Genomic DNA, 144179 nt, shown 5'->3' on the forward strand with positions numbered 1-144179 from the left:
AGATCCTAGGTTTTGCAAGGATCTGAGTTTCAGATTTAAACAGAAGAGAAATTGTTAACAGATGTGCATGTCAGGGCCCTGAGTGCACTGACAGCCTTAAACTGCCACCATTGCCCCCCCCAAAGCCTCCCCCAGACCCCTACCCCAGGGGCTGCTGTGAGCTCAGCCCCTGCCCAGCGCTGCTGCAGCTGTGCTGAGCTTCAGATCCAGCTGTGGTGTGGCCATGCTGGGCCTGCCCATGGGCCCTGCTGATCACAGCCTGAATTTCTGACTTGCCTTGGACTTGTCTCATCTCTAATGAGCTTGCCTGGCCCTCTGAACTCTGGGCTGCTGTCACAGCAAGCCATGCTTGGAGGCTGTGGAATGGGCCCCCCCAGCACACCAGCTGTGCTGTTGACTCCCCATCCCTCCCTGCTCCCTGAAAGCTAAGAAGAAATTCTCTAAATTCCCCTTCTAAACTCAGCTAGGTGCTTTTGATTTGTATATAAATTACAAGTTAGTGTTTCCAGAGTGGAACAGCTTTGAATGTTTTACACTGTGTACAGGCACAAGAAATGGGCCCAAACTAAAATTAAATATCCAACAATAAAAGAAAATAGAGTAGGAATAAAATCTCGTCCTAGAAACTTCTGCAAGTACTTCCTTTGTATTTTGCAGATTTCCTTTATATTTTGCATCTTTTCAGTAGGCAATCCATGGTACCACTGACCCCACCTGCAGGATTACTTGACATCTAAAGAGCATTTAAGTTGGATCTCAGACAGCCTGACAATTGTGATGAGTTTCCAACTTTCAAGCAGTTCCAGAAAAATATGCTTCAAGTATCTGAATATTCCTACCACTTTTTTTTTTTCTTCATTTTCTTTCCCATTTGTATGGTACCTTCATCTGGGAAAGAACATGACCTGTGCACCAGATGTGCTATGAAAAAACTTCTGCCTGCCCTTCAGCCACATCATGTGTGCCTCATAGGGACTAACCCACCTCCATCCCAAATGAGGAACATATGGAGCACCATGAATGGCAGAAACAAGACTTTGCTTTGAACTACATTCCCCCTATCAAAGGGCCCTCTGTCTTGCTGCCTTCTCCACTCCTCTGGGTAATCATAAGGAAAGAACTGAACATTTGGAAAAGCCTCCTGGGGACAAATTCATTTCTAGTGTAACTGCTGAAGTTAATGGTATTGCACCATGAATTAAAATGGCACCATAATATTAAAAACCAGAGACAGCATACTACTCTGTAATTACTAAGAGAGCAAAAATAATAAAAATTATTCATTCTTATAGACCCCAAATGGCACAGCTGGCTTAGTCAGTTAAAAAGGTGAAACTGTAAGGCTGCTAGAATGTAGTGATTTTTAATTTGTATATAGATATGTATAAATGACAGTCAGATAACACCACCTCTGCACTAACTGTAAGAACAATATGCTAGAAATATAATTTAATGTCACTGTGAGTTTTAAAAGACTGGTAACAGAAATAGCTCTTAGGAAATGTAAAGGCCTTCTTTCACACTGGCATAAATTAGGAATCAACTCCATCTAATCAAGTGTTACACTGCTGTAAACTTAATGCAAAGGAATTGGGCCCCACAACACTAAAATGATAATTCTGTAACACAATCAAGCACTGGGAATTGCATATTCTCCCTTTTTAAAAAAAGGACAATGTTATTTTTTAGGCAGTTAACATTTAAAAGTCATTGTTACGGGAAGGAAACATTTTTTGTATTAAGTTTAGTGGAGTTGGTAGAAACAGAGCAGTCTGTTCCTTTATGGACTTGGCTTTACAATACCATATGGAGGTGTGTGAAAGACACTTTGAAGATCAGCAAGACTGTACAATATAATGGCAAAAGCAAGGCATAGATTTGACAGAATCCTTGCATGGGCTTCAGAGGCATTTGTCAGTAACAGCTGCTATATCTACATCTTTCTTGTTACTAAAGTGAGTTTCATTTAGGCAATAATTCTTTCCAGCCAGAGGAATAACACCATATGATGAGAACTGATCTTTGGAGCACAGGAGCTGCTAAAGAAAGGGCACAACTCCCAGTATTTCTGCAGGCTGGCTAAAGAGTCTCTCTGCTTACCTATCTCTCAGTCCAGGGAATGATCTAGCCAACACTTTGCAGTCATTAGTTCCTCAGATTTCCCCCAGTGGTCTCACAGCCTCCTGTGCCCACAGAAACACAGCGTGCTTTAGTGTGCAATCAATAACAAGGCTGCCACGCACGCCCTTTGTACCTGCCCTTAGCCAGACACAGAGCCTTGCTCTCTCCAGCAGTGCCAGACATCACCATTTCCTAGAATAAATTACCTGGGGAAATCGGGTTTTGCTGTACAAACAAACCAGGCTTTCAGTTACACTGTAACTGAGACACTGGAAAAGGAATGGGGGGGAGAAGGAAATTGGCTGGCAGGAAACCACCGAGCAGAGGCAGTAAGCTAAGAAAAAAGAGCAGAATTTTGCAGAGAAATAAGTTTTCACTACTTTGTTATCTGATATGTTATTTTGTTATTAATAACAAAAATTCCAGCAGGATCCATAACAATCTATAGAGGTTTCTCTGCTTAATCATTTATAGACAAATAGTCCCTTGAACAAACTGGCCCCAGTTACAAGGGATGCTAGTTCCTTAGTTTATTTCTCATGATAGATATTAACAGTGAAGTAAAAGGATCCCTCCTGTTTAAAGATACAGAAAGCATAAAAAATGTAGCTCTCCTTTTCTCCTTCTAACGAGATATGTGCTGACTTTTCATTAAAAATGCCACAGATGTCCAACTCTACTAAGATAAAGTAACAAACCTAATCACAAAGAAATGTAAACTTGCCAAAGATGTAAGATTTTAAACAAATAAAACCTGAATAATGTTTCCTTTTGCTTCTTGGCACAGACTTGTTGATTTGTCCAGTGGACTTACTTCTTTTCCCAAGAAGTGTCTGTAAAAAAAAAAAGGCTATCATGTTTTAAAGTAATTTTCAAATGAAAGTTTATATACTCATATACTTCATATATGAGTATATGAAGCTGGGGATTTTTGTAAAATTAAATACAAAGTCTTGTGGCAGAACACTAAGAGTTATCAAGACTAAATAATTACAAAGGAACCATCATTTTTACCAGATAAAAAATTTAAAAGATAAGACTTCATCTAACAGTATGTTTTTTAACATAATGAAATCCTCAAGAAAAAAAAAAAAAAGCAAACCCTTTGAGGGTTTATCTCACTACAGTAGACGTCAGAGATGCTGATTAGGAGATTGTGTTCACACAGAAACAACACATTAATTACCAGGAGAGCCTTGAAGTGAGCAGAAAGATTGCAGGAGTGGATTATCAAGTCCTCAGTCTTGACAACACTTGGGACTGAGACCTTTTTAAGTACTTGGGCATCTACTATCTAGGAATGTGCTGTGTGAGGCATTTAGTGGGTGTTGAAAATCCTTCTGGGCAACAATACTAATTTTTGAGTGCCTTTTTCCCTTCCATTCACTTTGGGCTTTTTACATGAAGTTTGAACTTCAGTATAATATCTGTGAGGAATCTTAGGAAACTGCCACCCCAGTCATGATCTCCTTCTATTGTTACAACCCATAGCAGGCATAAAGACATGTAATGAAAAAAGATTCAAAGCACAAACATCATGTATAAATATATATGATCTATATATAATTATGTGTCACTCTGATTTAGCCATTCCCTGCAAGTATTGATGAGAACACATTAGCAAAACTGTAATTTGTGAAGTACCCCACTCACAGCATTTACAAAGGGCCCAAACCTTCAATAGAACTTTTATATATGCTTGGATTAGGTATATGCTTAAATGTATGGATGACTGGAGTCTTTAATTAAAAGTTTAACATTAAATTAAGTTTGGTCTTTTAATGAAAAATGTCACCCATGAAACCGCAGCCTGGAAAAAAAAAAGGAGTATTTCCCTTTTATTAAGGATCCTCTCATTAATTTAATGCATGAAATCTTCTGTAGACACACCTGAAACTGCAATATCCAGTGGTTGAAATGAAACATGCCTGCAGAAGAAATAAAATCCTACTTACTTCTGCCCATTTTAAAAGGGCAGTCAGTAGAACAGGGATTATATGGGGAAAACGTAAGCTAAAATATATTAGTTTTCAGCTTCAACGAAAATTTGTTTGGCTTAGAACTAGCTACCCAGGCTAAGATATTTGCATTAGTCTGTTTGGATTGAGGTCATAATTTCTATTCTGCAAGTGACAATACACTCCTATTATGAGTCACACAGGAGAGCAGACTGTAATTATTGCTGTTTATATCAAACAAAGGGCACTTACTCTGGTCTAATAGATTTTGAGAACTGGATGCTGCTCTCACTGTTGCTGAGGGATTTTGATTCAAGTGACATACTTGATTATCTGTCTTTATGGTTTGCCAGTGTCTGTGAGCAACAGTCTCTAGGAGAGCTTATTAAAAAAAAAAACACACAACATTATTTGCTAAAAGGGTCCTACCAAAAATTAATTTCTTGCACACAGCACGAAAGACAATTTTAAAATAATTGGCTTAAGAGCTGTGGAAAACAGTCAGCAATGTAAAGACATCAAAGTTGTGGGAACAAGGCCAGGGGCACCAGCACCATTTCTGCCCCAGGAAGGTCTGGATGCCACCAGCTGCTGAGTGAGAAACAACACTGCATCCCCACGCTGTCAGCTCCTTGGGCAGAGAGCTGTTCAGAGCTGCTGGGGCACTTCATAAATTATTAGTAACACCCCAGAGTCACAGAACAGGACAGGGGGTACAGTCCCCTGCCTCTAGCTATTTACCTGCACAGGACCTCGTTTAGGAGAAGTTCGGATGCTCACCCATAACTTTATGTATATTAAAGGTGACAAGACTAACCACTACCTACAGCACCAGGTGGGGCCCTTGACATGGTGCTGCAGCAGACAACAAACCAGAATGATTTTAATTTACACAGAATTATTGAGCTGCCAAAAAGGCTTCGTGTTTTCTGGTTTTGTGGGGGTTTTTTGTTTCTTTTCTTTCTTGTTTCTTTCTTTTTTTTTTTTTCCCCTCACTGCTACTTTCGTCAACCATCAATAACACATTTACAAGCTTTTTAATGCCTGAAATACACTTACACCGCATTTTTCACAGCCACAGGGCTGTAGGTGCCCGGTTCAATTGACCTCTCCGGTCGCACCTTCCTATGAAAACACAAATATTTCAGGCACCGCCTCCTTAAAACGTGCACAGGAGGAAAAATGTTTTTAATTGTCACCGCTTTTAATACCACTCCTGCCAACGCATCAAATCACCGTTCGGGGCAACAAACCCCCCCACCCCTGCCGGTTCCCTGCCGGTTCCCGCCGGGCCGGCTCCGCCTCCGCCTCCGCCCGCCGTCCCCTCAGCGAGCCCCGGGGCGGGGGGCAGTGGCCTGAGTCGGGACCGCCCCGGGAGGAAGCGGCGGGGCCCGGCCCGGAAGAGGCGGGGAGAGGCGGTGGCTGGAGGCGACTGACGGTGCTGGGTGAGGGGCTGGAGGAGGTGGGGGGCGGCTGTAAGGGAGGAGGGTGGCGTCGGGTCTCGACTTCCCACCCTCCTCCTCCGCTGAGTTCTTCCCGGGGCGGGCTCCGACCGGAGCTGTGTGTGTCGGGGGTAAGGGACCCGCTGTAAGGGGACGGGCCCCGGCCCGACCCGCCGTGCGGGGATGAGGGCTCCGGCTGAGGGGAATCAGTCCCCTCCCTTGCTTAAGGCAGTTTTTGGCCTTTGGTGGAGGAAGGTGCGGGGTGTCCCCTGTTGCCACCCCCCGCGGGATGGATGCCGGTATGAATATTCCTGGTAACGCGGGGAGCAGCTCCCACTGCTCTGGAAGAGGCTGCGGTGATGTGCGATGGGTCTCCAGGGCAGCCTTATTCCCTCCTCCCGCCCTGGCTGAGGTAGCCCTTGAGGACCTAAATCCCACAGAGAGAATTCGTAGTTAAAATTAGCCGGGGTAGCTCACTGCAAAAAAGGAGAATGAAGCCACTGAGCACCCTGCTGGAATAAATCCTACAGCAGCTTCATAAGGTGGAAGGGGAAGGCTGTGGATGAGCTGGAGATTGCCAGACACTGAACTTTCTGAAGCTGATGTTAGGGTGTTCAGTCCACAGAAAGAGTACAGAGCTATGTTCTTTATAAACATCCCACTAACTCACCCGAGTTCCAAGGGGCTCATGGATAGACCTGGGGAGAAGATTTGGGCTTAATGTTGCCTCCTTCCTTCCTTCCCTCCAGTTTACAAGGTGGACATTGGTCCTGCCTGCTAATTTTCAGGAGATAGCTGAAGAGTAGAATCTGAACATCCAGATGGAGAGACCTTTAATATTTTAAATTACCCAAGGCTTGTTAAAACAGTAGGTGTAGAGCCTTTCTTAGCATCTGCTAATAGGGCCAGACTTACTGATGGACAGTGCTACATAGCACCATCTGAAGGGCAAATGCATATATATCCAAGTAAATAGGAAACTAAGGCCTTAAACACAAATCCCATCAGAAGGGCATATTACAAAGTAATTTAACATCCTCTTGAGTGCTGTGCTTGCCCTGAATCAAGTTATTAACACATAAATTATGGATAAGTCTGATGAGTTTGCTTCCCTGGCTATGCATATCTGTAGGCTTTACATTATATTCTACCTTAGCAAACTTTTCAAGGTGATTGTAGTAATGTTTTTCCTGTCAAAAATGGATTAGGAGTAGATTGTGAGTGCCTGCTGAAGAAATACTTCCTCTATAACTAACCCCTTTGGTAGCTATTACAGGAGGAGCCTTCATACATTGATCAAACCACTGTTACTGTGTTAATATTTAAAGTTTTCAGAATGACTTCAGTGGTTGATACACCCTTGAATTATGAAAAGATGTTTGCTCATCGATTCACATCAGAGGATGAAGAATACCAAGAATATCTGAAGCGCCCTGCAGATCCCCCTCCTATAATTGAAGAATGGAGAAACAGATCTGGTGGCAACCAGAGAAACAGAGATCGGTACTGATGTCTTTTTGTTTGGTTGTTTTTTTTTTAAATTTTGGTTGTTTCACTAATATATAGTTAAATGATAATTTATTTCAGCATAAAGATAGTAGCAGTGTCATCTTGTTACTTAGGTAACTATGTTTAAGACAAACAGTCTTCACTGAAAAGTAATGAGGTTTTACATTTTCTCTGTATTGATGGTCAAAGTTTTTGCACTGTGTATGAAAGTATTAAGTATTTGTTTTTTAGTAAGGAATAAGCTGGAACCACCAAACCCTTTTCCCTGGGATTTGTTACTGCTTAGCCAGGAAGGGCTTTTCCAGAGGGGAAAAACTGTTAAGTAGCTAAATTGTACTTAAACCTGCTTTCTCACACCTCTCAACCATGAAGCTACTAGATTGAACCTGGCTTTGATAGCTTTTTGTATCTTTGTGATTGTTGAGCTTTGATGTATCTTGTGATTGTTTTTCAGATGTATGGTCTGTTTCAGTCTGTATTCAAAGTTCCAGCAGCTGTGAATACTTTGTGTTAGGAAACAGACTGTCCATTACTTAGCAAATCGTGTGTTGGGTAGTAATAGGGAATTAATGAATTCTCTCAAATGACTGCAGATATATCTTCATCAGTTTGTCATAAAATCAGGTAGCTGATTGAGTCTATAAACATGACAGTTTTAATGTGATTTGTGAAATTTAGAAATTGATTATCACTTATCTTTTTAAAACCTGACAATTTCTGTGAATCTTTGATATTTCTTTTCATTACAGGTTTCAAGATGGTAGATATTTTAGAGGGGACAGATACAACTGGCAAGGTGATTACAGGTCTAATCAGAGGCAAGAAAGAAGTTGGGGTAATAACTACCAGCAGCACAGACAAGGACAATCATACTCCTCCCACTATGGACAATATGGCTACAACTCCTACAGCCCAGGGCCTCGTTACCATCCCTACTGATCCTTGTGCTTTGAAAGTGTAGTCATGATGTGTAACAAATTCTGTTTTTTTATTTTTCCACAGTTTTTAGTTAACTGAATAATCAGTAGTACAGTCTGTTGCTGTTTATCTGTAGTGTAAATTGAAAAAGGGAATACCTTTTATGAATAATAGAAACATATTATACAGTTTGTTTAGAATCTGTAGATCTTAGATTAAATTTCTTTTATTTTTTTGGTCTGAATACATAAAAGTACACTTGTTTTCTTCCATCACTGAGATTTCTCTGTTACTTTTTAGAAAACACAACAGGCCAGGGGAAAAGAGCTGTAGTTTGTGTGCAGCATGTAGCAGTGGCATATTGCCTTAAGATAGTTATTTTTGAAAGTGACATACTGTGTCTTTCTTTGGAGAGAATTTCTTACTTTGGCTTTTGATAGTGAGAAAAAGCTCAGTTTGGTTTGAAATTCAGATGCCTGAAAGCTAAGAAGAGAGATGCTGTTACAGAAATAGTTTATGGGGTCAGCATAGTGTCTGTTGACTCAACCACTTCAGTTTATCTGCAGTATTCCTCTTAAACCATGGTCTAAAAGTTGGAATAAAAATTAAGTAGTTTAAGTATGTATCTTCCTTTGTAGCAGTTCAGAGATACACAAGAGTTTTACCTGAGAAATGATATCAGACAGATGAAATTGTGTAATCTTAACACTTGGTGTATGCACAAAGAATTCTGGAATTTCAGCAAAGCAGTAATAGTATGATAAGAATTGTAATTAGTTTGTATTAAATAATTTGTCTGTGCTATAGAAGAAATTAACCATAATCAGTACTGTTCTGTACACTTTTTCCATGAGAAAATACCATAACTTCGCAGAGTGTTATTCAGTTCTTAGAATGTAAGTTCTGTGGGTTTTGAAGTATTCAGCACAATAAAAGTATAGTTCACATAAGGATGTTTTTGGGTTTTTCTGAAACCTATGTTTGAAACATTCAGAATAGCAACACTGTCACCAGGGTGAGCTGCACCAGCAGCAGTACTAACAGAGAAGTGTTAATACTGGACAGCTGTTGGTTAATTCAGAAGAATGGCCTACTCAGCTATAATCAAGAGGATGAGACACATTGCGATTAATTAGAAGTCTAGAGTGTTAATCCACTGGCTTACATTCTACTATAACAGGGTCAAAGCTTTTTATTTCACCATTTACATGATGAGCTAATTTGTATCAGGAGTGCAGTGCTTTTCTTTGTACTTGACATTTTCTTCAGCTGTTGCACAGAAACACAGAACCAGCCATGCTGAATGTTGCAAGTCATGACATGAGATAAGCAGTGCAAAGTAGCATCCTGATTTAAACCCAAATATAAGTCAAAAGCAGTCTCCCAGCTTTGAAGATGCTTTTAAGAGCTAAAGAACATGTTTAGAGCTTATCTTAGAAACACACTGTGATGCAAAAGTCATAGCACATGTATCTCCATCTACCTAATAAATTTTTTTCTGCTTTCCATATACTATTAACTCATACAGTTTTTAATGAACTAGTCCCTGAAGTATTTGCCTTTAATTCAGATGTTTAACCTTAGAAATCTTTTAGTGAGAAGTTTGGTTTTCCTAAAGGAGTTCTGGATGAAATGCACCCTTTTTTAACCCTCATTTATGTGAAGGAGATGTTAACACTGAGGGATCTAAGATCATGCAATGTTCTGTACACTATCGAGAGCCTGCAAGTTGGAATTCCCTTTCAGTGCAGAATCACAAGCAAAGTGCCAGATATCCCAAACTCCCACCTCAAGGATGGAGTGCATCTCTGTCTTCAAAGAGCATGATGCTGCCAGCTATGCCAGGGAAGTCAGGCTGTGCCAGGATGTTCTTCCATACCATCTGGAGTAGCATCTCAGGTTGAAATAAAACCTGGCAAAAGGAATGGATTTAGTCTCATCTCTTGACTTTCCTGAAACCAAATAATTTTATTCTTAGTGTCATTCAGCTAGTGAATAAAGAATCTACTTCAACAAATTAGTACTTATCATAAAGTCCGATTTATTGTTTCTGTCAAGCTAAATAAAACCAGTAAGTGTTGCTTGCAGTTATGGTTCGTGCACTATGGTGTGTTGGAGATGGCAAAACTGAGGCTGGGTAACATTTGTAAGAACAGAAATTATTTGCTTTTCTATGCTGGAGATTGCAGGATAAACATTTCAGTGTCTAGAATCTGACTTTAATAGATTTCTTCTGTCTGACATTTTCTCAGACATTATTATAATGAATAAAACAAAAAAAAGTTAAGTGCTATGTATTAAAAAATGCCATATTATCAGGAGTTTAAACACCCTAAAAGTTCTAAGTATGGCTGTTGCAGCAGTTCTAAACCCTGAACACATATAGCAATTTTGTATAGACTGGTAATTGATACTGAAGAATTATCATGCTAAATTACAGGTGCTGTGGCAAACAACTCAAAACACTCACAAGATTTTATATAGTTTTTTACTTAGCAGTTTGAAAATTGCTAAAGGCTTTCAAATAGCAGCTTGGCCAGTATATACTTGAAGGCAAGAAAAAGTGCATAGAAAAAAAACCTCTTAATGTGATTTATGAGATACAATTTTACAAGTGTTCACTGCTGTTCAACCTCAATTTTATCCTAGCTCTGCAGCTGGGAACAGAAATGTGCAGACGTGCATTGAAAGGTTAGTTGGAAGCTGAACTACTTTCAAGAGACTCTCCAGTGCAGACCTGGAGACAAGCGACCTTTTTTTATATACATAAAATCACCATATATCTTCTAGAATGAAAAATACACTTAATCTCCTACTGTTTAGATATATTTGAATAAATTTAATATCATACTCTTAATTTGGTAATAAATATTCTGATTAACCAAGAAATGTGTTCACATTTGCTTCTGATACCAAAACGTTGGAAAAAAAATTACTTCTGTGTCAATTTTAAGCTAAGGTTTTGCCTGCAAGCACTCCTATTCCTTAGGGGAAAAAAACCCACAAACCTCTGAATTATGCAAGCCTGGGTGAATTTTGTTAGCTGATCCATGCTGAGAAAGTCACACCTTCTCGAACTGACAAACAAGAGGAGGTAGGAACATGGAGCAAGAAGGAAGGGAAAACAGTACTGCTCCTTCCAGCAGCTTCTGGCTGCCTTAGGAACAGTTTGATGAAACTGCACCTCCTTTGCCTTCCGTTTTCCAATCAGGAAAGATCACTACAATCTGTCCTCTTGCCCCTGTACATTAGAAGCAAGCTGTATAACCCTGTTTACATTATGCACAGTCCTGATACTCTAATGACCAGGAGCTAAGTGAGATTATAGAGCAGATCAGGTTTCCCTGGAAGTACCTAGGAAACATGCAGCCTGATTCAAAACACATGGATGTAAATCCCGGAGATCAAACCAGAGTCCAGTGGCTCCAGCACTGCCAGGAGAGCAGATAGCAGCTGAACTATGGTGGTGTACAATGATCTTGCTTCTCAAGGGGATTATTTTCTCATTAGGCCCTGCAGGCTGGAATTTATTTTTGTGTTTACCATGGCCTATATTTTAGTTCAGCAAGGCACGGACTGCACTTAGGGGTTGTCAGTCCTCATTTGCTTATGCAAAACAGTGTTGCCAAAGTGTTATTTCTCTACAGCTCACCCCCTGAATTTTCAAATACTCTGCCCTGTTAGAATTCAAATTTATTACAAGAGATGGTAAGAGTTGGTAAGAACTATGTTTTCCTCTAAGGCTAAGAAACACACAACAGCCTAAATCATATAATTTCCTATCATTACCTTTTTTGTTGTTTGTGACTAGCAGGAATACAAATTAAAATTGTCTTTTTTCTGAACACAGAGATGATTCTCTGTCAAATAATTCTTCAGCAGCTGCCTCTTATCCATGAAAAAAAATCTTCAAAGAATTCAAGCAGGATTGTCAAAGTGAAACATGTTTCATGTTAAACGAATGATTAAGACTCTAAGCTTTTTCAAAGTTCTTGTTCAGTGAGAGGAAAGACAATGTGGCATTCTAAATGTTAAAACACAAGCATACCATAAGATGTTTCACATAGCTTTTGGCCACCATGTTCCACGTTTACCGTGATCCCAGCTGATCAGAAGGCAGATGCTCATCATCCAAAGTCACGTCTGAAATTTGTTTCTGAAGAAATGCTTGAAATGGTAAATTCTCTACTGAAAATAAGTTCAAAAAAACAAAGTAACAGTAATAACTGTCAAATGTAACAAGCCCCAAATGATTCTTTTAACAAAATGATAATTATTTTTTCTATAGCAAAGGCCTGCTTTTTAAGTTTTACCCTTCTGTAGTCATCACATACATCATCTTGATTTATGAATGCCACAGAGACCTAAACCAAAACATGGTTGAGAATATTGCTGCAGTGGTTTTACTGGTATGCACACTTAAATGTAGCATACAAAACCTCTGGAGTTTAGATGAGGTTAGTGCAAGAACTCTGGACACATACTCCTCAGCATCAAGCTGGGGGTGCACACACCCTCCTCTAAAACCCCAGCGACAGCTAAACAGCTATAAGAATGTAAAGGAGCTTTACCTTAAACTGCCAACATGGGCAAATCCTATTTCTCCAGCCCTGCAGCTCAGGATATACTTCCATCAGCAGAATTATATTTTTTGTTGTTCTAAAATAAGATGGGAGTGGGAGGGTACGTTGTACAACCCAGGCAATGACAGGAAGGAGCACAGCTAAAGGAAAAATTGTTTCATGGCTGTAGCCTCATGTGTCCTCAACCCTGTAGGGGAAAATAAGTTTTAAGATCTGAATACTTGTTGTCAAGTGAAAGCCTGGGGAAAAGAGGAAAAGAAATAAAGACAATAATAATAAAAAATAATAATTCCTCCCTTGTCCACAGACTCCAGGGATCTCCTGAACATAAAACAAGCCAGCAGAACATGGAGCTGGGAATCTAGGAGCTAAGCAGCTCGCTCATTACATTGGCAGAGTTTAAGTCCTTAAGTCAGATGGAGAGATTCAAGGGACTGATAAACAAATAGCTATTGGTCACATATCCTGCAGTCCGGGTAAATCCAATTGAAGGATGTCTTTAGACCTCACTAGCAGGATTTTAGTTTTTAAGAGACAAAATGGATTTAGTGCTAGGTAATAAAAGATCAACCTAATCTTACTTCCATTTCATTAGACATGTTCTCACTACTGGCCTAAAAATGTTTTTTAAACCTTGTACTGTTTTTACTCTCTCCTTCCTATCACTATACAGGCATCAGGATATTTATTTCAGATCTGTTTTAGTATTCTTCATCTTCTTCAACTCTCCTGAAGACAAGATCTTTTAAAGCTACTTTAAAATTCTAAAAAGACAACTTTGCTGCAGTGCCACTCATTCTACCTGAACTAAAAAGAAAGTTACAAGGAACGGATGTTTTCAAAGACAAAACCAGACACTCATGTCAATATCCAGCTCAGCTACAAACCACTTCTAATGCTTCTGTGTCTCAGCATTAGAACAGTGCTTCAGTAACACAGTGGCTAAGTCTGCCCTGGTTCCTGTGCCCTGTATTTTGGCTACGAATCCTCCTAGGCAGGGGCTACTGCATGTAAAGCACAATCTCAGCTGGGGTCTTAATTTCTTTGCTGATTTTAACATTTTTTTTAAAAACAAAACTCCAAACCATTACAGATACTATGAAGGCAGCGACCTGATTTAAACACTGCCTTTATGTTACTCTTCAGTTATATAGCACAGTTATTTAGAAGTGTCTAGCTGGGATTCTGTGACTTCAGGCTCTCAAAGCTAAACCTGCACTACATAGTGATTCTAATCCTAGGGATGTATTAGAAAAGCCCTTAAAATATAAATAGCATAAAGGCAGCCTCATCACAGCAAAGACATATAGGTTGACCATTTTGATAGTTAACACTGAATTACAGAAAGGTGAATTAAAAATGAGGGGGCAATCTATACAAACTAGATTCTACCTCAATAAAACTTGTGATGGTTGCCATATTGAAAATACTATTAATTTATATTGAATTGAACCTTAAAAAAATAATGAATACACCATAGAATCATGGCAAGAGCGAGCAATAATTTTAGTGCAAAGTACTAGAATTACATCCAAATTTCAAAAACATTAAAATTGCTCTTTGCACCTACAGCAAAAGGAGAGGGAAGAAAATACAGGGGCAAGGGGAGGAGTAGACAAGGCGGCTATGATGAAAGAGAGGAGGTAGTGGTGCAAGAAAAGGAAAAAGAGGGATCGAGCAGCCATTGCAACAAATGTGTGCCTGAAGGTGAAACACAAACCTGGTTAAAATGCATTTCTGATTGACGAGAACTAGAAGACAAAAGATGGCATCACAGTCCCTTGGCAAGAAAATTCCTCCAGATGGCATCTATTTCTCATTAATGCTCTGGAGGAGGATCCTAGACATCCCAATAGGTCCCGTTGTGACTTCGGATTCCAAGCTGTCCACAAACTCAGTGGCTCTTTGGCTCCAGTCCCCTTTTGCTGCACATGCAGATGGCATTCAGCAGAGCCACAGGATATCAGCTGATGAAAGACTTCTGGCTTATTTTCTCTCCCATAACATCACACCTCCTAAGTTTTAAGAGGCAGAAGCCCATCTGTAACCATGCTACCCAATACATGGCTCAGAAAATCCTCTCAGGCTCTTTGTTTTCTGCTGCTAGAACAGAAACTTTAAGGATTGCTAGAAAACACAAAGAATTGTAGCATGAAAAAAGAAAGGAAAGCTTAACAGGTGGATTTCAGCTCACTTTTGTTTATTCCCACATCTCAAAGTGAACATCAAATGACCAAAACACCAGTCCTGAGTAAAACCATATCAAAATTCTGCATCATGGTTTCATATGGCAAAATCAGATCAGGGGTTTAAACAAGTCTCCAAATGGAAAAATCTTTGTTCCCTGTCCATCACCAGGCTCTTTAACTTGCTGTGGTGCCACCATACCATCATCCCATCCCTTCCTACACAGAGTCTCTTGTTGGGTTTGAGGTTTTTTTGTCTGGTCTAATTTTAGATGAATTGAGTGACAGATTTTCCATGCTTCCCTCTGGAAGCTATTATCTGGAGCTCTTTGCCAATTCTCTCTATTTTAACAATGCCTTAAAAATGGGACCTCTTCCACCCCTTCAGCTGTTTATCATCAGCAATGGATTTACTTCTTTGGGACAGCTTCATTGTGGAATAGCATGTAGCAGGGACCTTATAGTATTTTTTCTGCAACACTTGGGATAAAACGGGCTCAGTTAGAGATCCTAGGAAACTTACAGTGCTGAAAACTGAGTTCTCTGCTGAGCTTCCCTACTATTGCTTGCAAGAGAGACAAGCAGAGTTTAATATGGCATTCTCATAGTTAACTACACAAGAGTGTCTTAGTTGCAACACCTGAGAGGAGGTTATTTCACAAACCAATATGACTAGGTGATAAAAATTCACTGACAGCTCACTAAGATTTGTCTGGGTTGAGACAGACAGGGGCAGAGACCACTGTGGACCTGAAAACAAGCAAAGGGTTCAAAGAGTAGAATTTATTTGAATTCCTATGAATTAAACTGCTAAATAAACCATATGCTTTACTGTGAGCATAGCAGATATAAATACATAAGAGCAGTCAGTCCACTGCAGCATGCTGAGAGCCTAAACAAACGTTACAATGCATGAAGGATTTTGTGCCTGTAACATCTGCATTGCAAGGGGGGTGGGGAAGTGCCACGCTGGGTCTGCTCTGGATCTGAGGCTGATGATGTCCCTCTGATGTCCCCGTGACACTGCTGGCCTGCAGGCAGCACTGGGGAATGCACAGTTTGGTAACAGGGCTGATTATCTGCTGCCAGATGATAAACTGCAGATTCCCATGCAGTCAGAGCAAGGACTTCTATTTTAACTGGCAGAACACCACAGCAGAGCCACTGCTCTGTTGTTACGGTTTTGGTTAATTCAATAAATTGTTTACTTTTACTCCAATCCAAGGCAAATTAACACATCACTTCAGGTGAAGATAAGCAATACATCCTGAATGCTGATACAGACCAGAATGTGATTATACTAAAATCAGCTTATAAATCCTCTTCATCGGCCCGTTGTCAGGAAACTTCACTATACAGGAGGAAGTAAAGGAATAAACCAAATTCAACTACAGTATGCTTAAGAAACAATTCAAATGGGTATTTTGATCCACCTTTGTAACCTTCTAAGAGCTTTCAAATTTTTATGGCTTTAAATTATAATGATTTTGATACAAAAATTTTTTTCCTCTGCCGAAGGTGTTACCAGGAAATTGAAAAGCTGAAGGAAAAAGAAACTGCATTTTTCACATTTGTTACGAGCCTGTTCCAACTGTGCAGAGGGACATTTGCATTTATCATGCTTAGCCTGCTCTCTCTGGATGCTCTCCTCCAGTTTGGACTGGAAGCACTGTGTGTTAAAGGATCATTAACCAAAGTCATGCACATCCCCTCTCCCTCTCAAATGAGCATGGTAAGCACTGCAACAGGCAGAGAGAGATGCTATATAATCAGGGTCCAGCATAGACCTTGTGGCTCATGCAAGACAAAGTCGACAGATTAAACCACCCAAAAGAAGTATTTTTCCCTAAAACATACCCATCTCAAAGACAGGGCAAGGCTACAGCCTGGTACCTGCTGAAAGGCTCCTTGGAGCTGCTCTGTCTCAAACACAGAATCTGCACACACAGAGCCCTGGCCCTGTGAGCCCCTGCCACCTTAAATCTTAGCACAACCAATTTTATTACCTGGCTTTTAGAGAGATAGTGTTCTTATCCCTTGTGTTTACACAAAGTTTCAGCCACATAACAGGAGCTTTACACTGTGAACACATTATGAAAGATGACAGAAGACAAACACCACCTTACACTGGCTCACACAAATCATGATGTTGGGACTGAGTGTTTCATGGAACAAAGGGCTGGGGCATAGAGCTGTTTCATTAATGGTTTCACATTAGCACTTTCCAAAAAATTTTGAAATGAGTCGTAACACTACCTGCAAAGATTTATAAAGCAATCACATCCCATGGTGAGAGTTACACCAAGGTATATGAAAAAACTGCTTTCCTCAGGAATATGGAGACATATTCCTGTCTTCAGGCACTAAACGTAGTATCTCTGACTACTAAATGCAGTCAGATGCAATGTACTTCCAAAATTACAGAAAACTTATTTTTTAAACTGAATTAATTCCTGTTTAGTTCCTCCCACATTAACCTGTATCTTATATGGCACTCCTGGTCCCTAGGCACAGAGGGGGTGATCTATACCCCAGCGATTTGGAAATCATTTCAGGCTTGTCTTTTTGCCACAGAAGAGAGGAATGAAGTGCTGGGGTAGTGAAGAAAACTGAACAAGATTTTCATCTACTTCCAGGAGTCTCCTGATCTGCTTTTAAATCTTTTTCCATTACTATTTAATGGTATTATAATTACTGTAAGTCTCTAGTGATCGGAATAATCACAAAACAAATACAACCTTGATTATGCTCTTATTATTATTTGAATTACAGTGGCAACAAGAGACTTTAAGCATGCATCTCCAAGAATATTTATCTAATCTAGAATGAGAATTTGTAGGTTATTACAAATAAAAAAGACCCAGGAAAAAGGTACAAACAGTAAGATTGCTGTATATTGTTTTATGTTCTTAGTTTCCTGACATCTGTGACATTCCTCTTTGGAAAAGATTCATGACACTGGACACAAAGATGATCAGCCCTTCTAGTCTTTAGTATTGGTACAAGCCTTATTCTTCTCAAAAATCCTTAAATACAGCTTTCTCCCCTGCTACCAATCTAACACTCCCAACAACCTTGATACTCCTGTGCTGCCAAACCTGCCTCCAGTCACTTTTTTTTGCAACTAAGAAGTCCCAGATTTATTAATCCTCTAAAACTGAACAGGCAGGTAGCAGGAGACCAAAGGCTCCTTTGAGTAGAAAACACAATTTTGGAAGAAACAAAGACAAGCATCTCTTCTGCTGTTTGCAGACAGTAAAGCAAAATAAAACAGGTGTTTGGTTTACCCTCTCACATACTACACAATTGAATAAGTTAATCAGAAGACCTGATTTTACCATTCCAAAGTGATTTCATTTAAGTCATCCCCTTTTAGTATTTGTGTTGGTATTTACTCAGTGGAGGAAATTAATACAGCAGAGGGGCTGGGCCTAAAATTCAGAGGTGAAAGGTGGTGATGATTGGTATGAAATTCTCCAGGTAAAATTTTCTCTTCTTATTAGAGACTTAACACTTCCTTTTCTGACACAGAAATAGAAGTGTCTCGTATTCTGCAACAATTTTTAACACAGTCCACAGTTTCCCCTGCAGAGCAAACTCTCATTGTACCCACTAACCTGAATGAGCTTTTCTGGTAGCAGTTCCTCCCACTGCAACAGCCTGGAGGTTGGTCTTGAAGGGCTGCCAAGGTAGTGTAATGGAAACCTGTGGGAGACTTCACAATACCTTGGAGAAAGCTCTGCAGAGAAGACCCTGGGAGTTGCATTTGGCCGACTCTTGTGTCAAGAAAATGTGCCAGCCTCTCACAGCAGTTACATTGTGCTAGTCCTGACTTGCTGTGAAGGATAATAGTTCAGTTCCAAAAATTAAAAAATACCAGCAAACTCTAGCTGCCTTTGTGGAATTAAATTAAGCAAGATGGTAATGCAGAATAGATGAACTAGTTATGAGCAGCTCACCAACTTCTCCATTTAAATTTGTATTTTAACCCATACAACTCTAAATAACAGCATCAGTAGATGCTCTTTCTGTATTACACATCAACAGCCCTTACGTGACTCTATTTCAGATGACTCTTTCAAAAAATTTCTGATTGGGATTTAAGGGCTCAGGATTCACACAAAGAGGGCCACAGGTAATATCCTTTTCCCATCTAGATTAACAGTTTGCAAGTAAAAAAAAATAATTGATGAGGTTATATTGATTATTATTTGACTTACAGCCTCTGAAAACATTACAGTTTTTTTCCCCACTCTGACAAATGCTGAACAGCAGAGAAGATGCTATGAAATACCTAGAATCTTTCACACCCTCTATTCTGTGCACATTCCTCTTCAGCAGAGCTTAGGCAGACATGCAGCAAATACTTGCAATAATCCAAACAAAATTGCTCATAGCACAATAAACTACCTTCGATCAATGTAAATTATCCCCTTTCCCCTATCTGCTTTCTCCACGTTTTGTCATTATAAGCTGAGCATATTTTAAAATTTTTTAGCAAAAAACTCCTGGGTTTGCTTCAGTAGCTGAACCTGAACTCAGCAAGGAAGTAGCTGAGCAGAATCAGACATTCTCATTAAGCAGAATTAGCCAAGTGCAAATTGCCTGGCTGATTCCCTCTATGTATTAGCATTTATATTCAGCTCGCGATGAGCTTAATCAGGTTTTTGAAACAAAAAGAAAAAAATGCACCCAAAACCCATAAACCTATCAGGTTTGTCTGAAACGGATTGCACTTCCATTGTAATAAGGCAGTTAAAAAACTGAAGAAAATTGTCTGTTCAGAAGTCTATCTTAGCAGCTAGCAGCAATCTTTCCTCATAGCAGGAACATGACCTCACATACGTGCCAGCTGATTGCTGAAGGTAAATCTGGAAGGGACAGGTTTGCCCTCTGATTGCAAACATTATATCATAAGGTCTTTTTTTCTCCCTTCCACGGTGAATGCATCTCAATGAGCTGTCAGGCCCAAGAAACAGAAAAAGAAATGCAGCAGCATCTAAAGAGATAAGCTTCAGCAACAATGCTGATGCAAAACTAAAGAGCAGAAACAACCCCAGAGAGGCTGGTCCTGCTGGAGGTCCCATACCTGAAACAGCAGCAGCAAAACTGAACATGAAAAGCAGGAAGAGGCCATAAGAACCCAGGGCTCAGAGATGTCAGGAATGTGGCTGCTTGAGCTGAGCATGTGTTTATGTGTGGTAATACTGATATTACATTTAACTCTGCAGACCTCCTAGACATCAGAAGAGAAGGAAAAACTGTGTAAATTTTAGGACAAGCTACTGAAAGTAGGACTGGTAAAAAAAAGGTTCCAAGGAAAAAGGTTTTTTTACAAAATTCAATGTTACCTCCACTTTTGGACAGAGGGGCACCAAGTATGTCCTAACATGTACTGAGAGCCTTGATGTTTTTTATGAATTACAGCTCAATGCATCCTGGTTTGCAAAACATTACAGCAATGAAAACTGGCAAAACAACCCATCATGCTGCAGCTCTTCCCATGTGCACTGCATCCCTTTTAGGCAACAGACAAAAGTCAACTTAATGACAATCAACTCAGAATCACACTTTGTAACCCCAGTTACTCTCTTAAGACAGAAAACTGCTTTACCTGAGCGGCACATATGAGGCTTTGACCCTCTGCTGTTCATTCCAGCATTATTTTCTCCTCAGGTCCACGGTTAACTGTTCTCTTTACAGCACGTTTCCATAGTGACCCACTGCTAAACTGATACTGAATGTTCTCCACTTGCCTTACTTCACACTTGAAAACTCAAAACATTCTTTAAATAATATTCCAAAAACTGAGCCTCAATCTGTAGTAAGGTGGTATGGAAGACTACTTAATCACTTTAACTTCCCCAGCTCTTGAAAACAATGCAAAAACAAATAAACGCAGCATTAACAGATGAAAACACAATTCTTCATGGTTCACTAGCAATTACTTGTAAGCTAATGTGCTAAAGACCAGGAAGAAATTAATTCCCAGCTCCTTAGAGAAGTATCAGAACCCTCCTTGGATGCAAGTATTTAATTTCTCCAGGAGTTTTTTGACTATTTATTGTGTCTTGGTTACATTAACAGCATTTTGCCACGAGTGCAGCAGCCTTCCTAGAATATAATAACCAAGATATCCTTTACACCAGCATAAAGCACTGTGTTCCCAGAAAGAGACAGGCAATCACATTTTTATAAAAGCTAATGTGGCATTGAATCATCCTCCTGAAGATAAAAACTAAAAACATTTAGAGGGGAATATCGTAGGCTGAAATAAAAAATTTAGAAAATTTAGAAAAGGGACTCAGCTGGCTCAGGATTTACATGTGCACGTGAACAGTATGAGAGGAAACACAGGGCAAGACATGTGAAGTAATGAGCAGAAAGATCAGGTGTATCTATCTTCCTGCAGGCTGAAAGAAGGGAGATATTAAACTGTGCTTTCTGATAAATTGCCACTGCCAGTTATTGACACAGTTGTCAATTATACAGGACTATTTAGACTGATGATACCTGAAGAAATGGGATTTAGACACACTTGGGACTTAGAGGAGAGATAGGAATGTGCTGCAGATGATAAATAAAGTGGATTGAAAGTAAATGAGGGAAGAGGGCAGTTTTGGAGTATATAATTAAGCATCCATAATTAGTATATTAGAGTACTGCAATGAAATCATACACCTATTTTCAAAGGTGGTAAACAAATCTAAGTAAATGTAACAGAATAGATGAAAGACCAAGAATGTCATAGGACTGCTTCAGGCAGAATTTATTCAGATAACTTCTATTTTTCTAATTCCTAAATTACTTAGTTACATAAAAAACACACTGACTGCCCTGATCCATCAGCAGTACAACACCATTAGACAAGTTTTACTGACACTGGTCAGACAATGCATTAGGAAAAGAGGACAGTGCTTGAATCAACAATAGGATTTCAAGTAGCGGAGCAGCTAAGCCAGTCATCTATTTCAGTCTTAATTGAGACAGGGCACTACTACCAAAACTTAATTTCCACCCCTCTGCATTAATTGCTACTATGGCTTCCATCTGCTGTGGCTTTTTTTAGTTACTGAGACTTCAATTAAGTCACATCTTGAGCAAGAGAAGCTCGGGCTTCAACATGAGCCACCAATATTTCTGCTTCCTAAGAAGCAATACTAAGGAACAGCCAACTGCACCAAATTTGGAAAAATTACTGTATGATGGCTGAACTGGGCTAATTAAAGTGATCCTTAAATGCTCATTAGAGTCCAGACAAAAGAAAAGCTTGGCTAAGTACAGAATCCTTATTGCGTGATAAGCTTCCCCCCTACCTTATCAATGCAGCAGAAAACAGGAATGGGAATTCAAGAGGGAGGGGGGCACAGTGGTTGTTTTCCCAAAACCTAATAAACATCCTAGTTGAACAGTACTTGTCTCCTGATTGACAAGTGATGAATAATGACAATATGCTCACATTACATAAAAATGACAGTCTAATGTGCAAAAAGCCCCTTTTTGTCTTCAAGTTACTTTCACTGATCAGGAAGAAAAGCTGCAGAATGCCAGCTGAAAAGTGTTCAGGAAAGGTAAAACCTCTCAAGCAGAAGCTATCAAAGACTAAAGCAGAACATGTTGACAAGACAGAAGAAACTGAAAGATTAAATTGGCTATTGTTGTAGATAATCACCTGCCTACCCAGCTCCTCCCTCAGTCCTGGTCTGAAGCCATGGGAGTGTTTCTGCAAGACATGGTACCCCTCTACTGGGCAAGAAAGATGAAACAGCAAGGAATGACGAACCAAAGCTGAACAGTGGAACAAAACCATCCTGTACAGACTGAAAAGCATAGGTAAGGAAAGGCAACTGAGGCAAGGTATGGCTGACTGAAAGCCTGAGAAAATAAGGAGCCAGGATGCAAAATGTGAAGTAAGCAGCATTCACAGTTTAGATTTCATGCTCCACTGTCCAAACAGGAAAGTAACATTTTTCATAACATCTTTAAAACGAGTCACCTTGAAGGAGCTGTCATCCTGACAAGCACCAGTTCTCTAATTCTAAAAAAAATTATTGCAATATTTAGGATAACAGGAAGAGGAAAGAATTCCGTAAAGCAAAAGGATTTTTGTCCATGAAAAAAATGAGCCAAGAGGTCTGCACTGCATGAAACTGGTAAAGAAATTTAGCTCTAATTTATGCATTCATAATATTGTTTTCCAGGAGGACAAACCTTAAGCAAACCTTCAGAGCTGTTTTTCTTTTTTACTTGAGGCATTACATATATACATACATATATATGTTTTTAAAATATGACAATCATAGTGAAGATAGCACACTTGCAGACATCAACAGTGATGGAGATGGAAAAGCAAACTCTTGCCAGAAATGTGCCCACATCACAGACATTTTTGGGAAATACTAGCTAAATTTCACTGACCTCTGAAGGGTGATAGAAACTAAGCCTTCTTTTCATTAGCCCTGGGACTACAGTATATTTGCCATTTTGTTTCACACTTGTTGTTCTGTTCTCCATATGACTCTGCTTGGTTCTTTATGATACTACTCATTGTCACACCAAGGAAACGATTGCAGAAAAAGCCCTGTTTGAAAACATTCTAATAAGTGACTTCTAGGAAACACAGAACAAAACTTGGTAGTAGTTTTTGCCCCTTTTATTAAAAACAGTCATTACACTTGACATACATTTGGCAAAGATACACAATTTTATCTCTGCTTTTCAGGAAACTAATTAGAGACTATTACAAAAGTGGCACTTTGTACACAATCATTAAGTTCTCTGTCAGTTTTTCATATTGCAAACCTCTTGTTTGGACTGTCTAGCTGATTCTGCTTTTAGCTTGCCTGTGTGATCAGCAGTATACTGGCTTCACATATGCTTATTTCAGATGCTTGTATGTGTACGTAGTCCAAAACAGCCCCCAGTACCTGTTGCTATGTATTGAAGAGAACATTCCTAAACCATTTGTTTAGGGACTAGGAGGGAGGACAAATCTTATCCAGACTGGAGAGTAAACTCTCCAGAGGGGAAAAAGGTCTGTAGCGACAGAAGCAGACACAGAGGTTCACTAGAAACATAATGAAACCTACACAAAAACTCCAATTATGCAGCAGCTATATTAACAAGCAGGGTAAAGAAATATTTGCCACTATTGCTTACCCACATCCTCAACAGGACCAGGTTTACATAAAAAAATACATCATTCCATTTACCAAGATGCATTGTCCCATCTCCCACTCTTCTTTTAGGTCAACTGGAAGCTTCTTTTTTCAGTTTTTCCAAAATCTCATCTGGTGTCATGGGTGCCAAAATCTTCACCACTTTTTCACGTGATTTACCACCCTGGTTTAGATACAAACACACACAAAAATCTTACAGAGAATCACCACCAAATACAAAATACACCAAAAAATCTCACTGTAACGTCCTTTTTAGTCATGTGAAAGGCAGAAAACAATGTCTTATCTACTCTCCTTTTAAAATGGGATACAGCACCCAGAGAGCATGCCCTCTTTTTATAGGCTAGAATGAAAAGTGAGGAGTGATGTTCACAAGTCCCTTGTACTATCTAGAAGCAAGACTAGAACTGATTTGCATCTTTGTTTTAAATAGTGTGTGTGTGCATGTGTATATATATAGTTAAGTTGTGTAACTGTGTGCTTCAAATCTTTCTTCAGAGTTTTCTCCCACAGAGTATTAGTTACTCTTAATCTGAGTTCTCAGGAGGGTAACATCAACTACATGAAAAAATTTCCATTTGCAATCTAAGAGACATTTAGATTCACACAGCAGATTTTGAAATATTACTGACCTGGTTTTGCATTACTGAAAAAAAATGGGCTGGTGGCATACCTGCAACCTCATACCATCCTGCCTGAAGACACAACATTGCTAGTACCCAGTAAGCCATGGGAAACAAGTTGCTGTTAATCTGCAAAAAGTTTGAAAAGCCCACAAGGGACATCCTGAAGTGGGAAAAATTCCTTACTAAACAAAAATGTAGCATGAAGTTTAAAAGTAGTAGTAGATTTTTTAAGCTGTCTAACCCTCTGATGATGAAAATCAAGGCCCTTGAACAGAAAGATGGAAACTTCAGTTTTATACTGGATCATTTCCTATCAATTTCTGGATTTGTATTGATTTTGTTAATATTAGCACTTATCATAACACAAATAGCACACAGAAGAGACACAAATACCAAAAATCACTTGCTCTTTACACCTAGCAGCTCAGGATGCCAAAAAAATCGAAGCCACCCATAAAACACAGACTATATCATAATGCTTTACTGAGAAAAAAAGAGCTTGTGAAAAACAAACACTAGCATGTACTTATTTGGACATCATGGGTTGGAACAACTCAGTCAAGAAGGTCAGACAACATTGGCCCCTTTTATGTTCATTTCTGCTCAGGATTTACAGCTTACAACACTCCTTTAAGGTAGGAAAAATATTGTATCTGTAAAATTTGATTTTAAAAATTAAGCAGTTTTCCCCTTATTCAGGAAAAACAAAACTCAAATCTTTGCACCTCTACCTTTTGGCAACACAGTTCATGCTCAATTCATTGATCACATTGCCATTTACCACTATAATTTAAGACTTCTACAACTACTACATAAACTAACAGACAAAAATAAAACAGCGTAAAATAAAATAAATGAGCACAGTTGGAAAGACTGCCTTTAAGTACAATTAATAAAACAAATTATTCAGTAAAATTAATAAAACAAATAGTTTCCACTTGCCAAAGACACATAAATTCAAATACAAAGAAACTCGAGGCCCAGCTATAGTGCAAGTACTTATATTTGCTCTTGCATATAATGTGACAGTTAATTGTCAGAAATTTTTCATACAAATACAGATATTACTTCAAAAAAATGAATGAAAAATCATAAAAAATGCACATTCTCTGCAAAGCACAAATGTTGTTAACTGCATTTGACATTAAAACAAGAAAATCTCTGAGAACACAGAGAACATGAACCACACAAATCTGAAAAATATATAGTGAACTATTCTGACTCAAGATCAGCTGTGGTTCTTCCTATGCTTGGTTTGCTCTGAATTCTATAAACTAAACACCTCTGAAGAGTCTCCTGGACTGAACTGGGAAAGCAGCTCCCTGAGCTCAAAATCTTGACTTCAAACTGCAGTTGGGAAAGGCTGAAAGGAAACAAGCAAACAAAAGAAGTACCTTCTCTAAAACAACTTCACTCTTCTTCACTTCTAGAACCTTAGAGAGGTAGCGACACAGCTCTGCATTTGCCTCCCCTTCTGATGGAGGTGCAGCAATAGCTACACCTACTGCCTCAGCTGTCACATCTATAACAAATATTTTAAGGATTTTATGCTCAAATTATTAAAAATATATGGTTATTTTATTGTGAAAGTTAATGTTTCTGCTTTCAAAAGCATTGTAATTTAAAACCAAGTAAATGTCTGGGTTAGCAAGTAACAATATTTTTACACTTAACAATTTTTAAGCTAAAACAGGCAGTTCAAAGACAATCTTTGGATCCCAAGAACAGCGAAGCCTTCAGACTTGTATCAGTGCACAGCCATGAATTACATTTCTCATAACCAGGGCACTTTTCCAAGCCCCTCTCTAGGCTGTCCTAGAGATGATGGAGGTGTAGTCCAGCTTGGCATCATGTAGCAGAATACAAATCAGGTTATCCCACCAAAAAAACCACCCACCACCCCTAAATCTGCCCAGAGAGTGACACAACCACCAACAACTTCCCTGTGCTACCAGTTGAACTTGGATACTCTCCCACAGCCCAGGAAAGTCCCGTACACCTTTGAGTAAAAAACAGCTCGGATTGGTACAACAATCAAGCCCAGACTCGCAAAGGGAGAGCACCTTTTTTTATGTCAAACTTCCGTAGTTCAAACAAAAGCGCTCAGCCTCCTGGGGTACGGAGAGCACCCACCAAAGCCCCCAGCCCACCCGAGCTGCCCATATGCTCTGTTTGCTGTTCCTCCTGACGTTCGTTCAGCAGGATTCACCTCGGGCTCGCTGCACCACCTGGCGTCACCCCCAGGAGGGGAACGGGAACGAGCAGCTCCGGGACTCTTTTGAGAACAACGTGGAGTTACCGGCTTTAACTTTTCAGATTATTTTGAATTTATTTCTTTATATATTACAACTCAGGGGGTAAAGACAAGCTGTACAACTCAGCAGAAAAACGACGAGCTGTCCCGCCTCGTTCCCGTTACCGCCCGTAGCTCGCAGAGGGGGAAGAGCCGCCCTTCCCGCGCCGTTCTTCACCCGAGGGCACCGGACCCTTCCCAGCCCCGCATCCTGCCGCCCCTCCACAAGGAGCGTAAACTCTTCCGGGACTCTCTCCCGGGCCGGGGGGTCCCTCCCGCCGCACCCACCTGTGACTGCGCTGCACCGGGCGCCGGGCTTGGCGCGCACCGACACCCTCACGCAGCCATCACTCGCTGCTACCACCGGTCCCGAAACGGCGCCCGAGTCCGCCGGTCCCTTCCCGGCTCCTTTTCCCTGAAAGAGAGGAAGAGCCGCGGTCACCCCGAGGACTCTTTACCCGCCCGCCCTGGGCCCCTCTCCCTCACCTTTCGGGGCATTGCCCCGCCGCCTCCCCGCACCGCTGCCCACAGCAGCCGACGGCAGCCGGCGAGGGCCAACATAGCTCCGCTCAGCCCTTCCGGCAACACCGCTCAGCCCCGCCCCTCTACAGCTGCGCCTGCGCCGCGGGAGCTCCCGGTACCGCCCACTCCGCCTTGGGCCGGGCCGGACAGAACCGGCACCACGCCCCGCGTGCCTCGGCTGGAAAACCCCGCCCAAAGGCCGCACGGAGCTGAAGCACACAGCGCGTTTCAAACGCTGTGTTTTGAGCCTTAAGAGCTGCACGGCCTCCCCAGAGAAACCAGCGCCGAGAAAAGAGGAGGTGTTGGTATTCTCCTGAACTCCAGGGAGTATTTTACTCTGTTCTTTGCGTACAGGAGCTTGTACATGAAGTTCTACCACTACACTGCACAGACTGCAAGACACTGAATACTATATACATACACCAATTGCATCCAATTATTGTATGCCATCTGTAAAACAAGATGCATACAAATAATCCTTATTATTAGAATTTCCAATGATAAACATTATTACAAGTCTTCTGGTCTCCTTTTCACATTATACATTCTCTTATAGGCACAGATGTATATACAGCGGCTATTTCCATAACCAGCTCAATGTTCCAAAACTGCCCTTCTGAATTAAGAGAGTCTGGAAAAATTTGTTTATTGCTGAATTTGACTTGGTATTTCTTCAGTGCAGCTGCAAATCCTGTCTGCATTCTCCACGGCTCATCCAAACCGTCAAGATGACAGCAGCATGAATCCAGCCTTGCTGATGTACTTAAAAAAAAATACAGTAGCAATTCGTGTCCATAGGGTTACTCCAAGGTCATTCTGGAAATAAGTGTAAGCTGGGAGTACAGTAGCAGCTTTCCTGTCTTTTTAGGACAGGTAAGGGACAATGTACAAGTTCATAATGAGTAAGGATCTTCCAGTTTGAAAAATGAATTTTACTACATGAGAAATGAACGGGTGAAAATTCAAAGCAATTATATAACAAGGTACTATTTAAAATAACCTTTTCAATATACAGAGTACTTTTTCCACTTGACGTTTTGTTAAGAGGAAAAGCTAAGTTACAGTCTGCCAATAAAGATGCAGAGAAAATAGCTTGTCTGGTACCACTCAAACAAGTTCCTTTTTTTTTTCCATTCATTACTGTAATTTCACAGAATTTTTTTTAAACTACCACCAATAGTGAGCTGAAGTCCACTGATACACGGACAGATTTGAGATGATCATGTGAAATTATGTATAAAATATTATTTCTGGTATCTGTCCATCTTCTATTGATGTACCATTGTTGTTACCTGGTGAACTATAAAAGACAAAGCATGTTTTGCTAGCAGTAGGAGATTCATGGATGACTTTTTTCAAACCTTTTGTTCCATAGTGGGAATCAGGACCCTGAAAAACATCAGAAGAGATTAGCAACTGAATGAAGTAGGCAGCAAGACCCATAAAGTATTGAAGTGCAAACACTTAGCAACTTAGGTTATTTTTAATAGTACAAATGTCCTGTACACACATAGTTTAAGTTACAAAATCACAGACATGAAACAAGTGCTCTATGTCTAAATAACAGAAAAAAAGTTTCCCTAACAGCAGACCTAAACCACTTTATTTTATCCAATTAGTAAGGAATTTCTAGTATTTCTCCTTGTCATGCATGCTGTCTATATTCTCACTTAGTTCCCTGCCTCAGCTTCTTTTAATATGTAACATTTTTTCCAACCCTCTCAACTCCTGTATAGGCAATTGTATTTAACAGAATATTTTAATAATTTTTTAGAAAATACTAAATAAATAAATTTGTCCATAACATTAAGGGGAGGCTTTCATCCAACAAATAATTCTTTCCTTTATTTCACCACTAATATATAAAAAGTGATTAAAAAAAACCCAAACAAACAACTTTGTTTTCTTGTCCCTAGCTAGTGGTTACAATAGTCTTGATAAAAGAAACCAGACTTAAACTTTGATAGAAAGCTGCCAAACTAAATATTCTGGGTGGTGTTTTTGCCCACACAGAACCAATGACTTCCATTCGGACTCATTCTAAACCTTACATCAAGCCAGAAATAGGCAGGCACAAAGGATCAAGATATGAATTCTCAGCTGTGGCACAGAAGAGCAGTCTTAAAAGTTACTTTGGAGTTCAACTATGGTGTTCTATGGCCCTAAACTTAACATCAAGACCTAGAATATGCTTTCCCATCAGAGGGCATGTAAAAGAACAACTCTTGCATTAAAATAACATTTTCTTTGGTACTGTTAGGCATTCTTACTTTCAACGTTGCACAAGCTGTGTAGCAAACAGTTGGCAAAATCTCTATAGGTTCTTTGAACATAACTCTGAATGTACTGGCCGTTCCATCACAACTAAATCCAGTGTCATTTTGTCCTAGTGTTTGATTCTTCTCATAATCAATTATCTGCATGGAAACACAAAACCAGCATCTTCATGTTTACAAGCTTGACAAAGATTCTTACTCTATGCATACTAAAGATTTATAAAAAACCCCACTTGCCTACTCCACCCAGTTTAATTGCAAGAATAGTGCAAGCTCAGAACTGGAAAGTAGATGTCATTTCCTGATACCATTAGTGCTGACCCAGCTGCATGCTGAATGATGGATTGTGAGTTTGCAGCTGTGCAATCTGTGGGCTCCATTCAGCCTGGGTTGTAGCTTTGACTTGGGAGATGATTAACTCTTAGACCCTCAGCTTCTGACCTTTGTATACCACACATGATCCTGTACTTAGATTTGCTGATCTTTGTCCATCTAGACTGCCCACATGAGGCAGGCACATTTGCTGGCTGTGGCTAATTTAGAAAAGTTTTTTTACAGATAATGTAAGCAGTCAGTGATACGTTCTTAAAGGAAAACAGGAACTTGTGCTGCTATGTTTTACACAATTTATTTCTATTCTAGATTCAGCATAGACATTTCACTCGGGCTACATATTATTTCTATTGCCTTTAATTTTAATGGCAAAAAGGAATAACTAACTAAGATGTAGTAATAGCAGATACTTAACTTCTCATTTAGGTAAGAGTAATCTTGATTCATGTTGCTGAACACCACTTGCAGAAGTTGAATATCAGAGCTTTTGAGTAACATGAACACTCATGATTACTGCACTATCAAGTATCCAATGAACTTTAATATTTTATTATTAAATTGCCATATAATTTTTAATATTGCACATGAGATGAAGCCCTATTCTAAGCAAAGTGAGCTCTATTTTTTTCCCCCAAACCACAAGCAATAGAAACATTACTTACAATGCTTGTGTCATAAGGCCCTTTCACATCAGATATATTTCCAATGCACATTATTACTATTTTAAGACAAGCATTAAACTCTCTGAAACCCTGATAGAACTGATGTGGGTCCAAGAAGAAAAGGAGAGACATAAGACTTAAAATACCTGTCTGAAAAGATTGTGACAAGAAAGTTTCAGATTCATCAGAAACTGGGGATACTTCCAGAATAAAGAGAACACATATGAAATTGATGGCCCTCACCTAAACCACAGATGTATTAGCCTTTCACTATGAATCAGGAGCATGTTTTTTTCAAGGTAAACTCTTGATCATTCCCACTTAATATACTTTTGTTTGCTTTGCAAGAACTCAATTCTTTTCAGATTAAATAAATCCAACCATGCTGAGGGAGCACTACAACTGCTCTCACCTGATAACAGGAATTTAGTCAAGATGATCAACCAAGAGTTAATGCAAAGTAAAAAAATCATAAAGTATGCACAGTGTGGCTGGTAGGTCCTCAGTATCAACACCTTTGTTCAAATAGAGATGTACAGAGATGTTTATAGAGATGTATAGCTTGAGACAATCAAACTGATAGCACTTCAAATCAAGGAATTTGCAAGTAAGATTTTAAGCTGAGAAAAGTGGGAAAGCCAATAAACTGCTTCAAAACCTCATTCCAGATACATTCTTTTTGGAAATGGTAAGAGGAAAGAAAAAATTTTTTTTTTCTTAAGAGACAAAAACTTCCAATCCTTAAGTACAGGATAGTCAGAGAATGGCAATCAAAGAGAAAGCAGAAGACAAACTGTCATTTAAATAGGATGCCCAGTAATGAACCAAAACAGATCCAGCACATGATAGAAGTCTATGAAATTAGAGAGGGGCAATAGAGTTCCTGTCCCTAAATAAAGTCATTTATTCTTTCACAAAATTTCCCACACTCCTAATAAACCAATGTGATGTGATATTAACAGCTTATAAAATAAACAGCAGAGTAAAACTGCCAGTCACAGAATGCTACTACTACCTTGTAAGAAAGCTTAGAATCAAATCAAACGTAATCTCAATAAGAGAATTCAAATGGATTGGAATTCCATACTTAAAAAACAAAAAACAAATTAACAAATATGCAGCTGGATCAGTGTTATCAGAAGACAATCTTGACTACAACATGCTAAGAAAGATCAAAAAGGCCACAAGAGCAGAAAATACAATTTCAGTGGTGTCTTCAATGACTTGCTTAGACTGATCGAGTGTCGTACCAGGACACAAAGCAGGGTGACATTTTTAGATGCTATCACTGACCATTTCATAAGTTTGCTCACCAATTGCTCAGTAGGAAGAAACACAATCCTTGATTTGGTACTGAATGTTAAGTAGGATCAGATTCAAAATTTCATAATAGAAACACTGTGTAACAGTGTCTATAATAGATTTTTGAGTTAACACTCCCACATCAACTACAAAAGCAAATCCACCACAGCTGTGCTAGATTTCAGAAAGAGAAAAATGAGAAAGCTCATTCAATGTAAGCTAAGAGGAGCAATTAAGAAAATCAAATGCTTATAAACAGCAAGCAGATGACTGAAGGATATCACATGGCTAAGTGCAGTGTCAGTGCATATCTCTTATTAAGGAAAGGCTTGAGAAAAGGGGAAAAAAGCTGAGATGGCTGATCAGCAAAAGGCTGTTACTGCAAAAGAACAAACAAAAAAAGGCATCCTACAAAAAAATAAAGTTGTTTTCAGAATAAAGTAGAGAGGTTCAAAATGATAGATTGAAGTATAAAAAATACAACGAAGCAGGCCAAAAGAAGGTTTAGGAACAGATACCTGAAGACATCAAAAACTGTCAAATCATTCAACATAACAGTAGCAAAAATCCCTATAGACTCTCTTGTGGGCTAAACAGAATCAAGATATAAAATGAGCAGCAGCTGAATAAGGTCTTCATGTAGTATTCTGGAGAACTGCAATACAAATAAATAATTTACTAGCAGAGGAAACTGTGGAGATTCCCATGCTGTGACAATGTTTTCAGCAATTGAAGTAACTTTATAGAAGTTACTGTAACAGTAGCATAGAACCTTCCATGAATTAGTAACAAGTAAGATGTCAATCTTTCCGAAAACTTCGGGGCAAAGACAAGCCTCTAAGCCCCTTAGTGTGTATCACAAGAGGTAAGAATGTAACAAAAAAACAATCAGTAAGACAAACTTTCCAATATGTCCTGGCAGTGGCAAGAGATGTTGCTGAGCACTCAAGCTTGGGCTCTGCTGTCTATATCCCAGCATCCTCAACAGTTCTACCAGAGGTGCTACAGTGCACATCCTCTTGTGTTCCTTCTCGACTCTTCTAAGGGATCTGCTGTTGATGAACCAACATGTTTAAATACCACCAAATTCAATACATGGTATCTGCTTCTCATGGTAGTATATGCAGTATCATCTGCATTGAAGAAATACTCATATCTGTTGTGATCTGCAGTATCAGCAAGAGGTTTTTAGTTCGAATATTCTCAGCTTTGGTTAGTAACAGACAATTCTGCAGTTACCTTATCCACTGCCCTCATAAGCATTGCTCACACCTCCCCTAGATTTCTTCACAACAAACTGAAGAGTCTCAACCTTTTCAGCCTCCCTTCATAAAGTAGCAGGTCTAACTCATTAATAATTTTAATTACCATTTTCTCTATAATTTTACTATGTGAGATTGGGAACTACACAAAATACTCAAGATGTGGGCATACCTGGCTTTCATGCAGCAATAGTGTCAGCTTTTATCCTGATGACACAGGAGGCTTTTTTAGCAGTCACTAAGTGTTATGTCACTGATTTTGGAGCTGTTGATGACAAACCCAAGATCTCTTTCCTGAATTACTAGGAACTTCATTAAAGGACAGACTTTGTGCATAACTGAATAGATTACAGAGCTATGAAATTCCTCTGCAGAAAGCTTACAAGAATGAAAGGTTAAACAAGACAAGTATCCTGAAGAAAGATTCACCAGTACCTACAAAACAGAGACAAAAGTCTCAGAAAATGCCTATACTGCCTGATGAATACAGCAAAAAGGGAGAAGAGTTTCATAATTTTCTTACTTTTCCCTAGTCATCATCTTATGACCACTGCTGGGGACAAAGTACAGGCCAGATCCCAGCCTACCAGATCACTCCTACCCAATTCAAATATACACCAAACCTTCTGCAAGTACTACAAGTATAATTTCTGCACAAAACTCTTTTAAACAATATACTGTACCTGTATATTAACTTGATAGTCTGTGGGTCCATGAATAGATCCATATAATCCAAATCCTACTATGGAAATTCTTCTATTAACTGTGAACCTAGTAAGACAAAGAAAGGAATGTCAAAAACTGTGACGGATGTGTTACCTCATTCCCAGTGGAGCAGGAAAAAGACACTCAACAGAGAGTAGGGACTAAACTGAAAATGACATTATGTGAATATTTTTTTGGCAATATTTTCTATTTGGATTTCAATAGTAAGGAAAATGCCTTGTAAGGTATCAGTTTTGTAGGTGAGAATTTCCTTAATCCCCCAAGATACTCAGTATCACTTAACAAAAACCAACCTGATTCTTTTTAACATCTCTGAAGTAAAAACAGAACAAGAGTTGGTATTTTAAAAAGGAATTTGCAGCTAACAAGCAATCACTCTGGAATGCACCTCATCCTCCTGAACTTTGTTCTTTGGTACTTTGTATTTTATACACACAACAGCCTAAGTTATTTTTTTAAAAAGGAAAAGATCAGACATGCCCAAACAGAACTAGCATGGTTGTTACTGTGTCTTACGCCAGAAAGTCAAAGTTGAGTAACACCTTCCCTTTCTTGCCACACTGTCTTTCCTCCAGACAGTTTCAGAAGCCATACCTAATCCGATCACTTGTGCCACTGTAGCCCCAGCGACTCTCCACTTGCTGGAACCTGTTAATGCTGCATTCTTTCCCTCTAAGGCAACACCTTGGTCGGTCAATATAATCCACTTTAGGCTTAGGATTGACAGTAAAGTGCAGAAAGAGATTTACTACTTCCCGATCTGACAAGATTCCAGACTGAGCAGGGCCTGTGAAAAGAAACAATTTCTAAGGTGACTCAAAGAATTACTCCAACTGTTGTACTTAAACATCACACACTGACAAACTGAAGATGATAATAGCATTTTCCAGTGGCCAGAGAACATTCTGCAGAATGTTTTGCTTTTGTTGTTTCATTGTTATTTTTATCATTATTTATTCTAATAACAGAATATTGTTATGCATCTAAACACTCAGAGGTGAGTAGAGCAGAGCAATCACCTAGCGGTAAGAGAATGAACCCCAAAACTCACCTGCTGCAAACTCTTCAATAGTCATCAGTGGAAAACGGATTAAGGAAAGAGCTCTTCCAAGGACTTTTTGTTTGTTTCCATATGTCACAGGCAGTTGTTGTCTTTGACATTCTGCTTCTGCCCAGCGAACAACAGCTCCAAAGAGTCTGCTCTCTCGAATACTAAGGGTATCTCTTTCTAGAACTGCACATAATGTGTCTAAAGAAAAAAAGTCAACAGATTTAGACCAGTTTTCATCAAACTAGTAACACTGGTACACATAATTTAAGCTTAAAGTGTTAAGCAAGTAGACACTAAGAATCTTCCTAATAAGACACCAAAGATAAGACATCTTTATCACATATAAAGAAAGAAATATCCCAATGGTGTATACACAACAAATAAAAAATAGGTTTCCTGCTTTTTGGAAAGACAACACATGAACTTTCTTCTCAATTCCTAAGAGTGAGGCTATATAAAATTTAACAACCAATATCCTAAAGAATTTCCATGACTAGGGAAAGATCAAAATGGGAACTGACCACACAGTGAATACACACTTCTAAAAAAACCCCCTAGTTAATCATGATTACATCATCCTTTTCTCATCCAAGTAGCCACCTGACAATCTGAATCAACCACAGAGACAAGCAGCAGTGATGCACACAAAACCAGTTTAAAGATACATGAAAGCCATCTTGAACAACAACATATTTGCTACCCACAAAGCTTTAAGGTGGAACAGAGGACGTGAAGCAAGGTACTCCTGTGAGTTTTAAAAAATCAAGTCTTTGTGTACTGCTTACTCACTCTGGAATTTTATGAATAACAGGTATGCAAAAGTTAGTTTATCACTTTCTGTAATTCTGTGATAATCACTTTTTGTGATTCTATCATGGAATGTAAGCCTGAAAAAATAAAAAATTTTCATATTCTGAATCTGCTGTCTTCTTTGGGAATTTTTATATGCCCTGAATTTAAGCAGGGCACGTTTGTGGTCACAAAAAATTTCGTACTGGAAAACCAAAACAGATTGGGACTTATCAATAGTAGAGATAAACACTCATAGTCTGATACAAATCCTACTGAACACAAGTGACTTTACAATTCCTTTAAGCAGATGGAATACTTTCCTTCAGCCTGAGTTTTTCATACTGGATTGGAGTAAATCATAAAAACACATATAGTAACATATAGATACATACAGTAACAACGAAATTATGTGAGCAAATTTACAACTGTTAGCTTTTCATAGAAGATGAAACACAGAAGCCATCAGCTTAGATATTTATTAAAAAAAAAAAATCCATAAATTGTACCTGATCTGGGCAATTCCGAATACTGAAGTACCTACCATTCAGCAACAAGACAATATGATTCCTGTTATTGTGAAATGCAAGTGTGGATCCCTCAGAGATGAGGCACAACACACAGCAAGTTTAAGTTTTGGCTTTAGTGAAAGCATGGTGGGAGTCCCAGGACACCAACACTAATCAAATGGGGATGCAACACAGTAGAACCCTGCTTGGGAATGAAGGTCAAAGGAAAGCACTGCAGGATGGATGCTAAAAATTGCACTGATTAATGTGTCATTTGTAGGCAAAGTCCTGTTCTGCTCATTATCAAACTCACTGAGATAACACAGGTGCTGTTGTCCCAGCTCCAAGACAGGCAGCTGGCTGTGGCACTGGTGCCATGCACAGGTGGGTGCAGAGGGGGGGGGAAGTGAACTACCCCAGGTTTCCATGACAAGGAGATAAGAAGTCCTTGGGACTCCACACACATGGATGGGGAAGACAAACTATCCTGGGTTACCACAACAAAGCCTTCTTGTGCTCTACAGTTCCCTTCAGAACTTTAATGCTCAGTCCACACAAAGTAACTTACCTATATCAATATCTGTAAAGCCTTCTGCACTTATTGCATCCATAGTACTTTTGTCTATTGTGTCAAGACAAAGACTAGCAAGCTGAGGTTCATCAAACAAACGAGCCTAAAAAGGTGAAGAAATACATCTTAAGCATTAAGATGACACATCACTAGTCTTAAAAAGCTAATCTTTTTACTCTAGTATAGATCTAAATTAAAATAGGATGATTTGCTTAAGTACTCTGTGTTTATACCTTTATGGGGAATTAGATTCTCAAAGGAGTATATAAGTGAGGAGAATTCACTACATCCAAGTTTTTCTTTGTGCCTATTTTTGTAGTTTTGGCAATATAACTAGAAAAAGTGCACATCAAATACACTATAATGAACTGAAGCAGTCTCAAAAAGCAGTTAGGGGATTCATGAAAATACACTGCAGAATAAACTGGTTCCATTTGAAATGCCCTAGTTCCTTGCATATTTAAATAAAATTAAATCCTTTCCTCCACATGAAAAAGAAGCTGAGTCTGTACAGATGCTAACAAGGGAACAAGAAATTTTCATACACAAATTAGACTGTGACAGCAAACCCACTGTGAAGTAATTGGTCATTTCTCTCCCAATACTGATCTCCCTAGGAAATCAAAACTGAGCTTAAATTTACCTACTTGAGTAAGCAGCATAAAGGCATTATCTGCTCGGAGGTGCTTCGTGAGAAAATCCACACAATGTGCTTCCAGGGCTGGGACTGCATACTTCTTAGCAGTGTATAAAGTAGTCATGACTGTTTCTGGACCAATCTGAACTTCATCAGAATAAAGAAACCTAGAAATCAATACACAAATACAGATAATAACATATCTCGACGGGGACAGTCAAGCACAACCTAACAAGTGCCTTTGCACTTAGAAAACATGCCTAAGATTTGCACTCTGAACATCCAACAGTTGACCATGTTAGTATTTTCACATTTTAATAAACTTGTTAAAGGGTTGAAAAAAAGAATATTATGGTAATCTAATGGCATACATTTGCTTTAAATATGTATTACTCTGTAGGACTGATCTGGCTGTACTAGTTATACATAGCTACAGAACTGTAAACAACAGCTGGGCTGCAGAATTACTCAACATCTGAATGCATGCTCTCCTGATTCACTAGGAAGAGCTGCATTTCTAAGTATCAATACACAGCCCCCCACAGCTATATTACCAACTTAAGTTACTGACAGTGCAGTCTAGCTTGCCCAGTGTGAGGAGAAAAGTGTCAAGGATTTATGCTGTGGTAACATCTTATATCCAAGTCACTATTCTGTATTGTTCAGTGGAAAGGAAAGGGAATAATATTCTAGCAGATGACCTTGACTCCTCTGTTCCTGCCATAGCAAAATACTCCAGCTTATCTCCATTGTTTGAGGCTGGATGATTGGTTCAGATTTTGGAACAAGTTGCGAACCAAAGGACAGAAGTCTCCACCAAAACCATGAAAAAGAGAAACATTTCCTGAGCAGCTGTTATTTGAGACCATTCAAGATAAGATTTATTTTAAGGTTCTGTATGGAAAAGGTGAGTTTTTAAAAATAACCTTTCTTGAAAGTGACATTGAAGATAATCTTAGCAACATTTAATCAGATTTTCAGATAATAATCAAGAACAGTCTATTATTTACAAAAATAATTTGTCCCAAACACATAGGTCATTAACCACAATAAACCATGGCATATTAGCAAATGTGGTATTTCCACAAGGAATGTTTTGCAGTCTTTCTCTTCATATAATCAAAAAATAATTGCATAGCATGCAGGTTTTTCATTGATGTGAGATCTAGGAGCTACAGGATGAATTTTCATCCCATGAAGAGCAGGCTTGAGACTCATTGCTCCAATTCGTCCCCTTGCTGTATGACTGGATTTACATGAAGAGACTGGAGGTGTCTCACTGAGAAACTAATGGGACTTAGGTGATAAAAATTGACAACTAAAATGTGCACAACATCTCAAACAAGAACAAAATCACAAGTGTTTTATCAGGACTGTGTTCAACAAAGAATGTCCAAATACATTCAGAAAGTCACATTGTCAGTTTTTTGTGTTTAATATTTGAAAGTTTGACAATGTCAGTATCTTTTCCTGGATTTTCAAAGCTAGACAGTAGTCCTTCACAAATATTAAAAAGTGTGCACTTGAAAGTTAAGTTAGCTGTAAAAAATATGAAAAGAAGTAATAAAGTACACTGTTCTAGGATGTTGTATAATCCTACTTCCCTTAAGTATAGGGATGCATGATCCTAATGCATTCATATGCTCATGAAGGAGAAACTCTAGGTGTGTCTTCTCTCTAAAAATCACTCTGCTCATGTGCCAAGAGCTCTGTCTCTCTCAACTCTTCCATTCATGCCACACCTAACTAGCAGACCTTTATAGTTATACACTGTTCCTCCTCCACTCAATTCACTGGGGCTCAGGATTACTTACACTTCCCAACTGCTGCCTTCTCTCTTTCCCTTCATGACTTTCAGAAATTACCTGCTCTTTAGATACTCATTTTGTTGTCATCCAGGATGGGTGTGTGAGTGTGTGTGTCTATTTGCACAGTGGAAGAACACTTTTAGTGACCAGAGTGAGTAATGTTCCAGATGACCCCTTGGTCATTCACTTTACGTAAGCCACTCAATACATTTTATGCCATTTTTCTTTACTCTCAGGTTAACATTTCTTTCTTCCCTGGTCTTAGCATCTTCCCATCAGCTGAAATATTTTCACCATTATAAAAGCACACAGAGATTACCCCTCTATTTACTGCTTGCCAAAGTCCTCTACAAAGACATTTAGAAGAGAGACTGCTAAATCTGTGCCATGTTGTCACTTTCCTTTATACTATGATGAAAGGACAAGGTAAATTACTATAAAACATGAATGAAACTTTAAAAATGTCTTATTAAAACCAACATGTAACATGAAACCCCAAAGCAGAATCCAACTCTGACAACATCAATTTTCTCGATCACTGCGATACAATTTATACAGTTAGAAACATTTAAAAAATCTGCTTAATTGGGAAGCAGATTCAAACTTCATGACTTTGACATCGGTTCAGCTCTTAAGCATTTATCTGTCAAATTACTGAAGTACTCAGCTACTTTCTCCTGTGTCTTGCCTCTTCTGACCAACACCAGGAAAAAAACAGATAGTTTTATTGTAGATATACTTTAAAAACAGTGTACATGAGAATGGAAGCTCTCCTTAGGTATGTTTTTAACAAGGTGTTGCAATTTATATTTATTCCAATACAAGATATAAAAAAATATACAAGAACATCCTAAAAAGCTGCTATGTACTTCATGCCAAGGAAGAAATCAAACCTGAGATGTTTAAACAGTTCACCAGTCTGGTACAAGTATAATCAGCTTGCTTACGTAAGTCCCCTGGCTATTATGCACCAGCAGCTCTACCCACACAAGATGACTTTTGTTTGCTCCTAACAACATCTTCTCATTCACTTCCAGAGTTTCAAAATACCATCCTTCTTTTATCTTTACTTAGAACTCTCCTGCTTCTGTGTTTAAATTTTTGTCCAGGCAACCTTCTCTCACTTTTCTCAGCCCAGTGTTGTTCTGGACAAACATATACACATGCTCAGTTATTTCCTTTTTGCCTTTGAAACTATTTTGTTGGAAGATACTTTGCACTCTTTCCCATGCTACTACACAAACTCTTCACCTTGACACTCCCTTTTGCTAAGAATACACTAAATACTATTCATTTGCTAACAACAAGAGAGTGACACTACTGCTGCTGCTTGGTGGTTTGTCGTCTTTTTTTTTTCAAATAATTTGCTGCAACTCCTGTGTCTATGATTACTAAAAGGATTAGGTGTTTCTTATTATCTGTTAGGCCTTAAAAGCAAAGATAAAGTTGCTAAGACTTTGGAGCTTTTCCCATTACAGAAAACTTTGAGACACCACATATTTAATGGAGGCAATCACATTACTTGTATTCCAAGTGTTCATTAGACAAATCTGTTTTGTGTATTTTATTGAGGTTTTGCCCATCAGAGGGATTTCTATGAGAAAAAACCTTAAGGTAAGCAATTTAGTCACATCACCAAACCACAGCCTGATGCACTATGGAACTATAAGCAACTGTTTCTACAAAACCCCCAAATTTATTTGTCACTACACTCAGCAAAAAGAAATGCTAGATGAACTCATCAGTTTTTAGGCATGAGAAGTAGCAGGTCCTCCTCTGCCCAAATCAGAGATCACTAATCCATTCTACATACTTTTTGCCATCACTGCCCTCATGGTCACACTTGGGTGGTCTGTGTGTAAAAGTCAGCTGCCTTCTGCTGCATGATCACTCTCCACCCAGAAGTACCTGAAGTAAGTGGGATTACATGGGGTATTACTCTGGTAAAAAGACACAAGAATTTATTACCACTACTGAAAAAAATAAAGCCAATAGTAATTAAAAAAAAATGTCAAAGTATCAAATGACATTAAAAGCTTGGTACAACAGCCTTTGTCCCTTCTCAGACGTTATCAGAAAATGGATGGACAGTTGCAACATTCAGAAGAACCAGTAATTCCCATCACCTTACTTCAAAAAACAACCAACCAAAAAAATCCGAACCAAACCGTCAAGCTGGACCCTCATAATTCTCAGAGTACTTTTCTGAATGGACCTGCCCTAAAACTAGGCCACTTCTCTTGGGAAAAGGATGCAGGGAAAGAGCAGGAAGGACCCAAACCTCGTTGATGGGCAGTCTGACCTTAGGTGCCAACCCAGCCGCCTTCTCTGCATCCCCCTCCCCGGACAGGACAGGGAGGCTCGGGGGGAAGGAAGGGCTCCCTGGGGACAGGAGCCAGGAGGGGCCGCGGAGCGAGGAAACGACACCAGAAGCCGAGCGAGGCCCCCCGGACCGACGAGACCCGACCCCCCTCCCCGCTCTCCTACGGGTCCCCGGCCCAAGGGGCCCCCGCACCCTGCCCGAGGCCGCCCGCCCCCGCCCCGCCGCCGTCTGACCTGAGGAGCGCCAGGAAGGCTGCGGGCTCCACGTCGGGCAGCTCGATCTCTGCCGAGGTGGTGGCCATGCCGCCGTTGAACATCGCGTCGAAGACGGCGCTGCCGGCCGCCAGGACGAAGCGGTGGGCGGGGATGCGCTGCTGGCCGGGCCCGGGGGGAGCCCCTCCGCCCCCGCCGCGGGGGCCGCCCTTGCCGACCACGAAGTGCACGTCGCTGAGGAGCTCGTTGGAGAAGAGGAAGGCGAAGCGCTCCCGCAGAGACCCTTTGGTGGCCTGCCAGTTGTACAGCGGCTCCCGCTGCAGCACCGCGCCGGCCTCCGCGGCGGTGGCGACAGCTCCGGTGGCGACAGCGGCGGTAGCGGAGGCGGCAGCAGCAGCAGCGGGGGGGGCGGCTGCCGACTCCACGGGCGCACCCGGGCCGCCGCCGGCAGCCGCCATCGCCGCCCTGAGGGGCCGGGCCGAGCCGGGCCGGGCAGCTCCGTTCGCCGGCGGCACGCTAAACCCCGCCGCGCGCCCCGACGTCAGACGCTCCCCGCCCCCGCGCTGCGCATGAGCCTGGCGCAGACTCGCGGGCGGAGGGTGTGGCTGCTGCTGCCCCAACGAACCCTGCGCGCGGGTGGTGCTGCCGTCCCTCAGGGGGTGGGGTCGGGTGGGGTCGGTTCGGTTCGGCGGGCGGAGTGGGGTGGGGCGGGGTAGGGATGGGCTGGGCTGGGCTGGGCTGGGCTGGGCTGGGCGGGGCTGGGGTGGGGTAGGGAGGGGTGGGTTTGGTTCGGCCCGGCGGGGGGGGTTTTATAACGACGCCTGGTACCGCGTGTGAGGTAGGAATCCGCTTCCAGAGCCGGAAAGCAGAGCAGTGCGACAGTCAGGGAATGTTCCGTGTGCTCTGTCAGTAACTCCCGCACCTGCTCTGTGCAGAGGGGTGAGATGTGGATTTATTTTATAACAGCCGATTCCCTACAGGCAAAACAAGGGCTGATCGCTATTTCGACTATTTCTGAATTAACGCTGAAAAATTGATGACCGTGGACATGTGCACCTCAGAATTCTTGCGGGAAATAAAAGCGTTTGCAGTGTGTTCGACATTTCACGTTTTAAACTTCCGAGGAGAAAACCCAAAGCAAAATCGGGAATGTGGCGGCGAGGCAGCACGGGGTTTGTGCCTAAAGCAGTGCCCGTCACCTTTAACATCCTTGGGCCAGGGAATGCAGGAGGGTGAACTCGTTTGGCGAGTATATAACAAAATGGGATAGTTTTTATTGTACTGTCTTGGTGGCTTTTAGGAAAAAAAGGTGAAGGAAATAAAGGAGCGTGTGCGTTCTCACAGCCCTCCCAAACCTCCCAAACCAGACACCGCCAGATGCAAAATAAGGGGGATCATTTTGCCATCTACCGGAGTTTCTCTGCAAATGCAGCAGCAATTAGGGAGCTGAAAGCTACTTATCATCGCTCCTGACTTGTCAGCATTTATGGAAGCATGTGGCTAAAAGAGGAACAGAATATGTCACCACTCTGCGTTTAGGTTTATAATTAGGACAAAACTGAGACCAAGCAAACGTGGTGCGATTCGCAGAACAAGTCTCACCGAACCTTAAGCAAGATGGAAGCAATTTCAGGAAGGTAAACTATAGTGGGAAAGGGCACAAGAAGATATAGTATACTGACAGAAAGCAGCAAGTAGTTCTACATGGAGACTGTATTTAAAAATAAAATCATACTGCTGACTTAGAAGGACAAAGGTATCACCTTTGTGCTTTTTTTGTCCTAAGGTGCGCAAAGAAGGAAGGGAAAGAGGGAGAAGAAAGGAAGGGAAAGAAGGGAAAGAGGGAGGAGAAAGGAAGGGAAAGAAGAAGCCCAGATTCCCTCTAAAAGCTTAGGGATGGAGATGGAAGAAACCAAGAGTGAAATGCTCACGCCATGGACACCAATACATAGTTTTCTGAGGGTATTTCTTTCAGTCATGGATTTAGGTATTAATGAGAGTTTCCTTCATTGCTCTCTGCTTTTGCCTTTCTGTGCTCACTTGTTTGTCAGCTGAGAGCCAACAGGTATGACTGCTCTGCTCATAGAGAACTCTGCTTGTAAAAAGGGAACATAATTGTCATTGGCACACAAGAGGAAGTTAACAAAGATGGGAGGGGATTAAGGAAAAAAAGAGGGAAATTTGTGACAACTAAAAGGAGAGCATTTGGAACAGACAGAGAATGCAGGATAGCTTCAGGGGTGAGAAATCAATCGTAAGAAGGCACAGCTATGCAAGATAGAAAAAATGAGAAAGAGCTATGAGAGAAGATGGGCTGAAGAAGAAAGTTGTGAAATGAAAACAAGATAAAGAAATATATAAAAGTAAGTTGAAATAAATCAAAAGTCTAAAAACCAAACCAAAGCAAAAAACTAAAAAAACCAAACAACCAGAAAACAAAAAACAAAACAGGAAAAAAAAAAAACGGGAAAAGAAATAGGAAAGGAGACACAGTGAAGGAGAAATGTTACTTGGATGCCCATCAGATCCAATCAGCTAAAAAATAAATGCACTAATTTAAACAGCTTTGGAAGTGGCAGCCAAGAAAATACTATATGACAGATTTCCTTCTAAAAACAAGCTTTTCTGCATGAGCCCCAGATATTCACCTTGTAATCTTTGTGCCAGCTTCCTTCTTAAAAATAAAAATCAGCTGGCTTTTCTTTAGCATTACAGTAGGTGGATCCCAGCCCTTTTTAAATGTGATGTCATGGGATTGTATTCACCAGATCAGAAATAATACACAATGCTTTTCTTAAAAGGGGCTACACATGAATGTCATTAAATGCAGTCCTGATGTTTGCTTTCTTCATATGCTCAGTGTTTGTCTAGAAAGCACAGAAGAAATTAATATAGTGAAAAATATTTATAAAACATAAGAAGTGTAAATTGGCCTAAGAAGAACTTTTTGTTTGCTCTTATGTAACAGAATGGCTACAAATCAAGGGCTGCAAACAAAAGTTCAACAGTATTATATTATATAGCTGTGAGGGTTGTCCTGATCACTAGCCAGCAAAACACAAGGTCAGGGAACATCTACACTTTTGAGCAACCCACGTCCAAGTTCTGCAAAATGGCTTCAGCAAGCTTGTGCTGACCTGGTGCCTTTTTGCTATGGAATTTCATGAAGGAAATTGTCCCCAGGTTTTGAGTTTCCTTTCACCTGTCTTCATGGAGAGAGAGAACAAAGTTGGTTTACATATACTGAAGAAGAACCAGAGAAAGTACTGATCAAACTGCAGGGATTTCTGAGATACTTGTGATGCCAGGGATGTCACAGAGACACAGGAATGTCTGCCCCGTGGCCCAGTGACTCAGGGCCAGTTCTGAAAGCCATCAAAAGGTTTTGGGTTACCAAGCATATTGTTTTCAATCCCTAGCTCCTGAAGTTATTTAAATTCCCCTCCCTTTCCTTTTCTCCACATGAACTCAGCTTGGTGCATGGTCTAAAGAGCTGTTTGTTGTTATGATCAGAGTTTTTGAGCTGGCACATATTTTTACAGTGATTAGCACTTGTTCTCATAAGGGCCCAGTATCCTTTCTCTGCTTCAGGAGGGAAGAAAAGAACTCAGAGTAAATTACAGATTTGTTTCTGGTTAAACTTCCTGGTTGGGGCCACTTGAAGAGATCTTTTCCTTTCCATTCTGCATTAGATTTTCCAAATCCACTACATCTGATCCATGCCATTGCTGGGAATGACAGAAATGCATATTTACCATTCCTGTGACTTAATTACTAGTAACATTATTCAAATGTATAAATTTATAGTAATGCTTTCAAATAGCAATAAGGTTCTCTTCTTGTGCTTTTTAATGTGATTATTGTTGTTTTCTTCTCTCTGGTTTGCATTAATCTGTACTGTTGGGTTGTGGGGTCTGCAGCTCACACAATTTTGCAGGTTTTGGATCCACACGTGCACAGAAAACAAATTCAGAGTCTTAGATCTGAGGAACACTAAAGGGACTACCTTTTTTTCTTACATCTTCTAAATTGCCTGTATAAGGAATAAAAGCAATCTGTATCTCTGCTGTAAATTCAACTGTAATCTAAAACTGGCCATCATAACTATGCAGCTTTCTCAGAATTTTAAAAATTCATAATTCTTTGCCCTACCTTTTCTGCAAATAATTCTTGTACTAAAAGCACTTCATTGCACATTTTCAGCTGTGCTGGCTATTGGTCCTGCAATATCAGGTTGTTATGTCTTATGTCTTCTCAATTACATTGATATAATTCTCTGATTTCTAGTGATAATACTTGCAGTTAATTCCTATTACTATTTTATATTCATTGCTTTCAGTAAAGTGTGACCATAAGCTTTCTTGCTAATCAAGATTTTTCTGTGAATATTTTCAGAATTCTGACTTAGAGATGTGTACAACTGACACAAACATTACATTGAATTTTTAATTACTCTAGTTGTGGTGGTAGCACTTTTATCTGAAGCCATTTATAAACCCAGTTAATTTAGCCTTAGAAGATTCTACTCATTACATACCAATTTTACATGTAATTTCAAATACTGACCCAGCTGGCAGAGTTCCAGACAGAGCATACATTTCCTCCATTTCTGCCAGGGTGGCTAGCTAGCAGTTCCATTTCCACTTGATTAACAAGATTCTTGCAGAGAAGCTGCACTCATGCCATTTGACTTAAGTCAAATACTACAACAGACATTCTCCCTTTTATTGTAATTTCTATTAATTTTACTGACATGTTTCTTTTCTTCTCAAGATTATTCACAGGTGAATAGACAGGCTGCAGCACAAAAAGTAGCTCCATTTTCCAGATACCAATATTCAATTTTATAAGTAGAATGGTCACTAGTCACTAACTCCTCCTTGCATCCTTCTTCTGTGCTGTGTTTGCTGCTGGAGAACTTCCACAAATCCTCAGCAGGTCATTAGCACAAGGCCTCCTGACTCCCCCACACACTGTATTAACCACATTTTACTGCCTCTGGTGCACCATGCAACCTGTCACAGTACAGCATCATTTATGAGGTGTTATGCCCTCAACTGACATGAAACTCAGAAATATAATAGGTTGGATTTAAAGCTGTTGGAGGATTGCAGTTATATGTGGTTTAAGCTGCTCCCACAGCAAATCGACACATCAACAAAAGTCCCAAGCATGAAGCTTTTAATTAATCTTTCAATTCACCTCTTAATCCATCACTATCTGCACTATTGGTTACTGACTTTTGTTGCCTTAATTACTCACTTGCAAGTACACTCTCAAGAATGTATCAGCTTCGTTCAATAAAAGTTGAATGACACAAGTTGTTTTCTACCAGGATGGAATTTTGTAGCTGGCAGCATAAGGTGCTGAAGGCTTGCTGCTTGGCAGAGCCACACACAAACACATGAGCAATGCTTCCATGAGCTACAAATAGCATCTCTTAATCCTTGCATTGATCTTCATGTGCTTGCTTAAGGTTCACCTACCTATATTTGTACAGAATAATGCAATTTCCTTGATTTAAAATAAAATCAGCACTGTCTCAGTATAATGCCAAGCTGTACAGTTAGGATTTAACACACAATTATTAAAGGTAAGAACTGTTCCCAGACCAAAAGTAAACACAAAGACCTAATGGATACTTAGCCTCCTACTTTGAAGTGGATCATTAATAAATAAGCAATTTTATGCCCTCCACAGTATTCTTTTGCTGGCACACTTACAAATGTCTTCCTTGTCATGACATCAAAACTGATCAGCCATTTAGTAAAGAGTCTTAATAGAAACATCTTCTGTATTATAAATACTGACTATTGATCCAGTAATGGTCTAATTGAGAAGCTGACAAATGAGCCCAAGGAAACCCCCAGTGAAGTGAGCGTTGCCAGCCAAGGGGCCACACAGGTGGATCTGGGTTGTTGCTGCAGCCAGGATTCCCCGTGAGGAATTTTTGTAGCATAGGGCTGATAACTGAGATTTGAGAAAGTGTTGGGCTATCTACTTAAAAATTACTATGTAGGTGGAAATCATGTAGTTTGTGACATAGAAATGTTGCAGTGTGGTGAAGAATCATCAGTTTTCACAGTGTGCTGCTGAAAGGCCCATCATTCAGATGAAAAGTAAGATCAGAACTATAGAATCTCGTGTTGTCAATAAATACAATCCTCTGACAATTTCTGTATGGGAGTCTTTTCATGTTTTCATTATTCCACTTTGCTTTCCTAAGCTTCACTGAAGTTTATGCAGGGTATACAGGCTTTTCAGTCTTATCCTGACACTGTGAAATAGTGGTGTGATATTCTACAAGTGATGGCATCCACGTGCCTCACGATGATGTTAACATTTATAAAGACTGAGAAAAAGAAAGAAAAAATGCTTTTGCAACATCAAGAAGTGAATATAATTAAGTGTGTGACAGGAAGCTGAGAGGTTACAGTTTTTCTGCTGACAGGGACTTATCAACACTGCTTTCATCTAACACTTTGATTAGCAATTATGGTGTCAAAGACACCCTATTCTTACCTTCATTTTCATTTTGCTGTTCTGGTACATGTTCCCCTTCTTTCCTCACAAGAACACTCAAAGCTTTCAAGAAATGCATGTGCTAGTTCTTGAGGGCTCCTCCATTTGAGCTGAGGGTGCTATTTGATGAATGAAAGAGCTTGCTGTTTGACTCAATTTCTGCCTCAGAGTCAAATTTTGAACTATTTATTGAGGAAGTCAGTCAATGGTTTTGGGCTGTGCAAACTGATTTCCCTTTTTTCTCTAGAGCTGATACCAACTGTATAAATGAAGTCAACAAGAATGGGTTTTTTAATAACAGCTGAAAAGGAAGCCAGGATATTTTGGTACAGATAATGAAAGCTTGAATTAGAAGGATGTGTAGCTACTAGAAATGAAAATTTCTGACACAAAAACTCTGAAGTACCAGAATCCACATGTTCAACACTATCATGGGGGCTTTTCTGCTACTAGATGATTATACATTTTTTTTAATCAAAAATTGATAAATCTGGACACAACATATTCAAGCAATGCACCCCATCTAGGTGGGTTGCTATGTGCCCACCACACGATGTACCCTGACAGTTTCTATTTGGAAGCTAAAATAGGGATTGGATAACAAGCCCGGTCCAAATCAGTGGTGTAATATGCTGGCAGAGCAGTCGGGAAGAAGTTTCTCATTTAGCACTTGATTTTACAAACACAGAATTAAGAAGTGAAGCTGGAGACATGAATCTTGAGACTGCACTGTGGCAGCTGCATACGAAGAAGCAGCCTATAGATTTGAAAGCCTGAGAAGTACACTGGCTGTGCATTGAAAGGTAGGCATTTGGAGGTGGTAAATTTAGCCCTGACTCATCCAATGGCAATTTTGACACTTGGGTAGACAAAATTAATTTTAGGAGTTGCATCATGTTTTTACAAGATAGTTCAGTGTGGTTTAACCCATACATATACCTACGGTCAGATTCTAGACCCTTCTCACTTGAAATAAATATGAAGGAATTTGTTTGTATATAACATATAGGACATAGATATGTTCTGGGTCATCAAGTTCCTTTCAATTAATCTATTGCTTAAACTTTTCAAAAAACATCATGAAACTAGACTGTGTTTTTTAAATTCACTACTTTTGCTGTAAAAGACTTTGAAAACCCTGTACTGCTCATAGCTAAAAATCTGTTTCCAAAAACTAGTTATAGCTTCCTCACAGCTTTGTTCTTCAAATTAAAGAGTTCTTTCCTCTCCCTGGTGTTAACTCCTCAAGTATTTATGGAGAGCACTCATATTCCAAGCTCTTCAGCCCCTTCCTGATGGACAGGTGCCACGTTTCCTCAGCCACCTTTGCAGTCTCCCTTTGGACGATTTCAGCAGGAGGAGGTGGGAATTGTGCCCATTACTGCAGACCAGTGCCTTCACAATGGCACTGACACTTCTCCACCTCTACCAGAAAGCACTTGCCTGGCACGCCACAAATGCATTTGCTCTTTTTCCCCAAGAACACAGGCTGATTATCCTCTCCTGCCAATGCCTTGGAATTAAGTGCTCAGCAGCTTCTAGGAACAGTGCTTTTAATTTCTGTTTGCCTTGCACACAAGACTCCCTCCACTTTTGCACACTGACAGTTTAGTCAAAATGCTAAAGGATAAATTCAGACATATATCTCATTTTTTTTCTTTTTTTTTTTTTTTTTCTTTTTGACATTCAGATGGAAAAGGTAAGTTTGTAACTTTAACATTTTATAATTGCTACTGTCCTTGTTCTTTATGACCCAGCTAAATCCTGATGCAAAAAAGAGATTCATAGGAGGTTTTGTTTGTTTTTTTGTTTTTTGGTTTTTTTCTTGCGGGTTTCTTAGAGAGATCCTCCCCCTGCCAGTCCACAGGAACCTCTTTTGCACCTACCACCTTCCACCAAAACGGATCCCTTCCGACAGACACCGCACCCACGGCTGCAGCCACCTGCCCGTCCTGGCAGTGCCATTCCTTAACAATCAACCCCCGAAGCCGCTGTCACCGCGCTCAGCTCAACTCTTACAGCATCCACCGGGCATTCCGCCGCTTGTCGCTGCCTGGAGGTGACCGGTGCAGCCCCTTCCCTGCCTCCGCGGTCCGACGAAGGCAGCAGCCCCTCCCGACCCCACCCCTGGCATCACCTTTTGGGCAATCCCTACCCCCGGTGCCGGGGGGAGCCCCGGGCCAGGCGGAAAAGCCTGAGGTTCTGAGGCGGGAAGGGGCGGGTGCCGGCGGGGCGGGCCGGTCCGGGGCCTCTCCGCCGGGCGTGAGGGGCTGAGGCGAGGCGGTGCCTGGGGCAGGGCGCGGCGCTGGCCTCGGGGGGCTGAGGGCGGCTGCCGCCTCCCCGCCGCGGGGATGAGCGCCTCGGCGGCCACCGGAGTCTTCGTCCTCTCCCTCACCGCCATCCCCGTCACGTACCTCTTCAACTGTCTGGCGGCCACCGGCAGGTGAGAGGGGTGAGGCCGGGCGGCTCCCGCCCCACGGGGAGGGGAGCGGGCGGCGGGGCTGAGGGCGGCTGGGGGATCCCGGCGGGTGTTTCCAGCGGTCCCTCAGGGAGAGCTGCGGCCGCGGGGCGGGAGGCGGAGCGGGGCAGCGGAGGGCACGGGTCGGGCCTGGCCGCGGGCAGCAGACGGAGCCCCGTTCCCGGGTCCTGCAGCGGGAGCCGTGCCGGTTTGCCGCCGGGGAGCCGTGAGACTCGGGAGTCAGACAAGTGTCAGTCTCGCATCACCTGAAGCGTCCCCCGAGCTCGGGTCTGTGTCACTCCCTCATGCGGCTCTTAGCCCGAAGGAACGGACCGGCCCGGAAGGTACCGCCGGGACGGCGGCTGGGCGGCCTCCCCTGAGAAAGCTTCGTGAATAAAATCGAATTGTATCTAAAAAGGAAGGGAAGCTCCCTGGCCGCACGCTTCGGGCACCCCGTAAAGAGTGCGGGTTTCAACTGGAAATGTCGATGAGCCAAAAAGTGGGATCGCAGGATAAACCACACGTCTGGAAAAGAGAGGTCTTACCTCATGCAAAACCCTATTTCCTTAAAGGTCCGTGGGATCTCACAGCCTGGGGTGTTTTGCAACTTTACCGCACAAATATTTGCTTCGTGTTTTTAACGCTTTGCTACATCTGTTCCTTCCTCATTTCCCTTCTTCTGGCCAAGAACTTAATTTTTTGTTTCTCACTGCTAGAGAAACACCAAATAACACACGCTGACTTTCTTGACTTATGGCCAATATTTATTTCAAATGGATAGATCGCAGTGAAAAGTCACTGCAATATTAACAGCTGTAATGATAAGAAGAAATTAATCACTGGGAAAAGAAGATTCAAACAATAAAATAAGTCAGCAAGCTAGAAATGATCATCCTGACACGGAAAGTATGTGTGTATATGTTCCAAAATATTTGATCTTGCAAATTTTTCGCAATAATTTTAACTCAAGTTTCATCAAGGATGAAATTGTCACAATTTTTTTTTTCTTCATACATAGTGTACTGTATATAAAATTATATGTCAAATAATTTCAGCTAAGCTTCTGGACTTCAATTGATTTTCTCATCCTTCCCGCCGCCCCATTGACAAGCACAGAAGTGAAGACTGAGGAGAGGCTCTCTTAAAAGAGACAAATACAATTTACACACTTGGAGATCTATACCAACTGATTTTCTTAACATTTGCTTGGGAGAGGAGATGAATTTGCTTTGTGACAAAGACATCTGTGCTTGCTTTCCTCCACCACCACTTTGCATGCACTAGAGAGGTCTTCTCTGCCAAGCCCACCCACCTTGGTTACTGAGCCCTCCCCCAAGCCAATCCTACTGGAGAAACCACTGGCAGCTCTTCCAAAACTGGAAATTAAACCTAGAGCCATCATAGGCACTCCCCACTGCTGGTCCTGTTCCATGGGACTGATGTGTTTTATTTGTGAATATGTAATTTCTTGAGTACCTAATTTATTGCTGAACTTAGGCTAAATGTCCTAACGATCCTTTTTGGCCCCAAAATCTCTGTGTTTATGACTTTCACCTCTTGTTGGCCTTTAAGTTTTCCATCATTTTTGTTTATTTTTGCAAAAAAAGTATGAAAATTAATTTTAGTCAGGCATATCTAGACTCCTGGATATGTTGTTTATCTATCTATTTTTGTATTTTCTTTTTTTAGATGTTCACATGCGAAAAGACAGGCCCATAAATTCTGCAAAGATTTAAAATTAATACTATGACAGATTATGCAATGGACTTTAAAAACTGCCTTTTCAAGCATTGGAGACTACTTATCAGTATGTGCATTTCAGGACAGCTTGGAAAAAAATTTAAAAAAGCAGAATTCTGTCTGTCTTTGTTTTAAATTCTTTTTATTTTTAATACTGTTACAGTTCCTGGGCAATTGTTACAGTTGGATTGATGGTTCTGGTTTTTATTGGCCTGTTGGCTCGTATTCTTGTCAAAAGAAAACCACCAAAAGACCCACTGTTTTATGGTAAGTCTTGGTAACAATGAAGCTAAGTTTAGAAACTGTTAATTTATATAACTGATAATATATGCCAGCTGGTGAGGCACTAAGGAGCCAAGAAAGAAAGAGGAGAAATAATGCTTCTCTTGAATCTTTTTGTTCTTTTCAAATAGGAGACTCATCTTAGGGACAAACCAAACCTGCTGCTTGAAAAGAGTAACACTGGACTTGGGCTGCTCTGTTAAGATTCTCCTTTTAGCAGGACTTAAATACTGCAGAACACCTTTCACACGTACCTCATCCTGAGTGGACTCAGTTTGGATTTTTTAAATCCGTTGCTTTGATGGCCTCCATAGCTTGGTTCTTCCTATAACTGAGTTAATTCTCCCACTTTTATTAGGATTCTGTCTTAACTCACCTTGGTGGTATATAAGAAAGTTCAAACCACCAGTTCCCTCTCTGCCTCTTGTTAGTTGTGCTCTCTCCTTTCTAAGACATGACTACAGTCAAGGTTGTCCACTTTGTATGACCAAGATGTTTGAAAGTCTACATAGGACTTTCTTAGGACTGTGAAAAGCTGTAGGCACAACTTCCACAGAGAGTCAGTGTCTGCAGGAAGGACTAAGAACTTTGTTGACTAACCACTAACTAAAAAGTATTAAGCTATGTGGGAAAGCCACATTATGTATTAATTACCTGTGACCTCTAAATAGATGCATCTTGTTCAGTAGATCTCTGCCTGACTGAAATTACAGGATTGTGAAGTCACTGTGTGTGATTCTAAGTTTTATTAATTTTTACTCCTTTATCTTATTACAGTTTATGCTGTATTTGCCTTTACAAGTGTAGTGAATCTAATAATTGGACTGGAACAGGATGGAATTATTGATGGATTCATGACTCATTACTTGAGAGAGGTAAACAATCATTTGGCTTCCAAAAGTAAAATATTTTCTATATATAGCTTGTAGTATTTTTCCCAGAAAAAACAGCCATCAATACATTCAAAAGGGTCATCTTGGGTTTGGTCATTGACTTGTTTCGTTATTATTATGGACAAAACCTTCACTGACTCAAAATCACTGGTTCAGTTGCATAGCTTTCAAGCTCCAACATAATTTCATTTAGCTGAAGTAATGCTATTCTGTATTAACCTCTGTGGGAGCTGAATGGACTTCCCATGTTTGCAGGAAGCCATGGATACTCAGCACTCATGAATGGATGAGTTCTGAAGTACATAAATGGGTTACCAAGAAGGAAACAAAATTGCTGCTTTATTTTTTGCCTCATCACTTTACTGAAAGGGATTAAAGTAGAGTTAAAAAATGCTGATGCAAGGTACTTAGTCAGCACAATTTGTTGGCTGCAGAATATCAACATCCACCAAAAATAGCTCAGTAAGAGCCTTGTATGAAAGTCACTGAAAAGATTCCATGAACTTTAGTGTGAAATGAGTTGGACCTTACAAGGTTATGCTTTGTCAGCAATATGTTAGATGCTGCTGTAGATCTCTAGGTTGCTAAAAATATCTTTGTTCCATGTTGAATGTATCCTTATTTTGTGGCTTTTATCACTGAAAAGATGGAAAAGCAGTATTGCCATAAGATAGCAGAAAAAAAAGAGTCATACACAGGAAGTTTCCCTTCCATCTTGCACCCTATTTGTCAGCTGTACAACTGAGTTAATTACACCTGATCCTACCCAAATCAGGTTAGTGCTGGGAAGATGTATTGCCAGACAAAAACTGCATCCCTGGTCAGAAAGAACATCAGTTATTTTTCTGAAATTGTTTCCTGATGTTATTTGTTGTTTTTCTTCCTCTAATCCCTCTTTTTTTAAATACATGTTCCCTAGGGTGAACCATACCTGAACACTGCATATGGCCATGTGATCTGCTATTGGGATGGCTCTGCTCATTATTTGATGTATTTGTTGATGGTGGCAGCTATTGCATGGGAGTAAGTAATTCTGCACCCTCTTTACTTTGCTTGCATTCTCATGTAGCCTACAAAGGGCTTTCTTTTCTTTGCAGTATGTAGGTTTTTCTTTCAAAACTGTTTCATGTCTTAGGCCAAAGCAAGTGTATTAAAAATTTGTTACTTTCAGGAAATGAAACTTCAGCAAGTTACCCTTTCTTTCAGCTGAATAAGACCTAGAAATCCAGAGCTGAAGTCTGTCTTCTTTACTCTGCAGCAGAGAACATAGCCCCTCAGTGTTTGTGTTAGTTAGAAGGAAAGCTTAAAGGGGATGCACATTAAAACCATGTGTGTAAAACCTTATTTTTTCAAACAAGTTATTTATGAGGAATAATGTATTGCTTAGCATGATTATGTTCTCTCATCTATTTTAGGTAGTATCATGCACTTAAAGAGAAAATGGTTATTTCTAGGGATTCTTAAGATTTTTGCTGTTGAATAAAGAGTTTGAGAAATAATTTAATTCCAAAGGCTAATGTACCCATTGGTACTGCCAAATGAAGCACTGCCAAATGAAATTAATTACTTGATAGTCTTGTATAACCTGTGATGTGCAAAACCATTTAGTTGTCATTCAGGTGGGTTACACATAGTGGCAAACAACTAAATATGCACAAATCCTGTACTGTTCATGTGCCAGACTTCACACATGAACGTAGGATTTCCCCAGAACCCCCTCTCAAAGGCAAGACTCCACTGTTAATCTGTGGTGCAGATTTAAAATCCTTTACTTACAACCATTATACAATAAAACCATTGCAATCAGTAAAATATTTTAGTGCGATTTTTAGGGATGGTGCAAAAATTATATTTTGTTTTCTTTTTCAAACAGACAAAGCTATAGAACCATTGGCCTCTACTGGCTAGGTTCCATTATCATGAGCATCGTTGTCTTTATGCCTGGAAACATTGTGGGTAAGGACATAATTTACAAGACTGACTTTCTACCGTCAAGCATTCTGTGAATTTAGCACTAGGCTATCTGTATTTTACTGCAGTATTGGTTCCCTTCTGTAATAATTTGAAAGAGGGGTTGTAGGAGTATCAGTAAAGAAATACAAGATATTTCAATTTAAATATGAGGAGTGGAAGACGGAGAACAGGAAAAACATCCTTTCAATTTAAACTCTTCTCAAGGGAAAAAACAGTATTGTATTTTTATGCCCTTTTATGTCACATTGCTTTCATGCAAGCTAGGCTTAATTTAAACAACAAGACAATAACTGACCTCTTAATATAAAAAACACAGATTTGATTTTGCATACATTTATGATTTAATAGTCAGACTTTCAAAAAGCTTACAGGAGGCATCAAAATAACTTTGAAAGCTGGAAGTTGTTCTACCTTCAGAATAAATTTAACATTCCTAGATTGCTAATATAAACTAATGCATGTGCTGTGCCTCTAGCTGTGCTGCTAGAGGCCAAGAATGTAATAAATAAAATTTACATGATTATTAGACAGGTGTTCTTTTAAGAATGCCACTCCCCTCATTTCAATTAAAGATTTCCTCTTTGGCAAAGCTTAACTTGGTGCAAAGCGGTTAAGTGTTCAACTGAGAAAAATGTTCACAGGTTGGAATCTTGTAGACAACTTTAGCAAAGCTCACTACCAGCCCTCTTTTTATGACAGGAGGAATATTCATGGTGTGGCCTGGGGCCAGTCAGTTCCCTCCTTTGGAGGTGGACACACACCACAGAGAAAACAGTCAGCAGATTTAATGTGACAGTATCTCTTCTCTTTCCCCTAGGGAAGGCCATGAAATTTGTTCTCAAGAGCATACCTTCTGCCTTTTTTTCTGACACAGAGTAGCCAGTGTGAAAGACAGTTTTCCTGATGTCCCTGGGCTGAGGATAGCTCTCTGAATTTGTTTTCTCCTCAGATATTAATGCAGGCCCATCAGGGAAATCAGGACTTTGGGAAATGAATGTTGTATCAGCTCTGAAAAACCCAAACAAAAATATTCCTCTATTTTTTAAAGGATGATCATCTCTATTTGAGGCAAGTTCCACTAAGAGATGTCAAAGTTGTCCCATACTCTAGGACTGTCTGATACAGGGTGATGGAGATGGTTTCCTGTCCCTTCAAAACCCCTCTAACTTTCAAGTCACCTTCCTGTCTGATAGGATCTCTGTCACCTATGACTCTACCACCACTGAGCCCAGGATTTTAAGCAAGATTTGTGTTGCTTTAACAGTGATTTCTAATATTTTCTTCACATTACTGTAGCTGCTTCAGGTTTGATATTACATAGGATATTTTTTTAACTCTTCTTCAACACAACTTAGAAATTTTCATGCCTCTTATTATTTATTAACAGGCAAATATGGAACAAAAGTGTTTCCTGCTTTTTTCTTAAGTATACCATATATTTGCCTCCCCATATGGGCTGGGTTCCGGATTTATAACCAACCTTCAGTGACACATGATGCTCCAGTTAAGGTAATATTATTGTACTTAAGTATTGGCTACTGGTAGGAAAACTGAAATATGCTGCTGTTTCCTTGAGTTTTTTAGGTCCCTTGGTGAGTGCAGAATGTACTGTAACTGTTCACTGCTGTCACAATTGCTGCTGGGCTGTGTGAATGCTGCAAAAATATCTATACTGCAGGACCATTTCACTATGGTGGGATAAACAAAAAGCAAAAGAATCTCATGTACAGAATAAAGAACTCATTTCTAGATGTAATTGTGTTACTACTTTCTAGCTGTTCAGTTTCTAACTGTATCAGTTTCTAAGCTATTGAAAACACAGACTTATACCAGCTTTATGAAGCACCACAAAACCCTTATAGAAGCTCTGCAGGAAAATATTTTTCTGCATATGATTTAAAGATTTCATGCAATTTAATAATTTTTGTACATGCATTCTGCAATATTAGATTTTCCAGGTAAGACATTGTGCACTGATTTATATGAAAATGATTTACATACTTTTTAGTTTAAAAAAAAAAATCTGTAAAAATAGTTTACTTAAAACTCCTCAGCCCTTTGCCATTGAATTTAATAGTTGGACTGTCATAAGATTAACTGAGCAATTAAAAATGCAGTAAATTTGATTTTGTTAAATAAAAAAAAATCCCTGCAGTACAAAGCACAGAACTGATCTTTAACTCTTCGTAGCTACAAGCAAACCAGTTTATGCCACAGCACACCATATCTGTTGTAAGTAATAGAACTAATTAATATTTCTGTATCACAAGAGCTTCTGTCAGTCAGGGTCATTCTGTAACTGAGAACAGACAGAGGTGAGGAGGTTTGTTCCTGTGCCATAGCTAACAGGCAGTCTGTGTGGAAGGGGCATAGCCCTATGGCACAGAGCAGCAGCAGGGATGCACTGGCTGATTGTACCAGAAGTGTGTGAAAGGTTTGATGTTTTTCTTTGGTTTATATTCCAGAGAGGCATAGTTTTAAAATTTTATTTCAAAAAGAGAGTGCATAAAAAGCTTGTGGTCATCTGAAAATTTAATATGGCACTTCTTAGTGAATCCTCTCCTGTAAACCTAAATTTCTTGCTCAGAAGGTCCTAGAATAAGCCTTGATTTCTTTCACTGGGGCCTCCTACCTTTCCCAAGTTGTTTCAAAGTTGTAGTTTGTCTTCATGGCTAATTTATGCTCTGTATCTGAGTATAAATACCTGGGGTCAATAACTACATACCTTAAATTGCCTTTAAACCTTAACACAACTCCTCATGACGTTCTTATTTTTATACAACTCTGTCATAAGTTAAGAACTGTTTCCAGGAAATAATTCCATGCAGTGCTACTAATTAGTTAGCTAATCATTTTAAGTTCTGAAAATATATTGTTCTCTTCAATACATCATTTGCAATTAGCTGTAAAAACTGAACTTGTTTTAGCTATCATTATTCAGAGCTGGCATTAAAAGATTTAGGAAGAAAACGTAAGGATGCTTTTAAACATGGTAGTGCAAGTATACAGAAAAATACATGAAAGTAAGGTTTATTTTGTTGGCCATGGTGTTCATATTATTATAAACCAATTAATTAAAAAAACCCAAAACAGTGGGGATAGAGAATAGACAGTGAAGTTGTGGGTGTTTTCTAACAGACGTGTGTGCATGGGAGAGGGATGGAGTTGTGCTCTCATTTAGAAGGGCAAGCTTAAAACTGATCGTGGAAGGAGCCTCAGAAGTTACAGAAAAGAGCTTTTTCCTGCAGTGAGAAATACAAAGTGTGCCTACACACTTCCTTGCTACACAAAAGGAACAGCAGGCTTGGCAAGATCTGTGCAGAGTTCAATGTTATTTGCAATAAGGGGGAAACCTGCAGCAGCTCCTCTCTGCCTGGTCAGTTGACTTCACACTCATTCATTTTAGGATGTATTGTGATGTTGCTGCACTAACAGAAGAGTGAGACAAAATGCCTGCATAGCTGAGGTCTTATGAAAGGGATGGCCTATGCATTTAAAATAGCCTTATTTTTGTTAAACTAGAATTTGGATCTTGCAGTTCTTACTCAGGAATTGTGCTGGCAAGATTGGTTCTCCTGTTTCAATAGCTTTATTGTGAGTATCTTGATCATGAGTGCTTTTAACTGTGCCTCTACATCCTAATTATTGTTTCGTGCTTTGGAGACATTTCCACAAGTGTATAACAGGAAGGAAATCAGGTTTTTCTTTTGCTGTCTGCATGCCAACACACAGCTAATAAAAAGGAAGAGGAAATGAGTAACACATAAACGGAGAAGCTTTCCCTCTGAACCACAGCAGATAAGCCAACATGCTCATAGTTTGTGTGTGACTACCCAGGGCTGAAAGTCTACCTCAAATTACTTCCATGGATCTTACAAGTTCTACCATGTAGACAAAGAGGTGACTTAACTTGGTTCCTCCAAGCCATCTTCCACTTTAGATACTTACATGGCCTTTGCTACTGTGGGGTATGGACCCCTGGCATCTGCTTCCATGGTGTGGTGGGGGGTTCCTGGGCCAAGGCTGAGGACAGGGGGCACAGATCAGATGCAGAGAAATGCTGCATGGCCACCAGAGGAATTCAGAGCATACAGTGATGACAGTGAAAGGAGGATTTTTCACATGCTCCACATGCAGACGCACACACATTTCATTCTGTATTCCTGCATCACATATTAAGGTACATTATTTGCTCACTGAACTCGGAGAACTCAGCTCACCACAGAAAAGCTTTTATTTTATTTTTTTTTTGCCAGTGATATTCCATTAATTTCAATAGCATCATGGGCTGCTGAAAACCAGCAGTCACTGTCAATAGCAAGATGGACCCTCATTTTGCTGTCCCTTTAGACAGTCCTTTTACAAAGTATATTAGATTCAACTTCAAATGTCTGAGACAAACCTATGTTTCCAAAGTTTTTCTACACAGGGACATTCAGGAAAGTGAATTCATTCAAATTAACAACACACAACCTTGAAGTTAAACTGCTTTAAAGACTTGAGATTTCAGAGTTAGTGTTCATTTAAGTTGATTTGAAAGTAAACTAATTTTTATTTAAATGACTTTAATCTGATCCACCCATTTCTAGTGTTTAATCAGATTAATTTTTCTCACTGCATCCCAAAGTCACCTTTTTAGATACTGAAATCTCCCTGTCTCTGAAATCAGTGGATAAACAGGGTAATATAATTGAGAACTAACTGCTTCTACTGTTTCACCACCTCATCCTTCTTGTAGTGACTGATGTAGAGTTAACTGCATGTCATACAGAACTGGGATGTACTTGCTAAACATGTTCTGTGTTGCAGGTGGTTCAGGAAGTCCAGAAGAAAGGACTCTTAAGACGACCATTAGATTTAATGTTAGCTGCTTACCTCATTCTGGCAACAGGTTTTTGCATATTTAGGGGCATGGTAAGTTGAAGATATTTCAGTATTTTAATATTCTGTCCTCTTATATTGAAACTTTTAAATTTGAAATAATTGTGTCCGAGTATGTATTGTTTTGGTTAAGAGAAATCCTGTGAGTTTCAGGATAGGCCTTAGCTATGTAAAGGCAGATTTGATTATTTATGATAATCAACAGCAGTTTGCTTTCCATTTTGCTCTGTGTGTAGTATGTTTTTCAAAAGAAAGTAAGTGTACAATCACAAGAGTAAATAGCATCCCAACTGCAGATCAACATGACCTAAAACTGTTTTCATTGGTTTGCTTTTACATTTATGTCAAAGAACATTAAGATAAACCAACTAAATCATATTAATTTTTCTAAACAGAGATGAACAGTTAAAGTTATATAGAACATTAAGTTCATTTACACTTGATGAGATAAAAAACATTTCTGCCTGAAAAATCCAAGACTTATCCAGGCTACCTGAAAAAATACATTTTCCTACTTACCAAGAGCCAATTTTTAAAAAAAAGTTTGCTTTTTAAGCATAGTTGATTAAATTAAAATTTGAGAGAATGAATCAGTACTGAAAATGTCTGAAGGAGATAAATCCAGTAGCAGGTTAATCTAGTCCTTTATCATCTCTAAAGCATCTTCTGTCTTCAGCAGAACCTGCTTGCTCAATTTATAGATCTGATCCTGTCTAGAATAATTCAAGAAAGAACTAATTATAAGCATCCAAACAATATTTTAGTTACCTAGCCCAGGTTGTCCTTTTGTAGTTCTGCTGCTCACATTACTCTGCCATCTTCTGCTGTTTCTCTGAAAACTTGCCTCAGAAACATTTTTTATTCTTCTAACTTGCTGCAGGCTATTTCTTACAGCTACTTCAGAGCAGCACTGGTGCAGGTTAATCAGCTTTTTTCTCTGTAATTTCTCTGTGGGGAATGTTAATTTATGCTCTATCATGTAACTTGCTTCTGCAATCCCACTTCTTTATTTCTCAGAGTAATTTTGGTGTTGACTTTCAGACTGTCATAATTTCCTTATATATTTCCTTTACCAAAGAGGAACCACTTATTGGCCCTACTTATACATACACAGATCAGCTGCACATCTCTGTGTAAGCTGCAGCAACCATGATTTTGTGAAAAAGCCAATAAACCATAACCCCTTGTAGTCCAGTCAGACCTGATTCTTGGATGCTCATGTTGAAAGAGTGCTGGGAGGAATTTGCAAATCTTTGTGTTTCCCCCTCAATGTTGCACCATAAATCACATGAAATTAAGATGTGCAAAACTTACTGCTCAGTCCTGTACTTCAGGCAGTAACAATGCTTTGCCTAAAACACTGTTAGTAACAGCTGATGACACAGGTTACCGACTCATTTTAGAATAGTTTTATTTTGTAGTAGTTGATTCTTGAGTCTCTGGAAAGGCACTACTTTTGAAACTGGGTCTCTCCATGTTTTTAGGAACTTTGTTCTTTTCAGAGAAATTTAAAATCCAATAATCTCTCCCTTGTCACTCTCTTTTTTAAAAATTACTGTTTCAAGTAAAACCTGTGTCCCTGCATTGCTCTCCACTGCTACCTTGCAACTCTTCTCTTGGACTACATCTACAATTTGCTAGTCTAAAATTTGGTGCTAAACCTGAAGTTATCCTCTCTGAGCAGTTTTCCATTGGAAAGTTCATTTGCTGGGATCAAAGCTTTTTTTATCAGAGCAAATCAATAGCAATTATAGTTCTACTGCAGCCTAGACAAGTGGCAACTCTCTTCAGTCACAATCTTTGAAGCAGGATGTCAGCATTTCCTCACACCCCCCCCTGAGCAGGAGCTGAGAGGAGGCTGCATTTCAGCTTTTTAACTGCTGATCAAACAGATCACCTTTGCAATAGATTTTGAGCAAGAGTCCAAGGTAGCAGTGCTGCAGACTGCCAGTGGATCTTTAGGGCTGGTAACAGGTAGCAGTGAGCTCATTTTAGAATAAATTCTTTGTTCATGGGAAGTTTTATAAATTCTCCTCAGATTGCTCTGGATTGCCCTGCTGAACTCTGCCGGCTGTATATTCAACTCCATGAGCCTTATATAAAAGATCCTGCTGCCTATCCCAAGCTTCAGGTAAAGCACTGACTGACTGTGGGGCACAGAGTGTTTTAAGAAGGGATTTGCTAACTGGCACAAAGCTGAAGGCGTGTGTTTCACAGGTGAAGAGATCAATAAGGGTTCTTCTCCATGGCAAGTTAAATGGTATTGCATTTTTTCTACTCCAGGCATTACAGGGTACCAACTCTTTGTTGTGATATACCTAACTTGGATGTAGATCAGTTACACAGTTATGCATCCTAATCGCTAAGCTTCTTTCAATACATCCCATGAAACCTATCTGCATGCTTTTTATGATCATTCCCCTTCCTTAGAACAGCAAAGTAGACTTCCATTCTGGAGCAATGAAGTAAAAAGGAGAGCAGCAGGACTGGATTCCTTAAGCTCATGTTACACTTCTGTCATAAGTGACACACTCCTTGAAATGTGACATTTTTTTTACAAACCCTCTTTACACAAGCATTGCAGAGGAGGGAATGCTGTGCCTCAGATCCATAGTGTTTCCCAGGTTGCCATTCTTTGCAGCCCTGGCTGCTGCCCGGGGCAGGGCCTGGAGCACTAAGAGGATTCGGTAAACAAAACCCAAATCTCTCTGCTGAACCTGTTCTGTCCGGGAAAGGGGTGGGTTGGGCGTTTCTTTCCTCCCAGGTGAAAGTGCAAGGGAGCTTGTGAAAGAGACATTAAGTTAAGCCGTGCTTATTGGCATGGGCTCAAGACAGCAAGGGGTAGGAAAACATTTCCTGGGAATGAAGTGGACCAGAAATGAGACAGCAGCTGCCAATACTATGAGAGGCCTTCGGGTAGCTGGATCCAGTCAATAGCATCTTTCCTCAAAGAAGCTACAGCTGCAAAAAGGCCTCAGAATCATTGCTGCCAGGAATGTAGTTTTAAATAGTCTCAGCTCCTCAGTCAGGAGCTGGCTGATTTTTAAATGCATCTCCCTCACACTAATATTTGTGTTTAAAATGCAGATGCTGGCATACATGTTCTACTCTGTGCCATACTCTGTGGTTGCTCTGTATGGCCTACTGGTACCTGGTTGTTCCTGGATGCCTGATTTAACCCTTATACATGCTGGAGGACTAGCCCAGGTATTTCTTTGTAATGTTCACTCTTGAATTACAAGTTAATATTGAAGAGATCTATGGAATAAATACAGTGCCTAGGGTTTGATCATCCCATGCAGGCTTCATGCCATTCTAACTCAGATCACCACTTATATCTGTAAAAAACTAATTCAAGAGACTCAAGAATCAAACCTATTATGTGTCTAATGACTGCACTCTTGTTTTAGCAGATTTCTCTCCTTCTGCAGAATCTTTTCATTGGGCTCATTTAATCCTTAATTAAGCACTATGCACTCCTTAGCATAGACCAGGAAGGAAGCCTGTATTAAAGCTGTAATATTTGATAAGAACATCCCAAAACAACCAAACAGTAAAATACATAGTTTCTGTAATACCTTTCAGACAACTAGGCAATCTGAAAAAGATAAACTAAAAAAAAAGAGTATCTACTCATCACAGAAAAGGAACAGTATCAGTTGATGGTGTTGATACACCACTGGGAACTTTCTGGGCCACAAACCACAGTAACACTAAGACATATTCATGTTGCCAAAGACAAACCAATGATGACACTTCTACAACTCATTCTCTTCTGTTTCTCCAAAATTAACAACTCTAGGTAATTACTAGATGGTACTGATGGTTATGAGAAGACAACAAAAAAAATTCAAAAAGAACTGGTAAATGACTGCTCATGACACACAGACAACCAGTTAGCAGTTGAGACAGTGAAAGCTGATCTGTACTGTATGTAGGAAACAAAACATGCTCTGAACATCCACACAATGCAGAAAAGCCATGATCAATCCATCAATAATTATGAGAAAATAGACATGGCAATAATTGGAATTCAGACACCATGATTAGACAGGTTCTCCAGGCCAGAGGCAACAATCATGGATAAAAACCACAATCCAGTTTAAGTGTCCCTAAGGATGAGGGTAGTAATAGTTTATTTTCTGTTTGTGAGCAGCCATCACAGATATTATGACTGCTTTTTCTTAAATATCAGTTTATAGAGAATCTTGAATCACCAAATTCTATCAAACCAGAATATGGCAAATATATTCATGAGGAGGTTTAAATGATCCAAAGGCATCATAGTTATACAACTAAGTTTGGCCCAAATCTAAGCTAAAAAAAGCTAGCTAGAATAGGCAAGCCTGTGCCAGGAACCCCTCTCTACTGACAGATCTTTCAGGTTTTATTAGTTCTACAGACAGCAAGGAAAGAAACTGCTCCTTCAAACATTATTTAGCCCAAGGAAAAGTAAACCATAAGTCAGAGTGCCCTACAGTCTTGCAAATTTACCAAGAAGGTCAGCCACAAAAATTGAAGGTGATTTTTGTTTGGTTGGTTTTATTGGTTTGGGGTTTTTTTTTGTTTTGTTTCCTATAACAAGCATTATTTTTTTTTTAAATGGCACTTTGTACCTTTCAGCTATATGATTAGTACAGGCAACAGTGTGGTTCATATTCAATATATCTGAAGTACTGCCCATGATTAGGCTACAGGCAAAAATTACTGTTAAAAAACTCCAAACCTGAACTATTTAATACAGACAAGAAGCTTAATTAGTACCAGGCACATGCAAATTGCAGTTATCAAGTTGAGCATTGCCATATCCAGCACCAGGCAGCTTCCTGGGGAACAGCCTGGCCAGCAGAGTGGCTGAGGCTTGGAGGTTAACAAAGGCTATATATATATATATATTAAATAGATAAGGCCAACTGATAAGTTTACCTGCAGCATCTCATTTGGTTGATTTCTCAGCCAAGGTTTAGGAGTTTAATTATCAAAATTCTCCACTTAGAGAGGGTTCAGTAACAGAAAACACCAAGGAATAGCTTATAATGTGAGGAGCTGATCACAGCAAGGTAACACAACAGACTCAAGGTTCCTCACACTCACTGTAGTGCCAGCAGAAACAGCTCTTATATTACTACTCAAAATTATTAATGTGGTCCCAGTCTGCCTGGTACTTGAAAGAAAAGCAGGACTAGGCTGCTGGGGAAGAGAGAGACCTGCTTTTAAGACACAGCCCCTGCTCCAAGCAGGGGAGAAGAAGGGGGAAAAAAAAATGCAGAACCAGATACAGTCATGGTAAGAAGACACATGAGATTAAAGACATAACACAATTTCCACAGAGACAAATCAAATTAAAAAAAAAAATTACTTTAACAAACCTAAATATCCTTCCTAGGGAAAGGAAGGGGAAAAATAAGAAACATTACATAGAAAAGCCAAGTCTAACAGTAACTTCATTATATGGTGCATAATTAGGTTGTAAAAGTCTTCATGGGCTACAAACAACAACATATTTCTGCTTTTTCTTTTCATAATGCTCAAAGCTCACTAATGTGCCACAACTCTAGTAAGACACAAGACCAAAAATAAGGCTGATATCTTCAAAGGCATCTAGGAGAGGCTGTGGAAATCTGGGCTATCTCAGAAGCAGCCCCTTACACCTCTTTCTGAGGATGCTTACTATGAATTTATAATGAACTTACCATAGACTCACTACAATGCACAGCTGGCCAGTCTTGGAGACAGTCAGACCTTGTAATCCTCCACAGACAAGTCCAGAGCTCAGCACTGTTCATCCTAGCAGAGGCTCTAAGACTCCAGGAGTGTCTAGGGAAGCACTAGATGCTCCAGACTTCCTACCCAAAGCCTGATGGTGGCTGCTTGGGAAGCTGCTGCCTCATATAACAGGAGGATTCACTGCTGAGCACTGATGGTCTGGCTGCCTGGGCTAAGATGGGTTCCCAGGCAAGGGAAGGTACCAGGGATCTGAACAGAACCACCCAGGTGCCAAAAGCAGTTCTTGGCTGATACAGGTGAGAGCAAGCAAGAGGCTGAATTATGGGGCTGATATAAAAAGGCTGCTGATAGCATGCCCCTGAACATCTGTTAACTGTGTAATAGCTATTTACAGAAACAAGCTAAGTGGCACTCTGCTGAAGTATATTTGCATTTGATTTCTTTGATTACTCCACTTCCTGAGTCAGGTTTGCTAGATCAGCTCTCCTGGTAAATGGAGGTGGTTAGAATCATCTGAGAACCAATTTCCTTTTCTGTTTTGATTTGTGGTCTCAGCCTAACCTTTTGCTAGGGGGGTGTGTATTCAGACACCTGCACTGTATTTCATTTTCTTCCTCAATAACCATCAACAGAACTATGTTCTTTGTGAGTCTAACAAAATAACTCCTGCTGAAGTCAGGAGAGAATGTGATTTGGCTATAGTGCACTTCTCTGCATTACTAAAATCCTGTTTTCCCCTTCTCTTGCTTTGCTTAGGATCAAATTTATGTTTATCTTCTCAGATCTCCCCTGATGCTAATTAACTTAAAAAAAAAATAAAATTGATACACAATAGTTAATGTGAATGAGCTGTGGCCTGAAATAGCAGGTAACAGATGGAGACAAAAGGCAGCGACTGTCCCGACACTTCTATCTTTAAATGTTTGTTTACCCTAAAAATATGCTTCAGCCCACAAAACTCCTCTTTGTGTTTAACCTTCTATAAACTTAACCTATACTTCAGAGCCACAAACAGCACCAAAGCCAAATATTGCAGATGTTTTCTGAACTCATCAGGAGTTCTGGGCTCAGAATCTGGAAGACTGGGTTTAAGATTAAAAAAAAAAAAAAATCAAATAAACCCCTAACAAAGCTTCCAAGATTTTATTTTCAAACATTATTTGGAGTCAATGGATGTCTGTCTGCTTCCCCCTGATGCCAAACACAACCACCCCAGCTAGGGGGGTGTGAGTCCCATCCCCACCACTGGGCTGAGACTGGGGAGTACAGATCTCTACAGGGATGCACCCTGCCGTGCCCCTGTGCCTGGGGAAGGATTGTGGACCCTGCTGAATGAATAATCACCTCTTAAGATAAGGTTGAAATCTTCTACCTGACTTAAAGATCAGTGCCACTACATGCATAATACACCTGAAATATATCATGGTCCTGACAGTTCCTCTTATGCCTCTTACACTGAGATATTAATGACATTAATTTAGGCTGTATTTTTGTACCACTGTGCAAAATATGATGGGTACTTCTGGAATAAAAGGGCTGGCTTGGAAAATGTCACTGGAGATGCATACTTGCATGCAGATTATGCTGTCTTTCCACAATATGCGTCAACTTTACTTTTTTTTTTTTTTTTTTTTTTTTAATTATATACATTACATACACACCACAGGCTCAGTTTTCCCATATTGGTGCTTCTCTTCATGCCCGAACTCCTTACATCTACAGAGTCCCTGAAGAAGCAAAAGAGTTTTTTCTGGTATTGAACATAATGTATGGAATTCTTCCCCAGCTGTTGGCTTACAGGTGTGTCAATAAGCCAGAGTTTTTTATGAAAGCAAAACAAGAAGAAAAACCAGAATAGCACAACTGTTTTCAGCTCCACTTTTTGGCAATGTATATAACTGGCTTGGGATGTAATGGAACTGCTCAAATAGAACCCAGATGAAGTGTGTAAGAAGTGTAAAATTGCACAGTTGTGTAAAGTTGTGTTTTGTTTATCCCACACAAAAAGGGAAAAAATAAAGATGACTGCTTTCAGTACCACTTCTCAACATTGTGACTTTGCACTGCAGTGGAGTTGCTAATTCACAGAGCTATTTTTAAATAAGCTGCTTTGACAGTTTTAGAAATACTGCATGAAGTTAAATAATAATAATGATGTCAGTGTTTAGCCTTCACACCCTGAAGAATATCAGTGCTACCAATCCCTACACAAAGCTACTGTAGAATGTGAAGGGCAACATTTTGAAGTGTCAAAAATTAACATACATAACTCTGTCACATGCACATGTTTTATTTGTTAAAAAGTATGCCCTGTGGGTCAGCCTTGTTAAAAATCCCAAGAAATCTTTTTAAGAAGCAATCAACTCTTACGGTAAAACTCCATATATGATAAGCAAATCATATAGCTTAGTTAAATCTTTTAGGGATTCACTTCTGCAAGGACTGCTCATCTCCTGGAAGTTAAGCACTTGCTCACTAGCACTTCTGAGCTGGCCACAGAGAGCTCGTTACCTGGAGCAATCTTGCCTTACACTGTACCGTGAGTTTTCAGAGAGGAGGGTTTTGTTAGAGGCTTTTTGGAGGTTTTTTTTTGGGCTGCTTTCTTCTCTGCAGCTACTTTTGCTAATTCTGTTGGGTCATAAGCAAGTAGCAGCCAATACAGCAATCTTGGTTTGTGTGGTTTATGTTTCTATTTGCAATTACGAATATTTCTGTGACTTCTCTGTGTATTTATGCTAAAAGCAGTACCTTTAGTGCCTTTCTCACAGATGAAATCAGCTGATACATTTTAACTGGAAACACTTTATTTTGGGATGTTGATTTTGGATGTTTCGATTTAGAAAATTTTGTCTTTTTAAACCTAATCAGTAACAGGAAAGCATCAGCTCATGCACATGTGTGGTGTGCCCTGAAATGGGGGACTTAGAGAGCAGCAAGAAATTAGTGCTTTAACACTCTCCCACTGAACACTGAGGTGCAGTTCCCAGCAGTGCTTGGAAGAGACAACCCATGGTTTTATACCTCCAGCCCCAAGGGGAAGGTCCAAAATAACCACAGCACATCTCAGTCAATGCTTCTTGGCAAAGAGGAACTTAGCCATCATTTCCTCCAGCACCCAGCCTCCCTGGCACGGGCTCCTTCCATGTACACAGGAATTTGGGATAACTCCACCCCAGTACATCCTCCAAGGAACACAAACCCAGAGCTGTTGGGCTGCAGGAGGACCTCCTGTCTCACACTCAGGTATTTGAGCCTCTGATGTTACTCCTCATGTTTTTAAAGAAACGTTGAATACATTCAAGGTGAATTTAATAACCTCCTGTTATCCAGAAAAGGCAAAGTACAGAAAAAATAAAGATCTCACCTGCACTTGTATCTATTATGGTCAACTCATGTTAACAGAATGTTTTGCTTTAATACTTGACTTACATTAATACCTCACATTATTACACGTATGAAGCCAAATATGACGCTAACTTAGTTGCTTACAACCTCAAACCTTACTCCCAATACACATTCCAATAAATTTATTCTGTAAAAACAATACATTTTTTTGTTTTCTTTTTGTTTTCTTTTTTGTTTTTTTGTTGTGGTTTTTTTTTCATTTTTTACAGTAAACTCGTCAACTACAAACCTTGAATACGCAAAAGATGTTCCAAAGACAAGCATAACAAGGATTGATAAAACCAGACTAAATATGTTTTCACAATAAAAGCTGGCATAAAAATAAATAAAAAATCTCTATTATCACAATAGCAACAATAATGTACACAGAATAATGGATCTGGAATGCTTACTTACTAGTCTAGTTCTATTTCCAAACGGAAAAAAAAAGCCAGAATGACAGCATCCTTTTTTAAGCCTTTCTTCCATTATTTAAAATTGATGTTTTCTTTTGGTTTCCCATAGGGTTCTATATCACAGTAAGCTTAAAAATGGAAAGCATCCAAACGAATGATTTCAAATTGTGTTGGCATTGGAAAAAATCCTTGTATTAATCTAAAGAAACACAAAAAGACTTTCACTAACTCCACATATAGGAACTAAGTCAGATAGTGTACATTACATCATGATTTTGAGAAGTATTAAGAGTATAACTAGCTAAGTACTTCTAATAAGGAAAGGTATTTTATTACATTATTGAACTTGGCGGTGATCTCAACTGAAGAATTTTTCTTTTATGTTGTAAACTGATCAAAAATCAACAAAGTATGGGTATAGGGAAATTTGAAATTATGTTTGGAGGTGGAAGAAACTGTTGTAGTCTCATATGGAGGGGACTCATTTCTAAGATTTACTTGTTTTTTTTTTTTTTAAATGTTCATTTAGAATAATATAATCTGGAGTTACACCTTTTCTATCTAGAAAAGGAATCTAAAACATGTTCAAGTATGTGATATCTTCATAAACCTCAGCCACTGGCAAAGGGCAACTTCATGCAACCAAATAATAAGAAAATCAAAAAGTAACCCTTAGAAAAAAGGGTAAAATGTCATTTCTGCAAACACAACAGATAGGAATGTGAATAATGTGCATACAAACTGGGATGCTGTTAATGATGCTAATGGACAGATGTGGTGACTCATATCAAATCCAAGAATATTAGACAACCAAACATGTAACCTTCTCATGTTTTCCCTTAATATTCAGCAGTCATTATGTTGGTTAAGTCTGAAAGAGAGAAAGAAAAAACAAATAAAATCACATTTAATGTAAGAAAAGGCACCCTGCAAAAAACTTGATGTAATTAATGCCGTATTCTCACACTTTAAAGTCCCAGGCACAAGTAACCACCTGGTCTGTTTGAAAATAATTTTTTTTTAGAGAAAACTGCTTATGTTACATCAACTAAACAATCCAGTAAAAAACATTAAAGAAAAACATTAAAGAATACAGTTTAAAAGTAAACATTTATGTTTTTACTCCAAGAAGCAGCCTGAGTCATGGATGTGGTTTCTTTTTTGTTTTTCCCAATCACTTAATTGCAAATCTTGTAGTGTACTTCACACACAACCAAACTTTGTGTTCTTCCACTGCACTAAACCACCGCTGAGCTTCATGCTGAGCACTTCTGTATTCCTGAACACTTTGAGACAGAATCAGCCTGTTGTTCAGACAAAGGAACACTTTGCAAGGCTGAAGATAAACAGTCAGCTAAGGTATCTGAATGGTGCTTCTGAAAAGGAAACAGTTTGGCTTGATGTTCACTGTGAGGTCATGACAGAGAAGGAAGAAGCTCTCACTTCATGGCTGAGTCAAGGACAGCTCTTGCTTCCCCTGACATTAGTGGGAACAGGATCAGTGTTCCCATGTGATCATGGCAAATGTCTCCAAGTCCTCATTTCTTCAGGTTAAAGAGAGACTGAAAACTCACCTACAGGCAGAGGGACACTCTGGTCCAACAGCACAAGGACATGCAATGCTCCATGGCTGCCTCACCCTGAGCAAGATGTCCCTCTCCATCGTTAAGAATTCAGAATGTGAATGCTTGTCCAGCCACACTCTGATGGATGGACAGAAGCACAACACACAAGGACTACAGAGGAATTAGTGCTGTATTTGATGTGATCAGGTAAGAAAAAATATCAACTCCAAGGAATACATGGAGGAGTACAGTTTAAATCCACTGGGGATGAATTTTCATTTTACACTGGATCTGAAGAAGGATATGAGAAGAAGATATTTTAACATCTGTGCATGAGCAGTTTGCTGCCTGAGCTCTCTCCCCTTTGGCTCATCATACCTGCTCTGCATGATGCCATGGCTACAGCAGTCTATGCTTCTCCATCCAAGAGAATAAGAGCACACAAGTGCCCACTGTGCAGCCTGGTTGCTGCGTTGTGTTTGCTCTAAGTGCTTCTTCTCTCCTTGGCACGGAGTTTGCAAACAGTAAGTAAGGGAAACCTCTGCTTTCCAGGTGGGAGCTCCTGGTATGTCCTGACCAATGGCACATTATAAAGGGTTATTATAAAATGCTGATGCATGTAATGATGGCTCACAGGAACTGCTGGAGCCCTGCCTCCCCCAAAAATGTGTGACAATCCAGAGCACCACACTTTCATTGACCTCTCCTGCTTAAGAGTCAATGATATTATACTTAGAGATGCTTTGGAGATGGTGGCTTGGAGAGGTTCACTGCTGTTTCCCTTCAGAGGGAAGTGCAGACACCCATTAACACAACTACAAATGATGAGTCAATCAAACCATGCCTTCTGCTAAAGTTCTTAAGGGCAGCTGCCACCATGCAGTGACAGGCAGGATCAGTGGTGAAAGTCAATCCCTATGGTGTCACTCTCAGATCCAGTAAGGAAAACTGTCCTGGAGCATGAAACCTTCCCACTTACTAACAACAATTCCCCTCTAGGCTAAGGCCAGAAGGTTGCCAGGCACCACTCTCATGCGGGGCACTGGGAATATAAATACTTCCACTCCCCAGTGTCTCACAGACTGGCACAAGAGGGACAACAAAGAGCCGGCCATGCTAATCATCCTCTAGGATTTTGAGTTTCCAGTACCAGCTTCCAGCATGACACACATTTTGCCTCCTAGGAGCCCCAGAAGTCAGCAATTTTCTTCTCCCCATAAGGCAGGCAGTCCCCTGGGCTGTGCAGGAGCTGCTGCTGCCTCCCCTCCCCAGGCAGCAGGTGCTGCCAGGCTCCCTTGCAGCCACTGCACAAGGATGCGGCAGAGCTGCGTCGTTTCCGTGGTCTCCATGGTTTCACGTCTCTTCAGAAACAGATCCACACACATCATCTTTGTTTGAACAAGTCTCTCAGCATTACAGTAAGATGGCACAATTTGTGCTGCACTGACCAGCACTGCTGCACACAAAGGAAAGGGCACAGATCCGACTGCTTTGAGTGAGGCATTTCAGTCATTAATAAAATTTAAAAACAGCGAGTGCAGAGAGCAGGCAGTAAAACTAAACCCATAAACTGCTTTTTTGTTTTTTTGTTTTTTTTTTTTCTGGCATTGAAAATTCCTTCTTCAACAGTGCCTGATGAGAGACTCAGGCATTCTGTACTTTAAAGGCTCCTGCTGGATGGGCAGAAGAAAAATTATTTACTTGCTCTGTATGATCATTGTTATTTTATGTTGCTTTCAGTTCAAAATGGTGACAGGATTCAGTGTACACAGAAATGCAAAGAACACATTCCATCTATACCAGCTACTTTAATCTCAACTAGCACTCAGACATATGTGCTTCTCCTGAGTTGTCTCCTACTACTGTTACCCTGAGCTATAGGAAAGCAGCAGAAAACACACCTCTGTACACCAGAGAGTATACCAGTATTTTCAGCATAAAAAAAAAATTTACCATGCAATAAACACATTTTTGCAAATTTTTTTTTGAGGGGTAGATTTTAACCTCAAATTGCTGAAAAAAAACCCCCAAAACAAAACTGTTTTAATTTTCTAGAAAAATGCCCATGTAAATGCTTTTACATTGAATAGAGCCCTAAATGCTGTGCTTTTAGTGTTGGTGAACTCCTAAATCTTATGCAGGTGAACCAGTGTTATGAGAAGTAAAGAAGGAAGAGTAAAGGAAACAAACTTCTCACAACCACATCAGAATGACTCAAGCACCTGCATTTCTCTGGCCAGTTTGGCCCTAACACTTGGCTTTCACAGCCGTAACTGGAATTGTTGCTACCTTACAGGAACATCACAACAAAAAACATGTCCTGGACACAAGCTGTTTTAAATATGTTCTCCCAATTGCAATAGTATCAGATGGCAGTAATTTTGGACCAGATTTTGATCCCCTTATTCATGCTGGCAAGCAGTTGCCTCTACAAATAGATCCACTGACTCCCATGTTAGTAACTGATTGTCAGCATGAGTAAAAAGAGCACAGTCCTTTACCCCACTTTAATATTCAGGCCATACCAGGAGTAAAAAAAAGTATTTAATTTCTGATAACTCTATTAGATTTCAAATACTGTTTTTCAAAGTAAAATCATTCACCTCCTGAAAGCAGCCACATACAGCCATACACAAAGGGAATGCCTCATTAACCAGCACAGTGCCCAGACTGCAACTAAAATCATGAATACCAAAAGAAAAATTTACCACATACCCCCATGCTGACCTTAACATTCAGATACTCTCTAATTGGGCAGGGACTACAGGCAGCTTTCAAACATCATTATGTGGGTATCCAGAGAAGGGAAATGAAAAGCAGCTTGGGCGTTGAGTTATAAAGAGTCAGAGTTATGCCAACCAAGAACCAAAGACACAAGTCACTGGACACTGTAATGTGGAAGTAAATCTGCTGCTATGAATTCACTGATTTATAAGCTAATTTTGTACCATAGGAAGTAAACAACACAGAGCCATGAACACCTTTCCACGGGAATATTGTGTCCATGTGGTATTTTGAGACAGCCAGAACAATTTAGTGTTTAACAGCAGAGGACTGCCATGCAGGTGGGTCTGTGACCCTTGAGAAGATAGGATAGGATAGGATAGGATAGGATAGGATAGGATAGGATAGGATGTCTTATTATTAGTTGATTAATATCAGATAACTAAACCCTGAGTTTCAGGTTTGCATTTTTCTGGGGAAGGAGTCAGCAGTGAAGGAGAGCCTGAGAAACAGGTAGTGGCAGGACACAATTACAAAATGTGGCTGAGTCTGTGAAGCTCTTCAGTTGAGAGTGCCTGAAGTCCTCAAGAATAGTTGAGAAACTATAGGGATAGAAAAGGGATAGAAAAGAGCAGCTTTATCAGCCCCAGGGATAAAGAAAAAAATCACAAGTTGAGCTCTTGAAAAGTATGAAATTGGCTGAAAAAATATCATAGCTTTGGAATTACTTTTATTTGCTCTGGGTTTTGAATCTTTAGGAAGCCATCACTTCACATTTTAAAGCTTTTCTCTACCACCTGCAGGTTAGAAATTTCATTTAAAAATACAGATGAAGATGCTCCTGCTATCATGTGACTTCAGTTGTTAACCCTTCAAGAAGATCCTCGTGATGCTGAGGGTAAGAGTAGGATTAAAAGGCAAGGTTCCCTCCGGTCTGCAGAGGGCAGATGTGTCTCCAGCCTGCAGTCCAGGCATTATAAAACATAAGCACTTCCTCATTAGCATGAGTAGGTTTAAGAGAAAGCAGCTCGTGTCTTTTCGGCAACTCCTGCATGGTCACAGACCTGCAGAGCACAGGACCCAGAGGCTCTCCAGGATGCAACCCCTGGGGAATGCTACAGGTAAGGGAGCTGAGCCCAGAGCCTCTGCCCTCCAGCTTTCCACGGCCCTTCCTGGCCTCCACCACCACAGAGCTTTTAAGCAGCTGGTGACAAAACCCGTGGATGAACCCCTTGTCCGTAAGATAAGGACCCTGACCCTTGTATTTCTTGTCTCGTTGCCTTCACAGTACCTTTCTCCAAGCCATTGTGAAACAAACTCTTCCCTCCGCCGATGGAGGGGAGACGGATGCACCCCGGGCTCCCTTTGGTGGTCGCCTGGCGCCATCTCATGGGCAGCTCCGGACCCTGAGCTGGACCGGCCCGGCACAGCCCCAGTGGTGGGTGCAGAGCTCCTGGGCTGCACACCGGGGAGGAGGAGGAAGCCCATCCTCCTCAGTTTGCGTGTTGCTGGTGCAGTGATGATCTTCTAAGCAGAATGATTTTAAAGAGACCATAACCTCATCTACGATGGTGTCTTTAGCAGAGATAGAAATTCTTCTGAATTCATGCATGTGAACAAGAGGACCATATCACAGCTCAGAGAGCACATGTTGGTCTTTTTCAACCTTTCTTTCTACAGAAGGGAAGTGCAAGTGCATGGGCTGCAGGAGCTCAACAATCTCCAGCAGACTCCCAGATGAGGCTGCAGGTCAGCCGACCCCCCAGGAGGTTGTTCCAGACACAGGCTGTGTGTCTGGCTGCTTACCACCCATTGGAAAAAAAAAGTAATCTGATTACTCATTCCCAAAGTGTCCTGTCTGCTGAAGGGGTACCTTCTAACTAGACACCTGGTCTGGCCCTGAGGATGCTAGGAGGAAGAGTGTCCCCTCCTGGTCCTGAAAGAGAATTGCACTACTGACAAAAACTAAAAAGAGGATTTACATGTGAAATGCTGATTCTATGGAAGAAACGCCAAAGGTGATATATCTGGATTAAGATGTGAATTCCTCAATGCTTTTACCTTGAGTTGCCTGTAAAACTGTCTCTCCATCTCTCTTTAATATATGCTACTAAAACTCAACCTTTCCCATGGTGTTAAAGGCACTGGAAATCTGGTTAAAGACTGGTCTTAAAGTGTGAGGTCAAGCACGAATGTGGAGCAGAACCAGCTCCTCACATGGGTATGGGTATGACAATGTTGACTGTGAGTACTTATGTGGAGTTGGTGCTGGCAGGAAGGACACAGACACTGTTGACAGCACAGGGACTGAAATATCTGCAATCCTGAAAAAGCTGCAGAACACCATGATGTTCTTTTAGCATGCTGCACTCTACCTCCCCAGCATTAACAAGCATGTCACACACAGAAAGAAGAGCCACGTGTACATAACCAGCCACAAAGTCAACATCCTATGTGACTTTAGTCACTTAATCCATGACTGATCTAACTCAGCAAGCATTTTGTCATTACATGGAGAACATGTGTGAAGTTCACAGACATATCCCCGGGCACTGCTCTCCTAAACCTCTAGCAACCTCTGATGGACCACATGGCCAGTTTTCTTAATCAAATACCTATCTGAAGATATGAAACTCCTGGGTTCACCACCCAGACCGTGGGCAACACATGCACTACACATTCACCACACTCATCAGCTCCAAACTCTAAAATTATGTGGGTGCACTGTGGAGAGGAAGAGTCTCCTTGTGTCAGTCTCTGGCTCAAGACAGATGCTTGTTCAGAGGGTATGGGAGAGTGTAAGTGGATGTTGTCTTCCTCACCTCATAGGCCACATATCAAAGTCTTCCTAAGGCAAAGAGCCACAAAACACAGACAGTATACCACAGAGAGACTGGGGAAAGGACGTTATGGGGGGTGTTTTTGAGTGCAAGACAAGGGCAGCCCCCCAGAGGTTGTGTTTTGTGGGAAAGGGTTGAGGCTGAGCACACAGCAGGCTGCTAAGGCACCTTGGGGACAATGTCAGATGAGAGCTGAGCTGGCTGGCTTCCTCCCACACCTGGGGATTCGTGTCACTCAGCAGCTGCTGTGACAACCACCCTGGCTGCTGGCCACGTGGCAGAGCCCTGGCATGGACACAGCAAAAGACTCAGTCCCGAGTCAGAGCTGTAAGTGCTGGGGCAGGCAGGCTTGTGCTGCTCCAGAGGCTCAGAAGTGGCAATGGTTGCTAAAGGTGCCTGACAACCAATTCCCATGCCAGTTCCCCTGCTCAGCAGCCTTCCCTTCTGTTGTGGTCACAACAAAATAGTAGATATGAACACACAAGTGACAAACATAAAAGGAGGTCATATGAACCTGCTCTGGAGCTGGCTGTGTACCCCCTCCTTAGAAGGTCACATTCCAAGTGAAAAAACTGCACTAATACCTGCAGTATGCAGGCTCTGTAAAGTTAACATGAGCCCTCATGAACTACAAAGAAGTCAGTGGGACTGCACAAATTTTAAACAACTGTGAAAGGATAAGCAGGCTCCCACTGTTCAGTGAGCCAAAATACATCATGCCAACAGTCTTGATTCTGCTCTCACATCAATTTTGCATCATTCCAGCTCATGGTTTTCAGTACTTCCTCTCAGCTGACAACCATACAAGTGTTGGAACAAAAATAATGCTTAGAGTATCTTTTCTCATTCAGTTTCTGTAGAGCAAAATTTTTACCAGTGCAGGGACCAGTCCCATGTTTCTGTTCTAGACACATTCTGAGCACTGAAATGAAACATTAAAAGATGGCACATGATATGCCCAGGTCACTGCAATGCAACTTTTCTCTGAAGCCCCCCAGAAGGAAATTGCATGGGAAGTGAATGATAGTAACAGAAGATTACCCCTTCACTGGTTTTCTGCAAATCTGAAGAAGTGTTTCTTGTGTCATTGCCTGCGTCTCCAGCATCAGAGCTGCTCTTATTTTCTTCCTCTTTGCAGTCCTTATCATCTTCATCTCCAGGAGATTTCCGTGACTGCTTGGAGGATTTCTAAAATGATCAAAAACGAAGTTAAAAAGTAAAAACTAAGCTTCAGTCAGGAAAGACACTTTTGCAATGCATGTGGAATGCTGTCTGATCATGTGGTTCCTTGTTCAAGATGAATATTGGGGAGGGACATGTGGGGCAAAATGTGTTTTTCAGGTGAAGCAGTTGGAGTTACTGCCATCAGTGAGGCAAAAGGAGAAATTCTGTGTTCAACCCTGGTTGGCAGGACAATTGACAGACACAGTAATCGGAGACGGGTATTAGTGTTGGGTCACCTGTAGGTTTTGCTAGTTAATGAAACATATGGTGCCAGCTTGACAAAAGTTTTGATTAAACACAGAGATGTAAAATGAGAATAACATTAGCAGAGCCTCTTTCTATACTTTTTATTTTTTTTTTTTAGTGCTGTCAGCTTTAATATATTAACATTAAAGCCATGTGGAACCAATACATCTTTTCTGCTTCCTTTATGTTATTCAATTCTATAGTACAAAAGGATAAATTGTGGCATTAAGCCACCATCTTCCTAATCCTCAGTTTGCTCAGAGTCTTCTGAAAAGAAGATGGTAGACCAGACCTGCATTTGTAATGTAAAACACACAAAGGGGGTGAAATTACTTAATACATTTTGTTCAGTGGATAAACCACAAAAGCCCCCTTTCTTCCCCAAACTGAGCGTGGATGAAATTGTTTGCTTGCTTCTTTTAATTTCATTTAGTGTTCATTTCAGAGAAGAACAACAGGAATGTGAATGAATATGATTCTGCCACACTTCCCACATTTTTTAAGCAAAGCACAGACCTGGAGGCACACACAAAAATGACTGTAATATTTTTTCCTTTCACCCAGGTGATGAGTGGGAAGCATTTCTGAACCCAAAGTTGCTCCCTTTCACCCAGGTGGCTACATTCACTTGCCATTATGATCCAGTCTGAGACACATCACTCTTAGCTTCCTCATCTGTGCTGTTACTTAGGTATTAACATGTCAGGTAGGTACTACAGTGCAGGTCTTTTATCTACAAATTGAGTGCCCTGCTTTGTGAATTAGTTCTTCCCCCCATTCTGTATCCTGCACTGAGTTATCTTACACTGATTTACGAGGAGCAGCTGAGCACATCTCACCCTGCTCTATCTTGTACCATGGCATCTGGGGCACTCACACTGGAGACAGGAGAGGGAAGTTTGAATTCTCCCAGACAGGAACCAAAGTGAACTCATGTTCACTCATGCCTCTCCCTGGAGGCACACACCTAAGAATATTGGTTTTGTGTGTGTGGATCTATCAAAACATCTTTACATGGGTTTTCTTTTCCAGTCTTTCTGAACTCCCTCCCTCCCTTTCACCTCCTTCTCAAAGTGTGGGCTCTAGAACAGGGAAGAATACTTCAGCTGCTGTCTCACCAAGTCTGTCTACAGAAGCAAGAGCTCTTCCCTTTGCCTGTTAGAACACCATTATTGTCCTACCAGAACTATAATACTGAAGAAGGAAGAAGAGATTGCCAAGAGGTGGACAGTATTCTAATTATCAATGCACATAGGTATCAAAAGAAAAACTCAGAATATAACCTTTGAAGTGTAGGATTTTTTCCGTTTTGAGCCCGCTTTTTCATTCTTTCTTTTTCCTTTTCCATCCTCTTCTACCCGATCACCTTCCTCCTCACTGCTGGCATCTGCTGTATTTCCTCCTTCTCCTTCAGTTTCTGATGAGCTCTGCTGCTGAATTGCCTTTTAAAATAACAATAATATCAGCAACAAAAATATTACTAAAATCTAGTATTTAATTTTTCTCTGTATTGAAGACAGATATACTGGCAACAGACAGCTTACACTTTAATTTTTGTAGCTAAGAAGAGCTCACCTTATTTTTTCAGTTACCAAGAAAAGGACTGCAAAGGCAATTTTCTCAGTCACCACTTGGAAACAGTTATCAGATGCAGATTTTGGGATAGCATGTTCTGAAGGGTTTACACAGAAACAGAAGATTTGATAACAAAAATATGTTTGCTGGAGAATCAAGGGTCTCTCAGTGGAGAGGCTGGGTATATTCTACTTTGGGCAAAACTATGAAAACTTTTAGAATTTGGCTGTAGCAGGAGAGACTTATTCAGGAGAAATGATGACTTTTACAACCCCCAACCTTTCTTAGGAAAAACCAAACACTGACCAGAAGGCTGAGAGCTCTTTGACAGCCCATCTCCCACAGACTATTCACTAAATTTTTTTAAATCCCTGAGTGTATGCAAAACATCTGTAGGGCTGTAAATATGAAACAGGAACTCAGAGGGGCAGCATCTTGTCTGCAGGTGGTCTGTATCTCTTGTTTGTAAGGTTTTGTGCTTATAATGTAATAGGTGTGTTTGCCTTCTTTTGGAAGTGATTTCTTCCTTCAAAGGACCACATTTTTTTAATAGAAAAATTCTTTGTTTTTATACAGCCCACCAACAACACTTGTACCCCTCCATATTCACATCCAACAGGGAGAGCTGTTGTACAGCAGCTACAGCAGCCTAAACCTCCACCTTCTAAACCCTCACAGCTTTGGCAGTGGTGTCCTACGTGTTACACACTACCAATGTGAAAATCAATAGTGCAGTGACCTTAAGGGCTCTGTAAAATATACTGAAACAGAGACAAACAAAAACAGCAGAAAGAAGCCAGAAATTATTCATGTTTCCATTGCAGTAAATAAAACCTTCTATTTTTAATTCAACTGAATCCGCTGCAGAATTTTCCAGTTCATCACCTCGGAATATCACAAAAAGCAAAGGGCTCTGCAGTATGATTAAAGCTCAATTTGTCACAGAGTGCAAGACCACAATTGTCTTTACATTACAGAATTGCAAAAGCTGTGGAAGTTTCCAGCTCCTCCAAAACCAGGGCTTTCCACATCACTCAGACAGTGTTTAGACCAATCTTCAAAAAAGAAAACAAGGAAGATAAGGAGAAAGAGAAGTGAAAGTAATTTACCTGATATCCAGTAAACTTTACTCCAGGGTTGTTTTCTATTTCCCACAGGCCTTCATTAAATCCTTTTCGCTTGTTCGACTTCCCAAATTTATCTTTATATTCTTTATATGGGAAAAGGTCTTTGGGCCCAAGGAACGCACTGCATTTTAACAAAGGTAACATTCAAAAAAGGACCTAAATTCCTCCTCTTCAAAAAAGCCCCACATTAACAGAGCAAATATTTTCCCTATCCTCACTCCATCTCTCATCCTCCCTATACTCAGTCCATATTTTTTTCCAGTTTTACTTATTATTTTTTGTTTGTTTATTTATTTAATTAACACACGGGCTTTGAGTTACTACTCCTAGTCTGATTTGATGGCTTGGCTCACCATCCTGATGTTTGATGTTGCAAAATCATGCTGGGTCTCTCAAGAAACAATCCAACCAAGTCTGATTTTTTATATTAACAACTGCAGGGAACTGGCACTTGAACAGTTTATGAAAAGGGATTGTGTGACATAATTCCCTGTGACAGCAAGGGATCAAACTTCCAATCCAGGAAAACTTAAAAGTACCATATGAAAAGTTAGAGTGTGTGGAGTGCCTAGAACCCATGAGTCAAAACTTACCCCTCGTACCACTGGACAGAAGCAGTGGCATTTTTTATTATCTACACTGCCAGTAAGCCTGGGAGCTTATTTCTTGGAATAAGCCCCCCACATGCTAGATTCCATGCAAACACAATAACAATGTTCTCTTTCCCAAAAATCTTATAATTTCATATAAGACAAGAAACAATGGGTGAATATAGGCAGATGAGTAATACAAGGAAACAATGAGACACACAGGGTGCTTGTGGCCAAATTGTTTTTTAGACAGCACAGCAAAGGAGGGATTTTGTGCTCTGCTGGTGCATTAAGTCAGCTATGCACTGGGCCAACGACTTTCAAGCACAGGCAGTACAATGCAGGGGAAAATAATCAGAAGAGTCATGATTTGTCTTGCTTTTCCTACATACTTTAGAGTAATATTGTAACCTCTTATATGAAACTGAAGAAAGCAAAATTTCCTTTTCATTGGCTATCTATATCCAGTGTGTTTATTGTGCTCTGTATCATGGTATTAGTATGGCTAATCCTAAACTAAATTTAAAACAGTGAAGGCAAAAATCCCCACTTCATTCCCACATGGAAGATTCTGTGTCACCAATGGCAGGAACTGTGCAAGTCACAGTGTCCTTCACTATAATCACTGTCCTACTTTCCTGATGATCTTTGCAATGAACATTAACTCTGTGGTCCCTATTACCACAGGATCTTAGAGCTCCACCATTCAGAACACATTTATTCTTGTAACATCACCTTGAGGTTGGGAAGTTGCCCTTTTTGGCAGATGGGCTTCTGAGGCAATGAGATTTGCCCAAGGTCAAATGCAAACTGATGGCAGAGTATGGAGAAAAGCCCAACTCCCTTCAGACTCAGTCTAACACCTTCATCACAGGATCGGATTTCTTCCTTGCTGTGAACATCATTTCAGATTAAAGCCCAATCTATGCCCTGATTCTTTCCAGCATTTATGAATGTGGAAAGTGTTTAAGTTTCATTCACTTAGATCATTCCACTGGCCAAGAAGTTTGGCAGTACAGAGCCAACTGGTGGCAAAGGGCATCAGCTGACAAGTGTCTGGGGAAAGTGTCCTTTTAACTACACAGCAGACAGAATGGTCCTCACACTCTGTTGTCTCACTGAGAAATATCTCAGTTACATAAGTACAACACCAAGAATGCATTTCTACCTGAAAGCCAAAGTGATTTCCAAAGTAACAGATGTCAATATTAAAGGCTATAATAGAGTAAGAAATCTGAATAAATTATTTTATCTCTGCTTTTGTAAATACTAGGAGATGTCTTCTTCTTGTAAAAAATACCTAGGAACAGTTCTAACACAAATAGCAAAGAAAAACTGAAGCTTACCATAAGCTACCCTAATTTAGCTCAACAGTAATATAGGGAAACATTTCTACAGCCTTTTATTTATAGTAAACACTGACAAGTTGCCTACATCTTTGTTTCAAATATATCCAGTGCCACTGAGAGACTATAGCAGTCTCCACTGCTCAGCTACAAAACTAAGGACCTGCAATCTATAGTTCATTTTTAACAGTTATGGTTTTTATCTTTTTAAGGTAGTAACTATGAACTGTTTTCCTGTTTCAGATTTTACAGTCATATAATGGGCTATCCAAAACAAAAAAAAATCAGTAGTTTGGGATTCATCCACTTCAGAACAAAAGTGGTCAGTCTTGTAATTTTTTTTTCCAAAGTGTTTCTCAAGATAAAATGTTTCTACTAAAAAACAAAACATAAGAAAACATTTTGGCTTCTGATTTTAAAGAATCATAAGTTTATTTGAACTCTTTTTAGATTACTTTGTGATAGCAGTAGTAGATCATAATATATCAAATATTAGGTTGCTTCATTGCAGCAATGGAAAGAGATTCTTTAACTAAAGCGAGGGTATTTTGATCTTAATTAAGCAGAAACTTCCTTTAAAGATTTTTAAAAATAAAATATCATGTATGAGCTGTGGTGCTTATTTCATTTGGGAATAATGTTAAAATTAAAAAATAAACAATACATTTCTATTAAAGCTTCAAACCTCTAAAACTGAATTGAAAAAGTCATCAGAATTTAATTGTTTTTGTGGGTTGTTTTTGGTTTTTTTTTTTCCTAAGGAATTCTAGAAAACATGTTCCCAGCAAGGGGGAAAGGAAACGTTTTTAACTGTAAAAATTCCACGCAAAATGGAAAGTGCAATTTATTTTTTTAACTATTTCAGACACAGTTCAAAATAGAAACATGTACACTGTAACTTTGAAAGTCAGTATTTTGTAGCAATTACAAGGCCTAACTTACACTTTCTGTTCTAATTCCTTTCTTTCCCTGTGAGCTCAGCAACCTCAGTTCTTCTGTCACTCCTGAGATATCCTACAACATCCCCATACAAAATCTCAAAGGAATGCATATACTTTAAAGCTACGTGAGGACTGTGTGAGACTGTGGGGTCTGCTTCCTTTCACTTTACAAACTTCCAAGCAAGTTCTCCCACAGGACACAATCCCCAACACATCTGAATACAACAGCCTGATCTCTGCTATCAAGCACACGCAAGTAAAAAATTGCTGTCCTGAGTTCAGGTGACCCTTTAACAAACTTATGCCAATGCTTCTCTTCGCAGGAAACTTAGGCACTCATTATTGTTTATGCTTGGGTCATCCATATAGCAGATTCCCATTTACTTCCAGGTTTCACTTCCATGTGTCAATACAAACGAGCTGGGCTCATAAGACCTATCTCCAGACTACCAATGGGTTCAAGTCAGGATTTGTTCCAATAACATCAGTGGAGATGACATTAGCTGCAGTGAAAGAAGAGCTCTTCAAAGGAACAGCAGTGGAAGAAGAGCTCTTCAAAGGAACAGATCATGTTCATTCACTTACGTTTCATGAGTCCCAAAAAAGAAGATGGGGTATTTATTTGCTGGAGGCTTCACAGCTCCTTCAGGGAGTTCATCAATCTGTGAGACAGAAATGGAAAAAGGATTATTACTGAATGTGGTGTCTCTCTTCCCAGAATCTCTACCAAGCTATGGAAGTGCTAGTGCCAGGTATCCCATACCCCTGGGAGGTCCCACTGTGTGCTGGGGTAGGGAAGGAAAGACAGCTGCTGATTTTTCAGGTGTGCAGGTCATGTGAAGTCAGCATGTGACAGAAACACTACAGGGAGACAACCAAAGACCAAGTCTAAGGACCAGACAAAAAGTTTTAATAATTTCATGGGCATTATAATACACAAAGGCAATAAAGTCAAATCTGCTTAATTTAAGTGTTAACTTCAGATGCTGCCTCATCAAAGGCACTGAAGCCTAGACAGAGGGTAATTCTGCCTCACACAGCCACCTAAATAACTCCTGCAACAAATGGGGAACAGATGGCATCTCTGAGGCTCTGCAGATGGAAAACTGAACAATCTCTCATCAGTGTTTCCTGGTGGTGATGGTGGTACCCAATGCATAGCACATGCTAGGGAGGAGGGCTTGGGACTCTTCTTCCCCTGCAGCATCCTAACAACTGGTTTTGGTCACTGCTCCCCCTCTGTACTCTATCTCCTCTTTCACGTTTTATCCCTGGCTTCATATTTCTCAAGATACAGCTGCAGAGCAGATAAGAGAGGAATCGTGAGGGTGCCTTTCTGAGGTAGAGCCAGAATTGGGACAAACTCTGCAGTTTGTCAGATCAGTGCCCAGACCCCATCTTCCCATGTCTGAGTGTGAGCATTGGTCATGAGGCAGAAGGTCAGGCCTGTGATTTATTCTTGTCCATATCTATCTAATTTTTCAGTCCTCTGCAAGAGAAATAATAGAGTCCAGGTGCTTACCCACATAAACCAGAAACACAGCACAGCTTTAAATAAGATGTAAGTGCTTGACTTCCCAGAAATGGCACTTCTGACCATATGTGGGGCATCTAACATTAAGTGTCCAGACAACTCTCCAGCTAAGAAGGAGCCTAATGAATCTAGATATCTATAGGGCAACACCAGAGAGCAGGTGAATGGCTTCCTGCTCAGGTTTTAGGCAACTCAGTCACAACATAAGCATTGTGAATCCTGCCAAATGTCACTGGAACTGAGAGCAAAGTGTTGACATACCAATGCTATACAAAATCTGCTTCTCAGCAGAGCACCGGGATGGAACCTGCATGTTTTCACTCAGGAGGCCAGGCCCACATGTGCTTTCTTTCCCTTTTCCTGCCGCAGGACCCCAAACACTGAATTCTTGTTGATTAATAAACACCAGATTGTTTTCAAAGGATGTTCTCTTTCACTGTAAAGCATCTGCTGGTTACGTAGCTCTCAGAGGAGTAGATTTTATAAGAATTCAAGTCCTTTTGGTCTTTCTGCAAGGACACCCATTGGGGACAGGGAAACCAGAGCCATATGTGGAGCTGTAACATCACAGGACTCCTTTCTGCAAAAGAAATGGGATGCCTAATTTTTAGGTCTAAGTGGAGCATTCTTTGAATCTATGCCAAAATCAGGGGATGTAAGAGCACTTCCAAACCATGCCCTGTCTCTTTGCTATGGCACAACCCAGGGGTGTAGATGATGGGGTTTTGGCAAGCTGGGCCACGTGTCGTCATTCACTCACTACCCACCATGGTCTGAAGGAGATAATCTGTGATGGTGAGAGGTGTCACATGCCTCCTGGGCACAGCAATTACACAACTTTTTTTTTTTTTTTTTTAAACTTAAAAAAGCTAACTAATTCATAAAGGAGAATCTATGGCTTAAATCCACACAGAAGGAAGATACACACTGCTGAAAGATGGAAGTGTACATTTGCTTTTATCTGTATTTAAGAAGGAACTGAAACAACATGACAGAATGCTTGGTGTTCTCCATCATCATACACAGAGAAAAAACTGACAAAGATATATTTTTAGAATTAATTATATTCCAACATAAACTATTTGGTTTTAAGTAAGTTCCCACAATGTGGGTATTTGTTCTCTAATTTATTTTTAAATACAGGTATTAGACTAAAACAGTAAGAAAAGGACTGCAGGGATAAAACAGAGCCAACTTGCCCCAACAAACTGAGGGCAAGTCGGGTAGACAGTATGACCCACTCTGCAACACATTTGATTCTTGCTTAAAGATGGAAGTATCTACACATCAGAACAAAAAGGTTGTGCTGGCAGTACCAAGTACAGGGGTAATACACTTCAACTGTCTGGATTCCATAACCATCTTCCTCTCTATTATGACAAAGAAGATGTCCAGAGAGAGACCAGACCCCAGAAAAATGTGCACTCCAGCAACTGAGATGAACAACGTCTGCTGGGACTTGAGTGTGAATCTCATTTGGCCTCTTGAAACGTGGCACCAGCTCTGGGCTGCATTACAGAACAACACAGTCCAGTTACTGTCTCAGCCCTTTAAGAATTTCTCATGAACTAAAGCAAACAGCTGTAAATGATCAGCAAAGCAGAGGAATGAAGACATGCTTAGTCGGGAACACTGATCAGAAGGGAATGGGAATCTTAGCTCACACAACGTGCTATGCTCCAAAGCAGTGAGGATCTTCTAAGGAATATCCCAAGTGGGATTAAGCCTCAATGTCATATTCCCAGCACTTTACACTGTTAGCAAAGGAGCAGCACTGAATTGACAAAAGACAGCACACGTATCTGTCACACAGCTCACCTGCTCCCCATTTTGTGGCATATTTCTTTATTCATCCAAGTATCCCCTCTGACTATGTCTCATCACAGGAAACCATAAAAAAGCTTCTCATAGCTTTTCATAGCTTTCAGAAGCATAGCTTTCACATACACATAGAAACACATACAATGCAAATCTGCACCACACGGCTCAAGGACAGTCTGTTAATGCTCCCACTCCAACGTTTCACTGAGCAGCTGAGGTCAAGACTTTCCCTGCCTTCACTGATTTTGCTGTGAGCTCCCCAGCTCTCAGGCTTATGTCACTAGTACTGTAATGAGGTTGAATACGAAGTGACAATGCTGTCTTACAGGCACTTAACTCAATGGCAAAATCTCCAGGGAATTCAGTGAAGGATGAGACCTTCTCTGCCATCAGGAAAGGTCTCATCCCTTTTTACCTGTGAATCTGTGTTTTCTGTGAATCCCTGCATTAGACACCGTAAGAAAAGAGCTTTGCACAACCCAGCCACCCCCAGAAAAACTACCTTAGCCCTCTGTGACTGCTGAGCCCCCTAAGTGCTTATTTAGCTGCAGAATAACTCCAGCTCTCCTTGACAATTGCTGATGTTTTGCAGTGACAGAAAGCCAGCAGCACAAGCAGCCATACTGCAGCGCCCTGCTGCTGCACTCAGACGCAATTTATTCTCATCCTACAAGATGTTTTGGTTACATATGCTGAAGATTTGGATCTGATATTATTTCCCATATCAGCAAGATCAAAGACAGACAGAGAGGGAGGGAGAGAATGAGCAAGCGCGTGAGCAGAAGAGGGAGAAAAGCATCACTGCTTCGAAGCAGGAACAAAAGAGATAAATGCACCCATACTAGGACAGAGTGTTGTAGTCACAGAAACCTCACTAATGACTAAAGCAGCTGTCTATCAGAAAGCCAGACTGCGATTGCATTTTGCTCCTGCAAGGAAACAAATAGGTTCTAAAGTGCCCGTTACAACCTGCAATCAAACAGGGGATTCATCCCCTCCTGAACCAGAGCAGCCAGGGGGCTGGAGCTTGCTGCCACAGAAACCAGTGAGAGCAGCGCATGGCGTACAAATTCGATACGTGCATCAGCAACATCACGGGCAGCTGCTTCAATTATGGCTAAAATTAAAGCAGGTGGTTTCAGATTTCGAGTTTTATCCCTTTTGCTCCCGTTTCTGTCATCTGCTTAATGAATAACAATTGCTTTCTTTTTGTACAACCTCAGCAGAGCTGCACTTCCCAGCATTTGTTTGCCAACCAAGCAGCAGACAGCAGAGCTTTAAAGACGTAAATGTCCTCTTCTAACTGCGCCTTTTTTTTTTTTTTTTTTTTTTTAACAAATGCGAGGAACACTGAACAGAAAATTCAGCCTGCACCTCTCAAACTAGAGCAGGGCTTTATCATACGGTGTTGCTAGGGGCTACCAAGGTGCAAGCAAATCCGTCTCCTTACGTTGTAGTTTACAGGCTGAGATGTACACGCTGCCTGAATATTTTGCTCTCTGTGGTGCTGGTCAATTACCGACATCTCAGGTTGTATTTCCAACTGTTTCTTAAAGGCTGGGTTTGGCAGTAGTCAACTGCAAAACCTTCTTCCCCTCTGCCCCGATGCTGGGGACTCGGGGAGATGCAGTGGCTGGGTGGGTTGGACCGGAGCTGCAGAGCCCTGCAAAGAGGATGCGGAGCTGCTCTCCGAGAACAAGAGTGGCTCCCAGAAGCACAAATCATCCCCCTGCCTGACTGCGGGACTCCGTGGCACATTTCAGACGGGCGGAGGAGCTCCCTGGGAGGGCTGGTGCAGATGCAGAGGAGGCTGCACCCTCTCCTGGGTGTTCTGCTCCGCAGAGCTCTACATACACCCCCTGCAACACAGGGAACGCGTGTCTGAGACACAGAGGAAATGGCAAGCTTTGTCTCTCTGCTTCTGCCTGTAAAGAAGCTTTCTGTGCAGCTTTACGTTATCGCAGCAGTCAAGGAAGGGGCAGCTCTGCCCACCAGGGCGGAAGGGCATCCCAGATGCCTCTTTTTCCACTTGGAAGGACAGCAGGTGTCACGTTGTATGGCTATCACAAAATCTCTGTGCTGTGGATAAGCTGCTGTTCAGAAGCAGGAATTCCAGGCTGTCAGAATGGCTTTCAAACCAGACCCTGTTCCATTGTGTTCCAACTGAATTTTACACTGAAAAAAAAAAAAAGAAAAGAAAAGAAAAAAAAAGGCACTATGCAGAAATACCTATCAGGTCCAAATGTAGAGGCAAGAAAGCTCTACTTCAGCATGCTGAGATGATTATGTGGGCACTGAAACCACAAGTACAAGCTATTTTATTTTGCAAAAAGAAGGAATTAAAACTGCAGAGCAGTAATCACTGATTGTTTTGACATACTGTAAATGCCTTTGATTGGCAAAAGCACACAGAAGCATTACAGAAGCATTGCAGAGATCAGTATCTCCCACCGAAATCCCCAGAGTCACTGCACAGCAGTCAAGCAAAAGCCTATATAAAAAGTGGTTCAAGTTGCTTATTATTGCCCAACACATGCAAGCAGCTTGATCTTTAGCAGTTAGCTTATTAGCAAAACTCTAGATGGATAAAAGCAATACTCTTCCAAATCCAGTATTAAAATAGAATATTTTGCTTTCCTACAAGATGCATTTAATATGCTTTTACATAGCTAATGCTACTGGGAGTCAGCAGCATGGCAGAATCTTTTCTAAACCATTATTTAAAATACTGTTCTGTAAAATATTAATTTTTTTCCCCCAGAGGATCCTAATATATATATATATAAATCCTATCTCCTTCAAGCTAAAAATTGTGACTCAAATGCTGTGGTACTTAAATTGAAAAGAAATCCAACTAGAGCTGATTGGACACTACAGAATTTTTCTCTCATTTATCAGGGCTGTATGATATTTGAAGCAGAGCACAACTCCTTCCCCAATGTACATCACACACTAGAACTCTGAGTGTGGAATGCTGGCATATGCACTTTTTCACCCATTAAAAAAGATACCCCTGTGAAGGATGAAACTAGAATCCAAGTTAATAAGGTGGAATCACACAGCTACAAAAATAAAAATTAAAGTGTCTAGGCATGGAAGAGTGCCACCAGCAAAAACAAAAAGCAAAACAAGATTAAAACCATCAGAAAATACTTTTGAGTACTGCTGAAAATGGCTGAAGGGCATCCTGCAGACAGCCAGAAATGACAATATAAAGACATCACTCCTTTTTTTTTTCTGTGCATGCTCAGGACCTCAACGAGATAGAAGACAATGAAGGGTTAGTTGGAGTCCAAACAATGCTGGCAGGCAGTGTCTCACTAGGAAAGATCAGCAGTCTTGCAGCTGAGTTCAGCCCCTTTACATTCCTAATTAGCCACATATTTTTAAGACAGAAAGTTGAAATACACTTTCTGAAGAGCTGCTTTAATCTTCAGTATGAAAATGGGGCCAAAGCTTAGTTCTGCGTGACTGGTATCTATATGCATGACTTTGTAGATAACAGATCTATTCATGTGATTCAAGTCCTCTGTGAGCTTTTGTGGCTGGTGGACAGAAGACTCTCAAGCAGGGGAGACTCGGGGAACACAAAGAAAAGTCCTATCTCTGCCACTGGCCTCTGGGATGACCTTGGCCACATCAGTGCATCTCCTTCAGCTTCACTTTCACAAATGGGGACTAAGCTGCTGCTCTCCTTACAAAGCACTTGAGGTCAACTGCTAAAAGGCAAGGTATTACTAATAACAAATTCTCCCAGCTCTGTCAAAGGATGATTTCAGGTCACCAAACTGCAATCCCCCACTTTGAGCATACCCCAAGGTTAGACTGCTGCAAAAATTCTCCGTGTTCTCCCAGTGAGGGGCATCTCTGCCCCTGTGAGTGAAACAAAGCTGCTACCGCTAGGACTTTCCCCCCAGTCTGCTCCCTAAGAAAAGGAAAGCATCTGATCCCACTATTTTCAGTCCTACTCTTACCTGACATAACTCAGGGCCACATGAGACGATCTTGTCAAACCAAACAAAAGGACAAAGGGATATTAAATTTTCCCACATTTTGTGATAAACAGCCTGTTCATCAGAAGACAGACAAGTACTCCATATGCTGAGAAACAGCCTACAATGCAGGCTCAGCCAAAACATTAGGCAACAGGGAATCCACATAAAGGCAAGGCAGAGAAAAATAGACTTCTTAAGTTTCATGGCTCACAAAATTACTTTTGAGGATGGGTGGGGAGAGGTTGTTAATTTTCAACAAATATTGCCAGCTCTGAGGCACTTTGTGTTTATTTTTCTTCCCTTCAAGCATGGTGAAGCTTGATTCTCCTTTGTCTGCATTATTTCTCAGATATCAAAATAGTTTGCAATATACACCCACCTGAGCAAACTATAGGAAACCTACCAGCACCAAATGAAAGTGGTTTCTGCTCACAAAATCTGGTTATTCTCTTATTACAAATATTTTTGTCTTGAAGTACAAAAGTGCACAGGAAATGCACATACAAAAATGTGTTTGGAAGACATACAGCAAATAAAAACCAATTGACTGGTCAAGACATCAACAAATAAGCAATTTTAGGGACTGAACATTCATAAACATATTTCTCTCCTGCCACATAAGCCAGAGATATTAGAAGCTGTATCATCTTCCTCCCCACAGTGCACAGATAAACCCTGCCACCTTCCCTATTAGAACTCACTAGAGTGAGAAGTATTTTTTGGCCCTCCAGTATTCAAACCAGAATGTTACAATTTCATTGATTTTGGTTAGTTTAATGGAAAAATGTTATATTCATGAGATAGATTTTTTTTTTTATTATTATTATTTTCCAGTCAACTAGATCAAAACCTTTGCAATCAGATGCAGCCTGACTGGAGCACTGACATTTTGTCAAATACAGACAACCAAATTTTATACGAAATGCTTATCTGTTCCACATACCAAAAGCTCCATATTCCACTGTTCAAGCTTTTATTAAAAGAAGTGCTGCTAGTCCTTGTGCTCATATTGGCAGACTTAAAGACAAAAGGTAAGCAAACTTCTGGAAGATTGCAGTCTCCCACACTTGGCTGGCTTCATTTACTTTGTAATTTACTTCCCTAAATAGTCAGTTTAAAAACATTGGACTGGCACAATATTTCCAGGCTGAAGAATACCAAGCATCCCTATGCGATACTTGGTGAAGCTTCCCATAAAGTACACAAAACCCTGTTGCTACTGCAACTTGTGGCTAAAAAGGTTTTGAGTAAAAAAAGGTGATCAATGGAGACTGTAGGTCCCCAAATACAAGCCCCTGGTTTGGTTCAGGGTGGACACAAATGTTCTGGAGACAAAGAAGGAAACAACCTGCTTCACTTGCTGCAGCCCGCTGGCTGTGCCTATAGGGGCACTGTAGCCTGATACTCCAGAGGTTGCAGCTATCGTCTGGGCCTTTGGGGATGGAAAACCTTTCTGCTTGTCTCCTCTGTAACTTGTTTTGTTCCTGTCAGTTGCAGCTTAGGGGTATAATATCAGGGGACTGAAACACTCCTGGTCACTGAACAACAGCTGCATAGAAATATGCTTACTGTTCCATGGGAAAAGAACACAAAATTTTTGTCTCTTAAAAGCACAGAACATTTTTAGTGCAACCCTCTGAGGTTTGGGTGCAGCAGTACAGATGAGACTACAGAAGTGTCCTGACCAGTCCTCCAGGAGGAACAGAGACACAGCCCAGCATGGATTTATCTTCATTATGCTGCTCTCTGTAGACCCATAGACCACGAAGACTCATGGTCTTAAATACCTGAGTGCATGTGTTCACACGCGAATATCTCCTTGCAGGATTCAAGCAATTACTTCAAAATATAAACTTGTGTTTCACTGTATCATAAACTGAATTACCTATTACCCACCCACCCTTTTGCAGGCACAGGCAATCTGCACCAGCTGAGCTGCATACATGGTGCAGAAGCCACACAAATGGACCTTCTGCAGGCACTGAGTATGGTGGTGGTCCCTGAACAGACTGCATGATGGTGCTGAGGACTGAGAAGCACAGGCACCCTCAGAGCACCAAATCAAGGCACTCAGGGTGCTCAAGAGAAAGCAGTGGAGTGGAATTCTTCAGCAGAGGAGAAGCCTCAGTCTGGATTTTTGGGACTACAGGGTAAGTACAATGACCCCCGAGCATCACTGGCACCCAGGCCAATTATTTTGTTGTGATGCAAATAACATGTACAACAACAACACGTACATGATCTGGGTGGAATGAGAAGCAATGAAATCTAATTGCAAAGCCAATGAAATGGAGCGATTTGTAATATTTTTTAAAAGGCAGGTTTTCCTGTTTACTCTGCAAATTTGTACCTGCAGAAGAGCTCAGCGTCTGTAGAAAGCCTAGAGTCACTATAAACCCAACAACTGTCTGAAAATAATTATTTCCATTACTCCCTCAGCCTTAGCCACCATCTATGGTACAAAACAACCAATTAAACTGTCAGACTATTTTGCTAAAATGGAACCTCTGCCTGTGTCTGCTGGGTCACTAAAACGTGGACTGAAAAGAGTTTTATGGAGTCACAGGGGTCTCTCTGCAACACTTGGAACCCACTTGGGTATTTTTCACTAGGTTTGTTTTTGATCTCTGCTCAGATTTCCAGGAGTTGTCATTACAGTGTCAAATACCTATTTTGTAAAGTCCTTCAGTCTAGGTTAAACTCTTAGGAATTTTAATCTGTCTGCCTACTCAGAGACTCTGAGTTTTTCCAAGCCAAGTCACACTCTTCTCTACCTGACTGTTTTTCTGCTTCCAAAACCTCAGACTGAGAGTTTTTATTTAGTTTTGACCAAAAATGCAATGTTGCTTAAATTTACTCAGATAATTCATAAAAGATTAACACCTTATTTATAAAAATAACCATTTCCCAAAAAACCCAAACCCAAAACCAAACAAATCATAGCAAGCAGCTTACAGGAATGAAACTCTGTAAGAAAATATTCAAAGCATTCCATTATGTATATGCAGACCTAGGAACTTAAATCTTAATTACTAAACCATGTTAGAAAAAAACTTCTCAAATGAAATAATAGCAACATGAAAGAATGAAAGACCTGTGAGTGGTATTAATGTCAGAGACAAATTGAATTTATCAATATGGTAGTGAGTTGCTAGCGTAGCATTCCCACTATTCTAAGAAATATATTTTATAGAACAAACAATAAATACTAATTTTAATCATGGGAGTACTCTCTTTTAATTAGCATGGATTAATTATGAGCTTGAAGTTGCCTACATGTTTACATACTTGTGGGATTAAAAGGGACTTTATAACATCCTTTCTATCAAGTAAATTAAATGGGATACGTGTATAAGGGGTATTTTTTGTTACTTTCTAATAACCTTGCAAGATACAGCGTTTCCATGAACATGATTTATCTACAAAAACCTAGTGACTCAGCTGTAGTTATGTTACACAAGTCAGAAGGTTTACTTCACAATCTTCTTCTTTACTTCACAGACTTTTTTCTGAAAGTCTCAGATTTTCTCTAACTTTCCTTCTCCTAATCAGACCGAGGGCTTCTGGCCATCGGTCTCTCTCATTTCTATACTGGACTTAGAGGGGTAATCAGAAGATTAATTTTTAAGGCATGATGGCTGTAAAAGGATACAGGCTGTCAAGGGACAAATTAAACACGTGCAACTGTGATAGCTGCTTTCCCGCATACATTAATATTAAATTTTTAAAACACTCTTTACCTCTGAATCAGGAATGGCATCCACACTAAGCATAGCAGCTTAGCAACTCTCCCTTGGCAGCTCAGTAAAAAAGCATGTTTTAAATCAGGTTACCATTTTGTTTTAAACAACTGCTGTAAAGAAACAGCATATTATTCTGACTCATATTGTGCAAATAACCGGGAAAAGGCAATTACGCATAAAAGAGAACTTGGCTAGTGAGACGTGTATCTGGAACTAGGAAGGACATTAGGGAACACTCTACATACAAATTTATCCTGGGATCCAGATCCAGTGTTTGTAAATACCTCATACAGAACAACAAAATCCAACCAAAAGCCTTTCAGTCAGTATTCAACACTGTAATTCTAAGTGTCACTTGCCTTTACTTTTTAATGCACTGGTGATGACACATGACACATCCAAACCATGCTCCACAACCAAACAGTTGTAGCTCACATTGTTTTTAATTGCCAAGATCCCTAATTTAGTCTCAAATGTAGCCTTCAGGATGGCATCCTTTTCTGTAAATCTGCCTTGGAGACAACCCTGACACCCCTGTTATTATACCAGGTCAACTCTATTGCTGGCAATTGACAAACAAGTAAACTAACACCTTCATCTAGCAGCAAATGTTTCATAAAAAGTATAAGCCTCTCATTAAAAACTTGTTCCCCTTGCTCCCACATCTGCTAAAGAAGCTGGCATTTCTTAACATATTGCCACTAAAATCTTTATTATTATGGGCTTCTAGAAACTCACTAGCTAGAGGCTTGATCCTGCAAGCACAGCTGGGCACACAGTTTGGCAGCATAAACAAAGCCATTGTCTTTGTGTGATCAGATCCCATCCAGCACAGTAACATGGCAATTAAATACCCAGGTGAATCTACTCATTTGTAAGGCAGGAGATGGCAGAAAACATCTTCCAGAAGATAAGGTGAAAACATTCACAGCATTTTAATGCTGAAGAGTCATGTTTGACTAATGTGTCTTCTCTAATCTGTTTTCATCTCTTAACAAGAAATTCTTGTCACTTTACTAGAAGTATCAATTAAAAAAAGCTACTCAGAAAACTGACCCACTCCCACTCACAACAATAATAAAACAAGAAAGCAGAGTGTTTCAAATAAATGCAAAGACAACAAAAAATTAACACAGAGAACAAGCTTATTGCTGGTGATTTAGCTTTGTAGACATGAAAATTCTAACCATAAGAGTTTAATAACCCTGTGCTACCTTCTTGTAAAAGCTGTTATAGATACACTGCGACAAAGAAAAAACAAAGTTTGCACAAGAGGAAGATTTGAAAAAGAACTGTTTGTAAAAAGCAGCAAAAGGGGTACCTGAAAATGTGAACATATGCGAGTCACCTGATCCAGACACCATATGAAAAAAATTATCTGTTGAGCTTGCTGCACCACTAATATCTTTGAAAAGCCTTGGTATTTGGAGAGGCACTGCAGTAAGGAATGTCTTCTTTTTTTTCCTCCCTCTTCTTTTTTTTTGAGTGCCTGCCTTCTCCCTTAGGCTGTGGTCCTACTTTATGTTTCTACAGACACAGCAGCACACATGTAAGCAGTTTTATTGAAATCAAGGAATCTTGATGCAGTCAAACTAATTCACTACCTCTGGGACACAGTCTTTAGAGAGCAAACTAATGGGACAGGTATCATCTTCCTTCTGCTATTCTGTAATAACCAGGACAGCAAAGCCTGCAGCCCTGCAGTGGATCCATGCAGGGCTACTCCTAGAACACATGAAGTCATGAATGTCCAGACCTGTGTCTGCTGCAGGATAATGAAGCACAGTGGTGGCATAATGCTGCTAAGAACAGGGGAACCTTAGTGCTGCCAACACTTCCACATGTGATTAATCCTGAATGAACACAACCTAATTGGATTCCAGATAATAGTGTCTAAAGGAATCTTTACAGAAATACAAATTTACACTGGCTCAGGAAACATCTGGGCTGAAAACCAACTAGCAACTAATTAGTTTAAGAAAAAGATGACAAAAGATGCCACTACAGAGGGGCACAGTGTCTGGCATGAGATGCCTTGCTTGAGTGTATTCCTTGCCAGGATCTGCTTCTCTTAGCACGCTCTTCCATGTTCTGGAAGAGGCACCCCAGATAGCAATCTGGGAACCTATGCTAACAATAAGACAAAGATAGTCTTTTATGCTCTTATGTATGTATTTTTAAACATGCAGTCACTTTGTTACACCCAGTGATGGTAAAACTAATACGACAACTGACTCATAGAGTACTGGGTCTGTGAGAAATATGAGCTGCAAGTAAACTGAAGTTTAGTTTGCAAAAGGAAAAAGCTAACACATCTGGGAGAAATGATTGGCAACCTAGGAGACTGCTGGAAGTAGCAATACTTCCAAGAAGAAGCCAATTGTGGTATCATAAGTTATATTTGAACAACAAGTGTGCTACAAAGGCCAAGGCAATATGCAGAAGTCCCCACGTGCAAATACACATCCTGAAGAAGAGGTGGCAGACAACCCCCAAGTGGTGTGACTGCACCCAGGAAAATTATGTCCTTGTGCAGGACATGGCTGAACAGGATGGTGACAAGCTGAAGGAACATACAGATATTTATGTTATTGCACACACCAAAAAGCAACCAATGGGGCTAGAGGGACTGATTTACATACAGTGATGAATAATAAAATATATATCACAAGGAAGGAAGACAGGCCATGCATGGATGGCCTCATTTCCGCTATAAGGTGCAAATCACACCCCTCCATACCTGCTGGCTCTGCAGCCCCCCTCAGCCATTTTTCTTGGGTAATTTCTGCACAAGCAAAAGGAAAGAAATAGGCAAAACAATACCTGAGAGGAGGAAGGATACAAACCTCCTTTTGAGGCACATATTATGCTGCTTTGTCAGGATGGTGAATCCAATGCACTTGCTAATCTAAACCCAACTCCATCAGTGCCTTCCTCCCTTCACCCGCACCACATGGCTGCTGCAAGGGGAAGATATTGGTGTGTGCCATAGAAAAGGTGAAGGGTAAGTGTCCTACATCTAAAGATTTCCCAAAAGATATGTGGAGGAGGAGCTGGAGGAACTGCCTCCTAGTTACCAAACAATAGGTTAGGGACTAGGGTAACAGCCAGGAGTGGAGACCTGGATTCTTCATTCCTTCATGTGGAAGAGATTCCAGCTGAGGAAGATACCCTCCCCCCCAGGAGTTAAAAGAAGAGTTCATAGTATGCCTTTCCTGGAACCCTGAGCACTGTAAAATGTAAGATTTGGGGAGCTGAAGAAGAACTAGAAAAAAAGAGCTGCTTGTCTCCAACGACTTTCTATGCAAAACACATAAACATTTCAAGGGAAGGACAGCAAACCCAAAGTTGTTCTTTGTAACTATGACATTTGCTCCTCTATCTGTACTTCACCACTTCTCCCACCTGGATTGCATCACCAGACTGACACTACCTCTCTCTCTAAGGTCACTCTCTATGTTATTATTAAGTTTCAATTTGCACTTATATTTAGTACATTTAGCAATCCGTGCTGATATGGGATTAATTCCCAGAAATGGTTTGCATTATGGTTTGCAATTGTGTCTCAAACTCTGCTAGAATTAAAGTTTCTTCTACTCATTGTCTCAGTGTGGTTTTACTTTCTGTATTGTAAGTAGCTTTACAGGTAGATGATTTCCAAATGCAAGGAGTACAAAGTTTCTGACTTTAAAGGCTGATGTGCTGTCTCCTAGTTGACATTGGTGGCACCACAGTGGTATTTGTGAAGTCCCTACAGTCTGGATTTTTCTTCTTCCTCCCTGGCCCTACTTATTCTGCAGAACACAGGGTGCTTTGTTAACTGATGGTCTTAAATTCTTTGGTGTATGTTATTCCTTGCCCCATTTTCCTTCTTTTGTTACATGATGTTTTCTATTCAACCAGTCAAACTAGAGCTGGCAAAGAGCCTCTCACTAGGTTTTTTACATGTTGCTGCAAGGCAAAATAAACAGTTGTTTCCAGTTTGCATTTTTGGGGCTACAGATGTACTAATTATCTTTTCAGTCTGCTAATGGAAAACTGAAAGAGATTTAAGTGTACTTTTCGGAGGCAAAGACCAAAGTCTATGGACACTTGTCATTTCTAAAGTTGGTCACTGTGCTACCCAGAGCACAGTACAATGTTGTCTCCTCCCTATGTTGAATCTGAAGGCATTTCCAGATTTCAGCAGGGCTTTACAAAGGCCAGGAGACAGAGATTAAATCCTTCTGAAATTCAAGAACATTATGTATCTTTCTATAGCAGCAATGATGCCAAGGATAACATTTGGGTTGATCTGAGACCATTTGAAGGCTGGGGAACTTCAGAATGGGGTGATAGGAACTACATCGTAACATGGGAAATTCATTATTTTGTTAAGATGCTGTAGTATTTACTCAAATTTTTAACCTTCCTTGTGTTTTATGGAGCAAAAAAAATAATGTAAACAAACAAAAAAACCAACCCTAGAGTCACATCTTGTATATCTTTCAGGTAAAAGTATTATCAAGACTATCACGTCAAATATTCTGAGTGAAAGAAAGGAAAACTGGACATGACTGCAGTTTATTTCCAGCTTCTGTATCAGGGTTAGAACTGGCTGTTACACAAATGAATGAAATGATCTTAGATGTGCAAAGCCAGTAGTGTAGAGACCTTCCCAAGAGGAAGAGGCAAGGATCCATTTCCTTCTTTCAGTTTTCAAAGCTTTACTTCATGATCCTCACTTCTTTGCCAAACATTTCTTGGACTCAAGTAACTGTTCATTCTAGTTGCTCCTTTTGTGCTTCACCCAAACTACTGGGTGAAGTAGTTTCACCCAAACACCCTCCTTGATGTCCAAACTCAAGTGATGTGCTGCTGTGGCTATACCTATGGTTTAAACACCCAACTTTTCTGTGGGAGTGTGTATGCCTAATGCACAGAACAGGAATGTGCACACACATCACCCATGGCCTGCAGAGATCAGAGACACAGGTGACACAGGGACAGACTTGAAAAGTACCAAGGTACTAAAGGTGCTGATGTTCAGCTCACACCTTTCAAACCCTGGCTCCACCTCTTCCTGCCTGCTCTACACAGGCTGCTTCCCAGAGTTTGTTGCTATATTTATCACCTGAATTACACCATTACTGAGAGGCTTCAGGCAGACTCATTCTTCCTTCTCCCTCTCAAGCACACAGCGGAAAAGTCTTTACTGCTCAGACAGCACCACAGCAAACAGCTGAAATGTCCAAGCTCTCCTCAGTGTCATCACTCTTCCAGCATTATCAGGAAATCCTTTCATCTATCCTCAGATGGCAATTGTATATACTTACTGACAGCAATCACTTGCTTACAAGATTTTTATTACCCTAAATGCAGGAAGACTTGATAATACATTATTACAATGGGAAAATCAGGAAATGAAGAGTTAAGACTGAACTCTCAGCCTTCATTTTGATGTCTATGCTTACAAAAAAATTTGTTCCAGTTGGGAGTCCTAAAACATTCTTTCCACAATAATAATAAAAAAAAAAATCTGTCAATTAATATAATGGAAACTAACATTTCTGATATCTTTCTGAAGTAAGAATATACAGATTGACTTAGCAGGCTACCAATTTCAGTGAAAGGGGCAACCTTCCTTCAGACAAAACATATATCCCATGCTTTCTGTGAGATTAGGTGACAAAAATTATTCAGTGGCTTCAAAATGACATGAAAAAAATATCTAACAAAAAGCCTGTACAGTATGGGTATGAAAAACTTTATCTTTTATTGCCTCAAAACTTCTGAGACAACTATCTTCATTCTGGGTTAGCTTCATTTGGACTTAAAACCATGGCACTGCAGGAGAAAATGTATTCATCTATTGTCATTTATACAAAAAGATCAGGCTTGCACATTTGGGGCTAATTATTCAAACTAATTAAAGAAAAAAAATAAAACAAACAAACCTTGGAGAGATTTAAAGAACTGCATTTTAAAGAAGTTGTCCCAAATATCCCTGCCATGCTAACAACAAACACGGAACATCTTGGGTCCAAAATTATTCCTCTGCAACTGGAAAGGTTTTACTGTAAGCTGTGGTTCAACTTCATGTATAAAAATTACTCTGTTTTGCGCTACAATCTTCAGATGAAATCTGTTTTTAAGTCACACTTAAAGCAGAATGCAGAAGCATGGAGAAGGACCATCAGCTGCTGAGGTTCCCCACCTTAGAAACACTAGGAGAATTCTCACTTCAATCCTTGTTATTTTTATTTTAGGAAAGAAGGAAACGGTACTCAAGAGCTGATAAGTCACTGAAAAGGCCCTTACACCTACCTTAAGTACGACCAGATATCTTGCAAATAAATGCTGTCTAGGCAACATGTGTCAACCTGGTGCAGATGGACTGGAAAGTACAAAACAATTCCATAAAGGACTCACTGCCCTGCATGTGCTCTTTTCAGCTGCACCTCAGCAGCAGCCATGGGAGCAGTGCCTGAAGGAGCCAGGGCTTCCCCATTAGTCCCTAGGTCAAGACAGACCTTGGCAGTGATCAGCAAATCATGGCTCATCTCAGGAAGGAACAAACAGAGTCCTGCCATGAAAAATTGCTTGCAGATCTCTGAGGAGTGATGTATGAGTGAGGTACATAATTAAAGAGGGAGAGAGACGGAAGCTCTGAGTTGGTAAAGGAGAAGTCACAGGAGACTCATATTTAGTAACACGGCAAAAGTGAGGTCATAAACCAAAGCAACCAAAAAGAGAAAAAGGAGAAAAGCACATGGTGAAGGACTGGACAGGTCCCAAATGGCCAAGGAGAAAAGCTCAAAAGACTACAGACTGGGTTTTGGCAGAAAAACACAGAGAAAGATCTGTTGTCTATTTTTGATGGACCCTTTGAAGTTTTCTGGATCTAATCTGATTTTTGTCTGTCATTCTTTGCCAAAACGATAAACCCTACCAGGGAAAACCTACCTTCCCTTATCCCTATACTATTAAGAAAACAAATGGTCTGTTTTAAGTATCAAACACTTAAAATGGAATCTTTCTTCTATGATGTGTTTGAGAGTTTGATATTTCCAAGCTGTCAGAATTATAACTGACCAAAGTTGTTCCTGGTTAAGTATCCTGTATTTTACCAAGCTATGTCAGAACTCAGGCCTTGTACCTACCCTGAGAGCTTCAGCACAATCAACCCACTAGCTCCATCCAAGAGGTTCATTTACTAAAATACCAGTATAGGGGTGTCAAAAAAAAATTAATGAAAAAAAAAAATTACTGATACTGAAAGTCTCCTAGAATTCTACCACTCTGTAGTAGGAATTTCTTTTAACAGTCTCAAATAATGTATTATATATAACACTATAGTGATATCAGCCTTCTGTTCTCTACTTTAACAAAGTCACTGAGCATAAGATGAGCTTTAAGCCCGTCCCTTGGATTACTTTAGTTCATACTTTAAGGTGCCTTATTTCCATGCCTTGCTGGCTGGGGAACATAGTCAACAATAGCACTCAGCTACAAACCATCATGTAATAATTAAGTTTATGATACTTAGCCCACCACAGACTCTAGTTCTCATTAATATGTATTGCTCTAAGCAATATACTGAAAGTTTCATATCCATTTGCAACTCTAATACATCAAAGTGGACCAAGTACTACATTGCCATTGCTACTGTCAGATGCTTTTTATTAGTGGTGCTTTGGCTATGGGGATTGCCAGCTAATTAACAATTTTGAAGTTCAAGTAGGTGTTACTTCAGAGTAGCAATAAAGAAACTGGACAAAACAAACAGGAGTCCAGGAAATAGGAAATTCACCTTTACAAGACAGTAAATACAGCTTCATAGTAGTGTGACATTGTTACTTTAAAGGCAGGGTTCTCCTCCTGATACAAAATGTTCTAAACAGCTCCAAATATCCACATGTTTTACACTAACATACATTGTCTTATCTGCTTGGATATTTTGTATTGTCCCAATCAACTTTACCATGTCCACACAAACTACTTGTGTTTACCCAAGTATAGATAGATCTTTTCTCCCTAGCTGTATGACCCTAGATTTCTGTTCAATAGTGGCATCAGCCACTTACTTGGACACACTCTTATTTTATTGAGGTCATTCCAGACTTCTTCCTCTGCTCTCTACAGCTGCATTAACAGCTTCCTTCCTATTTTTAAATCAGAAGCTAATTTCAGCAACTAAGTCCTTATTGTTTCTTCAGGGTCACTCATAAACCAAACACCATTATTGATCTTTCTGATTCTACCACTAGGTTTTCCCTTTTATCTCATCTGAGTGACTATTCAAGGGGCAATTTCTCAATAAACCAGGACATACATCCCAGACAAACTAGGCTATCTGAAGAAAGAGATTCTTCTGTCTGTGTGTGCTAATACATCTATCAGGGCAGTAGCCAAGCAACTCATAAATGTTAGTGATTTTGTTTGCACAACACCTTTTTAAAGGGAAAAGTGTTGTTAACAGTCTTTTACAAACAAAGAACTAAGACAGAGGGATTTAGTGCTTCAAAGGCAAAGACCACTCATTTACTGTAGAGTGAACTGAATCCTTCTATCCTATATTTCAGCCACAGCAGCATCTTCCTTCAGCTTTTGCATGCACTCTGGATACACAACTGCTTATTTACTGGATTACAGCAACTGATGACCTAGCCAGTTGGTATTTATTCTGCCTTTCTGACGAACATCTGAAGACAACTGACATCACAGGCTAACATAAAAACTTTGTTAAAACCAAATTGCTGCCTCTATTTTATCTACTGCTATTATTAAGTTTCAATACAAGTCTTGGGGCCTAAACCCTAAAACTATTCATTGTCTTCCAGATGAGCTAAAGGAAATTTTGGCTTTGCCCAAGAAAATGTGATACTGAAATGCAAAGCAGCCCTTCCAAGTAATAAGAGCTAAGTAGAGGTACCAAGTACCTAAAAGTATCCTTTGAAAAAAGCCGTTTTATTCCCAGTTCTAACAGTGAGTATAAAGACAGGATTTACTGGCCATTACCTTTTGGCTAAATGTGGCGAGTTTGGTCCTTCTCAAATTAATTCTAGACCAAAACACAAAAAAAACCACTAAGTGCAGCTTGACTGCTATAATGCACCGTTGATTATAAGACAAAAATTTTCAGTGGTCCCTGGGCTTACCATCACAATCTGCACACTTTCTTCACAGTTTCCTTCTCTTTTACTCAGAGTCATGAAAGTCAGGCTTGCTGGGCTTATTCCTGCTGATCATTAGAGCAGCCTCCCTCCACAGAGAGGAGGTGCCAATGGTCTGGGAGTAGGGATTGCTGCCTACACTGGATGTGTCTGCAGTGTTGTGCCATGAGGAGGTAGCTGAGCCCACAGTCATTACACCTAATGGGAGATGAGTACCTGAGCCAGGTGCAGATCTGCACTACTGCAGCTGGGCTGCTTCTGGGATCCATGATCTTATATATGGCACTACCCATGCTGATTCTGAGCCAGGTCAGTTAATTCTGTGTGTTTTATTAAAGAGTAGACACAGTCTTTCTGTCCTGCTTTAACAGTTCTCAGGTTTACTAAAGATAGTTAAAGAAGTTTGTGCCTAGACAGGAAATTTATGCCAAAAGTCTCAGAGATGCACAACAGTATTAGGTAGGCAATAACACTGCCATTACAATGTACTGCTACTCATATTATTAAGCTAGTGTATTAGAAAGAAATATGTAAATGTTTACAGAAGAATACAAAGATCAAACATACTAATTGCAAAATTAATAAAGATGTAGGTAGCAAATACTCAAGGATCTGGAATCAAGTGAATCCCCTGGATAAAATGATTCAGTTCATCACAGTATTTGATTTGCATTCTCAATTCAAATACCTATTTTCTTCTTATTTGTATATGTATGTGTTTTCTGGGAAACAAAATAGAATCTCACCAAGTTTTTTCTTCACTTAAGGGAGTGCACATCTGGCAAAACTTGGTAGCCAATATGAGTAAAAGTCCTGCTAAGATGTTACAAACTGCATTTTTCAACAGCAGTATGTTAGGCTCAACTGGACATCAGCCTGATCTAACAAGAAGAAGCATCATGTGTAACAGCAGCACACTCTGTGCCCCCTGACACTCAGGTGAACCAAGGCCTGCTACTAATGCTCCCCTAGCCTGGCCGTTCTCTTCCTACCCAATGGCAGACTCTGGGCTCTCTACACTTTCTGCCTCTGCTTGCTAATTCATGTTAAAACTAGGGACTGCTTTGTCTTCACTTGAACTTTGCATCCTGTTAGTTTGCACAAAGGAAGTAAGTCACGTTAACAGCACACCTATTTCTTCCTGGTGGAGATGTACTCTGTAGGATATTATTGCCATTCAGATATATATTTAGACATCCAGTTGAAGGCTATGACCAGCTGCACAGCATATGATGATTTTTTTTAAGGAAAAAAAACCAAAACAACACCACTAAAACAAAAGGCTCTGTTCTGCTTATGGGTAAACAAATGGGAGTTTTACAATGGCTCAAAAAGGAAAGGGATTAACATGCTTTGACGTGGTAATGGTCACATTAAAATTTTCACAGTAAATTAAACCATGACAGAGGTAGGAAAGAAGTCAATTTTCAGTGGATCATGCTGTTCTGCTGACATAAATTGCCATTTTAAAGATAGTATATCCACCAACCTGTATAATGATAGAATAACAAAACCGCAACCCACTGTTGATTAAGTTTGGCCTTTTGCATGCTAATTTTGCCCTGTTCTGCCAAAATAATTGAATGCACCACCTTATTTACATGCTTCTAGATATTTAGCACCCTCTCACTGTTCTTTCTTCACCAACCTTTGCCTGAGCCTGTGGTATTGTCCTTGCCTCCTTGTGAGGTGTCCGCTGTTCAACATCACTTCTCCTGCTTCCTCAGTTACACTCAGAGGATCCCTTTTAATTCACTTTCCATCACTCACACCCACCCTTTTCCTGGGCTCTCTTGTCAAGGGTAATGCTAAAGGTCACTCCATCTTTATCCTGCCCATCCATCTTTTCCTGCATGTTGCATACCATACTTCATTATCTTCATGCTCTTTATTAAAGACCAGCAACAATCCTTGACTAGGAAATGATGGTGTGAAGCACTACCCAATCATCCTGGTAAGGTTGGAGAAGACAAGTAAATACCGACTCTCACTGGTTGATGCCTGCCCATGAGTTCACACAACACGTGTCACACAGTCAGTTTACACAACAGTGACCAAAGAGAAGGGAAGGGACAGGCTGTGCAAGTGTGCCACAGCACCAGACCCCCTGGAGAACACTCTGCCCTGAGTTATTGCTGTGGCACCAAAAATGGATGTTTAAATACAATGGGGTGCTTATCTGACTGCCAAATGTCCGCGATGCCTTTCCACCTCAGTTATATCACAGCAGCGCAAAACAAAAAATGACAAAAGGACTATGAAAGAAAGTCAACACAGCAAAGGACAAAATAAAGCCAGTGGCTGAGCGGGAGGTCCAACACCCAAAACGCCGGTGGGGAGAGGATGTCAGCACCCCCATCCTGCTTCACCTCACCCAACCTCTCCACACCGAACCGGGGCTCCACTCCCATCGGGCCGGGCTCCCCTGGTACCCCGGGGACAAGCGCAGTCTGGCGTGGGGACTCGGAGCCTTTCCCCTGCGTGCCACCAGGCCTCGCCCCTTCCCCACATGTCCCCTCTAGATCTGGCCCTGCCCCGGGACGTGTCCCTTCCCCACAGACGTCCCCAGGCCCGGCCCGAGGCCTTGTCCCCCGCCCGGGTCCTGGGCCGCGCTGGGCCCGCGGGAGGCGGCCGCCCAGCCCTGCCCTGCCCCAGGCGCCGGCCGCGGGGGGAGGTGGAGGCCCCTCCGCGCCACGGGGGAGCTGGGGGGCCGGGGCGAAGGAGGGCGTATAATAAACAGCACCGTTGTCATGCAGGCAGGGCTGCCGGTTCCCTAAGCCTCCTCCCCGCGGTAACAACCCAGGTACAGCCCGCGCTCGCCCCCCTCCCTTCCTCCTCCTCCTCCTCCTTCTCCCGGGGGGCCGGGGAGAAATCATCAGATCAAAGAAAAGATGCACAATAATAACGGGGTGGGCGCGCACCGCGGCCCCCCGTCCGGCGGGGCCGTACCGGGGCCTCCGGCCGAAGCTCGCCGCGGCCCGGCCGCTGCCCGCCCGGCAGGAGGGCGAGAGGGGGGCGGCGGCGGCGGCGACGCGGGTCCGGGCGCCCCCGCCGCGGTACTCACCCGGGCCGGCCAGTGCGGGTACCCCTTCATTTTGGCGAACACCAGGTCTCCAGCCTTGTATTCTCGGGGCCGCGGACGAGCCATCGGGAGCCGCCGCGGGAGCCGCCGTGTGCCCCGCCGCCCTCCCACACCCCCAACCCCGCACACACCGCCCCGGGGGCAGCCGGGCGAGCCCCCGCGGGGTGCGATGCGCCCGGGCACGGGGCGCAGCCAGGAGCGGGGCCGGGCCGCGGGCAATCCCCGGTCTCTCCGGCAGCGGCGGCGGCGGCAGAAGATGGGGTGTGTGAGTGTGTGTGTGAGTGTGTGAGTGTATGTGTGTATGTGTGCGTGTGTGTGTGTGTGAGTGAGTGTGTACGCGGGGGAGGGGGAGGCCTTGGACACAACCCCAGCAGCCCCCGGTACCAGGGAGCCGGCGGGCGGCGGGGCGCCTGGCCGGGCGGGGGCGGCCCGGGAGCCCTCACCCCGCGGCGGCGGGCGGGCGCGGCGCTGCCCGCGGCCCCCCCGTGCGATCTGGCTACGCCGCCCGCTCCATCCCCGCCGCAGCCGCCGCGGCCCCGGGAATATGGAGCCGTCTCCTCCGAATTACTCCTCGGGCAGCGACCGAAAACAGGATCTTCTTCTTATCCCCCCCTCCACTCACCCGCGCCTCCCCCCCGCGCTTTCCCTTCCTGTTATTTTCTAGGTACACAGATCGGTTTCTATGAAAATAGGAGAGCAGAGAGCGGCTCCACAGTCCCTCCCGGCCCTTCCTTCCTAGCTGAAGCATGACATGGTTCTTTATGCGTGGTCGACATGGAGGCTGGGCGGCGAGGAGAAGCCGGCTGAGCCCGGCTGGTTTTGCAGCAGGGCCCCCGGGTTCCTCTGGCCGGAGGCTCCTGGCCCTTGGGCTTCGGGGGGTCCTTGTCCCCCCTTGTCACGGAGGCCCAGACCCCTGCGTGGGTCGACTCCTCAAGGTGCCCCTGTCCTACACACCCCTGCCTTCCAATCACCCGGCCTCTAGCAGGCCCTGTGCTGAATGCCTAGCTCCAAGTCAGAGGGCTTCCCCCATTTCTCTACCCTGCCTCTTCCCCACAGCCAACCCCTCCACCTTTCTTCTCAAAAAAAAAAAGTCCCAGACACAAAGACCTGGACCTGGGATCTTCATAAAAGCCAAGGTCCTTCCCCTCAGAGGGTGCTTTGGGCCCAGCTCTTTCCAGATGATGCCAGTTTTTCTAAGTATGCCCCTCCATGGAAGGGAAGCATTGGGAATTCACAAATCCAAACCCCAGATATGCTGATTTTATCACACTGTTACCAGTTAAGTGGTAGTCTTCAGAAATCAATTATTACTGACATTTATTATGGTTTAGTATTGCCTAGAGGAGCAAATCTAGGAAGGCACCTGCAAGCTGGGCTACAAGCTGAAAAAGTTGGAGGAAAGATTATTCTGCAGGTTTGGCTGAGGCTGTAGGAGTGACTTCTCCAAACATCCCCACATTCAGGACAGCAGCTATTCCCTTTGAGTTTAGGGAGACAGCTCTCTCTGGGTGCTTCTCTGAGTCCCCAGGAAGCCACTTTGCTGCAGGCAGTTCCTATTAATAAAGGATATAGGTGGCTGAAGGCTATAGGGTCACATTTCAAGGGGGGAGTAGGTAGACCATAGAGAGCACTGTCAGCCTGTACAGGCTGATAATGGCAGAGAAAGAAACACCTCTTCTATCACCTGTTCCTGGGCTGGCACAGGACCAAGAACACTCTTACTGTTTGTGGTGTTCCCAGATATGGTTCTGATAGCCACACACTGCTGTTGGCTGTAGTTAATAAGTTCTGTCACCCTGGGTCATAAGATAGGGAAAGGACTTCTCTGCTAGATGAAGAATTGCTGTAAAATCATTAGCTCAGGTATCAGTGGCAGAATAACAACCAGAAAAAAACCCAATCTGTCCAAGAAGCTGGATAAACATTTTGATGATTAGCCTGCACTGTGCTCAGTGCTGTTATCTTCCTGAAGTACTGAGATCAGTGGCAGGATTGCCAATTCAGTCACCTTCAGTATAGACATGTGGCCAAACAGCTTACTTTCACTTTCACATCATATAGGATTTTGAGTCCTTTTAAACTGATCCCTCATTTCGGTTTAAATTCCCTCCAGAAAAATTTAATATAGAATCTCTGAGTTCTGCAGCTGTGGATTCTGATCCAAGCCCGTCCAGCATAATCCTATATGTTGTGGTTTACCTCCCATACCTCTATAATCCCCCAGCCAGCCTTATTTCTGCAGTACTTGCTAGAGAGATCAAGATACTTTTAAAAAAAATTACTTGCTTTTCATCTACAGGTATTAATAGCTCTTTCTAGTAACCTCAGTGACCTTAAACCAGAAAAGAGCAGGATGTATGCCAATTTCTTCCAAAAAGAAACTGTACACATTGTATACACATCCATGTAATAATGTATTGCTAAAGTCAGAATACTAAAGTTCAAAGCAACTAGATACTGAACTGAAACATCTCATTGGAATGTCTACTTGTTAACTTCTTGGTCCCAGCACTGGTGTCTGCAGAAGTTGCAGGGAATGAATAACATTTCTAGTCTGCAGTGAAGATAATCACACACTAGAACTCCAAAGAACACCCATGGAGGATGTCTCCCTTTTCCCTTGTATATAGGCTGCAAAGGGTAGATGAGTTGCCAAGGTAAGAACTCTGCTGAGCTTTGGCCAGCTGCAAAATCTTAGACACACTTTGCAGATAGTTTCTCCATTACGCCATGGTTGAGGTGCTGGGAAAGGATGGAGAAGAAAAAGCAATTTTACCTCCTCATAAATGTGCATTTCTGTGCATTAACAGCACAGAACACCACCTAAACACAAACACTGAAGGAGTTTCATAGAGTGGATAACCCACTCAGCCACTCCTGATGGCATACAAAGCCTGAAATCTTCTGCTATGTCACCTGTATTTTGTCCCTTTCTGTGTTACAAAGAGTTAATCTCCTCCTCCTACAGAGAAATGGGAAAGGGGAGTGAAGAGAGTTTCTTCCAAACAGCTCAAGAGAATTGTCAAATTACAAGAATGAATGGTTCAGAGCAGTATAGGCACCTATATATGTGCTCCATGTATACAGGACAGATCCTAAAACTACAGAAGTCAACAGCTGCTTTGGGCACAAAGAGCAGCAGGTGACAGAGGCAGCAACACCATGTCCTTACCAAGCAAGGGAGACCTGCAGCAGGGTTGGCTCTCTCCTTCTCTCCTAAGCTCCCCAAACCCAAGACCAAGCTGCCTCTCACTTCTTATCCTACCAGACAGGGGTCACATTTCCCGAGCAGGGCAGAACACACAAGTGCAGGACTGTGCAGAGAGGTGGCAGGGCCAGGACTGTGGTCAGCAGTGAAACTGTGAGTCACCCACAGTACAGATGGTGTCTGAGGTAACAGGTTTGATGCCACTACTACACCACTCAATTTTGCTTTCCCAATAATTCCCAGGGAACAGTGTTCTTAAGCTACTAGGAAGCTTTAATTTACCCCTGCTTCCTCTGAGGAGGAAAATAACCACATTCCTAGTTGAATATTTTAATAAAGAAAAACCTCCATTGATTCAAAAGGGTGGATAAATCTACAAGAGCATGTGGACAAACATAGAAGGCTTAATTTCAAAAGCACCCTCTGAAGGTGTATAGATTTTTAAACATGTTAGCTTTGCAGGAAATACTCCATGATCATAGTTTTGTGCACACATACAGGACATTTGTATATGAACTGTCTTGGATAGAGACTCCCTGCATGCTGCTGTCGTGTACTTGTCATTCTGTGAGATGCTGCCTACATTGTGTCTGTGGGACCCACACAGATTATTATTTTGCCTCTGAAATTCTGCCCCATCCACCTTATGATTTTCACTGTCCTCACTCAAATCTCTTCTCAGGTCAGACAATAAATATTGTGCAACATGGCTATATCTATCGTCAACTTTACTGTGAGATATGTAGAATGATTTCTCTTTTAATTATCTATCTGTAGTTGATATAATTCTTTATCTTTCTTAGTTTCTTTTTCCTGTATATAAAAACGTGTCAGTGATGATTACTATTTTACCTACGTCCACAGTAAGCTAGAGCTTGTTTGTTAAATATTTTAATAGGAAATCATTCTCAGTTACAACTGAGCCATTCCCTTGTGCAAGACGTGTCTGAGACCACTGTCTGCAGTCACAGAGCTACTTCATGTCAGGCAGAATGAGGCCATGATGTTAAATGTCCATCCCAACATGCACAGAAAAGCACTTACCATGCCCATTAGGATATTCTTAATTACTGGAGTTAAGAAGCTCACCAGGGGATCTCAGGCCTTCTCTGTAATAAGCTTAGAAAGGAGAAGAAGGGTGTGTATCACAGCTGGAACAAGTTGCCTACACTCAGTTTCATGAATCTTCTTACAGTATATACTGGAGCAATCTCCTAATCATGTTAAATTAGGCAGCTTTAAGGTGATTGCTTTCCACGTTTCAGAGGTGTGAATGTATATCCTAGAGGCAGAAAAGATGGGAGCACTTAAGTCAATTTTAACTTCCTCTCTGGCTGGGAGCCTTTCACTATTAGCTGAAAAGTTTTGTATGCAATGGAAACATCAGTAAGTATGCATTGCTGCCATTCCTTGTTCTCTACAGGCAGTCCAACTAAAACTACATCAGACAAAGGATGCCTACAATTAATACTGCTTAACAATTTCCAATTCAAACTTTTTTTTTCCAGTTGCTTGTATACTTTTAATGATTTAACCATTAGAATTTATTTTTTCCATGAGGATCATGTGCCTAAAAATTGAAACTCTTCTGACAATGAGAACAGAAGAAATAACAACTGTAAAGTTACCAAACTGCCAGGTACCTTTTGTTATCCTAAGATTTTCCACAAAAATGTAGCTAAGTTGCAAGACTGAAAAGCATTCAAATGCACTCAATAGGGGTCGATAAACAAGTCCCAGATGTTCTGTCTGGACTAAACATGCTCTAGGCTAAAGTGAATGTGTTTCAGCTCATGACTGAAGATGACTGTGGAAGCAAAGCTCCATGAGAGGAAAGCGTGGCTGTCTCCCTCTGAGTACCTGGACAGTACCACAGTGGAGTGACCAGACCTGTGTGCAGAGAGAACTGGGGAAAGCTGGAAGGGGAATAGAAGCTAAAGCCTGGGAAAGACAGGTGAAAAAGCAAAAAGGGATTAGGATACAGGAGTGGCTGCAGTCACAATGTGTGTATACAAAGGTTTCAGAATACTTTCAAATACATCAAGACAAGGCACACATCATCTGCTGAGATTCTGTGGCCCAGTATGGCTCATTCTCTGCTGGTAACTTCTCCATGCAGAGGCTGACGATGTTACTATGCTGACAGAGAGCTCATCAGCTTATGTGGAAATCTTGATGCTGCATTCAAAAGTATTGAACTTTATGACCTACTAGAGTCTTTAAGTGGTAACCAGCCTGAGATTTTCTACAGGCAAAAAACCAAACAAAACAACTCTGAAAGAGATTATTAAAGATTTTATCACAAGCCTCCCAAGAAGACAGCAGAATTAAAGTTGTACCAGCAACCTGAGCCCAAGTATTTCCCAACATTTGACTACCTGACTTTGCAACTTCATTGGGCTTTTCATTTTTATCTTGTGGCATGTGAAATGCTTTAACAGTCAGTTGTTGAGAAACAGTCATCAAAATTTAGTATGTCCATTAATATGCAATAAACATTATCCAGTATATGAAGATTATCTTGTCAGACAGAAGTTGCACAGTCTGCTTCACTGTTCCCATCATTTTAAGTGTTTGGTAGAGACGTAATTAATGACAGTGAAACTAATGACTTCTTATCTCCGTTTGATACACAAATCTATAAAATGCCTCTTCAAATGGCCAGGTGAGAAACTCCATCTCTAAAGCTGTAAAGCTATAATATCTAGGGAAGAAAACCTGCAACAGGCATTTCTCCTCTGGAGAAATATTTTAAGTGTGTCATCTAAAGCCTCGGAAATTTATTGGGTGAGCAATATGTTGAAAGTTGACAGAACAATAAATTTAGTGCCAGATTCATGACACTTGCCCCATTCATAGTTTCCCCTCATAAATACTGGAGAAAAGGCTTTTTCTCACATGCCCTCTGGTACATCCATCACAGTGCCTTTTGGAATGTGACTTAATGAATAATTACATCCCAACATGGACAACAGAACATATTTATTTAAGGATCTTTGTAACTTCAGTTTTGTGTCACTGAGTTACAGTGCCAGAAGCTAGGGAACAGAAAAAAAATGATGTGGTTAGCATGCAGCCTCCTGAGATGGTGACTGTTTTGTACCATAAAACCCCTCTCAGACAACAGTTTGCTGTTAAGATGTAACTATTGCTCTAGAATTCACAGCTATGAATCTCCTCTGTTATAATGAAGTGTGATGCATAGGTATTATCACAAGAAAAACAAGAAATTAAATAATAATTTGGTCAGGAGTTTCTTCCTGGATTGTTTGGCATCAACAGGAGTTTAAAAGAATTGAAACAGAATTACTGGAGTGTCATCTCAACTCTGTTGAAATCAGTAGAAACACTTTCAGCACTTTTCCCATGATGTCACCTCTAAAGCTTCCTTCAGATCATCTTCCTCTATTCCCATGGTCAACATCATCAAAATCTCAGTGACTCAAATCTATAAATTGGGCCTTATCACCCTCCCCCTCTTTTACATAGGCCACATCCAAATCTTACTTTCTTTTTCCATGAGCATTTTTCTTCTCTGTGAAGACACCACTTCTTCTCTGCTTATCACCACTACACATTCTTTCTTGCTCTCTCCCATCCACATGCCCTCTTTCCCCAGTCTGTGTGAAGCAATGTCTTTGAGGATATGGCAATTCTTTTTAGTCACTTTGGTTAACTCAAGAGTTTCTTGGAAATGCCATCTTCCTCCCATATCTGTGTTTTTCACCTGGGCTTCAATGCACTGAGCATACTGCTGCTTCTTTGCTTTGGGTTAACCCCAGTAGGCAGCTAAGTCCTAAACAGCCATTTGCTTACTCTCCCCCACAGTGGGAGGGGTAAGAGAATCAGAAGGGTAAAAGTGAAAACCTGTGGGCTGAAATAAAGAGGGCTTAATGGGGAAAGGAAAAGCTGTGTGCACAAGCAAAGTGAGATAAGGAAGTAATTCATTGCTTCCTGTCAGCAGCAGATGTTTAGCCATCTCCAGGAAAGCAGGGCTTTATCACCATAGTGGTTACTTGGGAAAACAAAGGCAAATAATTCCTAACGTCCACTATTTCTCTTGCCCTGACCAGCTTTAGTTGCTGAGCATGACATCATGTGTTATGGGATATCCCTTTGGTCAGTTGGGGTCAGCTCATCCAGCTGTGTCCCCTCCCAGATTCTTGTGCTCCCCAAGCCTACTCACTAGCTGGGCAGTGTGAGAAAGAAAAAAGCTCTTGATGCTGCATAAGGACTTTTCAGCAGTAATAAAAGCATCCCTTATTATCAACACTGTGTTGGCCACATATCCAAAACTGCACCAGACAAGGTATTGTGAAGAAAACTAACTCTACTCCAGCCCAAAACAGTACATTTTTTTCTCACCTTGCCACCTTCATTCTGCCCAGACCTGCTGCCTCATCCCTCTGGTTCTCAGATGATATTGGTGCTCAAGGACTGAGATATAATGGGGTTAAGGCATGAGGAGAGTCTTCAGGCTGCATGTCCATGGTGATGCTGAGGCTGATGACCATGATAGGTGCCAGGATGAATATGGTCAGGAGAAAGGGCTTGGGGAGTGAATGACACTGTGTCTGATACATTGCAGGGGAAGTAAGTTATCACCTGCCACGTAGACAATGTGGCAAGTTATTTATTTTCTCTCCCTCCCTGATTCCCATCAAAGAAGGACCCAGCTCCTTGTGCAGCCAATCCTTTCCAGGAAGTGGAGGGAAGCTGGAAGGGAGGGACTGAAGCTGCCAAATCCACCACCACTACACTTGGTCTGAAATGCTGTCACTTATGTGTTCTGGTGTTCCCTGAAAGACCAGCAACCACCCTGCACAGCACAAGAACTACTTCCAGCTGGCTCCCATGAGATCTTCTTAAAAGCACATTTCTTCACACATTCCACATACCCACTATCTCCAGATCAGGTTTCTTGTGATGGCCTGCAAAACTGCCCCTTCCTACTTGCATCTTGTCATGTGGCAGCCACATGTTGATTGTTTCTCCATTAACCATGCCAGACCTAATATCCTGCTCACCTATTTGTCTCTCAGCTATCTCCAGCTGATACTCCCTGCTTGTGACATATCCTTCATATCCTGCTTCTCAAGAATCACAAACTCATTTCTTTAGAATTTCTTCCCCCAAACTCCATCCCTCCCAGACACTCCAGGCAGCCGATTAGGTCTGCCACACCTCTAATGAGCAAGGGTTAGATTAGAAATGTAAAGAGCCTGGAATTAAAGTGGCATACCGGATGAGAAGAAAAGGTCAAAAGTAGGATTTAGAGGAAGAAAGGAATTTAGTGTGCTTATTAACAATTAAGTTTTAAACTTGTAATTAACCTTGCCCTGCTTTTCAGTGATCCCTTTGTTGTATAATGCATCCTTTTCCCCATAGTCTGACTTTGTTTTCCTCAACACTGCCCTCTTCAAAGAAGGCATGGTTTTCTTCTTCTGAGTTTGGAAAGTTATATGTTTATAAATAATAAATAGAATAATAATAAATTAGGCTACTGCACTTGCTAGCAAACAGGCAACATACACTAGAGCTCTTAGAAGTCAAAGGCTCTGTTTCTGCTACTGTTTATGCCACCTTATCTACTTTGGATACATTGAAGTTTCTCCTGATTCATATCGCTGAAACTGAGTGGCTAAAATGTAAAATACAGAAGGAAGATACAAAGGCAATAGAAATAGTACATAATGATACATATCCTAGCAGGTTTTCAAAGAAATTATTAGAAGCCAGATAATGTACCTATTTCTTGAGAAGTGACAACATTACTATTTAATAAGAACATAGTAACTTGGTAAGGAAATGGCTTTCTTGTTTATTTTTGCCTTTAGCTGTCACTCATGTTTAAGTGGATGCTATCTTAGCAAACATAAATACCAGTTTGAAACTTCCCACTGTACTCCAGAGGACTACAGTGTTTCAGAATAAATGATACTCCTCTTCACTGAGTAACAGCAAGGGCTGGAAGTACATTGCTGGAAGACAAGCATAAAATATTTAGCTTGGTTAGTATTAAGAAAGTCAAAGAGAATATTATGAGCTGAAGCAGCCAAACAGAATTGGCAATGATAGTCTTACAATGGACAGGTATTTATAGACTGCTGGCCCCACTGGACATGATGCTCCTGTCTTACTGAAACTTTCAAAGGGCACGTTGCCTCTCTAGAGATGAGCAGTGACTCTGGGACCAAAAGCAATATTCAATCTTCTGTCCATTGGTGTAATGTTTGCATTAATTGTATTGCATCCTCCCTCTGCAGCTTCATGGGGTCTGAGAGCTTGCTGTGCTGGGCAGATGCTTGTCCTACAAATAAAAAAAGTCATTGTTGCCATGTGGCCCATGGTGCCCAAAGAGGAGAAATGCTTCAAATGCTCACAGCTGCTTTTTGTCATCCAGCAGCCAGCACTGAATTTCTGGGGCATGGCTGGCAGAGGAGCAGTAGAATGGCAAGAATTTGTACATCTGGCTAGGCACCACAGACCTTTAGATAAATTGGGCTGTCCTGCAAGCCTCAGTTTAAGCTCTCTAGCTCTGTCCACTACCAGCCTTTTACCTTACAGTGATAGCTGAGGGAACTCATAGCATTTAGACTTCAGCACCCAATATAGAAGGATTCAGATTAATAACAACTAATTACCTGGACAGCAGTGACATCCACAGAACATAAAATTAACATTGTCAACAAAGAATACGAACAATCTAGATTCAGGGACATAATATAAACTGGTAACAGGAGGCTGTTGTCCTATAACTGAGAGCCATAAGCTGTTTTACATCAAGTACTGGCCATTATACAGATTGTGCAAGTTGGTTGTCTGTTTCAGCAATGGGACTTCAAATGAACAGGCAAAAGATGGTTCCATTTTGCATTCATTTCCCAAAGTTAATAAAATGGCAACTGGTACAGAAATTAAAGGGAGGAATTAATTTCTCAGCAAATACATAGCTCACAATAACTGAAGTTGTAATGGGTGCCCACGGGCCAAATGCACTTGGTCCAACTTTGCTGACATTGAAACAAGGAATAATTTGGCTGGTGTGTACCTGGTGTACCCAGCCCTCTGCTGCACAAGGCAGTGAGAGGAAGCACAGTCAACGCACTCATCAGTGAAACTCCCTTTAATTCTGACCACCCACTTGCATGACCAGCAGCAAAATTCTGCATCTGAGTTCTCCAGAGAGAATCTCAGTCTTATAAATACTACGTAGTTCTGCACACTCACAGGCTACTAATGAAAAACTGTAAGATTAAATTTATACTAAATGTTACTTCAACTGTATACATATACCATGTAAAATTGTATAGAGTGAAGTATACACACACAAAGCTGATATAAACCTCCAGACATCAGGAATGTTATACACACATTCCCTCATTTCACTGAACATGAACTAATTCTCTCCTCACACTCACGTTCTCAGACACGCAGACATTCTCAGAGGCAAACACACTCACTCCAATGAACCTGCTGGTTCTTGCTGATCCTTAGAGTCCCTCAAGGGCTGGGTGGAGATCCAAATAGCCATCTGAGAGTAGATCCCTATGCCATATGTTTGCCTTTCTACTCAAACATTTGCCAGGAAGTCTATCACCGTCAATGCAGCAGCATCATGTGACATGATAATAAAAATGTTTATGTGCAGACACTCTCAGCATTTTGCAGAGAGGGAAATATCTGTAGGAATGAGGATACTGCTGCACCCTCTTTTTAAACTACCACATTGGTTTTGGCAACACTTTGATCCTCTCAGTGTCCTCCTTCTGTCAGTAACCACCCCAGTTTGGATCAAGGACAAATGCTTCATTTCCTCTAATTTTTCTTAGTGAAGTGAGGCTTGCAAACTCCTTTATTTGAAGCTTCAAATGCTTAAAAACTATGGCTTAGAGCACTTAAATGCTTGTCTCCATATTCATGACATGTAGTTCATTGCCAGACGTGTCAAAGGCTGCTGCCCCACCAGGCAGCATGTTCAGCTCTAGACTTACATTGAATGGGCAGCAGCATTTAGAGATGCTACTGCTACAGTAATGAGCAGAAGCCAAGCCCTAACGTGCAATTGTTTTTACTGCAATCAATAGGAATCTGGGTAATGCTGTGATGCTCTTAAGGCCTGGAGCTTTATTGTTACTGTCTATGCATATGCTGACTGAATCACTCATAAATGACTGAATAGAATCACTGCTGTAGTAGATACACCTCCCTGTGAAAAATCCCACTGAGGCAAACTAAAGATTCTACTTGAAAAGACTGAAGATGTTATCTCTTGACACTGTATCACTGTGCATCAGAATATGCCTGTGCAATGTCAAAGGCTGAATCTATACTGGATTCAGTGGAGCCTTCCCTTTCTTGGCTAACAACTCTGCTGGGGGTGGATTTGCTTTTAAAATGTTAATTTATTCCATCTTTAAGACCGATTAGTCTCAATGCTGCGCTTTTTGTTTTCTTGTTGGTCTGAATTCTTCATCTAGGAGAAGGTGTCAATATGGTGACAGAACTGGTTTCACTTCTAATCTGTAAAATCCACACAAATCACACAGCTTGGTTCTAAATTATAACATACAAACATGCACTCTTGACACATGGCTCTTGCTATTTAGAAGGAAAGGGTTTTTTCTACATTTTGGGGGGTTTTGCACTAGAAGTCAGGGAGGCCCAGCTGGGGGCTCCTGCACTATTTAAAAGGATACTGCAGGGCTGTTTCAGTGTTAAAGTAAAAACAGATGACATTATGAAAAAAGGGCTTCTTGCTTGCCAAAACCTCTACAATTTCAAAATTAGTCTATGCATTTTTTCATATTCATTTCTATCATAATTCATAACATACAAATGCTTTTAAAGTGTCCTCCAGAGCAGACTTTTTAAATACTCTTGCTTTCCATTGTACTTCTAATCATCTCATTTGTATTGCAAAAGAAAGATGTTCTCTTTTAGCTTTCTCTAAAATCAGTTTGCTTTCAGAAATACATGTGTATTCTCCCTTTACAATGCTAATAATGTGCACATCAGGTAAAAATACTAATAAAAACAATGGGTGTTTTAAAGGATTCAGTGGGCTGTATGTTCCTTCCTACAGTCTCACTTCACAATTATTGAAGTAACTTTTGTCCAGTGTTTCATCATCTGTGAAATAATGGAGTCAGTTTGCATCTTTGTATTGACTGTCCCAAGCTGGCCATGTGTTTCTTTATGAATATTGCTTGTACTGCCAATTTCTATCAAAAAATGGTCAAATTTTTTTCACTTTGGATCACTAGATCTTTTAAAATATTTCTGAGGATGACATGGAAGCCACACACTCAGAACACCTTATTTGTACTTGGTTTTCTCCTTTGACAGTGAAATTGCCAACAGTGTTCAAACAACCAAAAATGTTAAATCAAATGAATTAGTCCACAATTATTCAGAACTGGCTATTTGGTTCAATACGAACAGGGCTTTGTTTGTATGAAAATTAACTGAAAGAAATATTAGCAGACAGAACCATAAAATACTACAAAGCTACAAGTCTTAAACTGGGCTTTGGTCTGAGGATAAACCAAGAAAGTTTTGGCAAACTTTTTCTAAGCAAAAATGTGAAGTCCACTGGGAATCTTTAGTTAAAAGGTAATATCCTGACCTCTCCAAGAAGTCTGTCAGACTGTCAGCCACATAGAAAACTTCACTGCCATTCCTTGTACACGTGGCCACCAGCCACACACTGCTTAGCTTAAAGCACCGAAAGCTGCAGTTGTAAATGATCTGGGAAGCTGTTGAAGTGCCATCTGCTATGTATGCACAATTTGTAGTTGGTGGAGGTGCTGTGTCTGAGCACAATCAAAAACCTGAAGCCAGTAGCAGTCCTTCCCTTAACTAAAAAACTTTGACCGAGGGCCTTTTTATAGCATAATTTAATCTAAACTGCAATGATTGTACTGTTTGTAACTTGGTACTGTGTGAGACCAGTGGACTGACAACTGCAAAGAATACAGATGCTTCTAGACATTTTATTGTAACTTCATTTGGATTTGGGGGAGGAAATGCTTACCAATTGCAGTCTCCATGAGAAGTGCTCTTTTACTTTTAATTGAATTCTCTTATCAGGAAAAACTTGGGAGTCTTTATAATTGTGCCTGGTAGATCCCTGGCACAGGATCACAGGAGCTTTGGCAGTTTGCTGTTTCTGGTTCTGTCCCAGAGCAAAATTGGTTTCCTTTCCAGAAACGGGAAGCCAGTGCTCCTAACAGCTACCAAAATGTGAAACCTGTGGGGAAAAGCAATTGCATCAGGTCCTGCTTCAGCTTTATATAAACTGGCCTGAGGTGAGGAACTGGCAGTGTAGTGTGAGCTGTACCATTGCATCCCAAAGCTCTTCAACTACTTGTACAAGAAAATGTCACTGATGAAGCTTCCATGGGACAAACTAGCACAGGGATGGTGGCTTCAACATTTTGCTGGTCATTTGTTGATGCAGTTTGTGGTTTTCTCTGAAGCTACTTAGGTCATGTTGGTGCTCCTGCTCTGGGGTACTTGTCAGGACTTCTCCAGATGACCCTGAAGTACCCAATATCAACCAAAGATGCATCTCCTGCATGACTGTTGCCAGTGCCATAGACATGCTGCTGTCTGCCAAGACACTGCTGGGTCAAATGGACTGCTTTTTCCTAGAGACTGTCCAAAGCTGTTGCCATTGTTGCACTTGTGTATAGATCCAAGGTAGTTCATTTATTTTCTTTAAAGAGAGCCATTCAGCTCTCACAAAAAGGACAGAGAGAAAAGCCTCACAAGGAATATCTGTTCTGCCATTAGTGTAGCCCTTCCCAGGGGTCTGACCTTTCTCACCAGGAGAGTTTTCCAAGCTTTGTTCCAACTGTGAATAGAAAGCTGTATTTCCCTGAAGTACCGAACCATTTCCAGTAGAGGTCTCTGCCTACTAATAATTAAAGTTTGGCTGGACTGCTTCAGCACCTCAGGGGTCAAAAATCATGGTTAGACTTCATCCCTTCATAGGATTAAGAAACAAATCCAAGACTTCAGTGCCTCAGAAATAATTATCTATTCAGCAGGGCAGGAATTCCTGTTAATGTATCTGTTACACACAGATTCTCAAGAAAGGTTTTCTAATATAAGATACTTTAAATGACTCTGTTGAGATCTGCAGAGCACATGTAGCCTATCTACCAAAATCAACTTGTTTCAAAGAGTTTAAGAATTGAGCCCCTCATTGTTCAACATGTCAGAGAATTATTAAACTCTAAATACCACTCTTCTTTTGGATGCAGAAGACACAAGTTCATTTCAAGGGAAGAAAAGAACTTCTTTCTTCTCAGAGTGTACTGTGATCCTGAGATGTAACTATGGCCAAGGAGAAATGCTCCAGGAGACATTTAGCTTTCAGGCTGCAATCTCTTTGTTTCTCATCTGACTCTATTAACAAGACTATCATCTGCTTATGAAAAAAATATTTATTTTAATGACTAAATTTCCCTGTCTTTAATTTTATTTACTAATCTACTTAATTTGGTGGGATTTACCCATAAAATGCAATGTGTTTAAAGGAAAGATTAAACATTTCTACCTTTAGGTCCTGTCTCTAATTGCTCTGTGCAGCATCTCAAGTCACCAAGAAATTTTTTAAGAAGTCTCAGACAGAGGCTCTTTTGAAGCTCAGACAATTTCATCAGGGTGGGGCAACTTCCCTCACCTCAGGAAAGAGCTTTATCCTCCTCTGTGCCAAGCTGTTTGCATGTGAGCACATTTTGCTGTGGCAGAGAAGAGTGGGACATGAGAGCCTTGCAGCAGAATCACCACGATTTCCTCAGCAAACAGTACAACTGCAAGACTTTCTTGTGTGCAAACATTTCAATAGCTGTGGTACAACAACAAGATACTACTTGTGGGTGTTCACCTTGAAAACTTCTTGATAAACCTATCCCAGTATAGTCTTCCAGCTGTGAAAGGTGCATTTTCCCTTCATCTCCAGAAAATCAAATGGAAGCAAGACCAGTGACCAGTCCAGCACAACTGTGTCACCATGAGCAGCTTCTGTAAAGAGACCACTGGACAAATACCATGGGAGCACAGGCAAGGTCTGGTCCTACCAAGCTCAGTGGGGTGACTCACAGAAGTAGCTTTTGGGGGCAATGCCTGAAGAATCCCAAGCCAATTTCTTAATGGCTCTTACTCATATAATAAAATCTAGCATTATTAGATGGTTACACTACATCTCTACATGCTCTCACTCACTCATTAACCAATTTCCACAAACTATTGCAAGTTGGGGCATTGAGGCAGTACTGGAAGCCGCATGTAGAGCACTGAGAACAATACTGAAAAGAAATCCAGCCTTAAAACACAAGAAGAGCAATTGCAAAATGAGAAAAGGTATTATGCTCTTTGCATCACATGTCATGAGAACTACAACTTACCTTAACACAAGAGCACAATTTACTCAGCTATCTGGAGTTAAGGTGGCATTTTATGGATGTGATTGCAGGCCAAATTCCAGGAGCATCAGAATTCTTTGTTCAGCTGTGACTCAGTCCTGCCTGTTCATACAGAGCCAGCAGACAGTGTATGTATTAAATGGATATCTGGTAACGTGCTCACTTGCTCTGTGTCCCCTCTTTAGCAAGTGCTTTGGGACAAAATGAAAGAGAGGAACTGATCATGGTTTAGCACAAAGAATTTTAATCAAACAGCAAAAAGTTCCAGCGAGTCTCAAACGGAATGTTTTAGTCAAATCAATGCCTGCACCTGTCTTCTGCTTGTAATTCATCATGAGACAGAAGTCCCTTGGTACTCTTGCAGTGCTTTGAAAAAACTCACTTGCAACTCAGTAGTTCTTTGATTTGCAGACTCTAGATAGAATTTGATTCATGTTTCCCTCCCTCTTTCCCACTAAATACATACATTCCAGCTAAGGCTGATCCTTGTTTTGTTAGTATTGACTCTGATTTCAGATGGTATGTTGACTTTTTGGGGAACTCATCATAGTCCTATCTGCCCTGGTACCTTGAATTTAGTTGAAAAAATGCATTGTAATTATGATAATACAGAGATGAGAGGCACACCTGCTTAACCTCTGGATATCAGAGTTCAGTTCCAGTTCCAATACTTCCCAGCAAGATGTTTGTCTCCTGCATGGCTGCAGAAGAAATGTATTAAGTAAAGAAAATATGAGCTATAGGGAAAGAAGAGAGAAGACACATTGGCCCTGTCTTGTGTCCAAGGGTGGCTCTTAGGTTCCCTTCATGTGAAAGAAGCAGGGAGACTGAGGAACTTTCTTTCTTTGTTTAGGTCCCTAAACTTGAGCTAAGTCACTCCTTTCTTGCTACTCCAAAATTTAAGGCCTTTCAGTAGGCCTTTCAAGAAATGGAAAAAGGGCAAGAATGGACCATGAATCCATCAGAAGTTGATGAATAATCCAATCAGTAAAGAGAGTTTTTTTTCTCTTGACATGTGTTGTTTGTAGAAAAATTCTAGCATAGAGGTTCAGAGTCATCTTACCACACCTCTTCCCCCAACAGCAATCCTTCTGCTTTAAGCCTCCTACAGCAAAACATTTAAAGGTGTCTTTCTATTGAGAAAGCTCATCAGTGCTTTGGAAATAAATATTTTTTCCCTCTATGTGTTGACTTCAGCAGAGATAACACATTTAATATGTGAGAGCAGAATCTGAGAATAGCAGAAGACAGAAGTGCCCAAATTACACAAGATCCTCACTTTTAAACTTGGAATGTGGTCCAGCTTTTAACACAGCACAAGAAATCAACATAAAAAGTGCTCAACAATAGAAAAATATTGCTGAACAATGAGAAAGGAGTAAATAATGAGATCACAATTCCTTTCAGTTTTTGGAGCCATGAACATTAAGATCTCAGCATTTCAATACTTGCAGAAGGAAACTCATAGGTATTGTATCTGTCAGATATTTGGCATAGTACTGCCATTACTGCTGGTTTACAAAAGTTTGTGCTATTAATTAAGTTTTCTGCAGGTGACAATTCAAAGCTTTTAACAGATTCAATAGTATAATTCCAACAGCCACTGTCAATTTGGTGGATGATAAAGTTGCACAGGCAGTACTTGTTTGTAACAATTAAAAAAGAATATACTTCTGCTATTTACTGCTACTCCAAGTTAGCACTTCATAAATGAGAGCCACATTTTCAGGGCAAGAGGCCTGATGAAATACATAGGAAGACCATGATCTAAACATGTGAATAATTTTTTCTTATATCACAATCCGCTTAAGGAAGATCTCATAAGATAGTCCTTGTGTAAGGACACAACATTGAGCTTGATTTTTACACTTATAAGCAACAGATAAAAATGGGTTATTAGCAGCACTTGGAATTATAATGTATTATGCGTTGGGCTGACTGACTGTAGCCATACAATGATGAATATCTGAGTGTTCCCAAACCACATTTACTGTGACATGCCAATGGCACTAATTTCTCTGTGCTGGGGTCCTTTTTTCCACATTTCTAAATCCCACTTAGCTTTAGATTCTGTAATAATTTTCAAAACTGAGAATAAAACCACATTTGTTTTCCCCTTTCATTTAATCAAGTTATATTTCTGAATTTAATCAAGTTATATTTCATTGGTCCAAAGAAGCCATGTAGCTTCTAAGTAAAGTGTAGCACTTGGTGCCAGGACTAGGTTGGAAATGTGGGAGGAAAAAACTAACCATTGTTTTATGCAGAAAAAATTGAAAGCACACTCAACCCAGCTATCCTATTCTTATGCTTTTTTAAGCCATGCAGTGTGCAAGGAAAACAACCCTAGGTGCATGACCTTTAATGCCTCAGGGCACTTGTCCTTAAGAGACAAGAAGGCTCTAAGTTGTCTCTTACACCAGGATGGGCACAGGGCCATGCACCTGGATCCAGATACTTGGACTCCAGCTTAGGCACAGCTTCTGTAAAGCATACATCTGTCTTGAATATCCAACTACCCCTGGCTATTTCTTTTGTAGAGTAAACTTCTTCCACTAACGCGGCAGCACATAATTATTTTAGACAAGAACAATAACAACAAATAAAGCATTCAAATTCTATTTGTGACTCAGTGTCAGTCCTGGGACTTTGGAGAGGCTGCAAGGCCAAAGCACTGGGGAGGGAGCTTTCTCTTCCCAATGTATCTTGCACTTCAAAGTATTTCCTGTACACAGAATTAAACATCTTTATTTGCATTTAAAATATCCTGAGACTCTTCTCTGATGTTAAGTTAGGAAAGGGGTATGCTCTTTGCTATTCACAGAATTTGTGCCTTTTTTGGATTTTCAAAGGCACTGCATCAGTTTTCCACTTATCTGGATGTTTAAGCACAAGAGAAACACACCTAAGAACTGAGATTTAATATAAAGATAGAAACTATAAAAACAAAAGGACAAAATGAAGATATCTTCTTCCTTTCTAGAAGAACATCGTTACTTCATGAGGTATTTGAAATTTCAGGAGCAGGGTGCCAAGTAGGGTGGTATTTTGGGTCTGCTCTGCTAAACTCTCCTGTGCAGAGATTTCTGGGACAGTATGCTCACTTTAGCTTGAAGGATTCTTTGTGGTATTTATATTAGTGCAAAAGTTGTTGATGTAATGTCATGATGGTGGTCTTCTATCCAAATCCAACACATAATTAATGTGATGAGAAACACAACTTTTCAAAGAAACCTTGGCATGATTTTATAGAAGGGTATGCAGACTTCTTGAGTTTGCAGTACATATCTGAATGCAAATAGCATGCCTGATTTCCCCTGAGTGTTGTGTGAACAGTTATTATTGCTGACCTGGAAATGATTCTACTTTCTCTGTTTGACTATTGTTTTTGTCTGGGTTATATGCATCCCTGAAACCAGATGTGCAACACTTGATATATTTCCATTACTTAACATGATCACATGTATTTATTATCTTGAAGTCTGAGGCAGTAACAGTTGGTCTGAGCTGCACCCTTCATGACCTTATTCTGTTACACTGACCAACAGGCCTCCTAAGACAAACTACAGTGTGTTGTAAGGAATCTGTGATAAGTTGGGCATTGCCTGGGATATCAATGCTATGAACCACTGGAAATGAGAGGAAAGAAAGGACAGATTTCATTTTTTTCTAAAGCATGCCTTTGTAGGTTTTACTCAGGCATGTACTGTGTGGTGAAACCAGAGTCACCTCCCATTAGCTATGGAAAGGCTTAGCCTGGCCAGTTCTAATTCCATCCAGGAGAGTGCAGCAGTAGATACTCATGCTGAACGTGTCCTAACAGGACAGACTCAGAAAATGGTGTGTGTGTCCCCCCCAAATCACCCTCTCCTTGCAATAATAGCCTGACATGTAAAACAAAATAAATGCCAGTTTAACAGCAAACTGATTTCTTTCAGCCACTCAGAAGGGTAATAGTAAGGGGATGGGAGTTAATGTAAAACAGTTCCTCTTGCTCTTTATTTCTGAAAACTGAGTGATTTATTTTTTATTGCCATTTTGCTGTAAACAAAAAGACTGGTGACAGAGGAACTGATTGCTTATGAATACTGATTTTTTTTTTAAATAAATACTTAAAGGGTGGAAAAGTATAACGCTATCCAAAAACTACCATTGCAATAATCTTCCATAAGAACAATTCCAAAAGGATTTTACAGAACTGGATTCTTACACATTCTGCAATATCATAGCATACATCTGAGCCTTTATTAGCTCAGTTACTCTCACATTTTTCTTACGAAGTTGGAAACTACTATTTTATCTGAGGCATAAAACACCTTTGCATATCTTTACTTAAAATTAAACAAAGTTGGTGTTGTGCCTGCAAACCAGCTCAGTTACCTGTAGATAGCCCTTCCCCTCCTCATCATGAAGAACGAATGCATCCTCAGAGCATGTACCAGGCTCACATTACATCTGCTCAAGGGCACAAGCAAGAGAGCAAAGAGTGTGTAATGCAGTGCTGGTAGCTCAGTGTGAGAGGAGGCACTATTTTCTTTTCTTACAGCTGAACTCTATGGTCCAACAGAGGTAAAAGCCCCCATTCCTTTACCATAGAACTTTGCAAAGATACGGGTGGGAAATTGAGAAATTGCAACTGTCCCCTTACACGAGTTTTTTCTTCCGTTGTGACAGAATACAGGAAAAAGAAAGGAGTTCAGCCTTTTTCCTACTCAGGAAAAAGAGTAGGAACAAAGTCAATGAGAGAATACATTAACTTTCCCTTTCACCCTCTACATGCAGATCTATGTCCATTCCTGCTTCAATTTCCACAATATCAGCAGCTGCTCACTGGCAGTGGCTGTTCATGCCAGCTTCCAAACTGGATCTCCTCCATTCAGTTCCTACTGTTTGCTTCATCAAAGAAAGATCTCCCCCCTGTTTGTCACAAGGAGCCCCTCATAAAAGTTTCTGTCTCTTTGAATAAATACATACAGAAGTACACTCATAGTGCCAACATCAGTAGCTATGTGCTTCAGGTACTTCTTCACCCTTTGGAATCACTCTTTGGTTGCTCTCCAAATTACAGTGCCCCCAGTTTCATTCCCAGCTACTGCACTTCTTATTTCTTTTTTTGCAAGATAAGACTGAGAAAAAACAAAGGGAGCCAGGAGATTTTTGTCAATCTGCACAGCAGTGAGAGAAATCTCCCCCCAGAGAAGAACATGAAGAAATAGCTGAAGGGCAAGGAGGGGCACAGAAGCTCTAGCTACTCCATCCTTTGTGCAAAGAGGGTAAAGACATTTTTTTTTGCTAAAGCAGGAGGAGGCTGAGTGCTGAGAAAGCAAAGTAAGAAGATGATTTTACTCAAATTGAGTTTTTCCTGCATATGTCTAGGGAAGCAGAGAGCCTCACAGTCCATAGCAATCAGTGAAGCCTGGAAGCTCTGCACAGTGACTTTCTTAAGAGAGAGAAACCCTCATTTTTTGGGGTATTTAGAAGCTCAGCATTACTTGCAAATGATATTCTAACACAAGTTGTCAGTTTGGAGAATGCTCTGTTCAAGATGTTTGCAGTGTGAGAAGCCTGCATATACCTCTCACTTGCACATGGCCTCTCTGTGCTCAGGAATCCAAGGCAAGGTTTATATCATCCCACACAGAGGTGCAGATGTTGGCATCCCAGAGCAGCAATAATGTGTCTCCTCTCTAGTAAGTTATGTTGTTTTCCTAAAGTCTCCTCTGAAGTCCCTCTGGCTGCTCCTGGTTCTTCCACATCTCTACGCCCACCATACACTCACACGTTTTGTCTTGGAGAATTTTTTGCTGGAGAATGTCAGAAAGCCATAAGGTCCAGATTTTGAACTTTCCTAAACAGGCAGAGCTCACTCACAGTTAGTGTTTTACATCTACACAGGATCTGTCTCATGCTCTCTTACCAGCAATGGTAACACTTTTCCCAGTACTGACACATCAGTCATATAGAAATATAGCTGCAAATTAAGCATTTATTTTATGGGGGCACAAAAATTAGTAAAAATTATTTTTTCTTTCAAAGTATTGCATTTTTGACCTGTTTCAGTAAGCTAGCAGTTAGAAAAAGCAGTAAAAGAAGCTAGTATGAGCCTATATAGTCACAGATGTAACATGATCTTTGTTGAGACATGACTCCAATATTATATGCCCTGTTCTACTGAATTCATTGAAATTTCTCCCAACTTATATTACCATAAATGAGAGTGGAATTAGGTTTATCATGAATATGCAGCCCTATGAATATGCAATTATACTATGTACTGATATAGGTGTGCATAAATTAGCTATGCATGGAGTGCATATATATACTTTCATTCTTATAAATCAGCAGATTCAGATAAGATATTTTTCTAGAAACTGGCTTGTATAATAACAACTATAATTAAATATAATAATTTTTGAATTAAAATGAGAACTTAGATTGAAATCTTTTTGTCTGCTCAGTCTTACTGCAGTGTAAGTTGCCCTGTAAATGCCTTAAGAATAACGTGTCACTTGCAACTCAAGGATCCTCTTTTTAAAAAAAAGAAAAAAAAGGATGACATTGGAGTTTATGATTGTGACTAAACAAATGCTGGGCCTAGCTGTTTCTGAATTTGAGCAGATACAAAGGAGAGGTGAAAAAAATCCAGGATGGTTCAGTTCATCCTTGACAGCCACCTCACTGGTAGCTAATGCGAAGGGCAGGCTGGGCTTCTGGACTTGAGAAATGCTGCTCTGTGGCAGGAGATGTGCAGAGAGGTAACGAGTAGGAAATGTGTTACACATCATAGAGTCACATAGAGTCTGACTCAAAACCTCAAAATGTCAACAGGGAAGATTCAAAAGTACAGAATTCTCTCACTTATAGCATCATATGACAAGGATGGATTGGTGCTTCTGGGACCTCTTCTCAAGCATCAACATGCTGTCCCAGAAACTGGTAACTAACTTCCACAGTCCAGCCCTGAGAGTTTCTTGCACTTGCAATTATCTGCCAAGCGGGCAGCCTTCATTGATTGCCTCTCCTTAAATACATAAGCTTCAAAAGAGTAGTAAAGGTGGGAGTTAACTATAACTAATAAGAGGCTACATAATGGAAATTGCTACAACATATAAGCAAAAACTATAGAACAAGAAGGTTAGTGATGAAAGATTTAAGAGACTGAAGCACAGAAAGCAAATAAACAACTCACACTTAAAAGACATGTTTGGAGTCACCTTAATTTCTCAAAAAGAAGAAGTGTCAAAAAACTGTGGAAGACTGCTGATACATGGTACTCCTTACAATTCAAACTAATGAGAGTTTTGCTAGAGGCTTTAGGAAGAACAGATTTGATCAACTCTTTTAGAACTGCTCTTGGGAGTTAAAAGCAACTTCCCTGCTTCTTAAACATATGCATCTGCAGGCAATAATGAGAAGCAACTCCCAGTCAGTTTTAGCAGTTTAGGATAGGAGCTAGACACACAACACAAAGTGATACAAGTGCTTCCGTGAAGCTCTGAAGTGGGGCAGAATTAGATGAAGTGCTCAGCAGAGAGGAGGTGTCACTGCACAGCATTACCTCTCCTTTACCAGTTTCTAGAACGCACATGAAAGCTGAAGGGTGCTCACAGAGTTCTCAGGGCTAGAACTGAACAGGGTGATGTTTCAACACTACGTTGGCAAGTTAGCAACTTTGCATAATTCAAGGAGTGCCAAAAGGCAGGGAGAGCTGGGTGGCAGGGTAGGGGGAGCAGGCCAGGGGTCGTTAAAAGCCAGTCTACCTCCACAGACATGCTGGCTGAGGTTAAGTGGAAATCTCACTAGCCAGCAAACTGTTCAAAAGAGTTTTCCAAAGGTTTTTCAAGTAATTCAAAGCTGATTTGATCACACTGTGCATACTTATTCCAACTTCAAACCTTGCCTTTTATATATTGTCTTGCCCTCCTCTCAGATGGGGGGGACTGGCAGTAAATGCTGTTCTGAACCAAATCTGTAGCCTGGCTTTCTCTGCAAAACCTCTTTGATCCGGCCCTCCTTCTCTTATTGCACAGTTGTCTCCTTCCCAGTTCAGAGTCAAACACTCATTTCAGTTTGGAAATGAAGGCTCACTTGCAGGCTGAATGGAATCCTTATGGGCTGTATCTCAAACTCTAAAGGTGTTTTTAGTTTAGATGCATTTCTTAAACCTGCTCTTGCTGATTAATCAGAAGCTGCTTGTGAACTCATTTCAAGGAGGATCTGGCACCCTATTTAAAAAATCCCTGGCCTAAGTCCAAGCAGCTTAGCTGTTTTTAAGGCTTCCCTATTCAATGCAGAGCATCAGACAGGTATTTTCAGAACTTGTTTCTCCACTCTACTGGGTTTTAAAGTGTATAACTTCACTAAAGATTAATCATAAACAATAGCCTCTGGTTTTGCCGCAGTTCATTTTAAAGTACTTAGAAAACTGGAGCAATAAACACAGATCCCTTTACACTCCGTTCAAAATGGATTTCTGCAAATACCCCTATAAGCACTAGGACACTCACTGTTCCAAGGGGATATAAGCTTGCTACCAAAAACTATCAAAATACCTGTATTCTGGGAAATCAGATGGTCAAACGTACAGAGTGGCTACCTTGCAGTGTTCATCTGTGCCTTCTCCTTTGGAGTCACAGAAAGATGACTTTTTGAGGCTCTTGTTTTCTAAGGGGGGAAAAAGAAAAAGATACAAATAAAAAAAAGGAGCAATGTACTTGGGTAGCAAGGAAAGAAACATCCAGGCCCAGGTCAAATCTCACATAGATTTGATCCTCCAACTGTACAAACTCTCGGGGTCACAGAAGCAAACACCTATGGAAACTGAACCTCAGTCAGTGGAAAATGCTTCAGCCTTCCAGACTGACTCCAAAGTTCAAAAAATAGTGGTACTACTATTCTGAAGTGAGGTTACTTTCTTCAACATCTGTGGTGAATATGTGATACAGGCTGCTATAAGCATCACACATATTTAAATCTAACAGGAGATGTTAAGGTTTGGTCCAGCCACATTGTGGTCGTTAGGAGGAGGGAGCTACACAAATACTTCATGTGATACATATGTTGTACTAGAGCTGCTAAGGACTTAGCCTATTCTGATAAATCTCCCATGCTGTCCAGATTTTTGAGAAATAACAAAAAAACCCTTTCCAAAATACAAAGTATAAATAGGGCCCCGAAAGATTTGTTTTTTAACACCATTCTCAATTATGAGATATTTATCTTCTGTTTAGTTGATGGCATTAAGCTAATCTCTACCCTTGCCTGCTGCACACAAAAAAGAAAAAGAAACAACAAACAAACAAAAAAATCAGTAAAATATCTGGCAACATTTATAACATTATTCCTAGTGGCTCGTTAAAATAATGACACGTCCTTATTATGAAAGTTAATACTGTTGTCAAAACAGTGCTCTCTACAGATGGAATGTGTTTTCAGATTTATTCTTTTAATAAAAATGAAGAATAGCAGTTTTTTCAACAGCAAAAGCCTACTTTTCCGAATCAACCAGAGGCAATTTTTTTTTTTTTTTATTAACACATACAAAAGTATTAGGGTATACAAACGTGTTTCCTTTTTGGACACAATGAAAGCTAAATTAATGGGTATTACAGCGTTAGTTTACATCACACTTTGTTTCAAAAAAAAAAAACCCCACTGTTTGTGATTAAACAAATAAATTTATATATATATATAAAGAGCTTGAAATAGCTGGATAACAAATAATTGATTTATGCTATCAAAAAAACAGGGAGCAAATATGTCTCCTATGATTGTGCCCTTAGCTTTCAAACTATCACCTCCACTGATATGACTTCCCATTTAAAAAAAACAAAACCAAAACCACAAACACTATCCAACTCCCCCCCAAAACCCCAGAACACCAACCTCCCCAAAACCACAGAAACTCAAAGCAATGGCACAACTTTCCCCAGGCTACTGATTTTTCCTGATGGCTTCAAGCACAAATGGGTTATTTTAAATATCACATAAACCTACTGTAAATTAAAAAAATAGAAGATTACTTTATACAATGCAGGGAAAGCATTTCTAGTGAACACAAACATTTACAACTGTGTCATGTTTTTTCCTTGCATAACCCATACTCACACGCAAACCAGGTTTCAAAAGAATTAGTGAAATATTCAGTCCACTTTTGTTTCCTTTATACAATATGAAATGGTTACAATACCATAGTATATTTTAGAATAAGTTAAACATCAAGACATATGGCAATAGCATTGTACTATTCTTTCTACATACATAAGAAATCCAGAAATTCAGTCGATTTTTATTCAGTCACAAAAATGAATAAAGACTCAGATCCAGTTATACTGGAAACCTGGGCTAGTTCTAGAAACCACAAAAATCGTAAGCGCTTTGGTATAATATGTACAGATTGTGCTGTCAGGATCATGCTTGCATACCAGAACTGATCAACAGATTTCAACTGGTGAATCAAAATAAAATAAAAATAAAATTAAAAAAAAAAAAAAAAAAGAAAAAAATGAAAAAGGTAGTGTAAGACTTTTTTCTTATTTCTTCTTGGAAATGATTCAGTCAAAGAAGATGCACCACAAGTACACATGCAGCATTTGTGTGATGTGACTACAAATTAAATATTAAAGTGTTTTTTAAATACAATGCAAGACCAGTCTTCTTAAGTGCATAGAACATAATGCAGAATACTGTTAATTACAGGGACAAGTACAGAGATACTACACAATTTAACAGGTACTGAACAATGTTCCCATTAAAAAAAAGTGTGAATGAGAAAAAGCATTCTTCTATTTTTAAAAAGATCAACATGTTTTTTTTCCCCCCACCAATAAGAGAAACAATAACTGCTGAATCACAAAAGATATCTACTGAATCCACTTTATCTCTCAAAGGCTTAGAATTGCACCTTCAGACTGTTAAGTTGTTTGGATATTTGGTTGGGGTTATTTTCTCCTTCCCCCTCCCCTCTTATTTTTAACAAAAACTTGTCTCTTCCTGAAGTGGAGCTCAAAAAGTGCATTTTAAATTAAAGGGTTTACTTCCCTCCTATTCTATGGATGCCTTTGCTGTGGTTCAGAAATGATAGCTTAACCTATTCTTTCTTTTAATCAATACAATTTATCAGAATGTCTCAAATTTATTCAGGCAACCCTTCCATGTTAGCTAGCCCTCCTTTTGCAAAGTAAGTGGTATTAAATTCAAGAAAGTCAAAATACTGCAATCTTTATTCAGTTGAAATGCCAACCTGAAGATAAGGACTGCAGGATTTTCAAAATATTTACACTGTATGGAAAGTCCTCCCAAATTTGTATTTTATCTTTAGGATTTTAGGATATTGTAAACTGCAAATATCACATTCAACTAATACTGCAAGTCAGCTTCAATCTTTAGTCTCAAGACAAAATTGTTAGCCCCAAAAGTCTCAACCCAACCAGAAGAAACTCACCTCAATAATCACTCATTACTTACATGAGACAATAACTCATTTAACATGTAAACACAAGGGATGATGGTTCTCATTTGAAGTTCCTATTGTTGTCAAGTAATACTTCACAGGTATCAGAAATACTTTAATTTCCCCAATTTCACAGATGCTTTCTTTTCCTTACGGAAGCTTCAGCTATTTAAGGTCAAACCAAACAATTGCACAAAAACTACAGCACCAAGCTTTGCTAAATGAAACCACTGGAGAGCACGTGCAGGAGAAAAGAATCTGACTGTTGAGTTGGCTGTAAGTCAAATGAGTTTAAATAACCCTAACATTAACACATTCCTCAATTGAAATGATTAATTCTTAGCAGAAATAAGTTAAGATCAGCGGGATCTTACTGTAGGCTGGTTGGTGACCCAGCCAGACTTTTGTGCAGGTTTGGGTTTTGACTGTGCCTGTTCCGACTGCGAACAGATGAAAACATCGTGTTGCAACCTGGAACTTTACACTTGTGGAGCTGGCGGAGATGCACAGTTTTGTAATGAGCCCTGAAAGTTCCTTTATTACTGTAAGTTTTTTGACATATGTGACAAGTTATTGGCAAACTGGAAGGTAAATTTGTGAAGTTTTGATTAGCTTTCTCAATTAAAGTACAGTCTTGGTAGAGTTCATCATTGGACATTAGGCTGGCTCCTTCACAGCTTTCATCACTATCATCCAAGGGCATGGCACATATTTCGCTTCCTCCGTCAGAATCCCAGGAAGAATGAGCACTGCTCTCAGATTTAATGCTGGAAGTGGTGCTTAGATCCAGAACAGCTCCATCATTCAATGGATCGTATCCATAACTCTCAGAACAGGGTTCTCCAATTTTGCTCATTGGAAAAACCAAACTGCCTGTTCTGTTCATTCCTTTGAAGATTACAGAAGTATGTCCAACATGTTGTTTTAAAGAGACATCTTGACAAAACTCCTTAGCCATGTCTTTCAAGAGGTATGTTGCATTGAAATGGTTGTTGAATTCCAGTGTATCTTTAGTCAGAAGCTTATGATGAAGATTTAGGTTTGAACTATGTCTAGAAGAACAAAGACAAGCTTAGCAAGAAAGTGTTGCCTCACTTAACAGCTGTTTCATAATGATCATTAACAAAGAAAAAAAAATCAATATTTAGTAGCATGTATGAACTTTATACTTCTCATTTGATCAGCTGCAACACTGGGAGTGCACACAGATGAGTTATACATGTGACTAGGCATCTGAACTTGCTTGCACTGGCATGTGTCAGAAATAACTCTACAAAAATCAGATTTGTTTCAGATTCTCTCCTGCATTGTGGATGGCTGTCTGATTCACTAGACCTTGACCTTGCCTAAAAGAATTGGGGAAGAGTCTAAAAACCTGTCTACTGAACTGCAATCAGAGAACAGTCTGAGGAGCATAAGAAATAAGAATCTCTTTCCCAATAGACAAAGAAGGAAAGGAGTGACACCAGAGTCTGCAAAATATATAGATGGTCTGAATTACTGCAATCATTTGCCAGAATACAGCTGTACACATCAGTACAGAGGTTTTCCTTGAAGAAAAAAGTATCGCATTTCATGCAACTAGCAGTTTTTGAATGGACATCTCTGGATTCAGTTTAAAACTACCAAAACATGCAAAAGCACTGTTCCTCACTAAATACTATCAATCAACTCACTGGGAATTTCCAGGCTTTGGCTACAAGATTCAGTTTATTGCAAGACAGGAAAAACATTCATTTCCCCCATTCCCATCATGGTTGAATCCAAACTATGAAGTGTTCAAAACGGCACAGAAATATTTTTGCACTTGAAGTCACAGCATTCTACATTCAAATCTAGAATCTTCTGCAAAGTTGTTATAAGTAACTACTGCTTTGCACAAAGGTTGTGAACTTTCTTGTGAGTTGGGATTTTTTTCATATATATATTTATATATATATATTTTTAAATAAACTCTTTTCTAAATGCCTCTATGTTAAAAGTTAACTAAATATACTGGTGTGGGAAGGAATTTGTAGCATGTGAATGCAAATCTTACTGCTGGCCTTCTTTCCTGTGGCCCATATCACAGTTACAGTGGAGAGGAATTCACATCTGGGAAGATGCAGGCAGTAGATCAGGGAATGAAGCCCTGCCAGCAGCAGATGAGTGTGTGTGTATCTCAGATGCAGCAGCCAGTCCTGAGAGACTGGCTCATCCTCTCTCTGGACTTCATCAGCTGGCTCCAGTACTCCTAGCAGATTACAGACAATCTAAACCTTGTGTCACTCTGAACTACTATCCAGGAATTCTTCCTGCAGCCAAAAGCTGCTCTAACACTGATAGGGGAGAATTAGGAAACTTCTAACTCTTAGTCACACTCTTACAGGTTTGTTAGCTACTACTTATCGATTCAGAGACATAACTGATGGTCAACAACAAAGCCTCAGCTCTTGTTTCTCAGCCTATGTGCATAACAGAATGACATAAAATGTTTTACAGCAACACAATTCTGCAGCTAACAATAAACTGAACAAGCTTATAAATTTAGGATTTAGTATGTAATCTCATTTAAATGCACTACCAACGTGGATACACCCCAGATAGTATTAGTTCAACTAGCACTGCATAAGGTTAATTTTGTACTGATACAGAGTAAACTTGCTTTTTTTTTATAGGCTTTTTCCAGCAGTCTGTTCAAAACCCTCGAGTAAGGCAAGGACAGGGGCAAGTGAAGATTTCCTGAAGTAATCTGATTGCTTTTTCATTAAAGAACACACTGTATACATTAAAATACACATGAAAATACATATTAAACATATAAGTCCACACATGCATCTACTGGAAAAGTGATGAATACTCTTATATTCATACCTTTATGTTCTAAAGTATTCTTTCAAAAATTGAAGTCTTTATCAGTTATGAAATTTTCATGGCTTTATTTAATACCTTGTAGTCTAGTGAAAAGGAAATGTTTCTTCCAGTGGATTTTCATTTCATGAAAGTTCTGATAAGTTATTGTACCCGTTATATGAGGATACACAGAAAATCTTTGCAGGTTCCATTGCTCAAACACTCATTTTAATTTCAAATTAGGCTCCATTGTGATGGTAAAATAAATACAATTTTGTTTAGAATTTTCTTACCTGTCTCGACTTCTACGAGAAGGGAAAGCAGCATTACAGCCCTCAACTGTGCAAATATGCATTTCTTTGAGATGTACATTTTTAAAATGCATTTTTACACTGTAAGGGTTTTTAAAAGTCTTCATACAGATGTCACAATGAAAACGGCTTTCTTCCTTCTGAATCCCTAGTACATGTTGACTGACATGATCCATATCTTTAGAGTCTTCAAAACAAGGAATGGCAGCACCCCTGTTTGACAAAGTGCTGAAAAAGCCCCCGGTCAGCAAGTGGTGTTGCAATTCAGGGCAGTCATTTTTAGGAATCCTGCGCTTTGACTGCTCTTTAATATACATGGGGGGTTCAGTCATTGGTTTTATAACATCATTGTGGTGGTGTTTTGGATCTTCATACATAATCTCATGGGAAACTATTTTTAATGGTTGGTTTTCTTCCGATTCAACCTCTTTCTCACAGTGATGGAATTCATTCTCAGAGATATCCTTGATGTATTTGTTACTTGGCGCAAAGACAGATTCAAAATACTTTGTGCCCTCTACCCCAGAGAGAGATTTCCATGAATTACCTGCATGAGGGTGCTTTTCCACCCTGTCGCTCACTCGCTTCTCTATCTTAAGCTCACAGGTCTCAAGCTCTCCATCGCTTACCGCCTGCAGACGTGTATCATCTTCAGAACTGGCAACATCACTACTTTCATTAGGTGTCTCAACCACTTCTTTCTCTATCTTAATAGGCATACTTGATTTACGAGATTTCTTCTTGGGTAGCATGTCAAATGGCAATTCATTTGAAACAAGTTGCTCTGGTATTGAGGATGAAACGAGAGGCAGAGAAGGCAGAGTACCTGGAGTGTTAGCAAGCTCGGCTGGTGTGACTGGACTGCGGTAAAAAGGAAGGACAGGCTGCACTGTCTTCAGGTTTGGAAAGAGGACACCGTTCTGTCCAATACTGGGGAATCCAGCCTGACCCTTTGAATCTGTACAAGCGCTGGCATAGCTGGTGATAGTTCTGCTATCCGGAGCCAAAATTGTAAATTCTGTCCTTTTGCCATCTCCAGGTCCAGCAATGGTCAAACCGTTTCTGAGGTCTTTGTCCCTGTTATTTCTGTTCATTGGCATATGGAGTCTGGGGTTAGGGTTTGCACTGTGACGATTTCGACTGCGCAAAGAGCTGAACACCATATTGCAGCCTTCAATGGTGCATTTGTGCTTTATCTTCAGATGAACAGCATTGTAATGTATTTTCAAAGTACCTTTGTCATAAAATGTCTTTTCGCATGCAGTGCAGAAAACACGCCCTTTCCTTGGCCCAGCACCATTTTTTTCAACAGATTTCATTTTGTTTTCTGGAGAAAACGTTGTCATTTCAAGCTTTGCTGCTGCATTATGTGAACTGGAATCACTTAAAAGGGCATCATCTTCTGTTTTAGTGGTGACATCTGGACCATTCATCATCCTCTCATTTTCAACTTGAAATGGTGCAGAACTAGAAGTTAAGAAGCTGCTTTCAGAAAATGGTATGTGAATATCTTGTTTAGTTTCATTGCTATGGTCTTGCTCAATCAAATGTCTTTCTGGTGGTGAACCTATCAAAGGTGGAGGCACTGGACTGAAAAACTGAAATGGCAGCATGAAAGCCATGTTATTTACAATATTCTCAAAGGGGTGAATGTTGGTGGGACTCATTTTGTCCAAGGAAGTAGAAAAATTAGGACTGTGTTGATTGCAGCTCTCAATGAATGCCCTAATATCCAAATTGGCAGCTGGTGGTGGTATTATAATTGACTGCCCTTCTTTCTCTTGAATTGCCATTAACTCTACTATGGACTTAGTTTCTCCAAAGCGAAGAAACTGCTGCAAAGTAGCCAGTTCTTCCTCAGTGGTCATTATGCTCCAGTGATCCAGCACCTTTCCTGAAGCATCCTAAAGCAACAAATATTTAAGTGAGTCAGACATTGCTTAAGGTAAAGAAAAACAACACTCCTCCTGAATCTCTTCTTTTTTTCAGGGACTAAAACCCTTCTATAGTGAAATGATAAAATAATTCTATTTAATGAGAGATTCATGCCAATTCTGTAATATTAACTTCTGTAATACTAAATTTGACCCCATTGGTGATAGTATTTCTTTGTGACCTGAGTGCAATACTTTCCTATAAGCCATTCTTTTTCAACAGAAATTAAGACACATCACTTGAACAACAGTTAGTATCATGTAAGAACAGACAGCAGAGATGGAGCAATCAGAACAAGATTTAGCTCCTCATTTAAGTCAAGTATTCTTTCATTGCAAGTTTAATAATCTTCCAAGCAACTAAGATCAGAGAACAAATGAACCTGTATTGATCGATTGCCAGCGTTCACAGAGCACTGCTGTAATTACGTTAGTGTTGGAGTTCTTTCAAACTGTAGCTATGCCTAACTTTTCCCAATAACTACAATAAATATTTTATCACAGAACATGTATTTGATGGCCTACTGAGATTTTTCACAGTGCATGTAAGAGTTTCTAAGATGATGAAGAACGTAACATTATAAATTTTTCATGTGGTAGAGGTTCAAGGTAATTGATTCCATATTTTTAATCCTAACACTAAAAAGCAAGATTATCAAGACCATTAAATATTGATTTGTGTCATAATGTAAGATCATAATGTTACTTTACATAAAAGGTAACTTCCAAAGTAGCCAGGGCTAACATCACTGCAAGCACACAGGGCCAAATTAGTTCTTGATGCAGCCCCAGTATGGTCAGTAGCACTACACCAGAGATGAGTATTGTCCCTGGTGTTTAAAATGATGGCAAGTTTATTTGTCAGTGTATTATTCTGCTATATAAAAGTAAACTCACTGTTTAAATAATATTATACCATATTCTGAAGTCTTTTTATCTTGGCTTACCTTTGTTGATAGAAATTGAGCAAAGTAGGAAAATTTCTTTTAAGTCCAACTGAAGAGAGAGCAAGGACCAAAAAAAGAAGTACCTTTCTTTTCTGGTGCTAAGCTAACACAAGTCTACACTGCCTTGCAGGCAGACCACACTGTTAATACCTTGAAAACCACTGACAGGATAAAGATAAAAAACATTAAGAAATAGTTCTTAACTGTCATATATATATATATATATAAAGCCTCTCAAATACCTGTAGTACATATCCACGTATATAATCCTGTAGCGTCCAGTCCAGAGCATGAAGAATCTGTACCACCTCTTCCTGCTTCAGAACACTGAAAAGCCGATCTAGCAGAATTTTAAGGCGCACAGGAATGGCTTGGGTGCCATAGAGCATGAGGCTACTGATATCAAAGACAACATTGGATTGAACTATTTCTACTTGGCTTGATGGGTAGAGGTTGGGAATCCTTAGCTTGCTCAGGGCTGCAAATAAAAATCACAAAATGTAAATAAACTTGAGTCAGAAGAGATGGATAAAAAGGAATGTATCTAGTACTGGGGTAGGTGAAGGTGAGGGATGACACAAAAAGCATGCTACAGGGAGGAAGATCCTAAAAGGTTTTATAGAGATTGAAAGAACAAATATTACCATGTGCTACCCATCCATGCCGGCACTGCTCACATTGTCGCTGATTTATTTTTCCAGGTTTGAAACACTGACAACTACAGTTCACCAGAGTGCATCGGATGGCCTGGAAATCAACAGACAGGAGGACAGGTAATAGATAAGCAACATCAAGAGTGTGCAGATTATACATCTACAACACAGCCATACAATCTATATGAAGGTGTTAACATACCAGCACACACCCATTGCATGAAGGTGCAATAATAAGTTGTGAAGGTAAAACTTCAGTGATGCAAGACCACCTCTGCTTTAAAGAGAATCAGTCACCAGCTGGAACACTAGAATATTATGGTAGCAAAATATTTGATGACTTTCATAGCAACACCTCTGTGGATTTATTTAGACTGAAACACCTTCACAAGGATAATGAAGTGTTCTTATGCATTCACCTAAGCTATGATCTTCACATGTAAGGTCACATTTTTTAAGAAGTTTGAAAGCAAAGACATGAAGGAAAGTGTCACACTCTTGAAGTTTTGCTGTGCTCCATACTGCAATTTAGGAAGGGCTAATGAGCAATGTGTTAAATCTCATAGAGGCCACCCAGCAGTATCCACACAGAACATATGAATCCTTTCAAGGATACAGGAGTTCACTAACTCCTCTCAGTAACAAAGCTCACCAATAGCACTCTAACTCCTCAAAGACTATACAGGTCACATTTTGTAAGGGAAATGCTTGAAAAATAATAAGCAAAATAGAGCACACCAACAGCAAACAGTTGCACAGTTCAATTTGTAAATCACTTTACTCTCACCAAGGTCATCTATAATGCAAATCAAATTAGTATTCAGATATTCCTAAACAAGACAGCAATACAAACTTGCTTACTGGAATATATGCTTTCTTCTGTATGTGCCCATCTGCTGCAGAAGGCAGACAGACAACTTTGAGGTCCTGGTTAAAGCTCCATAGGGACTGCTGTGGAACAAAACATTTGCAGGATTCTGTATTGCTTAGACCTGATACTGAGAATAGTTCCTGCAGAAATTCAATATTTATTAAGGAAGCAACAGTAAAAGAATTAATGTGCAGAAAATCTGCACTAGAACAAAAAAATTAAAAAGAAAAGAAATCACAAAGATTATGCAATTGTAACATGGGGGCATTTTTCTGTTTTTAAAACAAAATGGTTTACATTTTAAAGTACAGAGAGGCGAATATGAAATAAGGCTAAGTTATGCTTACTACTGGCTGCTACTCCTGCTCCTAGGGTCTTATGCAAAATGGGGACTTCCACTACTTATAATACCCATAGACAAGCAAGACAAGACTTGTAGAAAAAAAATAATGTCTTCAATGTAGGCATCCTCATATTGGCACTTTTGGAAAACAATCAAAGAAGCCATTTCTTGGACAATCAGGCCAAGAAAGATGATTGTGGGAAATGTTTAAAATGAAAAGGATAAGAGAGAAATGCAGTTTCGATGGGGTTTGTAATGGGAATTCCTTTAACTTTGAAAAATTTGACTGGGGGCAGAAGAGGACACTACACACTACAGTATACAATTATTTGCAGGAGACTGGGATGCCCAGTGTGTTACATGACTGGATTTAGACTGGGATTTTAAACTCTCCATAGCTGTCTTATCAAGGAGTTAATTTGCATGTACGCCTTCAAACTTCAGTGACTTGATGCTAGATTCACCTTTATTTGTAGGACTGGAACAACTGGCAACAAGGATATTGAAATCTCTGAATTTCTTTGCCTTTAATCTTTTAAAGGAGCCATTGCAAAACACTGAATTCTTGAGAAAAGCTCTGTGCTCCCCATAAAGTCATAAAATACACATCAATATCCTACGCAGTGTGAATTGCTTCACTTTAATGGAGGTTATATTTTCACTTAGATGCTAAAATACTTTCATATAACAATAACAAGCCATAAATTTCTTACAGAAAGGTTGGGGAAAATGGTGTAGTTGGCCGATGATTCATTTCTATCACAAGACACCAAACAATACAGTTCAAGTATTCCACCTCTGTACATACATAATTTTCTGTGACTTGCACAGTCTGCATCCCTTCCACAGATGACCCTGCTAGTTTTGGTAAGCTACAATGCATGCACACATCTTCTGCAGTCCCTCCAGACAAAATTACAAAAGAGTACTTCCTTTCTCTGCAAGATGTAACAGAAATATGCACAATGAAAAAAGCTGTCATGATGATAACTTAATTGAGATTTCAAAATTTTAAAAATTCCTTTCCCTTTGGACATGTTCCATAAACCACTGACTTTAAAACTATTTTTTCATCTTAATTTGTGTACTTAGACAAGAAAGATGCTACACAAAATGTTGCGTTTCGTAGCTTTATGTAAGATTTTACCTGCATTTATTTTGTCCTTCTACGTGTGTGTAGGCTATACATTCAAAACCCAGAAAAACTAAAAGGAAGGCATTTTGTTTTATATATATGGTTATTAGAAAGGGATTAGAGTTCCCCTTCTGTTCTAAATATGGAATTGATCTCCTCTCAGGTCAATACATTACTGCTTCTGGATACCAGACTTAGATGTAGTTAGCTTGCACACTTTTAACATATCAAAGGTACACTCTCAAATCACAGATCTGACGCTTTCTTGTAAGAAGTCCTGAGAAGAAATAAGTGTGAATTTCAGATTGGTAGCATTTCTCTCAGTTGTACTTTTCCAGCAACATTTGCCTTCATATAATCACAGAGCATATATAACAAGGCAATATTAACTTTTAAAATAATCAGTGAGTCACAATTTTAAATCATCATTCATTGTTCAGCTCAAAAAAGCACTTGTAAGAGATGCACTTAGATAT

The 144179-nt window shown here is 40.4% G+C and overlaps 6 protein-coding genes across 12 annotated transcripts; 2 read left to right on the top strand and 4 right to left on the bottom strand.

Moving 5' to 3' along the window:
- The first annotated feature begins 5438 nt into the window (after window positions 1-5438).
- Window positions 5439-8898, top strand: RAMAC (RNA guanine-7 methyltransferase activating subunit). 3 transcript variants are annotated; one of them, XM_030457392.1, is made up of 3 exons: window positions 5439-5524; window positions 6850-7024; window positions 7780-8898. In XM_030457392.1, the coding sequence occupies exons 2-3, from the start codon at window positions 6858-6860 to the stop codon at window positions 7967-7969; spliced, it is 357 nt and encodes a 118-aa protein (XP_030313252.1). In that variant the 5' UTR covers window positions 5439-5524; window positions 6850-6857; the 3' UTR covers window positions 7970-8898. The 3 variants fall into 3 exon arrangements, with proteins under 3 accessions (XP_030313252.1, XP_030313253.1, XP_030313254.1); XM_030457393.1 differs by having other exon boundaries at window positions 5473-5507; XM_030457394.1 differs by having other exon boundaries at window positions 5486-5541.
- Window positions 8899-23352: 14454 nt separating this feature from the next.
- C10H15orf40 (chromosome 10 C15orf40 homolog) lies at window positions 23353-27384 on the bottom strand. 2 transcript variants are annotated; one of them, XM_030456902.1, is made up of 5 exons: window positions 27302-27384; window positions 27104-27230; window positions 25917-26044; window positions 23930-24059; window positions 23353-23753 (listed from the first exon to the last, which is right to left on the bottom strand). In XM_030456902.1, exons 1-4 carry the CDS (start codon window positions 27374-27376, stop codon window positions 23967-23969), a joined length of 423 nt encoding a protein of 140 aa, XP_030312762.1. In that variant the 5' UTR covers window positions 27377-27384; the 3' UTR covers window positions 23353-23753; window positions 23930-23966. The 2 variants fall into 2 exon arrangements, with proteins under 2 accessions (XP_030312762.1, XP_030312761.1); XM_030456901.1 differs by having other exon boundaries at window positions 23353-24059.
- A 478-nt stretch (window positions 27385-27862) lies between these two features.
- On the bottom strand, window positions 27863-42307 carry BTBD1 (BTB domain containing 1). 2 transcript variants are annotated; one of them, XM_030456899.1, is made up of 8 exons: window positions 41820-42307; window positions 37466-37622; window positions 36816-36921; window positions 34950-35147; window positions 34493-34685; window positions 33856-33943; window positions 29608-29754; window positions 27863-28726 (listed from the first exon to the last, which is right to left on the bottom strand). In XM_030456899.1, the coding sequence occupies exons 1-8, from the start codon at window positions 42254-42256 to the stop codon at window positions 28568-28570; spliced, it is 1485 nt and encodes a 494-aa protein (XP_030312759.1). In that variant the 5' UTR covers window positions 42257-42307; the 3' UTR covers window positions 27863-28567. The 2 variants fall into 2 exon arrangements, with proteins under 2 accessions (XP_030312759.1, XP_030312760.1); XM_030456900.1 differs by lacking the exon at window positions 29608-29754.
- An 8225-nt stretch (window positions 42308-50532) lies between these two features.
- On the top strand, window positions 50533-68992 carry TM6SF1 (transmembrane 6 superfamily member 1). Of its 3 annotated transcripts, XM_030456693.1 has the most exons (10): window positions 50533-50763; window positions 52682-52785; window positions 53578-53675; window positions 54613-54716; window positions 55567-55649; window positions 57055-57176; window positions 60477-60581; window positions 62587-62679; window positions 63636-63755; window positions 67942-68992. In XM_030456693.1, exons 1-10 carry the CDS (start codon window positions 50672-50674, stop codon window positions 68131-68133), a joined length of 1113 nt encoding a protein of 370 aa, XP_030312553.1. In that variant the 5' UTR covers window positions 50533-50671; the 3' UTR covers window positions 68134-68992. The 3 variants fall into 3 exon arrangements, with proteins under 3 accessions (XP_030312553.1, XP_030312554.1, XP_030312555.1); XM_030456694.1 differs by lacking the exons at window positions 62587-62679; window positions 63636-63755 and having other exon boundaries at window positions 50616-50763; XM_030456695.1 differs by lacking the exons at window positions 57055-57176; window positions 60477-60581; window positions 62587-62679; window positions 67942-68992 and having other exon boundaries at window positions 50616-50763; window positions 63636-63721.
- A 586-nt stretch (window positions 68993-69578) lies between these two features.
- On the bottom strand, window positions 69579-107691 carry HDGFL3 (HDGF like 3). The gene is made up of 6 exons (XM_030456696.1): window positions 107566-107691; window positions 84839-84915; window positions 81359-81497; window positions 79958-80116; window positions 78246-78392; window positions 69579-70946 (listed from the first exon to the last, which is right to left on the bottom strand). Exons 1-6 carry the CDS (start codon window positions 107647-107649, stop codon window positions 70941-70943), a joined length of 612 nt encoding a protein of 203 aa, XP_030312556.1. The 5' UTR covers window positions 107650-107691; the 3' UTR covers window positions 69579-70940.
- Window positions 107692-135047: 27356 nt separating this feature from the next.
- Window positions 135048-141514, bottom strand: BNC1 (basonuclin 1). The gene is made up of 4 exons (XM_030457316.1): window positions 141346-141514; window positions 140944-141179; window positions 137803-139724; window positions 135048-135729 (listed from the first exon to the last, which is right to left on the bottom strand). The coding sequence occupies exons 1-4, from the start codon at window positions 141512-141514 to the stop codon at window positions 135048-135050; spliced, it is 3009 nt and encodes a 1002-aa protein (XP_030313176.1).
- Window positions 141515-144179: the final 2665 nt, after the last annotated feature.

The sequence above is a fragment of the Calypte anna genome, chromosome 10 (genome assembly GCF_003957555.1).
Source record: "Calypte anna isolate BGI_N300 chromosome 10, bCalAnn1_v1.p, whole genome shotgun sequence".
NCBI classification, from domain to species: domain Eukaryota; kingdom Metazoa; phylum Chordata; class Aves; order Apodiformes; family Trochilidae; genus Calypte; species Calypte anna.

Excerpts from the sequence above, each read along its gene's own strand:
- HDGFL3 (XM_030456696.1), bottom strand. The coding sequence starts at position 107,649 with ATGGCTCGTCCGCGGCCCCGAGAATACAAGGCTGGAGACCTGGTGTTC. Across the intron at positions 81,498-84,838 it reads TTTTTTGGGACTCATGAAAC|TGCGTTCCTTGGGCCCAAAG; the intron begins GTAAGTGAATGA and ends GTTAAAATGCAG. Across the intron at positions 78,393-79,957 it reads AAAAATCCTACACTTCAAAG|AAATCCTCCAAGCAGTCACG; the intron begins GTTATATTCTGA and ends TGATCATTTTAG.
- C10H15orf40 (XM_030456902.1), bottom strand. The coding sequence starts at position 27,376 with ATGTTGGCCCTCGCCGGCTGCCGTCGGCTGCTGTGGGCAGCGGTGCGG. Across the intron at positions 26,045-27,103 it reads CCGGTGCAGCGCAGTCACAG|ATGTGACAGCTGAGGCAGTA; the intron begins GTGGGTGCGGCG and ends TATTTGTTATAG. Across the intron at positions 24,060-25,916 it reads GTGAAGTTGTTTTAGAGAAG|GGTGGTAAATCACGTGAAAA; the intron begins GTACTTCTTTTG and ends TATCTAAACCAG.
- TM6SF1 (XM_030456693.1), top strand. The coding sequence starts at position 50,672 with ATGAGCGCCTCGGCGGCCACCGGAGTCTTCGTCCTCTCCCTCACCGCC. Across the intron at positions 52,786-53,577 it reads AAAAGACCCACTGTTTTATG|TTTATGCTGTATTTGCCTTT; the intron begins GTAAGTCTTGGT and ends ATCTTATTACAG. Across the intron at positions 63,756-67,941 it reads ATGCTGGAGGACTAGCCCAG|GCTCAGTTTTCCCATATTGG; the intron begins GTATTTCTTTGT and ends TACACACCACAG.
- BNC1 (XM_030457316.1), bottom strand. The coding sequence starts at position 141,514 with ATGTATAATCTGCACACTCTTGATGTTGCTTATCTATTACCTGTCCTC. Across the intron at positions 141,180-141,345 it reads GCATGGATGGGTAGCACATG|CCCTGAGCAAGCTAAGGATT; the intron begins GTAATATTTGTT and ends TTTTATTTGCAG. Across the intron at positions 139,725-140,943 it reads TACGTGGATATGTACTACAG|GATGCTTCAGGAAAGGTGCT; the intron begins GTATTTGAGAGG and ends TTGTTGCTTTAG.
- RAMAC (XM_030457392.1), top strand. The coding sequence starts at position 6,858 with ATGACTTCAGTGGTTGATACACCCTTGAATTATGAAAAGATGTTTGCT. Across the intron at positions 7,025-7,779 it reads AACCAGAGAAACAGAGATCG|GTTTCAAGATGGTAGATATT; the intron begins GTACTGATGTCT and ends TTTTCATTACAG.
- BTBD1 (XM_030456899.1), bottom strand. The coding sequence starts at position 42,256 with ATGGCGGCTGCCGGCGGCGGCCCGGGTGCGCCCGTGGAGTCGGCAGCC. Across the intron at positions 33,944-34,492 it reads GGCACAAGTGATCGGATTAG|GTTCACAGTTAATAGAAGAA; the intron begins GTATGGCTTCTG and ends TTGTCTTACTAG. Across the intron at positions 28,727-29,607 it reads CAGCTTGTGCAACGTTGAAA|GGTCCTGATTCCCACTATGG; the intron begins GTAAGAATGCCT and ends GATGTTTTTCAG.